The following is a 144179-nucleotide window of genomic DNA, read 5'->3' on the forward strand; positions in this document are numbered from 1 at the left end:
GAAAACACTCTGAAGGTGACCTTGCTGTTCTTATTTTTTTTCTTCTTTAAATTTCATAATGAATGTAAAAAGTAATCAGACTATGTCCAGTGATTCAATTCTTTAGAGAGTGATTCAAATTCATTTGTCCCTTATAAGAAACAAAGGAAAAAAAAATTCATTATTAATTTAGGCAATTAAGAGTCATTTGAAAGCAATAACCAGTACATTAAAGAACCTGTCTCTGGAGTGCTACTTACATCTACAAAAAGTTAATTTTAGAGCATTTCCAGTGAAGAAAGGTCATTTCCAAGATGTGTTCTAGAGAATATTGTCATTTTTAAATGGTAGCCTAAATGAGAAGTGGATTTTTGTAAATATGGGGTGAATGGTTAAGAGAATTCAAAACAAAATTGAATGTATGTATTAGACTTATAATGTCACTTTAACTATGTATAATAATACTTCTCTTTTCTTCTTATATACCAAAGAAGAATCTATAGATTTCTTTCCAACCTTTACATAGGGTACAGTCTAAAATGAAAATTTCTATGCAAGACACAATAATGAACAGTAACTCTTTGTAGTTTCTAGAATCAACTGGTAGAAACAGAGTGCAGCTTTGATTCCACAGGAAAGGTGAGGAACTGCCTTACAGTGCAAAGTTTATTGATATTCAACTCTTGCCAGCCACAATGTACAGGACCAGAAAGCAGCCCCACGAGGTATACAGGATCTCCAACACTAATCAGATTCTCTTCAGCTACAAATTACCTGTCTCACCTTTTGCAAAGTGCAGAAATAGATTATCTACATGAAAACTTAGTATTTACTGATGGCATCAATTCTATGATAGTAGAAACTGGTGAAGGGAACTACATTAAACTATGTACAACTGTCAAGAGTTATATCAAGATAAAGAGTGCAAGACAGGAATAGTAGAGGCAGTTAAGTAAATTTCCCCCACACTAAAGTCAGAGAAATGATAATACAGTCACCAAGGCACAAAGCTGTGATTAAAGTTTCACATTCTGTCTGCACCAGACTTTCTAGATGATATAAACAGTGCACAGCAGCACATCCACATTCCTCAGTTTGTCATGTATAAAAAACCACTAATCTTTTCCACACAAAGGTGCAAGTGCTTCATAAGCCAAACAAATGTATCAAAAAATACAGGGCTGGTCCTCACATTAACTAAAGGTTTGTGTGTGATATTCTTTGGCAAATGCAATGTTAAATGCACTAAACCCTTGTAGAAGATGAGGTAATGCTGTAAGGTAATATTCTCTCTTGCTCTGAGTAGCTAGTATTCTGTGATTTTTATAAAGGTAAGAAAATGTGCTGATGAAATTTCATGCACGTTCATTACACCACAGAAACCAAAACTAGCAGAGAATCCTTTCCAAGTTCACTCATATCAATAATGCAGCTAGATTAGATAAAAATATGGGCTTGTAGTTATTATTCTGTCTGTCTACAAAAAAGTCTTAGGTCCCCATTTGAACATCCCTCTCAGATCTTGGCATCCATCAAGAATCCTTATCACAAAACAGTCTTCAATGCAATAGGAAAACAATAGAGACAAAAGCCAACAGCAAAAAATAATAATGTACTCTAAACAAAATCATCTTCACATGACATCAAAAAGGATGAGTTTGGAATAGAGGTTTCTTTCAATCAAAGGATTACAAGTACATATAATAAAACATATTATTATGTTCTGTCAAACTGGAAGACAGCAATAAACTTTATTTTGATAGAGCAGAAGAGTTCTTGGGACTAAATTTTACATTTCATAATATAAAATATATCATTTTTGTACAAATATATTAAGAGGTAACAGTCCTAGTAAACCATATTTTTTATCTTTTCTGCCTAGTCTGGCGTAATAAGTCAACTGACATTCTGAAATAGTTGCATGTGCCAGTTAGAATTTCTTTCCCTCACACTCACAGATTGGAGAATGACTAAATATTTATGCATCATAGACTATTCCCTAAAATAATTCCAACATCTAGACATTATGATATATACCATTTTGAAGGAAGACTAACACTAAACTAGCAACACAGACATGGATTACCACACTGGGACACAGCCACAGCTAATCTTGGGGTTTCAGCAGGTATTTGTGGAAGTGTGCCTTTCTGCTGAAGAAGCTACAGAGAAGTAGCAAAGAAGAAAGAGAGGCAACTCGAAGAAGCACTTTTAGCACCCAATAAAGAGGCACATTATTTTTCCTGAGTAAAGCTTGGCATTATAACCAGTTTGACTCCTGCTGTGCTCCAAGGAACCTGCTTTTGTGATTCTTTATTAAATAAATCAACTGAACTGTACTAGAAATACTCAGCCTCTCTTACAGAAACAATAACAACCATTGGATAAGCCAGTTGAAAGAAAGGGTCAGAATACTTCTGCTGCCAATAGCTAAATTTGAATTATGATGAGGGTGAACAAGGTAAATTATGAAATGGAGCAGAAAAGCAGATAAGAGGAAAATGAAAAGAAAAACATAGGCTGAGAGGGCAGAACAGAGAAAATGTGGCTCAAGGCAGCAGAAAAGCACAGATTTGCAAATGAAACATGCTGTAACAGAAGACAGATTGAAACTAAGGAGCCTTAAGAACAGAACCTTGCTTAGAGAACCAAATTATCATGTCCTTCAACCATCTGACAGCTCTTCCAAATGCCCCCAAGACACTGCTGGCCCTTTTTTTGCTGCAAGGGTGTATTGCAGACTGGTTCCATTTGTCACCCACCAGGGGTTCCAGGTGGTTTTTGGCAGCACTGCTTCCCAGCTGCTCAGCTCCCAGGCTGTCCAATAAATGGAGTTTAGCCCTTCCCATAGGCAGGACTTTGCACTTCCCTTTGCTAACTTTGTGAGGCTCCTGTCAGTCCTTTGCCCCTCACTTTCCAGGTATAACCTGTGGTAACACTGTCAATGCCTGCAGTGGCCACACCAAAGCCCAGCACAAACCAATTGCTGAGCAGACTGCACAAATTCCTTTTACCAGCAAGGCCTCAGCAGAGGGGCAGAGCAAGAGAATGAGCTCTTAGTTGGCAACTTCAGGAAAAGAGATTCCTTGGCATTCCTGAAGTAACACTTTGTTCTTGGAATTAATTGGTTATTCACCTCTAACTTCTTCTAATTGTAGCCGAGACTTGAGCCCAGGCCTTTGTCCAGAGGGAAATGTGCCCTTCCAGCAAACACAGTTTGGGAGTCAGAGTTTATGAACTTGAAGTTTTCCCCCTCTCTTTTGTGATACAGCTTGTGAGGTTATGCACTGAGTGCCTCAGAACATGTCTTTGTTTTAGAAGTAAACCATTTTGCCAGTCTTTGTCAGGAATGATTAGAAGTATTCCCTATCTTGAACAAAGGTTGAGTCAAGGTCATTCTCTTGTTTCATTTGGCCATTGCTAACTGCTCTAGTTCTGAGGCCACGACTACAAAGGGTGTATGTTTGTCTATCCTGTCACTGTGCTATTGCTTTTCGTGGACTGTGCCTCATTTAAAACTAAACAAACATTTTCTCTCTTCATCCTGGCTCTGCTTCAGCTTGTCAAGCACTACAGCCTATGTCATCTGCTTCCCAAAACCATGTACATGAGCACAGCACTAAGGGATTTTTAAGAAATGCCTTGGAAAATAATTTAAGAACATTAAAATAAGCTGCAATAGGCAAACATATGTAGTCCTATTTGATTTGCTTTAAGTGGACATTTCAGGATAATCTTTTCCACACAATATCTAGAAACAACATTAAAAATAACGTCACTCCTTGAGAACCATATTTTCAAATACTGCAATATATGAGACATAAAACCCCCAAATGAACAAAAGCCTCAAAGGTATTGGTAGGAGAAGCATCGTCTTTAGAGCATCTGCTGGAATTTTTGCTTAATAAATATAAAACCAAACACATAATGAGTTTGTTAACTTAAAGGAAAAGTAATTATTCCAAATATTGTTCTAACCTTCCTTCTTTGACTGGGAACAGACAAGGTAACCAATACTTGCTTGATAACTGACTTCAAATATGTTTATTTATTAAGAGGAGAATCAGACAGGAAAAGGTAGGAATAAAGGCAATTTTACCCCAAAGTGATTTAATACAACTGAAAAGGAAAATAGGAGCAGTTTTTTTATAGTGTGTCTCTGAACCAGTGGAGCACTGGACTTGACAATAACTGACTGGGATACATTTTTTCTGCAAAATAACCACACAGTTCTTCCCATTCTCTGACACAATAAATAAAATTTTAAATTATCTGGACTCAAGGACCTGGATATCTGAAAATCCAGGCCACAGTTCTCCCAGTGTGGCAAAAAAAAACATATGCCACTGCCTGCTGGTTTTCCTTTAAAACTTCTATAAAGCATTGAAGATTTCTGCCTTTGGCTCTTTTCAAAACCTAACTTTACTGTATGACAGAGAAGGATCTAGAAAATTTCATTTTCATGAGGTAACAGCTTTTTAAGTCTTCTCTGATAGGAAGTACATGAAGTACTTACCTTTAGACAAAGGCTTTTCTCACATCTGTCTACTTCCTTTCCTGAGTAACTAAACATATCAGAAGGGTTTTTTTTTCGTTTGGCTTCTTTTTTTTTACCACAGCTGTTTATTAATCTAAATACTTAAATAATTTCATTTGCAGAATTCTTTCCACATCTAAATAACAGCTCAACAATTGTTGGTATTGCCTTTTCTGTTGTATTTAACTATTGCAAAGGTGTGCACAGGCCTAGGGAGAAGCTCCATAGCTCTTCTGAATGGCAAGACTCTGAAGTGAAAACTGCACACAGAGAGAAGCACAAGCACTCACATGAGATCACAATAGCTAATTAGCCACCTGCAATTTGTGCTGCATTGCCTCAAACTCCACTTAGACTTCACAACATTTTAAGCACTTAAACTTCTGACTTTCAGGATAAGCTTGCTTAAAACAAAAGAAAAAAATGAACAGAGTACACTTCCCCGAAGGAAGTAACTTGTAATCTTCATTAACCCCATTATGTGCAGCATCATTTCATCACCCTAACACTCCCTGCAGCTGTCTGGCAAGCACAATCTCAAGAAAAGCTCATTTACATATGGCTCCTGGCCTTGCTTCCTAGAAAAATTTGCTAGAACAAATCACAGTGTCAAAAGAAAGCTCATTATATTTTTACATCAGGCTGCCATGTCACCCTTAGCTCCCTGGGCATTCATACCTCTTCCTGTTGTTAGCTTTCAGTCCTTAAGGCTCACTTTATTTCAAGGGCAGAAGCAAACCAATCATGAAAAAGGAAGTTATTTCCTCACTGCTACACAATGGCACATCCAGCCACTGCTAATTCACATTCACCAAGAACAGCTCAATTGCCCCATCACACCACCCTGCTGAATAACACAATATTTCCACATGCATTTAATTCAGTACCAGTATTTTTGTTGAGGCAACAACAGCACTTTAGCATACTGAAAATGCGGATTGAGCACATTTTCCACCATTTCTCTGGCCCTTTTAGTGAGATAGTTTTTCCATAACATAAAGGAACACCTAGCCCATTTATCCAGTGGTGATGTTAATGTTTCAGAAGACATAAAAATCCTTGGATATCTGGAAAAGTGGAAAACATTTATTGGCTTCACCTTAATCTACATTATGTTGAGTATTTTCAAGGAACAGGCATTTAAGGAATTGAACTACGTGAAAGTTATATTCCCTGTTCACCCGTGCACACTATTTAAAAGGTACATAAACAATTTTTTGCTTTTATAAAATCTCTTCTCTAATTTTATTGGATTTGAAATATTTATTTCACTTCTAAAGGATTCACGTAGCCAATATTTCACTATGCTTTTCAAGGAGTACTTGTACTAACTAACATTTGATGGAGTGCAGTCATTCCTTCCCAGCCCAGGCCTGCACTGCCACTGGCAGGTAGGATGCAAATCAATGGAATTGCTTCTGAAACATCTCAGCAAGTAAGATTTCTCCCTCAAAAGTGCCAGAGGCAGCAGATGCTAAAGTTTGCAATGCTTTTTTCAACTTCCCAGATTTCTTAGAGTTCTGCTGAATCAGGATTTTACACCAGATATGCTATCTACTGCAGATCTACACTTCTTCAACTACAAGTGGTTAAATAATTAACAGGCAACTGACCCAAAGAAGTCACAAAATCCTCAGACACCTGGCCTATGTTTAAGCTACTGATGGTCATCACTATCATCTGGTGAGTAAAGTCAACTTAGTGAGACCTGGAACAAAAATAATTAATTTAAAGAAAAATGGGGCAGGGGAGAGAAGCAGGATGTGAACTCAGCCCCTCTCCATCTCATCCAACTTATTTATTCCAGCTAAAACCATTTCCATGCACCATTGTGGGCCATCAGGATAAGCCACAAGGAGAAGCCATCAGCATTCTAATGATTATAGATATCACAGGAGAGCAATGAAAGGCCAGCATCTCTGCAGTTAAAATCAAACATCAAGGATCATAGATTCCCATAACTCCTGATGGAATTTGTAGTCTTCCAATGTCAAGAAAACAATGTTACTATGGAAATGACCAGAAGCACTGAAAAAGGCCTTGTGACTGGCTGCTGAGAGCCCAGGCATCCCACAGCTGCCCCTGGCCACACAGACAGATCCACTCCACAGCCATTTGATGCACTAATATATAAACAGCAAAGTTTTGGAGCTATTTTGGAGCTATTCTGACACTTGACCAATAGCAAAGCATTAAATTTAATACTGCCATTCCTGCATGGAACTAAGGGTAGTATAACCCACTCTGCACCTTCCTAGCTGCACTTGCATAGCCTTTACAGCCAGAAATCGCATGAAATTGAAAAAATTTGAAACCAAGACAAAGTAGACAAACAAAAAAGTCACAAAAGGCATTGCTGAAACACCTGAAGCTGTTCTAAACTTCCAAACATCAGCTACCAAACTGCATTTACTTTCTGCTGCCAGCTGAGAGGTGGCTCTACAACCCAGAGCCTGCCAGTCTCTTTCATTAGAGACAGTGATCCACAAGCAGGGCACTTTCTGCAATCACTGACAATTGGTTTCCATTTAATTCCTAAGGGGCCAAGGCTGCCCTTACAGGTGAGCCAAAATTCTTTCATCACCCACCCATTACAGGAGGGCAGACTTCCCACAAGGACTTCTGACCAGAAATCTGTGCCACTGATGTCCCAGCTTTCAACAGCCTAATTATGGTATGCATGAACAAAAAACACTCTGAGGGGATTTTCTGATGCATTGTTTTGGGGTTTTGTGAGGGCCCCCTTCCAAATAGATAACATTAATGAGTGAAAATTATCTGACATTGATATGTCACTTAAATAGTGAATCTCTACTCCATGTGCACAAGTCCAACTGGCTCTGGTGAAAATTCAACATCTTGCATGTGTCACAGAAAGCTAAACATCAGAAGGAATAAACCTTTAGTAGAAAAATGACATCTTTTTCTAAAATTTGACATAAAAATTATTCTTTAACATTATCCCATTGAATAGAACTTTCTCCCCAAGTTTCACACAACTGCCACTGCCTTTTTAAACATGTCTTTTCAAACAATCATGCTGGGTTAGTGAATTGTGTGCTCTGTCATTCTGAGATGAACTCAGACAGCAGGGCAGAAAAAAAGAAAAACCCAGAAACCCCACAGGATCTGTGTGCAGCATGTATCCCAACACTGACAGAAGCAATATATTTTCAGGACCTGAAAAAAAGAAGTACTAGCTGCACAAAAACATGGTTCAGTTAAATAATAGGCTGCTCTCCTTGTATTTATTGCAGTTAAAACAAGCATCTTCATGAGTGCTTCTACATTTTCATTTATTAAAGCAAAGTGCACAAAATAAGGCTAAAAGGGCTAAGATTTTGACCTGAGATTGAAGTACTAAACATGATCTAACCCCCCAAAAGCATTTTTATTTCCCAGGTACCCCATTGGAATGTCTCAAAGTAGCACATCTCACATTAATTCTCAAATCAGAAGCTGTTGTCATTCATGCTGTACCACATTTATTTCAAACAGCAGACACATTCCCAAATACATTTTAGCTCATGCCAGAGATTGTCCATAACCACTTAACCCTCAAAATGTTTAACCTGCTAGAGATGCAGGTTAAACTTTCAAATGCATTTCTAAAATGAAGAGAGGCAAGTGAGTCTCATTTATCACTTGTAGCTTCAAAAGTTTGAGCTTTATAGATCAAGACACTGTGAATATTCATTGGAACATAATATCAGCACTGCTCAAACAGGAGCTGTTCTCAATAGACTGTTGAGCACTTTTTAGGAATACTGTGTTGTTATAAAGGCTGGCAGTTCCTTGGTTAAGATTAAAGTGAGCCATTTCATTACTGAAACCCTGTAAAACACTGCATCTGAGAACCCTTATTGCTTGTAATAGACCCAGCCTTTCAACCTGAAGAATAATATATTTGTGCATAGCTCTTAAACTGATTGGATGCTGCAAGCTCTTGTCTGTGTAGGAGTCTGCCCACTTTAGAATTTCAACAGCTTTTTTATGAGCTTCTTGTTGGGATTCACAGCACATCTACAGTTTGTCATAGGCACTACCCTTTATATCATTTGATTTCAAAGCTGCTTGCTACAAATCCTCTGCAATCAGGTTGTTATTAATACCTTTAATCTGCCCTCAGACAAGAAATCTAGTGCAGCGTTGGTTGTGCCAAGCAGGCTGAACAGTAATCAGCACCCATATCTGATGGATTATGTTCTTTGTACACTATTTACAGTGAGCAAGGAACAGAAAAACACACATATGCTCATGCCTTGTGCTACTGTGCACGCAGGCCCTGGTGCTGGGTCCATCTGTATTCCCACCAGTATGTTCTGTGCAGCCAAAGCAGCTGAAAAGAAATAGAGTTTTGGGGGGCAAGTGCCATACTGCCCCTCTAATGGAATGAAATATTCACAGCCTTTATCAAGTAACATAAAAGGTGCTACAACTTGAATATACTGTGCAGTAAATAGCAATTCTGAGCTCTGCTATATATTGTTTGCTTTTGCATATTGAATGGGAAATTCAGAAGTTTACTGAAAAGGAAAGTTTAAAGAAAAATCAATAGCAATTTCTGTTCTCCTTCTGGAAAAATTCCCTCATCACTGCTACTTATCGCTTCAACTTACAATCCCTTCAATTTCAACTGCCATTACAGTCATAATTCTGGGATCCATGTAACTGGAAGGCAGTCCTGTACTGTGGTGGTTTGTTGTTTTACAATTGTTTTCTGTTAATGAGTTTATAATGGTTTGTTCCATGTACCCCGTTCTGTTCCCCTACTGGTGTAGCCCTAAGTTGTTCACCTCAGCCTTTTCCCAAGTCCTGTCAGTCCCTGTGTCAGTCTCCCCAGTCCCTCCCTTGTACCTCCCTTGTCTCCTTATGTGTCCCTGTCAATCCCCAGCTCACTGCCCCCTACCCCTGCCTGTCAAGTTTGACACACCCTGGTTGTGTCTAACACAGACAAGGAAAAACAAACCAGAATGAAGTGGTTTTCCTTCTGGGACTCTACTCCCTTCTGCCAGGGACAGGAAATGATTTAAGCAGTGTTTCCTTGGTGCTACACAAGTGATGTGCAGCAGGTGCACTGAACGTGGCTCCTCTTCCCTCAGGTCCTGTGGTCCATCCTGGCCAGGGCTCCAGCAGGAACAGATTTCATTTCAGCCAGATCCACTTGTCCCCAACATCAGCGTTGTAGCCTGGCTTGTACTTGCGCCCAGGGAGCTAAAGAAAGCAGAAAGCTCAGCCAGAACTCTAGTCACTCGCTTCAAAGTTCTCAAGTGCCTCGTGAGATCTACAGAACATGAAATACTGTTTTTACATTGTAATGATAAAACTTACAGAAAAATCAGTCTCTTGGAAAAAACTGAACTGTGCAGCTGAAGGAGGGACTGCGAAAACCAAAAAATATATATGAAAATAAGGCCAATGATCTCAGCACCACATTGCGCCTGGATTCATCCTGCTCCTCCCAGCCTTGCCTGTTACCCTTTGCACAGTTCCCCATTGGATTGTTAAGCCTGCTCCCTCCCCTGTGCTGTCTCTATTGGATTACCCGAGCTGTGTTCTCCTCCCCTAATGTCCCCTCATTGGATGTGAGTTGTTTCCACCCCTTATACCCTCCCCTCTTTAAAATGTGGTGCCCGCTTCGTTGCTGTGCCTTACTTGTCCCCGAACCCTCCTTGGGAGTAAAGTACTGTGGAATTCATACAAGTGGCCCCTTCCTGTTTCTTTACCTCAGCCCTTCGTTTTCTGCTTTAGAGCTGTGTTACCCACGCCACAGCCAGCCACAGGAGCAGCAATTCCTTGTGAGCACAGCCAGCCACAGGAGCAGCAGCTCCTTGTGAGCACTGCCAGCCACAGGAGCAGCAGCTCCTTGTGAGCACTGCCAGCCACAGGAGCAGGAGCTCCTTGTGAGCACTGCCAGCCACAGGAGCTCCTTGTGAGCACTGCCAGCCACAGGAGCAGCAGCTCCTTGTGAGCACTGCCAGCCACAGGAGCAGCAGCTCCTTGTGAGCACTGCCAGCCACAGGAGCTCCTTGTGAGCACAGCCAGCCACAGGAGCAGCAATTCCTTGTGAGCACAGCCAGCCACAGGAGCAGCAGCTCCTTGTGAGCACTGCCAGCCACAGGAGCAGCAGCTCCTTGTGAGCACTGCCAGCCACAGGAGCTCCTTGTGAGCACAGCCAGCCACAGGAGCAGCAATTCCTTGTGAGCACAGCCAGCCACAGGAGCAGCAGCTCCTTGTGAGCGCTGCCACCCGGGAGATCTCGGAAGAGATCCGGGGCAGCCCCTCCTGTTGTGCCCTCCGGCCATAGGGAGAGTGCTTAGCCGGGGGATCTCCGTACTGTGCCCGCAACCAGGCAGAAACACTGTACTACTAATTCAAGAGGTTTTTTCCTTTCATATAATTAATTCTGGCAGGTGTTCCTCCTTTCTGGTTGTTGTTGGGTTTGGGTTTTTTTGGGTTTTTTGTTTGTTTTGGGGGTTTTGTTTGTTTGTTTGTTTTGTTTATTGGGTTGTTTTAAATGGATAGCCAATGGCAATATTCCATGTATGTACTCTAGTCTAGACTTTTGGGCCCCTGGTTTCTACAAAATTCCTTTGCTCAGTGCACAAAGAGCACATCTGAGGTTCTGGTAAATAGCACAAATTTAGTACATACACAGGAAAAAATAATCCAACCCCACAGTCTTTGTCAGTAGGAGCTAAATGAAAATACATAGCATGGAGTTTTCAAACAATGCCAATCTGCTGAAATGACAGCACAATGATCTGCAATGTTGACAAAGATAACAAGAAATCACCCAAGACTGACTTTGAACAAGCACACTTTCCTTAGAATGCTCCCTCAAAATCCAGGAAACATTGGTGATGGGTGAAAACTGGGAGTCAGCTTAATAAAAGCAGTAACTTCCCACAACCAAAGTTCACCACTTTTGGCTTACTCCGAATTCTTACCACTTTTCAGCTTCTACTTGAAGAAACTCTTGCCTAGAGATCATTGCACCTGACTCCCAGCTGCACAATATATGGGTAAAGGCTGCTGAGTTAGGAAATTAGCTATGGCCATCCTCCAACTCTCAGCTCAAGAACTGGGGATAGCTCAAAACAATCAGCACAAAGAAAACATAAACCATTAGTTATTCAAAGAACCATGAGACTACACACTGCAGGATTTGTGCAAATACCAAAGAACAAAATTTATCTGAGGAATTTCCTTGTACAGATCTGGCATTATATATTACCCTGACTGCATTTGGTGAATAAATAAGTAGATTTAAACATTTGCAGAAGAGAGTGGAATGGGTCAGACACACTGGGAGGCTGCAGGAACTATTTATTGATAATCAACATACACACCTCAGGACTGGAGGCACTGGAGGAGCTTTGAAGCCCATAGCACATTTCTCCTTACCAACAGGCAAACAGTGCAAGGACAACAGGAAACACAGGGAATTACTTGCCTTGGCAAGCACAAGAGTTTATTCAGAAGTGCTAAACAGTTTTGAGGAAAGGCCAAGAGTTAACATATTCTTGCAAAATGTTTTGCAGAGTGAAACAGCTGTGATGCAAAAATTAATCTGATCAATGTTTTCAGAAGCTCAGCTGAAGCATTTCTTTCATTGAAGCCTTAAGAGAAAAAAGTCAGTAAGAACAGACAAGGTACAACACATGGACTAGTTTCATGTTTTTAAATTTGTTAGGCTAAAATATTTCATTTGCCAGGAAATCTAAGAGCTCTGAGAATCCAAGGAAGACAAAGGTAGTGCCAGAACACTGAAAAAAAAAAAAAAAGGGAAATAAGGAACTGATCTTCCAAAAGGGGAGTTGGGGAAATCATTAAGCAGCTTAATTTGAGCTCTATAAAAACTCCAAACCCAAAACAGAACAAAAAAAGCATAGGCACCAGTGGTGAGACAAACAAAACTCCCCACCACAATCAATAAGCTCCTGAAGATAAAATACAATTATATAGCAGGCAGCATTGATTTTTTCTTTTTCCAAAACAAACCAAGTTAAATTTAATTTTCCTCTGTAACAGTGTACAAGAGCACCTCAATATCAGGTTTTCTGTAACTCATCTGGAAGAGGTTTTTTAACAGTATTTCATGTGACAGTCCAAAGCAAGCTTGGAAATGAGATGAAGATGAAACTACTGCATGATAAGAGACAAAATTGTTCACTCAGAGAACAGTTATTAATTATTACCTGTCCAGAACACACCAGGAAGGTTTCCCTGTGCTCACTACTAATGTATTTCTTTAGCCCAGGATGAAACTTCCTCACTATGAAAGTCAAAAGTGCCAATTTTATCACGTTGAACTGTTTCGAAACCTGAAAGAAAAATAGATTCTTATTTTGAAGAAATGCCAACCAGAATGAAAAGGGGGCACTTCACTGCTTTCACACCCTAATGATGACTTGATTAACCCAGCAATTCACAGAAGGGAGCCAAGCAGCCTCATGGGCCATGTGCAGCAACACTGTGACTTATGGCTTTACACTCTTAAACTGGCCTCTCCAGCACCATCTGATAAATCAACACACAAGTCATTAAGTGGTTCATTATCCCAGCAATATGATTCATTCTGTCTGCCAGGAAGAAAGAAGAAATGATGGGCATGTTCTACTTGCAACCATGACTGCCCATCAATATAACAGATTAAGTGTACGAGGGAGTTTTGTTTGGTGGAAAGGTCAATGGGATGCTTCATGTGCCAATTTTTCTTCTGCAAGGCTTGACCTCTTAGCAGGGGAAAAATGTGTGGACAAAGGGGAAGAGAATGTGGTTATCCTGCTGTGTAGACAGCTTTTTAAAATAAAATAATAATTTACTTCAAAAATAAGAACCATGACAGAAGAGAATGGAAACAGGGCTTGCACCTGGTCACCATGAAGTCTGCCACCATCAGTAGCCTATGCTTATAAAAATATCATTTTTACTATGCATTCATATTTCAGATTGTCCATGACAGCCAGTAGGTCTGAATAAGAATTACTAGATATATAATAAATAAATCTCTGTCATCATATTACGCGGAAGATCATGCAACTTCCCTCTAAAGATAAAAGAGTTTGAGGAAAAAGCCTCTGGCCTAACCTAAGAAAACACAGAAAAATGTGTATGATCATTACTTCACAGAAACAATGAATAGAAGCAAGAGTGTATTCTTACCTCAGTTACTCATCATATATCAGCATCCACTACAAAATTTCAGAACAAGCTGATTTATAAAAAGATTGTGTCTTTATCTTAATCACAGTAACTCAAAGCTTTGTCTTCAGAATTGAAGGATTGTTATATTCTTTCCCAAGATTTTAATTGCAACAAGAGTTTGCCTTTTTAAGAGTGGTCAGGTTTTTTTTTTTCTTCTGTCAGAAAAACACCCAAAAAACAACAGCAGAAGCACTTGTAGTATGATACTTAGAGATGGGAAAGATTAGGTTTTCCTAAAGATATCAGGGAATTGTGTAAAACCAGAGTAAGAGCCAGGATTTGGACTAATTTTGTATCCAGAGTAAGCCCAAGAGTTTTTACCACAACCTTTGGTTGGAGCTTTCCATACAAAATTAGATACAGCAAGATTCAAAGGATATTTATGCATATTACTACATGAGAGTGATGGTATTTACATAAATTATTTTATATAGCTACACTAGGCAGATCTGTTCCTCAAAGGAAAAACCTTTCCAAATTTCCAGACTATGAGTAGTCCTTAAAAAACATCACATTTCAGTGTCCTTGTAACTATGGGCCAGAGAGATGAAGACTTCAGGCACAAATTTTAATGATATCAGTGCACTTGTGTAAAAATCCAATTTTCTGAAAGTTGAAAGGCCAGGTATTTTTCACCAATGCCAGCTGCACTATAAGTACAGACCTGTTACAATTATTTCTGGATATCAGCTATTATGCACCTCTCAAGAGGTGGAATATAAACTGCCAGAGCAGCAGGATGGTTCTGCTTGAACAAATCATGGGGATTGCATGGCCTGGCTTTGAGACTTAACAAGGACTGCAGCTCTTACTGCAGAAAGTCTTAACAAATACCTGCTCCTCAGCTGGCAGAGCACACAAACACTACAGGTTTAGGAGGCAGTAGAAAGATTTTTTGCTGTTTTTAAATTACTGATCAGAAATAAGCATTGCACAAAAGAATTAAGTCTCAAAATCATGCATTATTTTGAATGGCTGAAAAGATTCTCTATAGAAAGTAGTAATTTGGGAATTGGAAGAAAATAATTTTTTTCTGCTTAAATTTGGAGGTAAAAAATCTAAACAAAAAGAAAAATACCATATTCCTAAAGCAACTTAGACCTTGCTGCTTCTGCAGAATACATGAAGTGAAGAGGTGGAAGAAATGAAAAAGAAAAAAAGAAAATGCAATCTGTGGGCCTAAACAGTTTCCTTTTAATCTGGAGATATCCCCATAATTTGCTACCAGTAACAGAAGGTAACAATTCCTGCCTTTCTCTTTGGGGAAGTGGGGGCAGAGTTCCAGCGTTTCAGGGCAAGCAAAACACCTTCACATCTGCTTGCCTGAAAAGTCCTGGAGTGCTGCTAGAACCCTGATCATTTTAGAAAAACGTGAACAGTCTTCAGGTGATGGTCTCAGCTGGCATACAAATTCCTGAGAATCAACAGGTTTTTGTGATTAAAAAAAAAAAAAAAAAAAACAACAACAACAACAAAAAACCACCGTGTGTAGCGTTCCTCTAGATATGATTTAATCACAAATGACCGTGGTTTAAAGATTAACTTCCCTGCACCAAATGGCAGAACTATCACCCCTCCCAGGCAGAATTCCCTTGTTCTTAGGGCAAGAGAGGAAGAGCTTTAACAAAGTTCAGGCTTCCAGGGACAAGGCCCCACCCCAGCGAGCTGACCTGACAAAGTTACTTCATCTCTCTGGCTGCTCTAATGCTGGAAATCACCAAATGCCCCAGAGCCAGGCTGCAACAGGTGCTCAGCAGCCTGTCTGCAATCACTGAATAAAAATAAAAACTAGTAAAGAGTTTCCCAAGAATTTCACCACTTGGATTCTTCACGCTGACGTAAAAGCATTTTTTTAATCTCTTGTCAAAGACTAAACTATTTTATTCTTTGGATTTAATGGCAACCATATTCTGCACTTTGGATTTTTGGGGGAAAAAAAAGCCTATCCTGTGAGGTTTTAATTTGAAATGTTAGTACATTCTACACAGTCCAACATTTCCACAAAAGTGTTGATTTCAACTTCATTCCATATCAGTAAGGGTTCCTAGGAATTAAATGGAAATGACAGCAACAGAATTGGTTTTGGATAATGTATTTGGAACCAGATTATATAAATTAGTGTTATGTCTAATTAATTGATGATCACAGAGAGATCTGCCTTTCTAGATGCACCTTATGGTACATCTTTGCAAATCTCTTTTCCTACAACTCAGAAAAATTTATGTCAAAAAGCAGTGAAATGTGACATATTCCCCCAGAGCAGAGACATTAACTTTTTCTGAAACTAGTCTGCATGAAATAAAAAAAAAATAGCATAGAATTAACATTTTTGAAGACTCCTAATCTGCAAAATTATTTTATTGAAATTGACAGCAGTGAGGTTTATCTCTTCACATAGGTCTAGGAAAGGATAACCTCAGAGGGACCAATGGTCCAGCCACAACAACTAGTAGTAGTAAGAAAAAGGAATATGAGCAGTAAATCTTTTAGAAGATATTTTTCCCTCTGTCCTCCCTGACAGGGCTTTAATGAGACTCAGGAAGGGGAAGGTGAGGGTGTAGGGGAAGGAAAAAAAAAAATCTTCAGAAAAGATCACATATCAGGAAAAAGCAGGACTGATGAAAGGCACTAATAGCTCAAGTTCAAGATCTCCTGATTTTTTTACTACAATCTAGGAAATTCTTTACATTTTGCTATTTATGTGTTTTCTTTGTCAAAATGCAAACATTTAATGAAAATAATGGAAAATAAACATATTTTTCAAAATAATAGAGTATTTAAATGAGATTAAAAACATTTCTGACATTTCAGAATTTGACATCCAACGTTTAGCTATAGTGGCTATCAATTTTCATTCTGACACATACTGAATTTCACTAGTTAGGTGTTTTCTCCCCACAGAGGTGCCTTTTCTGAGTAGGATATATAGTCCTGCATTCATTAACTATTGGCAAGTATCAAAGGTGCTGTGTATAATTTCACAGAACACCTTTCAGAAGTTTTGAGATGGAAATTGTTCCAGTATTGAATTCTAGAAGTCTGGGGTCTTTTAACCCAGGGAAGGGAAGGGGAAAGGGAAAGGGAAAATTTATGTTGTCTATTGTATCACTTCTTTTAATGGTGTTTCAACGTGAAAACTATTGTTTTCCAAACTGGACAGTAAATGGAAACATCTCATAGCATGACCGAAGAGAGGCAATATCCAAGTGCCGCCCCTCTCCACACCAAACACTGCGGCGTTACTAGAGCCCGTTCCCAGCTGTGGATCCAGCGCTGCGCGGGGGCAGCTCCGCTCCAGCCCCGCAGATCCTGTGCTGGGGGCGGGCAGGGCTGGCACATCCCGCTGGCAGCAGAGCGCTGGGACACACCGTGCCGGGAGCGGCACATCCCCCTGGCAGCAGGGCCAGCAGAGCGCTGGGACACACCGTGCTGGGAGCGGCACATCCCCCTGGCAGCAGGGCCAGCAGAGCGCTGGGACACACCGTGCTGGGAGCGGCACATCCCCCTGGCAGCAGGGCCAGCAGAGCGCTGGGACACACCGTGCTGGGAGCGGGACATCCCCCTGGCAGCAGAGCGCTGGGACACACCGTGCTGGGAGCGGCACATCCCCCTGGCAGCAGAGCGCTGGGACACACCTGTGCAGAGCCCTGAGCGTGAGCCGGTGCCCTCCTGTGCTCCGGCTGAGGAGCAGCGGGGACCCGCGCCCCGCAGCGCTGGTTGCTCCGGCAGGCGCGGGCAGAGAGACAGCCTGCAGGTCAGCGACACACTCTGCAGGTCAGCGACACACCCTGCAGGTCACAGTGATACACCCTGCAGGTCACAGTGACACACCCTGCAGGTCAGTGACACACCCTGCAGGTCACAGTGACACCCTGCAGGTCAGTGACACCCTGCAGGTCAGTGACACCCTGCAGGTCACAGTGACACACCCTGCAGGTCAGTGACACCCTGCAGGTCACAGTGACACACCCTGCAGGTCAGTGACACACCCTGCAGGTCACAGTGACACCCTGCAGGTCAGTGACACCCTGCAGGTCACAGTGACACACCCTGCAGGTCAGTGACACCCTGCAGGTCACAGTGACACCCTGCAGGTCAGCGACACACCCTGCAGGTCAGTGACACACCCTGCAGGTCACAGTGACACCCTGCAGGTCACAGTGACACACCCTGCAGGTCAGTGACACCCTGCAGGTCACAGTGACACCCTGCAGGTCAGTGACACACCCTGCAGGTCAGTGACACACCCTGCAGGTCACAGTGACACCCTGCAGGTCACAGTGACACACCCTGCAGGTCAGTGACACCCTGCAGGTCACAGTGATACACCCTGCAGGTCACAGTGACACACCCTGCAGGTCACAGTGACACACCCTGCAGGTCAGTGACACCCTGCAGGTCAGTGACACCCTGCAGGTCACAGTGACACACCCTGCAGGTCACAGTGACACACCCTGCAGGTCAGTGACACACCCTGCAGGTCACAGTGACACACCCTGCAGGTCAGTGACACCCTGCAGGTCACAGTGACACACCCTGCAGGTCACTGACACCCTGCAGGTCAGTCACACCCTGCAGGTCACAGTGACACCCTGCAGGTCAGTGACACCCTGCAGGTCACAGTGACACCCTGCAGGTCACAGTGACACCCCCTGCAGGTCAGTGACACCCTGCAGGTCAGTGACACACCCTGCAGGTCACAGTGACACACCCTGCAGGTCAGTGACACCCTGCAGGTCAGTGACACCCTGCAGGTCACAGTGACACCCTGCAGGTCAGTGACACCCTGCAGGTCACAGTGACACCCTGCAGGTCACAGTGACACCCTGCAGGTCAGTGACACCCTGCAGGTCAGTGACACACCCTGCAGGTCACAGTGACACACCCTGCAGGTCAGTGACACACCCTGCAGGTCAGTGACACCCTGCAGGTCACAGTGACATCCTGCAGGTCAGCACCCGAATCGGAGCGAGCCCAGAGAGCTCTCCAGAGAGAAACCGCTTAAAGCCACTCGTGCTTCACGGTGTTTTTTCCGTCCTTACAGCGGGGTTCGTGGGCAGCTGAAGGGAACTTTTATACCAGAGTGCCTTCTAGTGGTTATGGATCCCAAACCTCAGCTCCAAACAGAAATCTAACACCGGCCAAATTATTATTCACTAAACCAATCACAAAAATATGTTCATAGATGTCTTATGGGAAATACTTGTTGCGTGTCAGACCCACAGTTCTCCGCGGTTAAGCCGTTTATAAAAATAGAAACATAATTTAGTCATAAAAGGGTGTTATTTCCCAAACACATAAGCAAGAAAATAAGAGATACTAAAATACAGTGTTCATCTTTAGGAAAATACTCAACCTAAATTGCAGGTTTATGCTAGCTAGGAAAATTTGCAATATTGTGAGTTCATTTCATTGAATAACTCTAAGAGTTATTATTTATTAGAATGATTATAACTGTACCAGCTACACATTTATGTAATATTGAGCTATAAAATACATAGAAGTTTAGACTTAGATACTGAAAAAAATTCACAGTCTCAACTAAAAGTTCCCTAATATATAAAATAGTCTGAAATGGTGAAAAACAAATGGTCAGTCTGCTCAGGAATTATTAGGTTTTTCTCAGTCTATCAACCTGATATATAAAGTGTTCTGCAGAAACTTTGCATTTCTATATTTGCACTGCAGGTGTAGCTCCCTGGCTGCTGTGTTTAATGTACTTTCACTAATGGCAGCAGGCTCTGGAACAGCTCTCTAGTTTAAAGTGTTATATGGAGAAGTGGAAACTGCTGGTGAGGGGGATTTGTGCATCTTCAGTTAACCTCTGAGCTGTGTCCACACCACATTGGAGTCACTTCAAGTATGTTTTCCTTTTCTGGAAACATCCCAAACCAGTGTCCAAAAGCCATGGGAAAGATTACCATTTCCAAGGAACACCAAAACATGCTGCTTATGCACCAAACTGCTGCTGCATTTATTTGAATGTCTCAAAGGCACCTCAGAAGAGAAGCTTAATGGTTACAGAAAATGTAGGGGGAAAGCTTCATTCTACCTTAGGGCTCACTAGTAAAAGTAGTCAAAGCTGATTACAAAATTCTATAGACAAGAAATAAACAATCCTTTGTTTCCAGCTCCCTTCTGTGACTGCCAACCACATTATCTCACACACATCCTTCTTAATTACCTTATTTAAACCCAAAAGTAAATGCTGCTGCTCCCATAATCCCCAACACAGACCTCTCAATTAGGACAGCTTTATACCAGAGGATCTATTTCTTTCTCATGATGCTGTGTTTAATTTATTTACATTTGTTGAGAAACACAGCAAAAACCTCTGGTAATTCAGGGAATTGTTCATGCAGATAAAATCTGCTAACTCCAAACACCAGCTGAAGTACCAGTGCCACTGGAGTGCCCTCAGGTGACCTCTGAGACAATCATTTCATAGGAAAAAAGGTATATAAAAATAGAAATAGAAAATGAGGCAGCTTTTCTTTTTGCCAGGGTGTGACCACCACCAGCCCCCCTCAGCACCTGAGGGGAGGAGCCCTGGAGTGAGGAGCTCCTGCCCTGGCTGGGGTGGCTCAGGGCTGTCCCCAGGGTTGGGATGCAGGAGCTGGGTGGGGCTGGGGTGGCTCAGGGCTGTCCCCAGGGTTGGGATGCAGGAGCTGGGTGGGGTTGGGGTGGCTCAGGAGCATCCCCAGGGTTGGGATGCAGGAGCTGGGTGGGGCTGGGGTGGCTCAGGGCTGTCCCCAGGGTTGGTGTACGGGGCTGGGTGGGGCTGGGGTGGCTCAGGGCTGTCCCCAGGGTTGGGATGCAGGAGCTGGGTGGGGCTGGGGTGGCTCAGGAGCATCCCCAGGGTTGGGATGCAGGAGCTCCATGCCCTGGGTGGCACTGGAGCAGCACCGCTGTTCCCTCCTAGCTGGGATACAGGAACTCCCCTTCGTTTGCCTCTGTGGCAGCACCGACCTGTCGGGATCTCTGCTGTGAGCAGGACCCGGTGCCTGGTGACCCCAGACAGTGAGGGGTGTTTGGGATTTCCCCCCAGCTGTGCCTGCAGCCTGGGCTGTGTCACATCCCCCTGGCTGTGATAAATCACCCGTGGGCTTTGTTCCCCACATTGAAGCAGCACAAGCCAGCCTTTGCACAGGGTCCCCCTCTAAGGAGCTGCTGCCTTTCTCACCTGCACGGCCAGGAATAATTCACTTTACACAGTGAGGCTGCATTGCACACATGCAAAGTGGAGCACTGTGGAAGGGAGAATTGCTCATAAACCATACTCTTAAACAATACCCTTAGCATCCTACTCATCTCGCTGAGACTCAGTGGAGACTCAGGTAACCAAAGTTACCTGCAAACAAACCAAACAAACCGGTTACCTGCACGCATGGCTTCTTAACAGCTGTCAGACAACTGCACTGACAAAGGTAAATGCTCTCCCCTTGGCATCAGGAATGGATCAGGGAGCCTCCCCATGGCAAAGCAAGCCTTGTGGGACCTGCCTCCAGCCTGCTTTTCAGGGCTGTGACAACAGAACACAGCACCCCAAATGAAACATCAGACTCAAAATACAGTGTTCTTCTCTAAAGACGTTTTCCTAGTTGCAGTCTGGCTCAGCATGCCTGCATGGCAAGGGAAGCCAGGTGAGGCCATGTGCCACCTTCTGCTTTGGCAGTAGCTGTGTGGACAGACCTGGGTCACAGCAGCACCTCTTCTTGCTGGAGCTGAGCTCTTTCTATAAACCCACACCTTCTCCACAACTACTCCCCTCTCCTCCAGTGGCAATTTCTAGTGAATCATAAATGCAAGAGGCCTCCTGTGTATAAACATTCCTGCTTCCCTTTCTGACATCCCATTCTGTGTATATGACTATACTTAATAATTTCAGGTTATCTTTGATTGGTGCACAGAACCAGAGAAACTTCTAAATATGACCACACCTGCAATTCCATTGTCTCCAACCCATTCTGCTCATGAAGACAATTCCCTCTTACTCCCCCCAGCAGTCTATGTCCTACTGGTTATATATTCCTTCTAGGTGGGGAAGTGATACCAAAGTGAATTTTCCATACCAACACTTGACCCAACACATTAATAGTACAAGACTAATTCTCCAATTCTGTTTCAGCTTCTTTCTCTCAATGTATTTGTAGTAGATATTGTAATACTTTGTGACAGATTGCACTTTGGCAGCAATTTGAAAGCTTGGAGTGTGTGCTGGTATTTTTAGGAGCATTGCATTTCAAATCCAAGCATGTTTTCTAAAGATGTTTGCTTTCTGATTAGTTTCAAATATATATGGAGCTTTCAGTGCATCTTCACTCTACTCTGTCCTGCTGCTGGAATGTTCAACTTCCCAAAGTCTTTGTGTGTGGTTTTCTGCAACTATTGGACATTCTGCCTCAGAATAGTTGCATAAAACCACACAGAAAAGAAGCCAAGCCATGTCTGCTGCTAGAGACAGCACCAGCCACAGGCAACTGAAATCTTAGGCGCTTGGAAATCAAGAGATGGACTTTCAGACAGCAGTGGATTTTTACACGGGTGTTTTATGGTTCTGAGAAATTCTAGGAAAGCTTTTCATATGCCCAATGCATGCAGGTAGTATTTCCAGCTGAATGTCCTGATTAATAAGAAGGGTCCCATCAAGGACAACAAGAAAAGACTGGGTTGCCTTTTACTGAGGGAAGCAATCAAATAGCATACAACACTAAAAAAAAATCATAAAAATGCAGATCTAGAATTATAGAAATATAAACAGCATTTAAACAAGTGGAAAGTTTCAGTGAGACAGTGCATGGATTTGCAAACACTTTGTTAGCACAAATAATCCTGTTTTTTCAGAGCTTCAGTGAAGAACAACAGCATTGCTACAGCTAAGGGGAATCTCCAAAGATTCATGACTCAGTGGTATGTGCATTTTTTACACAGTACAGAAGGAAATGGTTTAGATCAGTTAAAATGGAAAGAATATAATGTTGGCTGCTTTACCAAAGTAACTGAAGAAATCCCAGCTTTATGGTCTTGCTCTTTATCTATATCTTTTATTAAATTGCTTCATAAATAGTCTTACTCTGAAATGAGAGAAAGCTCATCCTTCTGAAGGTAGTGAATCGATGGAATGAATATCTATTTCTGATTGCTATCAGGCAGACAGCAGTTTAGGAGAACACTTAGGCTTTAAAGAACAAGCTTAAATCTTACTGGAGACAATTATGTCCTTTGCTAACTGAAGAAAATGGTTGTAGTACCTTTAACAGAGGCTCATGGTTATGTTCAGCAGTAAGAAAAATAGTGTAAGTAAAAGGTAATAATAGAGCAGCCTGGACACAAAAATACATAAGACAAATAGAAATTACCTGCAGAATTGGAGTGTGTTATATTAAAAAAAAAAAAAAGTTCCTCCAGTTCCAACTTATAACCAGTGGGTCAGACTGTGTATTTCTGCTTGCCAGGATTGAGGTGGTTTCACAAGGCACAGAAAAGAATGCATGTGCAAAACCATTTCACCCCAGATGCTCCTGGCACTGAGTTCCTACCTAATCCAGCATTCTTACAGCTCTCAGCTGGAAACAGCAGCTACCAAAATGTTTGTAACATTTGGGAGAGTTGCTGGTGCTGGGCCAGGACCTGGAGGTGCAGTGGAGTCCAGGAATCAGCACTTTGGCACAGAGCAGAGAGACTCAAAGCATCTTCTCTTTCTCACAGCACACCCTGAGGGAGCACAGACCCACTTGTCAGCACCACCCAGCTCGATGATGATGCACGTGCGTTGCTCTGTCAAGGAAAGGGAAAGTGGCTTCCAAGAGCCCAAGGCAGTAGGAGGCTGAGAGGGAATTTGTGCCACTGTAACCTGCTCTCTGTGGTGGTACAGTGGCACAAATTCCTCCTGTGCCACCACTGGCACATTCCAGAGCCCATCCAGAGAGGTGTGCAGGTGCTCTCAGTGGCTGGAGCCAAAGCACAGCAGCTCCAGAGGTGGGAATTTTTGCCACTGTCACTGTCCTGAAGGACCCAGGTGGGCAAGAGACCCTGGGCAGTGTCAGCCCTCCCATAAATCTCCTGTTATCTGCTCTGCCTGGCTGGACATCACAGCTCTAACCCAAGGCTGCTCATTCTAAACCATGTTTACTTTATATCCTTCTGCAGAAAAGGTCAGCTCTCTCTGATTTTTTTTGGTGTTAGCTTGTGTTTCCTTTGTACACCTGCAGCTCAAATCATGATGGAGGTCTCCCCTGTATGGTTCCCTAAGCTTTCCTAAATTGGTTACAATTAAAATAGACAGTTCTTTGACTGATCCTCTTTTCTTAAGCACAGCTAATGCAGATTAACTGTCCACAGAAAGAGGCTTTAAGTATCCAGTGCAAGAAAAACCTCATATTAAACATTACCAGTGGCATCACCATGTATCACTGTCATCATTTAATGCATTGTGGTGTTTAACAATATAATAAAAATTAGCAACTAAAAATACTTCTGTGCTAAAGGACCCACATTTTTACCCTCTCTCACGTATGTCATGTGTGCTGTCTCATTGAATGGTTCAAACTACAGCACAAAGTAATCCTTGGGTGTCCTTCTGCCTAAGAATGACCACAGTTCCATCTACTGAAAAATATGGCTGTACAGAGAGCAATAAATTTGAAATTTCTTAACTACTGTCCAGCCTGATTTTTGTTTCTAAACAGATCCAAACACATAAAAGAGATATGTAATATGAGAATGAAAACATGACAAACTCTCATATTAGAGCACAACATTTTTCACTACATTCTAAGAAAAAAAATCCACTAAGTGTGAGCACACACAAATTATTAAACCACAGGACTTTCAAAAATACATTTCTTAATTTTGGAAAAGGGTTTTATTCTGTTTGGATGAAAAGTTGTGGTCAAGAAAAAAATTTCCAGTACAAGGAAGCAGATTAATAGAATTTGTACAACTTACTATATAAAACCCCACAAATTTTCTGTAAGATAATCTGTGCCCACAAAAAGCAGATGGATGCAAAGGACTGGTTCCTAGGGTACTGTAAGTGAAATAAACAACAACCTTGCTCCATTGTGAACAGTCCTTACAGAACAGGTTGATGAGTATCTCAGTAGCTGTCGAAAGCACAACAATCAATGCCTGTGAAATTAATGCAATTAAAAAATCTTTGCTACTACAAGTTTTTTTTAAGTATTCATTTGCTCAACTCCATTTCTCCACCAGTGACTCACAGAGCTCAGACTGCAGCTATTTAAACCCTCCAAAGACATTGCTGGATAAAAGCATCAAAGGCATGAATGAATCCAAGGCTAGGGGAAAAGGAGCATGGTTGGTTCTTAACGTTCCCGGACGTGAATCCGCAGGAATTACCAAAACAAAACAGAAGGGTTAGTCAGGCACATCTAAGCAGTGGAATGTTTGTCAGTGCTTCCTTAGGAAATTCACTTGTTTATCTAAAATCCAATTTCTACATGAAGATTTGGTCCAGCTTTGGGACAGATTTTCACTCCCAAATAATTTCATTCTTTATATACTTCAGTATATAAAGAATGAAATTATATATTCTTTCTATGCTTCAGTGTCTGAGGAAGTCTATTAGCTTTTAGCACTAACAAAAATATGTCTTAAAAATTGTTTTGCAACCACTAATTTCTTCAGAAAAAGACTCTTTGACGATTAATTCTGCAGAAACACAGGTATTGAATTTGACTGGTACAGAGTTGCTAATGCATCAAAATAAATGCCACAGTGAAAGTTACCTGGACTCATACCAGTGTGACAACACAGCCAAGACAGCCATACACCAGTGGTATAGTGCCTGCTCATGTTGAACTGGAAGCAAACATTTTTTTCAAACTTGTCTGGTTTCCAATAAAAAGGTTTAATAACAAACCCCAAATTAGGATGGTAATTTCTGACAGACACAAGCAGCAGGGATAAGCCATGCTCCCTGCAGGCCACCATCAGGCACAAGAACTTTGATAAAGTAACCACACAAAAACCACCTGGCAGGACCTGTTCTGTCACAAAAGGCCTGTGACAGAATTCTTCACAGGACTCAGCTAGAAAACCCAAATAAAGATATTATAAGAACCAAAATACTTGCTCAAAACTACAAACTGTCCAGAAGATAGAAATTAAAGAAGGAATAATTGGTTTACTGTCAGTATGGCTAAAGAGTAACAGTAATAGCTCAAGATTCTGTACAGAACTTTTCTCTGCAATTTAACAGAAAACATGACAATTTTCTATCTGCCCAGTTTGGTTGAAAAAAACCCACCAAAACAAAACCAAACGGATGATCTGGAATAGAGATGGTAAGCAACATCCAGAGGCACAGATTTGTGGTTTTTTTAGGTAGATTTGTCCTGCACACAAAACAATTGCCAGGAGAATTGTTGTGTGCTCCTGCAGAGCAGTGCCATGGAGCTGTGCCACTGCTGCTGAAGAGCCTCTGCCAGGCTGCCTCTGCTCCCACAGCTGGGGCAGCTCTGGTCCTGAGCTGCACTCTGCCAGCTCCGACAGATTTATGCACCCTATCTCCTGAACAAAGGCACTGTTCATGTAAGTATTGCTAATTTATCATAATCACAAGATGAATTTTAGGCATATGTTTGATTTTCTATTGAAGAAGAAAATTACTCCTGTTCTTTTTCTGAATGAGTAAGGTCATCAGGAGGCAGCTTTCACCTGCCAGTCTTCTGAATCACAGGGTAGAGCTGGATTTTTTTTTAAACCCACAAACTTTTTTTTTTTTTTTAATAAAAGGAAAAAGATTTCCATGCACATTTCAGCATGAAAGGATATAACTCCCTATTCTTGGCACTGATTGCAGCACTTATCAAAGAGAAACATCTGCTGGGGCACAAATACTGCAGAACAACCTTCTTTGGGTTAACGTTCTGTATATCCATTATGGATTTTTTTTCTAACCAGATAACTATAATAATTTTAAATAAATCTAATGTACTATGATTAAATGAAGGAGGAAGTTAAGGTAAGACCATACAGACCTCAAGGTTTCTGCAACATCCACTCCCTCTTGTATGTACAGGAGGGACTTGTTAAAGATGGCAAGAAATTGAAACTTTCCACAGAATCTCGTCATATCAGAAAGATCAAATATGACTGGATGTGCAGTAAATGTAGCTTTAAATTACACAACTAAACTACTTTGCATTGCATTGTGTGCAGATGAGATATCTACATGAATTCTCATTTTTGGCAGTGTCTATCAGAGTTTTTCACTTCTAGCAGGTGAGGAGCAGAACCACATAAGAATAAAGAAGGTATGGCTGGGTCAGTTACACTAAATCCTCTCCAAACAGAGCCATGAGCTGCCTGGGCCACAGGGATGTGATTGCTTTCAGCTTGTGCCAAGCTCCCCTGCACACCAGGACACCTGCACTCATTGTGCACTCATTGTGCACTCCATATTTTATAGGAACAGTTCAGGCTACAAAGACTGACCAATTTACCTGTCCAAAATCATCACTGCTTTGGTGCAAAGCCCAGAACAGCTTTGCAAAGTCACTTGTGAAGTTCTTTCCCTTCCTGTGAACTGGTGGTTTTCAGTAACTGAATATTTCCCAAGGAAGAAGTCTCAGTGTAAAAGCACAATTATCCTTCACCCATGTTCATCCTTTTTCTCCACTGACACTTCCCCTACCCTTTACTCACTGCCTTTTTCTAGCTGTACTATTTCAGTCAATGAAGCTGCTGTGACTTTCTCCTCTGTGCCCTAATTTGAAAGCCCTGTGTCTTGATATATGAAGCTGTTGAGCTTTACAGGCACTTTTTATGCCCACCCAGTTTTCCTGGTGTGTTCACCTTGATTTAGCACAGGTAACACTAATAGATGTGTTCCAGGAGGGAAGGAGCACAAACACAGTACCAGGACTTCTGACAATATAGCCTTACACAAAAATGACTGAGAAACTGAGAGGGCTCAGGCAGAGCACTCCCACAAACAAGTGATTTACACAAGGGAAAAGTGCTGTACTTCCTAAGGGACTGGCTTACACGAGGTTTAAACTTTGTGTAGAGACATTACATTGGCGTGTTTCCTATCTAAAACAAAATACAAGAAAATAGAAAGCCACACACAGAGTGAAGTAACAAATTTAAAGCAGCCTCCTTTGCCTGTTTCTATAGTAACCAGCTGCAGTAAGCGCTTGGCAGAAATCTTAGACCTAGACCATATAAATTGTTTCTGTAATCATATTCTACATGCAGACAGATCTCTGCCTTAGTAAAGTCACTGTATCACAGGAGAGAGGTGTGCTTTACTGCCTGCATTAGCAGAACAGATGGAATACATGGCACCACCATGAATACAGCAAGAGACTGAATTTTCACTCTGAATTTTTAACAGTCCTGGCACATTGTCACTCTATGATGTGTCTGTTCTGGGACACCAAATGGAGCATTCTGTCCTTAGGGCTGTCAGTCAAGCATATCAGTCAGCACTAAATTCATTTGTAAAACATCTAGATGTTGTTTCTCTTACTGAGTAAATATTTTCCAAAATTACCAATATTTTTATACAATCAAATAGACTGAGAGAAAATAAAAGTCCTATTAGAGGGACATCTGCAATCTGGAATGAAACCCTCTGAATGTCTAATAGTCAGTCAGCTATGCCTGTTTGGTCTGGGGAGATAATCTGAAAGTTGAAGCCCCCTGTGGATATTTTGTTCCTCCTTTAAAAATTTTGAATTTCTTGTTAAATGGACTATACTCAAAAGCTCTAGACCTCCCTGCTAAAGTCTAAGAAGACACAAAATAGGAAAGTTATAGCTATTTCCCTACACCTGAAATGCAGCATTAACCTCTTTTCATCATTTATAACAGATTTAAAACACTGCATGTTACAAAGCAGCACATCTAATGAGAGCACAGCATTTCACCCCCTTACCCGCAGGATGTGATTAATACACTCCAAAACACTATTTTCCTTTGGATTTGAAAATACTGAAGCAAGAGAAGTTATGATGCTTGTCTGAGTTAATTCTAAGCCCCTTGTTAATTCATTTGAAAATAAGGTCTCCCAAAAGAAAGGCATGAGTAGCACAGAAAAAAAGCATGTACAGCATTCTGGTAAGATAGGTCAGTTGTTCTTGTTCTTGTTTCTTCCTACTTTTGGCTGAAGTATTTCAGAATTTAGAATAGAGAATTATTCATAGCAGGCTAAGGTTTATTTTTAACTCTCCACATAATCTGTCATTACAGTAATGGATTTAGTATAAATTTAAATCAAACTCTCTTAATGCCAAGTCAGATAAGTTCCCTTTAAAACTTTTGTCTTCAAGAAAGTTCACCCTGAAGAAATCTGAACATTTGGTGGCATAACTGGTTTCTAAGGCTTTTAGTCCACTGTTCTTTTTTTCCTCACTTACTGACACACTTCCCAGGTTAGAAGTTTACTGGCTATTAGTGATCTTATCTTCTTTACATCACTGGATGAGTTTTCCCCCATTATTTGTAGAGTTGTTGTAGAAATAAAACAATCATTCATTCTGTACTTCAGATGTAGCTTCTAAAACATTTTACTGGTGTTGTCCAAGACCTGTGTTCTTAAATAGTTCAGGTAGTTAATTCTATTGCAATCACATCTTCAAAAAGCAAAGTGGTAAGGCCAGACTGCTGCTTCTGATAGAGACCAACAGCCAGCAGAGAGGAAAACAGAACTAGCAGTTTTATACAAAGCTTTGGAGAAACAGCATTACTGCAGTAGCAAAAGTAAGGCAGTATGTTCCTGTAAGATAGAGCTCAAATTAAAATGGCTCTCCAACCCATAATGGAATCATAGTCTAAGAAGTATCCAAAGATCACATGAAACACAATTCAAGGTGGATTCAGAAACTGCTTTCCACATTAGCTAGTCCTGGAACTAGGCTGAGAATAGAAATGGTGGATTTCACCATAACAGAGGGGTCTTATACATATTAATTGGTCTCATCAAGGTTCCTAGCATAGCTTTTTATGTGCTACAATATACATTATCAGAGTGAGGATTTCCTCTGTGCCTTTACTATAATTTCCCCATAATATCAGAGAAGTCTCAGACAAGTTTTCTCACTAATATAGCAATAAAGTCAAAGAAAATTCTAAAACAGCGCTACAAAAAAAAAATTATTGGCTTGTTGAAATTACTCTCAGGGAAGGAACATAAACATAGATGATGCTTAAATTGAAAACTGCAGAGTATCATCCTCAAACAGTAGAAATGATCAAAGTTACCTTACAATGAAATGATAAAATTGATTTTTCATTAGGAGTAAAAATACAAGTACCTCATATACTTAATGGAAAAAACAAAACCAGTGTTCATCTGTGTGGGGTTTTCAGCAATTTCTTTATTGCTTTGAAAGAAATCACAATTTTAAAAGTCCAAGAGATTAATTTATTGTATGACTTCACTATTCAGCAAACAGCAAGAGTTAGCCTGGTATACATGGCTAAAAAGGCAGAATAAAACTTACCATAATGAAATGTCCATGCATAAATGGATACACTGAAATAGCAACTTAAATCTGACTAATTCAGCTGCTCTCTCTGAATTTAGTAATTCTCATTAACATCATCAAGCATCTATCTGCCATGAGATAATTACAGGCTTATATTTTCATGTGCAAAAGAAAATGCAAAGCTTCACAACTGAAAAGCAATGACTACATCATACAATGCCAAAAAGAAAACGATGATAATCTATGAAACCTGCCCCAGGAATGGAACTGGAACACAAGACAGACATGTCTGAACAGGGGGTACTCAAGGCAGTCCTGGTTTACAGTTTGCTTCCACCAATCAGGGAGCAGAAGGGAATGACTTCAAAGACCAGAAGAGTGGTGAGATGCAAGACAAAGGCTTTCACACCTCCTGACATCCCATCTTAAAGCTAAAAGGTTTCTGCTGTTTCTCCCTATATTTCCAACAAGTCAAAAAAGGAAGAGATTCTTCCCTACTTAAAAAGCCAAAAGTAATCAAGAGTTCTGTCTGCCCTCAAAACACCAAGACCCAGAAGCAGGGAAAGGATGGCACACACGCCCAGGCTGCTTTGTAATTCAAAACAGCAGCTGGTCCATGAAACTGTAGTGTGTTTGTAATTCAGAAGCTGCATGGTCTTAGAATGTTGCCACAATCCTGGACCCTATCTCAAATGTTACTTTTTTACCATACCACATGTATGAGCATCAGCCATTTCAAAGGTACTCTGCCAGCCAAACACTAGCTTTGACCTGATGTATTCCTCTCTCAAACTGCAGTTGCTTGTCAATGAATTTATATTCCTTATAAACAGCTGCACAGGTGACTTTGTGAAGACCAAGAATGTGCTAATGTGAAAAATACCTGTGAAAAACATCCTTCACGCTATTAAACAAGCACATCCAACCTGGAGAAAAGCAGCTGAACAAAGGGCAAATTTTAAAATAAGCCTTTGAAGAAAAGCTCTAAGACTGTTTGGGCACTCTCAAGTAAAGTGGTACTTGGTTATACTGCTGCTTCCAATTTTAATTTTGTGCTGAGAGATTAAGGCTTTCTTAGAGTGGGTTAAGACCACCCAGTGATTTACCAACAATTACACAAGTGTATCCTACTGTGGGAGTGACTCAAGTGCAGTTTGCAGAGCACAAAACATCTACACACAGCAGGACCCAACCACAGCAGCCAGGCATGATCAACTACAAACAGGCACAACAAAGCAGCTGGAGGTCCTGGTCCACAGCCCTAAGTGTCACAGTTAAGATGGCCACAATACAGAGTATCACCATACCATTTCAGAAGGCTTTAAACATTCCCCCAACAGAGTAACACCTTACCACATCAGGCTTTAAACATTCCCCCAACAGAGTAACACCTTACCACATCAGGTTTTAAACATTCCCCCAGAGTAACACCTTACCACATCAGAAGGCTTCAGCTGTCTGCCCATACAGAGTAATACCATACATCACAGAAGGCTGCAAGCATCCACCCTTCCTGTTCTTTAGCCCAATCTTTTATACCCTCATGTTGGTGCATTGCCCCTGTGTGCCCTCTGCTCCCTCTGTGGTTGGTCAGTGCCCCTGGGCACTCCATGGCTCATTGCTGTCAGTGCTGCTCACCTGCTGCTCACAGCTGTGCCCACTGGGGATGAGGCTCGGCCCAGCCCCACTCCCAGTCACCACAAACTGTAGCTACAGGTCAGACCAATGGAATCCTGTCTGGAGCAGGTCAGGGAGGTGACCCTGCCCCTCTACTCAGCCCTGGTGAGGATCACCTGGAGTGCTGAGCCCAGCTCTGGGCTCCTCAGTACCAGAGAGACGTGGAGCTCCTGGAGTGGGGCCAGCCGGGGGTGACACAGATGGTGAAGGGACTGGAACATCTCTGGTGAGGAAAGGCTGAGGGAGCTGGGCCTGCTCAGCCTCGAGAAGAGATGACTGAGAAGGGACCTCATCCCTGTCTGTCAGTGTCCAAAGGGAGGTGTCAGAGCATGGACCAGGCTCTGCTCCGTGGGGTGCAGCAATGGAACAAGAGGAACAGGCAGGAACTGATGCCCAGGAAGTTCCACTTGAACACAAGGAAGAGCCTTCCTGTGCAGTGACCGAGCACTGAACAGGCTGCCCATGGAGAATGTGAGGAAGACTCCACATTCCAAAACAATCCTGGACACAACTCTGTGCCATGAGCTCTGTGACAGTAGCACAGAGCAGGGAGCAGGACAGCAGGACCAGATGACCCACTCTGGGCCCTCCAACCTGACCCATTCTGCCCTTTGGTGATCAAGCTGATTTTAAAAACAGAGACAAGACATTGTCTAGAGCTCAGCCAGGCTTAAAATGACGTGCAAAGGAAAGAAGTACTACATGTGCATCACAAAGGTAGCTCACCCAGGAGATTTAAGGTGTGGAGAAGATGGACAGAAGAACCAAGTGAGTTTTCAGCCATAGTCTTTTAATAGGAATTACACTTGGGTAATAAAAGCATAACACCATAGCACAACTTTTAGCACGTGACCTAACCAATACCTGTACAAATGCTACTGCAATGGCAGCAAGAGTCAAGACAGTCAGAAAAAAAAGATACCAAAACTTCCCTTCCCATTCCATTTGAACTGATTGCCCTCAACAGAAACAAACATTTCCTGTGACATTAAGTTGTCATCAGCTTCCGTAAATCCCAGTTCACTCAGTCTTTTCCTGTGTATCTGTCTCTTCTTTGCAGTAGTAGCCCCAAGTACATTTGCAATTTCAGAGTTGTTTTCAGTTTGTTCAGAAGCCTCAGCTCGCTTATAAAGCTCCAACTCATCAGTTACACATCCAGGTTGTTCTTGCCTGGAGCCCTCTGCACAGGCTGTCTCATCACCTACCTCGGTAGGTTGTGTACACCCTAAGGCAGGAAACAGAATGTGATCAACAGTCATGCAAAGCACCCACATCATTAAAAATCCTAGAATTAATTTTTTTCAATCATAACATTGTCAACTCATCCCACTCTTTGGTACTTCATGACAGCCACAAAGTTCAACGTTATGAAGTATGCAACCCAAAAACCTGGGTATACTAAACTTGGTTAGTAGTTTCAGGAGTTTCTTCTAAGAAAAGAAAAGTACCTTTCATTCCCTGTGCTGGAGCATCCTTCATTTCAGAGGGCATCCCTGGTCTAACCAGGACCACACCATATCCTTCGTTATTGTGGATCACATTATTAACCATGGTTATCCTGGGAGCCTCGTAATCTTCATCTAAGAAGCTCTACAGAACAAAAGAGAAATCTAACATGTCATGTCCAGCTACAGGGACACAAAAATCTTCTAGTTTTAGGTAGAATCAGTTCTCTGTATTAGTTAGAGCAGGATTATTTGCCTCCACAGGAGACAGTGCAAAAGGCATCTTCTCCTTCTGGCAGATAAGAAATAAAACCAGGTAATTGCTGGAGTGGATAAAAATGAAAATATCATACTGCAAAGCTGCTGGAAGGCTGTCTGTCTATAGGAGGGGTTTGTCTTTGCAGAACTGGTTCATCCAGCAAGGATCAAAGCAAGTGCAAGACAAGCATCATGTGCAACAGGTAAGTGTTCCAGCACAGCACAGCAGTGCTCTGAGCCAACCCAAGCCTACTGGCACTAACTGTAGCAGTGATTAGCTTTTGGCAAACCAGCACCTTGTGACTGGGACTGACCTTGACCAGTATTCCCTCCTTGCAGTGGTGGATCCCGTTGTGCAGCAGGGTGCACGCACTTCCTGGATAGATCTCCACACCAGCACCCTACAAAATACAGTTGGTAGCAGGTCACAACTAGTCTAGGCACATTTTTACCCTACAAGATACAGCTGGTAGCATTTCACAAGTAGTCTAGACACATTTTTACCCTACAAGATACAGCTGGTAGCAGTTCATAAGTAGTTTAGGCACATTTACCATTGAACTTGACCACTCCATGGCACATCTTTGTGTTCGTCTACCAGTTTGCACAATGCAAAACTGTGTTACCCCTCCAGCTGCACAGCTTTGTTACCCAGCTCAAGCAGCATTACTGAAGGCTGAGGCCCCACAGCATGGGGCACCAGTCCATGAGGCCTGAAGAGTAGCTGAACAGCCTTGCCTTGCTTGTGCTTTAGTCATCCCTCTCAATACCTCAAGCTCCATCATGCTTCAAAATACCCAAAGAGTATCAGAGTCCATTTTTGTGTTTATCATCCCTCTGTAAGAATCAAAGGTGTCTGAAAAGGGCATTTCGCTTGCAGAACAAATGGAAATGAGAAAACTAGCTATGGGCAGAGAAACTAGAAAATTACTATAAAAGTACTGCAGGACATGAATCAGCCATGCAGCAATGATTATTTCACAGATGTCCCCTGTTACTGCAGCACTTTGCTATCATCACATACAAATCAGCCTGAGACATTTCACTAGATTTGATAAGGGGCTACAAGACCCCTGGGACCAATCTTGATTCAGTAACATGTAGCTGTCCAAAATGAATTTGTAAAGATTGTGTCCACAGTAACAGAAGCCACCCTGTGACTGGCTGCGCTATTTCCAAAGAGAAAGTTTTATTTTAAATTAGGAAATAAGCCAAAGTTAAGAATGAGTGTGTACCTTTGCCCCATAGAGATCTGAGTTTTTCATCAGTAGCTCAGCTGATGTCCTTACTGTTATTCCAGTGGTTTCACACTGTAACACACAATTCTCCAGTGTAGTTTTCCCATGATGAACATCTACATACACAGAAACAATTACTGCTGGATGAACCAGTTCTGCAAAGACAAACCCTTCCTACAGACAGACATCCCTGCAGCAGCTTTGCAGTGTGATATTTTCAGTTTATCCAGTTCAAGTTCAATTCACTGATTTGGTCATGTATGGTTTGAACTCATGCTGTTTTTCTGGTCTAAGCAGGGAGCAATGGCTGGATATTTGTCTTACAGGTTGACTTCTTTTTTTTTATGACAGCAATAATTCTTTTCATTACATTCCTAAGAGATTTTTGGATTCAATAGCTATTAAATACATGCATACATGTGTTAATAAACATTTTAACATGTTTAAAACCCAAATGTCTGTTGAGGAGAAATATTAGTCAGCATCTTCTGCAAAGACAAGGCCACAGCCAATAAACTCCTTGGATATAATTTAGACTCAGTTGAGTGTCATTTTGAAGGTGCTGGAAACAAAGTTCTGCAGCACTCCTACAGCATGTGCTGCTCCTCAGTGGAGCACTGACTGGGGTCAGCTGCAGCTGAATATTGCCATGGGGGCTCTTCTGTGGAAAGAAGGATTGTTTCCATTTCCAGGCAGCCTGACACAGGCTGTGCTGCACTCAAGAGTCAGGCTGCCTTAACAGCAGAACAAGATCAAGTTAATGATCTTATCCCAGTAGAAGAATAAAGCATAAGAGCCACAATAGCTTGAAAGAGCAAATGGAAGTTACTGTGATTTCCACATTATAAGCAAGTTTAAAAAAAAGAGGGAGAAGACTCGATATAGATACTCGTAGGGCTCCTCTCTAGGATATTTTGTTAAACTGCAACACCAGGTCCCAGCTTTAATTCTAACACTAATTATCAAAGAGTCACAAAAAGGTCAAGATGCTTTTACACTTACATAAAATCCCCTCCACAGCACCATGCTGTACTAACTTCAAATTGGAGATCTTTATATTGGCTCCTGTACAGTCAAAGAAGTGGTCTCCTTTGCCTTGTTTTTCTATCACAACATCGTCTGGCAGGCCATAGCCTAAGAGCAGAGGTGAGAGATGCAAGCTCAGAGAATATCTGGTGACAATGAGGTACTCAGTACATAGCAGACATGTAAATCAATGACAGAAGTTTAAAGCTTGATGTTTTAATACCTTGAATAGGATTTTCAACAAGTGGCCAGGCTACACCTTACATCCCCTCTGTGCCAAGGTACATGGACTCCACACTAAACTCAAAAGTTACCTTATTTGAATGGCACACAACAAAATGCAAAGTTATCTGAGAAAGTTGAACAAATGGGTAGCTGAGTTCACATTTGCCAAGGCCAAAGTTCTCACTCCCAAAAGTTTCCAACAGAGATGGGGGGATGCAGGAATTGAGGACACACAGGCATCCCCAGTCTGCTTTCAAAGGACAGAAGTTCACTACAGCAGGCAGAGGTTCCCAAGAACACAGAGGGAAAAAGCAGTCACACCACAACACGAGGAAAAAGAGTGCAAAGGGCTTGATATTGTTAGCATGCTTCATTCAGCTTCCCTATTTACATGGAATTTGGGGGGAAATTCAGTGCTCCTGTGTTGCACAGGCTTCCAGATTAATTCAGTTTAAAAAGCAACTTTCACAAGCACATGCCAACACTGATTTACTAAACCACCCACAGTTGTCAGCATTTAAGCACTTACAGGAAAATTTATGAGCATGTAAAGCTTTTATTGCTTGTCACTGACAAGAATCATGATAAGGAAAGCAATAATGCCACATCCATTACAGCAGCATGAGTCCTATCATTTTCTGAAAGCACACACAGATAAGAAGTGCCCAAGCAGGATGCCAGCTTTTAACCAAGTACATAAATAAATAAATAGTGCCACATGCAAGTAGAAAGGTTAAAACCAAAATGAAAATAAAAAGCTTTGAACAAGAGTTGGCAGAAAGTTTTAAAGACAAGCCATTTAATGCAAAGTTAAGTGATTGATATTTCAAGACATGATATTACCTAGAAATCTGTTCCCACTTCTACTGATTTATGGTCACCCCTGAAGAGGAAGTGGCAAGGGGCAGTTCCAGCATGTAAAAAGAGAGCACCACAGGACAGCAAAAATTTAACTTTTCACCACTACAGAAAGATGTTATTAACCAAAGCAGGAGTGCCTGCAGTTTTCTAACAGTGCCTTTAGTTTGCTTTACACTTCACCTCTGAAGCAGCAGCTCTAGAATAAAGAAAGATTCACCTGCTGCCCAGTGGTGCTCACTCCCCAGCAGGGCTGTGCCCCTGCCTGAGCCTGAGGGACTCCACAGCGGCCAAAGGCCACTGTCATCCTCTGCCACTGAGCACACACAGGTTCCCAGCCAGCTGCAACAGCTATGGCACAAGCAGAAGGGAAGTTCTTAGGTGCCTCTGCAACACCTTCTTGTCAGGCATGGAAGTTATCTTTATCATGACTTCCTGCAGCTGCTACTGCTTTAACCTTATTTAGTTCCTGTAAGTTTTTATTTATTCCTGATTTACTGATCTTCATACTTTCAACCTCAGTATTGACTGCACATTAGCTGGGAAAAAATAGAAGCTCTACTAAGCAAAGCAACATATCTTTCATGAGTCACCTCTCCATCCCAAAAAAGCCACCAAAGCAGCCAGCTGCTCAGATTAGTGCCAGCAGAGTTTGTCTTGATGCTCCTACTTCAAATGCTCTTGGCTGCTCCTACTGGTATAATACCTTATCTAACAGGAGTCCTCATAAGAAGATTAAATACCTGACAAGTACTTGTTATTCAGTGCATGGTTTATACCAAAAATACATATTTATATGCCTTGCTTCTTAAAATAGAGCAGCACATCCTTTAATGTGTGCTACCACACCATTTGTATTTCAGTTTCCTCAAAGCCAGAAAAGCAATAAATAGCACCACACACAATTTTAGAACAATGTCATTCTTGAGATAAATAAAGTACTTTATGGATGTCCCTTGTCCTGCAGGTGCACTGGTTATCACAATGTGTGTCTGTATAAATGAAACACACACAGGAGATGGGCAAGAAAGAAAATTACTCATAAAACAAGAAGGGCAAGAAAAATAAGTCCAGAACAGCAGGAAATTAAACTCTCAGCCTTCTCATTAAGAAGCTTTGACAAGAAAAAAATGCAAGTAAACATCTGAACAGCTGCAGAAGGCCCAGTGATAGACTATAGCACTGCAACAGTGTGTGCCTGCCTGAAGCAAAAGGATACACTGAGAAATCAAGAATGGTGAGGGAGAGACAGCAACATATCCTAGGCAAAGCAGAAGTATTTAAAACACAAATATTTTGCAAGAAAAACCCTAAAATTACATCTGTTGTGTCTTTTGCTGCAGAAAAAAAGATGTGTTAAACAAAAGTTCCCTCCTCCACCCACGTGCTTCACTCACTGCAGAGCCAGGCTGGCAGCCCCTGCTCCCCCATCACTGACATGCTCCAAGTGCAATCAGTAAATCCTAGCAGTACCTCCTGGCTCCTTCCCCCTGCACTCCTGGGGCTGCACCAGCACTGAGGCTCAGAGGCTGCCACTGAGGCACATTCAGATACTCCGAGAAGAACAAGGACATTTCTCAATTACTCCTAAGTTAGTAGAAGCCTCTCAGAATTACTTCTCTGTTTCCACTGTTACAGACATCAAAACCCTTAGGTTTCTGTTGAATCCTCTCTATTACATAATCACCATTTATGCAGATAAATAGGAGGAAATTATTAATTTGCTATTAATCAGCAAAATCTGCAGTTTATCTGCACTACAGTTAATTAAACAGCTCATTCCACCCTGCATTAGGCACAGCTCTACAGCAAAAACAGGAATACTTTGAAGAAAAAAGCAAATGCTCCTGGTAAACTCTGCAAAGAGTAAATCCTTACACAGAGCTAGTTTAAGACATTCCATTTACTTGTTTAAGGACCTTTAGACTAGCAACCTTCTACCTTCTAGCTCTACTGAATCAGCAATGGAGAACACGCCATCAACAAAATAATGGCCAGGACAGATGATGACTCTCTCTCCTTCATAACAGGCATTTACAGCTGCTAGTGGATCATGGTGAAACTGCAAAAGACAAAAAAAAATACAATCAGCTCCCAAAGACTGCTGTAAAAATGGATGCATTTATGCCTGTAGAGCTTGCTTTCAATTAAATGTTGCTGCTTTTGCTTTAAAGAAACCCTTTCAATGGCACTAATAACACAAAATTTCTACTTTGAATTCAAGAATTGTAGCCCTCTGCAGACAAAATCAGCCTTTAGACATGATTTTGATGTTTGTGTTACAGGAGAAAACTGGGGCACACACAGATAAAAGGGCACATGCACCCCAAAGCAAACTTCACTCTGGCCTTGGTTCCAGGCCAACACTTCAATTGTGCCTGAGTGATTTGCCATGAAGAAATAGATGACAGAAGGTAAAGAAAATAAAAACCAAACAATTCAGCAACTAGATCAGAGCTAGTCTGAATACTCCTGTGTTTGCCCCTGGTACAAGTCACCCCCAAACAGAGTTCAAATACCACAGTGCTAAAGAGTGCCCATATGATCCTTTTTCTTGATAAAGAGGGCAGGCTGATATCCTTCACAAACATTACTGAGGCACTCCATACTGAAGGATGACAAATAGTAAATAAAAACTACACATTTATTGCTTCCCAGCAAATTCCAGAGTAAGTCTAATAAGAGCATTTTTTCAGTTGCCAAGTCAGAAAAACAGATTTATGGCCTAAAAGTTATTCCAGGACCTTCCCCATGGCTCCATTCTGGCAATCTGTAATTCACAAACGTGATCAGAATACAGCAAACCATTTCATTTGTGTCCAAGGAATTCAGCCTGTTCTTAACTGCTGAAGTAGCAAGTCTTGTCTGAAATCACTAAAACTAAACATGGCTGCTCCTAAAAGAAATGTATTTCCTACACAGTACCAAAGCAAGAAAACTACACTTCCTCCTTCCTACCCTAGATCACTATCAGCAGCACCAAGAGACATGGGCATTTCAAAAAGTGTCATGCCTTACAGTGTTTCATTATAGAGTTATTACAGGTTCATCTCATTTCCTACACACAGGAAGCTGCTTATATAGAGTACTCAACAGGCACAAATGAATTAAAAGAAATTGTTTTAATACAATTTTACCACTTATTATTTAAATTACAGTGATTTTTTAAACTGAAAAACAATCCCACCACTGTAGTATCTTGCAAATGTAGTATCTTGCACATGGTAAATTAACTTATCTGTCCACATTGTTTCTTGAGATGAAAAACTATTAGCAGACAGACAATTCCAGCTACTGCACCTGTACTTCTAAGGCTTCACAAGATTCTGGGCAAAGTTTGTCTCTTGTCAACAGCTGGAGCAGATTTGCTGTCATGGTCAAGGGCACAACATGAATGACCTTGGCACCCGTTGATCTCGCTCCTTTGGCCTGGAGGCTGCCATATTTTTGGTAACCAAACACATACCTGCAACAAAAGCAACAGAGCCAACAGCTCTTCCTTCAGTCCCCACCTCCTCTGAGTTATGTGATTCCCCTTGGGAGCCTCCTCCCTGCACAAACCCGCCAGTTACCTCAGCAGAGGATTCTCAATTACTTTTAGCCTTTGTTTTAAGTGCTCCACTTTGTCATACAATTTTAGTCCTTCCACCATGGAAACGTTTTCTGCTTCTGAGTCCGAATCATTGCTTGAGATGCTGTTCCTCACATTTAAAAACTTCTCATAAAGCTCTTCACATTGAGATAACAAGTTCTGGTAGTCAACTACCAGCCCAGAAGGCACCCGGTGTTCCAGGATGTCATAGTGCCTGCAATTCAGAGCAAGGGGTCAGCATGGCACATTCCCAATCCTCAAAGACCAAACTGAGACTGGAGAGAACCTGAGGAGTTCTGCTTCAGATACTTGAGTCAAGGTCCTCTGCAGTCTACATCAACACTGCTCCATTTTATTTGAAGCAGCAAAACCAGAAAAAATCTGAACAGACACAAACATTTTACTTTCTAAACAGCTGCCCACACACCTTGAAAGACTGTCTACTATTAGAAACTCAACCTAAAAAAAAAGGCCTAAGCAACAGCCATAAAAAAAGGGTAACAATTTTGAAGGTAATATCTCAGCCTTTATTAGAATAACTGAGAAAGATTCACACACATTTTTCCTGGAGAATGATCAATTTACAAGTTGTTGTTTACATTCAGCTCAGTTATGGTTTTTATTTTATGCCCAGAGGTAGAAAATGGAGCATCCCACGCCAGCTTTTATTAGGATTACAACTTGTATGAGTGTGACTATTGTTGGGTTTGGGCACCATCTGATGGAACACCAAGGCTCAAAAATCAAGTGGCAGCCTCAGTTGTGTTCTCTTTCCATACAAGATTTTGACCAGCAGACAGTGAATGCTGTTAAAACAAACTTGCTTCGGCTTACAAGTCAACAGGGGCTTTTTACACCTAATTGTGAGTCACTCCTCCTGCATGACACATTGCAGTGGTTCTGCCCTAAGAACAGCAAAGCTGTTGCACTCACAGTCTCAGTCGGGGCTCAACACATCGCACAAAGTAATCAAACTCATCCTCCTCCTCCTCGTCCCAGGTCCTCCAGATGTACTGGTAGAGAAACCTTCGGAAGGAAAGTGTTAAATCACACAGGAGAGCAGAGTCAACAGCACTGGAAACACAATGTAACCAATTTGAAAATTCACCTCAAAGCATCACCTCTCACTAGAATTTCACATTACTGTCCCATACACTGCTCAGTACACACAAAGTCATCATAAAGAGTTTTATTCTGTGTGTCTAAGCTCAAAATTCATAATAACCTGTGTTCTACTTCCTCACAAGGGAGTGAAACCAGATAAAATCTGGTTTTGAAAAGCAAGACTGACACTCTTCAGATTCTGAGGCTTTTTGGTTGTTTGGTTTTGGCCAATCACCCTTCAGCTAAGCTTTCTTTCTCACAATGTAGGTCATTCCTCCTATTTCAGCTTTTTTTGTCCAGTCCTACAGCCTATTTGTAGAGAGGTTTCAAACAGCATGTAGTGCCTGAAATAAAAGGAGGTGGAAAAGAGACAGATGATAAAGAAAAAAAAATAAAATATGTGAAGAGACACCTAAAGAATAAAGAGCAAATTTAGGGGAAGAGGCAAAATGCAGAAAAAAGAATGGGACAAAAAAAAAGAGAAAAATCCACCAAAATGTTATTGAAGAGAAAGAACAGTGTACTAGTCTACAGGTGATACAGTCCAAGGAACTCTGGGGTGAAAAAGAGGGAAAGCAGTCTCCTCAGAGCACCAGTCATCAGATTTAGTTTGGAAAGCTTGGCTTGTAGAGCTGCCAGCATGGCCCAAGAATTCAGGACAGAACAGCCTGGGTTCCAGCAGTTGTCCTACCTGACATGCTCTATGGCTAGTGCTGTCTGGTCAAACTCTCCTGACTCATCATATACAACCCACAGCTCCTGCAGCAGGATCTGATGTTCCTTCAGCTCCAGGAGCTCCTGCATGCACTCCAGGGTAAAGCTGCTGTCCTGGGACTCGCACAGGAACGGCTCACTGAGCTGCACAACTGCCTTCAGGGCTGGGAAATTCACATCAACCACCTGTAGGAACAAACAGGTCCGAAATCCCTCAGAACCCCAGATCCAGCTGAGGGAGAGAAACGTGATGTGCCTCAGTCAGGGCCATGCTGGGTCCCCACTGACCCCACACAAACCAACACAAATGGTACCATACAGCCAAGGCCATCTCATCAGCTGAAGTGATAACCCAGAGTTATGCTTCTCATAACCCCACAGCTAGAGAGCCTTTTCCACATCCAAAACTTCATTCAAATCCTTCATAATACTCATAACAAGGCCAGTAAGTTGCTTCCAGCCCTCCTTTTTTTTTTTTTTTTTTTTTTTTTTTTTGTGTGTGTTGCTGTTTTTAAAAAATGGCAAAAGCAATAGACTCAAATCAATGCTTCACAGCCCTTTGGGATTCCTTTGAGGCTCATTTTTCAAAGTGCCCACAGGATACAAACAATCCAAAGAGACAAGTCTGGGCCAGTGAAAGCCATTCTGTCACTAATTGGGCAGAAAAGAGCTGAGGGGCCACAAAGGTTTTTCCTCCTCAACCATGTGATGGATCTGCAAGTTTGAACATCCAAGGTTTGTAAGACAGATATATGACCTGGACATTAGAGAGGTAAATTATGCTAAGTGGAGACAAATGCCTGAGCAGCAGCGACCCACTCACCCCAACAAGGACCTCAAACACATTAGTGCGCCAGATCGCCTGCCAGCCAGAGGGCTCAAGGACCTTCTCCAGGTACTCAGCTATGAACTGCTTCACCTCAGAAGCTTTGCAGTCACCTAAAAAAAATTGAAGACACTATTTATGCAAGGAATGGAAGAAAACTCCTCCAGATCACTGGAAAATGAAAGTCAACACAATTGAAATGTTCTTCTACCACCTCTAAAGTTGGACTTCATTCTGTTATGTTCTTGATAACAGAACAGTATTAAATACAATGGTATTAAGCACATAACCTGTGTCTTACCTTAAACAGATTTACAATACACAAAAAAAAAATGTAGGAAGATCAGCTAAAACAAGGCACAGGATCCACTACTTACTAACAGTTCTGCCTTTCTATCATTCATATTTTATTTACTTATATCAAAATTACTGCCTCCTGGTCCACCAGATAGAGCAGCTGAGGTTACAGCAAAAATGATGGCAAGGCACTGTATCTTTTCCAGCCTCCATTATTAGAAGCATCTCACAGCTTAATACATACAACTGACTCCACTTAAACTGAATTGCTTAAAGTTACTGCAAGAAACCGAATTCTACCTTACTTTCCTATGAAAAAATTACTTACCCAAGATATAATCCTGGTAAGCGCTGAATCGGTCATAAAACAAAAGATGATTGGTGTGAAAAATATCTGGGAAAAGCACGTTCCCGTCTGGCACAGTCCTTCCCAAAGCAGTCCCTGGTTTGTCACGACTGCCATAGTCACTCCAGGAGCCACCACTCCAATCACTCTCGGCGTCTTCCCGTCGCAGATCTGGGAAGAGGAGCGGGGGTAAAGCAAACCCCACAAACTGTCACTTCAAGCACTCACTCACCCCTCTGTTCGCGAAGAACTCCTGTTCAGCTCAAGGTCTATCGTGAATCTGCCTACTACAGCACGCCTTGACTTACCCCTGGTGAAGCGTTTCAAACCCACATACGTTCCTGGACGTCCATTTCAGCGCCGTGGTAGGCACTGAGAAACACACCAGAACTTCACGATTAATAGGGAAAAAAAATCCACCACATTTTAGTGTTGATTTCCAGAGCCGTCCCTACCCTCGTTTCCAGCCCGGTGCCCGCGCCTCGAGCCGGGGCGCGGCTGCGGGGCCGGCCGGTGCCAGGGACGTCCAGGCAAGCGGGCGTTACCCTGCCCGGGCGCGGCCCGCGGGGGATCCGCACCCCGGCGGAGCAGCCCGGACAGCACGGCCTGACCCGGCCGCCCCTCGTGTCCACACCACGCAGCTGCATCCCCCGGGCACCGCCCGAGCGCGGGGCGCAGGCTGCCCTGCCCTGCCCTCCAGGCTGCCCTGCCCTGCCGGCTCCCCGCGCCCTCCCTGCCCGCAGGCACACGCAGCCCGTACCCTCGGCCTGCTCGGAGCGGTCCCGCGGGCCGGTGCCTGCGGCCGGCGAGTCCCGGCCGTCCCCCTGCGGTCCCGGCGGCCGCAGCTCCGCCATTCCGCCCGCTCGGCTTCAAACCGCCCGGGCAACCGCCGGCCGCCAGCGCCGCGCCCTCATTGGCTCGCGGCGGCAGCGCCCCGCTCTGATTGGCCGTCGGCAGGCGGCGCCCCGCTCTGATTGGCCGTCGGCAGCGGCGGCCGTTGGCGCGCGGGGCTGTCCGCAGCCGCCGCTGGCCTCGTGCGTGCGGGGCTCGCTCCGGGGCCGGGCGGGAGCGGCGCGGAGCGGGCGGAACCTCCCCCGTCCGGCCCAACCGAACCCACGAACCGCTGCGGGCCCGGCGGGCAGCGGGCGGCCCTGCCGGCGGCGATGGGCTTTCCACTCAGCCTGGCGGCCGGGGATGCTGTCATCCCTGCCGAGAGCGGCTGCACAGCTCCCGGAGAGAAGGAGCGGCTAAGCCGCAAAAAATGTAAAAGCACCAACAATCGGCACCCTCAACAAGGAAAAAAAAATAAAAAAAAAATAAAAAAAAAAACAAAAACACACAACAACAAAAAACCCAGCAACAAATAAACGAACCCCAGCCCACAACTAACATAACAGAACGGAATTCTCTGGAGCGCCGGGCAGCCCTGCTTTGCTTCCAGCCCTGGCCGGTCCGTACACAGAAAGCACCTGATCATGTAAAACACCGGTCTGTTTCATGCCCCAGCGCTTCTCCCGAGGCCACTCCGTGTGTTTCGAGCTGTGACGGTAAGGGCCGATGGGGATGAAAGCCAAAGCAATTGCTCCGAAACAGCAGCGGCCACGAGAGGGCTGCCGTGGATTTCGGACACGGCGATGGAGCAGCTCCCGCGTTAGAGCCGCTCGCGTTCGCTTCCCAAGTACCGCGTGTAGCAGCACCGTGCCCGCCGCGGCTCACGGTACAGCAACAGCCCGAGTCATCCCGACATGACCGGAGTAGGAGCTTCCGTAGGCCCGCTGAAACCAACCCTTGCCCATCATAACCCCAAGAAGAGAATGGTTTAGTCCCCAAGAGGATTCTGTTGAATGTTGCCAGAATTTAACCATTACACCGGGCATGGGTGTTTAACCATACACATACAGTTATCATCTATCACAATTAGTTACAAAATTACAGTTAAACATCTGAATCCTTCCCAAAAGGTTATTGGCAAGGTCAGGCTTTCAAAGCAGAGTGTGTTTGTAAATAGTGTCTTTAAATTGGCACGTTTTAAGTGGAGGGAAGGGATGCCAACCAGTGGGATTTTCACAGGTTGAAAGCGGCCTCTTAGCCAACCTCGTGCATTTGAACGAAGCCAAGTGCAAGGTTCTGCACAGGTACAGGCTGGGCAGAGAATGGACTGAGACTTCCTGGGGAGAAAGACTTGGGGGTGTTGGTGGATGAGCAACTATACAACCATAAAGTTATGGCTATGGAGGTTCCCAATTTTAGATGCTTTGATTATTTTTCCTCTAAATAAGTACAATGAATTCAGGGACTCCTCAGGGCTTACAGTGGGAAGATCAGTTCTTCCTCACCAAGGTGAAACACGCACAATGTTGAGATCAGGACAATCCATTTACCCCTATTTGTTTTGTTTGCAAAATAGCTGGGGGCAGATTGTGTTCCATTATATAAAACTTACACACTGTTTGATTAATTATCCCCAGTCCTTGTAAAGAGCTGTTTTACTTCAAAGAAACACAGCCCTGGCCATTGATTTCCAGAGCCAGTAATTAATGCTGCAAGTGTCATGGACATACTAAGCTCCATTTGGTCAAAAAACTCCTCTGCAGGTGGTTTCCCTCCCCTCATACTGGAAATAGAAACAGTCCTCTTATTGTTGGAAACCTTCCACTTTTCAGCTTGCATGTGCATGCAGAGTGCAGACCATCAGTTATTTTCCTGACCTCAGTTGTTTTTCTCCCTGCAATGTTTATCCATTCAATTTATTATTGAGCATGAATTAGTGCTTTCCTGAACCTCATTTGGCAATTCAGTCTCCTTATGCACAGCACATTTTCCTTTTACCTCAGCTACTCTTTTTTGCACTCTTTCCCAAGCTTATTTTTTTTTCCTGTGTAAGACTGACCAGGTCTGTGTGAAGTCCAGAGGACTGGCAGTATTTTACATGGATCAATGACACTCCTGAGTTTGAGGAGGAAGAGAAAGTGCTTGCCCTCACACTCTGTTCTCAGCTCTCACACTTTTGAATGAAATCTCACCGCTGTTGCTCCTGTGAATGAGATCAATCACTGAGATGTTTCTAAAACCCCCAGCCTTATCTTGGGCCCCAAATAGATTTTTTTCTCCTGCTGCTTCCCTTGAAATACTAAAACAGTGAGGGGTGCTCATATGCAGAACTCTGTCTTTTGAAATCTGAAATAGGCTTCCACTTCACAACTTGACACAGCAAATAGAGTTTGAAAATCACAGAAGGTCATTAATTGCTTTACAGAAATGAATACAAGTGCAGCTACATAAACCTAAAGAAATGCAGAAAGGAACTAGTGTCTTACTGCTAAAAGATAATTAATTGTCTTTTGGTATTTCAGTAATTTTAACTGAAGAAACACAATGGTAAAACAAACACCACATGTGGGATTTGGCTCATCTGGGTGTCCCCAGACATATTACAGATCACAGAATTTCCAATGCAGGTGCCACAAAGGCATCAGTGAGGCTGTGACAGCTCAAAGCCTGGTGCTAACACACCCCACTGGGTAAGAGGAGCCTCAACTCACGGTGCAGCTCTGATGGCTCCAGTTATTACAGGTAAGAGCATGCAGCCAACAGGGCCAGGATATCCCTGCCTTCTATATGAGGGCTTATGAAAAAACCCACCCATCTACAGGAGTATATGTAGGATAACAAACTCACTTGGTCATTCTCAGCCAGACCTTCATTGTGCCACTGATTTCCCTGGAGCAATGCCTGTTCATGCCAACTGAAAGTCTGATCCAGAGTTAAAAACCTGAAGAAAATAGTAGAGTGTTTTAGCCAGTGTCCTTATCCAAAATAATTTTTTTAAATCTCTTCATTCTAATTTGCTGCTGGTACTAATTCTCTTTTGTGGATATACACATATCTCATTTGAGAGTAGAAATTATTTCTGCTTTAAGATGTCTTAAAATAGTATCTTCTTAACCATGTCTTAGTACAAGGCAACCTTAAACTACAAACCAAATCAAAAGATCAAATTATTTAATTACACACAATGAAAAAAAATGTTAGTTAATATAAGGCTTGCAAATCAGAAAATGTCTATGAGATGTGGGGAATAAGCAGCTGAGCCAAGCCAACAGCGATGTGACAGCAATGTGAGAGAAACAAGTATGCACAAAAGAAAAAAAAAATAGGAGATCATTACATAAGACAGTAAAACATTCCTGTGTACCTTTCTCGTTTTGGCACACATTTGCTTTGTTGCCATGGCAATCACTGTCGTCTTTCTAAGCCTCCATTTCTGCACTGGAAAATGCAGATAATATTTTTTACTGCATATGTTTCAGTAATGCATTTGCAAACCACTTTTATGGCAGGGGATGAATGGCGTCACTTAACTGTGGATTGCTGTTAATTAGTTGGCTTATTACAGATTGGGTTAGATAGCTGGTGTTCTTTGACAGGTATCTCTTCAGTCTTTAGATTTTCTTTTGTAGCAGTATAAATTTAAACCACTGTAAACCTAAATGCATTGATTCTTTCCAGGAAAGCAATTGAATTTTTCAAACCTGTTCTCAATTATTTTCAGAATATTCTCAATATTGGCTTCTTCAGGAAGATACTGGGTGGCTTTAGGATTGTTCTAACAGCCACTTTATATTAAAAAAAAAAAAAAAAAAAAAAAAAAAAAAAAAAAAACAATAACTGCATTGCTTATTTGAATTTTCATGTTAATAGGGCATTCTTCTCTTGCAACTCACTTTACTGCTTCCAAAATTCTTACTGCTTTGCCTGCTGGGCATTGTTCTTTTGTTAACCATAAACATGCCTGGTACTGCCAATCACTTAATTTTCAGAAATGCAAGTTTCAGCAGACTGACCTTGCAAACTGAACCTTGTTGTGAGGAGCCAGTTCGGGTTTGTTATGCCTCAACAATGGCTGTCAGAGGCACATGAGGAGGGGTGCACGTGTGCCCCGTCCAGGAGGCATGAGGAGAGGACGGAGGAAAGCCCTGTCTCTGGGGAGACTTTGCCTGGCAGCCGGTTCATGTGTCACACGGGACAGGCTGTCAGCAGGGGAACCCCGAAGGCACTGTACCCCAGAGACACCCTGCAAGCCATGGCAAAAGGTCTCTGCCGATGGACTGCAGCGGGACATTGGACTGGGCCAGTGCACTCCTGTCAGCAGGCAGACTTTGGGAGGAGACAGAGCCATAAAAATAACTGCATAAAAGTGAACAGCCCTGGGGGCTGTTCTGTCCTTTGCCTTTTGACTCTTAGGGGGCTTTTCGAACCTGCTTTTCAAGTATGGGCTTTTGGATAGGGGCTGGGATTTTGCTTTTGAGGCTTGGTGATTCGAAGGGCTTCTTTGAGACTTGCTTGCCGAAACTTGCTTTTGAGTCGGGGCTTTTTAAATCTTACGCTTTTTGCCGTGGCCCCAGTCTTTTGGCTCTCCTGCCCTCGCTGGCTCTTGCTCGCCCTGCGTCTGTCCTGCCTCCCTGTGTCCCTGACCAACGCCCTGCCAGCTCCGTCTCTGTGTCCCTGCCTGGCCGCCTGTGTCCAGCCCTGCCCGAGCCTGATCCCCCCCCGTGATCTCGCCACGACCCTGTGCAGGCTCCGGGCAGCGTGCACCAGCCCCGCCTCGGGACATCCATGGCACTGCCGACCTCCGCTGGGAATGCCCTCTTTTTGCCTCTGTCTCCTCCATCTCTCCCATTTTTCTTCTTCTTGCTCTGTCTGCTCTAGCCCTCTTTAATAGGGTAACTCCTTTTAATTTCCCTCTTTCGTTGCCAATAAACGGTTCTCAGATACAGTGTTCGCCTCGTTTGGCTTAGTTTCGTTCCTGGCCATCTATTTTTAAAAGAACTCGCAGTTTCCCACATTGGAACGCAACACTTGTGTCCTCCTATCAAGGAGGTGGTTTTCCTAATTGAAGAGGATACTGCAATTCTGTCTTCAAGATCCACTGAAGAGCAGACAAAGAAACATTCTAGGAGACCCTGCTTTGAGCAGGGAGATTAGATTAATGACCTCCAGTGGTCCCTTCCAACCTAACCCATTCTGTGATTCTGTGAAAATGCTTCAGTAGAAGTGGGTGCAGCTGAGAACTCATCTAATATAGGTGAGGGGTTATTTTTTCCTCTTTTTTCCTTTCCATTATTTTACACATACCGAGACACATCTGTACCTCAGCCATGCTCTCACCTGAGGGAACTTTCAATCAAGACATTGATTTACATAGGACTCTACATAGTAATGAAAATTCAAGTTCATGCAGAGTGCTTGACTAAGACTCACCTGCAACAGAAGAGCTATTGACCATGTTCCCTTGGAACTGGGAAGGGCCCTTCTTCAGACACTCATCTCTCTGGGGAAAGGTCTTAAAACAGCCAGGAAGCTCTTTTTGAGATGCCTCAAAATTGTCAGGAGCACCAGAGGCATAAAACAAGGCTCCTGCAAGGTGTTCCTCAACTGACTGCAGAGTACAATAGGAACACAGCCCACAACAAAATGTTTTCTTTGTTTGGAGAGAAACAATAGGCAGGCAGATTTTTCCAACAGATGTTAAAATTGAAATTAAGAATTGATGGGAATAAATAGAGGCTTTGGGCAAAACCAGAAACTGTTAACAGGCTTCAGCTTTATGACTAATGCTGTGAGATTCATATATCAGGCATTTAACACTGTATAACAGAGTGAATGCTGGTTTTTGCCTTATTACTGCCAAGCTTTTCACTGGCATCATTGCCATTACTGACTCCTCAACTTCCTGCCCCTCTAGAGCTGCTGACCACATCTTTGAAAGAATAGCTAAGATGCAGTGATTAAATGTAAAGATGAAATCATGATAACACCAGATGCAGAATGCAACAAATTGTTAGGCACAATTATGTCAGGAAGAAGACATGATTGAAGAGAATGAAAATCACTTGCACTAGTGATTTTGCATGATCATTGCACCTCTTCATTCACTGTAAACAAAACAAAATTAAATTTACTAATGATGCAACAGAATGCAGCTGCTGGAGATGGGATATGTTGTTTTGATCTACGCTTCCTTTCATCTCAGTTAAAATTTTGAACATGGCCATTTAAAGGCAATTCTCCTATATTTTTGAGATAGTTCAAGTACTTTAGGTTCTTTTTTCCAGAGGACAGCTGTGTTGTTATCTTGACAACTAATGTGTAGTAATGATGGATTTAGGTCTTAAAAATTAGCTACTGAAGTGTGTCAAAAAAGAGATGAATTAGCCTGAAGTGATTTCTGACAAACACTTGTCAGTGGGTTTATGATTGTCTGAGCAGATGGCAGTTGGGAAGTTGGAGCTGTGTCAGTGTGCTCCCTGCAGTGCCAGTCAGAGCAGTGAAGACGCAGACACTTCAGCCTGGGCAGGAGAAGCCAGAAGAGAGAATGCAGAGTACACTGGACTTGTGGGTTTGCTTTTCTGGTGTTGATTCAGTTTTCTGCAATCTGCTTAGCAATTTGTGCATAATCACAGCGATCCTACTACATGCTCCAATAATGACAGAACACATAACTACATACATGCTTAAACGATAAAGCCAATTCTAGCCAATTCTGAAGATACTTGGGAATTTAAAAAATATATTGAAGGCCTTTCAGTAAAGAAGTATTTCAGACAAAATACAGGCTTTCTACTCAGTAAAGCAGATACTGGGGCACATTCTAAGGTCTGTGGTTTATAAAACAATAGAGTATGTGACCCAGTGATTCCAAACAACTGCAATCCACTCAATTAACATCTTGTTAATTTAGCTTGTATGAAAAAAATGAGCTTTTTTTTTTTGAAAAACAGATTTTGGTTATTTAGTGAAATGTTTTAATTCACATATGACAATGAAAAGATGCATTTTGATCTAAATATACACTATCCTTAAATTATACTAAAATATATTATATGCTGTGGTGTACTCAGCACCTGTTCCAGGAGCTAGTGGCACAGGGAAGCATGGATGTGCCCAGCTGGGTGGGAAGTGCCTGGCACTGTGGTATTCCCAGGGGATGAAAACCCTTTCTTGTGTGTTCATGAGGTGCTGATGATTAAAGGCTGACTGACTTTGTTCATGCCTGTCTTCTACCTCAGGTGTAACTCACTAAATATGCAGCCTCCTGCTAGACAGATAAAACTCCAGCATTCCAAATCTTGTCCATAAAAATAATCTTTTACTAGCATCCTTCTCTTGGTATCAAGCATTCTGCAGTACTTGTAACCACACCCCAGCACGTGCTTGTCACTGACTTTTTCATCCCAGATTCCTTCCATTCATTAACTCCCTTTCAAGTACAAAAATATGAGGTTCCCATGTTGTCAGTGGCAACAGTACATCAGTCATCCCTACCACAGCTCCCTGTGTGACACACCAGCTCCTGTTTTCCTGCTGAAGTCTGGAGGAGTGAGCAGGCACTGAAATACAGCCGACGACCTGAAAAGCCTTCACAGGAATATATCATCAATATGCTTCTAACAAATGTTCCCAGTGAGAGATCCTGCTTTTGACAAGGCAGCAGACAGACTACTCTCAAAAGTTGCCAAGAAATGGCACAATCCTAATTCCCTAATTCCTAATTTGGTGTTCCCAGGAACACCAAAAATATGTTCCTGTCCAGGAGTTAACACCCGTACTGAGGCAAATCTTTCACCTCTGAGAAGATAAGGCTGAGAGGGGCTGGGAGAGACAATGTTTTTGTTCAGAGCTCTGCTACTGATAATAGAAAGATAACAGCAAGTGGTTTTCTCTAGCTGTATCAAACAAACCTGGTCTCAAATGGAATATCCCATATTTACATACATTTACATTCTATATGCCTTATCCATCCTGATCTGTAGCTATTTCATTGAGTTTATCAAACATTGTTCTTTCTAGAACTCTGCTAATACCAATATGGCCTGATCAAATTTTATGATAGATCAAAATGAAATGACCCAGATATTGCACTGGAAAGACTGAAAGGAGTTACTCATCACTTGTACAGTTAACCTGATAAAAACAACTTGTCACAACTCCTTGCCAGAATTGACACATACTTGGGAATGATAAAAACCAGGAGCTCTTAATAAAAGGCCAGGACCAAGGCTGGTTATTTTCAGTGTGAATCACACTGCAATGCCACTTACATTGAACTGCTGTACTGCATGGAAACCAAAAAGTCCTCCAGAAACTTGCACGGCCAGGACAAGACTCAAGGATAAAGCATAAAAGTGGGGGCTGAAAGACCAAAACAGTAGCAGAAATCCAAGCAAAAGCAATGAGTTTTAAGAGAGGACAGAAAATGCATTTCAGGTGTGTCTTTATATATGCACATAAACATGCACGGAGAAACCTTACTCAGTCTAGGAAAAGACAACATGAAATCAGTAACAGAGCAGATTACAGCTGCACCCAAAAAAAGCACAAGTGATACAAAACCCCTCTCCTAGGTACTAGAAAGCAAAATACAGCAAATATTTTACCTGTGACTAGAAAAGGGACTGACTTCTAGGGAAATCAGGTTAGCCTAAATATGGTAGATATATGGTAAGTTTTTATACTTTACTCATGACGTTATTCATTTAAGCTTTCTGAGGCCATGGACATAAATAACAAAATATATTATATATATTATATTATATTATATTATATTATATTATATTATATTATATTATATTATATTATATTATATTATATTATATTATATTATATATCTTATTCTAAAGTAAGAAGGCAGCCTGGTACCACTGCTCTCTTCTAAAGCATCTCCCTCCTGATGCCCAAAAGCTAGGCTGGAAATAAATCCCCATAGACTGGAGTCCACAGAGCAGGTATTTGTTTATTGCAGCACCAGTGGTGAGGGGGATGTCTCCACCTAACTCACCCACCTTTGTCAAGTGCTGTGGTATATTTATACAGTAACTATTGCCAAGTGTCACTAAGTCACTACAACATCATCACATACACACCAGAACTAATTCACATGGTATGATCTGATGGTTATTAGGCAGATCTTTTGCACTGCACTTGTGCCTCCCCAGTTTGGGGGTCGTCAGGGGTCTTTGGTGAAGGCTTCCAACATCTTCTTGACATCTGAACTTTTCAACTTTGTCTTCAGAGCATTCACAGTTATGGTGTTCCTTGGTCTTTCTGGTCTTAACCAGCCTAAATTATTTTTTTTGTGGCTAATTGGCTTTGCACTTGCCAATTTTTCATTAGTACTATAATTATCTATCTCTAAAGCTATCCACCTGGTGAGTTTTTTTCTTCTTTTTTTTTGTCCATTCAGCTTAAGCAACTAGTTAACCATATATTAGCCATTACATTGTATAAAAAGTTATTTATATCTGGTTATATGGGCATAAAAAGCTATGATTCAAATTAGATAGGTATCAGGTTATATAGATATCTTATAACTCCAGCTACATAAGCACCTTGTAACTTTGATCTAAGTTATATAGGCATCACTCCAAGGCAGCTACTCAGCATGGCCCTTCTTGCAGGCTTAACACCCTTAACAGTTACTGCAGAGCCATGAACTTCAAGTATAACAGAATTTAAAAGTGCAAATACCAGCTTAGAAAGAGGAGACCTTGCCCAATTTATTTCTTTGCATAGTTTGTTGGTTTTTAAGAGGGATCCTGGTCTGATAAGGTTATCTGGGGATAGAAGCAGATCCTTCAAAACATGAAGGTTTTGTTGCAACCAAAGCAGATGGAGACAGAGCCCACAGAAGCAGCATCTGGAAAAGGCAGCTGCTTCATTTAAAGCAGGAAGCAGCTCTGCTGGTTTTAGGTAGCCTTGTTGGCAAACTGGAACAGGAGTGGAGACTGCACAGGATGTGGTGATGAACGTGCCATTCTCCTGCCTCTGCAGCTGAGAAAAACACAGGCTGTTCAGGGAGCATCCCTCCGGACACTGGCTTAGGAGCAAAGTCTATATGACATTTTGAATAAGAAAATGAAGCTGCTAGCAGCATATCAAATTGTGAGAGTTAGTTAAAGCAAAGACTATGACCATAGGAAATAAAACAACCCTTATTTTTCTTAGTTTCTTGTCACAGATGACTATGTAGAAAAATATTTTAAGATGACATCTTCTGGTTGGTTTTATTCCACTGACCTGATGATTGCCAAGAATCCCATCCGTTGTGCATCTCTGCTTCTAAGAAAAGTTCCTGTGCAGCCACAACCTCTGCATGATGACTAAAGAAGAGAATCCTAGCAGGGAAAAAAACAGTAAAACCCAACAACCCGAAAGGTGCAGAAGAGACACACAGCAAACTTCCACAGATGTTGATGTATTTCATAGGAGGCCAATGGGAGCTTTTTCTTATGGAGTAGATCCTTCTTAGCCAATAAACTCTTATTGTTTAAGTGTTCCCATTAAGGCTGGACACAAAAGGATGGTCACAGCCTGAACAGATGCATCAGAGCTTGATTCTAGCTGTTAGGAGCCCTTGAAAACCTACACAGATGATGAAGAGAAAAATGCCAATAATATCTATCATTAGCAATTGTAATATAATTTCTCATTTACCATAGTGTTACCTCTCAGAAAAACCAGCATGGATCAGCCATGATCAATGTAGGGGCTAACACCTTGAGTATCTGAGAAATGTTATACCTTTTTCACCTTGAAATTTTCACAAAAATTCTTCACCCTGTCCATGGAATAAATAAAGCTATTGCTGCATCAGAGAAAATCTGAAGGTTGATGTGGTGGAAGAAAACTCATTAATCTCTATGATGAGATGACAAGTTCACCACATAGCTGGAAGTGCAGCACCTGCATTTCCACTCCATTTCAATTACATTCTTTGTACAAATAATAAAACTGAACTCATCATCAAAGGATGAGTATCAAATTTTAATACAGCAGATTTTTTATCATCCTTCTTACAAGCAAGATGAAAAATTAATTGGATGGATCTACACTGTGTTCCATCAGACAGACATGGACGGATGAGTATTGACAGTAACTTCAGGCATCTAATTCAGGTTCCAGTGTTCAAAGCCAAGGTCACTCTGGATAGTCTTTGGGAAGCACAGACCCTAAACGCTGGTGTCTTGATTAACCCTGGGAGGCACCTACTGTATAATCTCAGTGGAATCTGGTAATTTACACCATTTACTGCAGAGCAGCAAATGAAAAGACATGTCATTCCCTGAAAATTTATACTGGGATGTGAAGCTGCGTGAAAAACACAGAAGAGTCTTATTGATTTCTATAAATCACAGATCACTTTCTTCTTCTGACCATCTCTTAAATATTTCATGGTCAGGACCAAACAAATATTCCACTGAAATCTGGGTTTTGACTCATAGCCAGCATACGCAAGTTTGTTGAGGTGATTATTTGAAAGCTACAAAAATGCAGAGCAATGTCAGAAGCTATTTTTTTATGAGTCAGTCATAATAAATACACACACATTGAAATCCTTGAATTTCTTGATTGAAAGGTCAAAACTTTTTTGAAAGGCTTAGGGAGAAAACAGCTTTTTTCATAAGCAAGATGAGGTCACCTGGAACATGAAAGGAAGTATAGATGAAATCACAAGTTAAATCAAAATGTTAATATTAACAGCTGAAGGAAGATAAAAGAGGATGAAGTTCCCAACCCTAAAGTGGTATTGAAGGCTGGTTCAGTGACTATAAAATACAGTGCAAATCTGAGAGCAAGACAATCCTCCTGATGATAATTACCAGGTCCTGGTATTAGCAAGAAAAGGGCATTTTTATCATTACAGATGTACGTAGAAGAAATGTTATTACCCAATAAAGTCCCCTGTTATTCTGCTGTCAGTTACCATCTGTTAATGAAGTCTTCATGATGTGACAGTTCATTCTTTAATTGTCACCCTGTGCCAGTCTCTGGTTCACAGCACACTGTGAACTGAGCCCTCATATATTATAGGTTTCATGAGCTGAGTTTTCCAGGCTTCACCTCTGATGTGATCTTTATCTCCTCCCTAAGTGGCATCCTCCCACACAGCTAGCCCATGGCTTCAGAGAATCCTTTGTGGGCTGATAAATTACAGACTTCTCTGCTATTCTGACAGTGGAAGAGTATCCTTACTATCAAGCACTTCTTTCAAAGTTTGCAAGTCTCCTGTGAGACAGTCAACTCGAATGTTTGTCATTAAGAGGTATTTAATGCTAATTATCCTGCCATTCCTCAGCTTTCTCTCCAGAGTAGTTTTTAAGTTTCCATAGATACCAGCTTGTAGCTCTGTTGAATAGCACCCTTTCAGAAAATTGTGGTTTTTTCCCCTCAAGACAAGACTGCTTTACCTAGAAATCTGTACAACTACATTTATGTTTTAACACCTCCTGTGTACTCTGATGTCTCTCAGATGCTTCTCTCCCATGTGACAGTCCCACCACTACACAGAGTGAGGTGCTTCGGGTGTGTGTGGCATTTTAATAAAAGGTCCACAAATATTCAGCACACTGAGAGGGAAGCCACAAAAGCTAGCCAAAATAAATTTCTCAAAGAAACATTAATTAATTACTTCTTTTCTCAATTTTAGATGGCAAAGTCTTCATTGCAAGGAATGTGTATGCACTGGAATTCTACAATTAGGGCATTCTCCGGGGGAATAAAAAAAAGGGCCAGGGGTTATTCATCAAAAACCGAAGCAGGTGTCCAAATAACCAGGCTGCAATTCCCTCTTTCCCCACTCTCCCTGCAATAGCTGTCACTGCAGCACCTCTAGAGATTTGGGGAGCTCAAGCTCAGTTTTCTCCTCAGTCTTTCAGCTTCCATCCTGAACACGTGAAGAGAGGGCTAAATGGTTGTACCTCTGCCACACCACAGAAGGAAACATGAGCCTCAGACACATTGTAATATAACCAAATTTCACCTGTGTAACTCAAACTTGTTGCCTTTTCAGCTTTGAATGGTCTGACATCAGGCCAGGTCTGTGCACGGCCTTCCAACACAAATGGCTAATTCTGATACTCTCTTTTGAATTTTATAAAAATCTTTCTTGGATATCCTGTCCTCCAACACATCAGGTATCTCAATTTAGTCACTTATGAATGAGTGTTTTCAGAACTGATGTTCATTTGTTATTTAATCTTGCATTGTCCTGCTAGATGCAGGTTGTTCTTAATAGCAAAGCCCTAATTATGTTTACCTTTGATGCAAGAATTCATCATCTGGCTCTGGTTATGATCAAGGCTGAGATTTTGAAAACTAAGGACTAATTTAGGAACATCCAAACCAGATCAGCCCCAGTGACTTAAATCCTGTCTCCCACAGGAAGCTTTGCTGGGAAAAGAGCATGAAAACAAAGCAATCATATAATGATTACTTCCCCAGAATGAAATGTAACTTCCCCAGAACACCCTCCTAGTCTCCAAGGATTTGCAGTACAGGGAATTCTTGAGAATGAAGTTGCAGGTTTATGTGTAATTACCCTCAATGGATAAATTTAGGGTCAGAATTTCCATGAACTTTCAGTATCCACTATGTCCAGGGACTTCTGATACAGATAAAATGCATGTTTAGAAATGCTGGGGAGAATATTGTGAGTCTGTGCTTATGATCAGCTTGCCATGGAAATACCTTCCTGGCTGGGGCTAGGGGGGATACAGAGAACAGATGTGCTTCCAGCTTATTCCTCGGGAATGCTGGACCAGCAGGAGATACAGAAAGCAGCCATGCTTCCAGCTTATTCCTGGGGAATGCCATCTACTGGTGGAAAAGAAGGTGTTGTGCAAATACATTCAACTGCCAGAAACACTGTTTGCCTAGAACTTGAGTATCACTCTAGAATTGCCATATTAGCAGGATTGTGTATCTTTACATTATCAGTGCAAATGAAAAAGGTGATGTGGCAGGGGGAAAAGAACTTTTCCAAGGATTAAGGAAGAAGGAACTAAAAATGTGAAATAAGCCACAGTCTGGGTACCTCTGATTTTTGCAATGCTCTCATCACCAATACAATGTTAAGAGATATTTTTGGAAGTCTGTCCAGCCCTCACTGAGTGTAATCAGAGAACATTTGGTTCTCAGTAATGTACTTTCAGCCAAGAGACAAAATCGGGATGACATCCTTTGATGCTGGCAACATAAATGAAATTGCCCAAGTGAAATACTGATCCATGAAGTATCCAGGATGGGAAGCATACCAATGCCAAACATGCCAGACTGCTGAATTGGTAATACAGGGTACCAGGAATAACGGGTGAAAGTGCTGAAGGAATCCAGAAGGAGCAAAAGGAAATAAAAGTACTTGTAGTGCTCGTGTTTTGTTACCATGTTTCTCAGTGCTAATAAAATTCTTGTGTAACCTTAAGGCAATTACCTATGGGATGACTATTTTTATTTATTGCAGCCTAATTATCCAAGTCCATGAGTTAAATCATATTTCAAATCTATCATCTGTATTCATCAAACTCACAAGACTTACTTCTTGACAAATTGTTATTGAAACAATGAAGCCAGACATCGAGGGGCTCATGATGTTTGGATGAATTCCCCTGGAGTGGGACATGGCAATCATGGCCTCTCCTGAACTGCACAACACAGAGCAGACCCCACTCACCCCAGCCTGGCCCCTCTCCCCTCCCTGGCTCTGCCTCTTTGTCACATGTGAGCACAAGAGGGTTTCCTTAAGCAGCAAGTCACACTAGAAGAGGATGGAAAGCAGTTTCTTGTTGTCTGAGCAGGCGATGATGCCTCTCAGCAGAACCAAAGGGTTGCAGTCTGCTTTCTTCGTGCCAGAGCCATTCCCTTGCAAGTGCCTTAAAACCAGGCTGGGATAACTACACCAGCTGCTGCTACTGACACCCACACCAAAGATCCCACAGCCACATCCCTCACAGGACTAAGGCCTAGTGGATGTTTCTTTACTGAAGAAAAGAAAGTTCCTCCTTGGTAAATGGCAGGTAACACTGTGAACTCCGAAGCAGATGCCCTTCCATTGGCACTGATCAAACAGCTGACTTTTCTCTGCATGTGTGGGAACAAGAAGAAAATGTGAACTGCATCATATGCAGGAAGACTTCTACAAAACATTTTAAAAAATGAAAGGAATCAGTAGGCAAGAAAAGCCCTGGCTGGCAAAGGGTGTAAGGCTAATAGGAAATGCTCACGGCAGAATTTAATTTTCCCCATTCATTTAACTAGGATCAGCTCCAACAGCAACACTTGATTTCCCAAGTGGTAAAGCCTTATAGGCATTTTCTCAGAGAGTCTTAAAAATCATTCTTTTTTCTTAGCCAAGATACCAATCACTCATAGCAAAAGAATAGTTGACAACAACCTCTAAACATAAAATGAGGCTATTAACAAGTAAATATTTTGTCAAGATTTGCAAAACTACTAATGTATAGTTTATTTTAAATAAGTGAAGGTTCCAGCTATGGCATCCCACTCTTGAAGTGTGCAACAATTGCCCTTTAGCTTCAGTAAAGCTTTGGTACCAGAGAGCTTGTGGCACACCACGAAAACTGCCCCGCATGTGAAGGTCTCTCTGTAAAGAACAACAAGAACATTATGTACACTGTGCTATTTGGAAAGGGCACAATGATTTAATTTTGGGTTCAGATGCAGGCAAAGACCCAATATAAATATATTTATTACCTTACTGAACTGTAAGAAGATATCCGCGGAGGTCTTCAGCACCCTCTGGCCCAGCAGGCTCCACAGCCAGCTGGAGTGTACCCCCTCTCCAAGTGGTTTCCCAAGTATTTTTGGAACCTGATTTTGGCCTGTTCTGGGAAAAGTGTTATCTGTCTGCCGTGTGGGAAAATCATTCTGGTTTTCTGTCATTGCTCTGGATATACTCACCCACATATGCTCGAGTCATGGGAAATGGCATGATTCAGACAGCTCTCAGAAGTTACTGAAGGATGTCTTTGGAAGTGAAAACATTTATCAGGAAATCACAGGGGAAAAAAAAAGTTAAAATTTCAGAACACATCGGTATTGATATGCCTTGAAAAACAACACTACATCTTTCATTTTCTTGGGCTATTGTCATTCCCCTTTACTAACTCTAATAATTTACATTTTTTACAGCAAGAAAATGTTTAAAATCTGGATTTTAAGACCTGCTGTTCTGAGAGTGCTGCCCACCTAATGCACACTTGTATCTTCTGTCTGCAAGGTCTCTGGATAGCACTAGCACAGTCTTCAACAATAAGTCTCCAAAATGCAGAGTTATGGATTGATAGTTCATGTTTTCAAGAACAGAATTTTGTTAAGACATCATCCCCTGCCAAAGAGCATTAAAAGGCAGTAAAGGCAGTTATAGGACTTACTGAGAATCTTGAAATCTGCCAGGAGGTAAAACATTACAAAAGCTACTTCACATAAAGAACACAAGTTTACATGCTGCAAACTCACTGAGCTGCTGTAAAATCACTTTACATTAGAGCAGTTAAAGAATATAGCAATTATTCATGACAGAATAAATCCTCATGTGTTTTCCTGGTGCTTGAGATATTTTTCTTTTTTTTGTCTTTTGAGTCTCTTGGCTGACTCTTTTATATACCACAACACAATCAGAAAGCAGTTAATATCACAAGCTTGATCTTGTCCAAACTGAAGTGAATGGAAAACTGCCAATGAGGTGCAAAGAGTAGAGAAAAAGAGTCCCCAAACTAGGGGTTAATAATAATTATAAGCTCCATTGCTCCTTTCAGTTTGTTTTGCATGGCTTTACTTATTTGCTTTAGGGAGAAAATGATACGGGGACATGTAAAAGGAGTCTTTTCCTCACACATATTAGATATGCAGATGCCGTTTCTGTTTCTGGACTGGCCGTATCATAAGCAGTTTAAATTGCAAACTATCCTCAGTGGAGCTCCTGATTTACAGAGATTAACTGGCCTGGAATTTGTACTTCTAGCATTGACAAAGGCTTTATCCTTCCCCCTGAGGAAAAGGCCAGCCCACTGTTACCCTGAGAACACATGCTTCACCCCAGACAAATAAGAGAGAAGTTATTCAGCTGCTCTTGTTGTCTTACCTGATGCCCATTGGAATAGTTCTCTTTAGAAAGCTGCTGTGATTGCTTCTAAACTTATTTCAAACAGCTGATTTATGCAAATCTTTTATAAAAGAGGAGCTTACCACATGTGAAACATTGGCTGAATTAAGGGAGGATTATGCATTGGTTTTGAGCAAGTTCTGTTGTCTCTTAGTGATAAAGGGGCCCTACCGAAGGCAGCAAATCCCAAAGTGCTGTCAGCCGCCACGGAACTCTCATGGAAAGGGAGGCAAAGCCCATCCCTCAATGGTCACGTATTTTAAAGATGAAGAAACAGTGGGCCAAATCAGGAGAGCAGAGGTAAAGCTGCATTTCCTCTTCTGAACTACCCTTCCAAGTCAACAAAGCTCAGCAGCCTGAGCAGCTCTTTCAGAGGTCATTGTGTGCCCCTCCTGCTCCCCGGGCCACCTCAGCCATCGTGCCAGAGGCTGAGGGAGGCCCAGGCCCTTTCCTGGCTGCTCCTGGGTTTGGTTTTTGGAACAGAGCTGCCTTCCGTGGTTAAACTGGCTCCTTGACATCACTACTACAGTGCACTTTAAACACTGTCCAAGGCCACTGCCAGTTTTGAAAAAAGACGTCTCATTCCTTCATATTTTGTGGGAGGATGGATGCCCTGAGGGCGAGAGGGCACATCCCGCCCGGAATGGCAGAGAGCAGACAGAGACCATGGGGGAGCGCCGAGGGCCACGGGGACGAGCTGAGGTACGGTGTAGGGAGCAGGGCAGGCAAAGCAGCCCGCCCCGGCAGCGGCTGCGAACGGACTGGGAGAGACTGGGAGAGACTGGGAGAGGCGCTGGGAGCGTCACGGCCGGGCTGGGCAGGGGCGGGCACGGGGCGCTCCTGCCCAGCCCCAGAGCCCCGGGCTTCAGCCGCGGGCTGGGATTTCTGGCGCAGCCCGCCCAGCCCAGCGCCGCCAGCGCACCCCAGGAAGTTTTGCCGAACCGGCGCCGCCCACAGCAGCGTGCGGGCTGGGCTGGGCTGGGCTGGGCCGGGCTGGGCAGGACGGGGAAGGACAGGGCAGGGCTGCACCGCCCGGCCCTCACTGCGCCCGGCGGGGCCGAGCGGTGCCGCAGCCGAGCTCCGGCTCCGGGCAGCGCCGCGGGCTGTCTGCCCGCGCCATGGGCCGGGACGGGCCGTGGCTCAACCTGTCCGGCAGCGCCTGTGCGGCGGGCGGGCCCTTCCCCGCCGGCACCGCCGCGCTGCTGGCCGCGCTCATGGGGCTGCTGGTGCTGGCCACGGTGCTGGGCAATGCCCTGGTCATTCTGGCGTTCGTGGTGGACCGGAGCCTTCGCACGCAGGGAAACTTCTTCTTCCTGAACCTGGCCGTCGCCGACCTGCTGGTGGGTGAGTGCCGGGGCGCCGCGGGGCGGGGGGTGGCTCCACCCGTGTCACCGCCGAGCTCTGTCCGCAGGCGGCTTCTGCATCCCCCTCTACATCCCCTACGTGCTGACGGGCGAGTGGAGGCTCGGCAGGGGCTTGTGTAAGCTGTGGCTGGTGGTGGACTACCTGGTGTGCACCGCCTCCGTCTTCAACATCGTCCTGATCAGCTTCGACAGGTTCATCTGTGTCACCAGAGCGGTAAGGGCTGGGCAGGGGGTGCCAGCGGAGCGGCAGGGGCTCCAGGGCTGCCCTTCCAGGCAGGGGAGTTGCTTAGGGCACCTGGCTTTCAACGCCCTTGAGACTCTCCCGAACAGCACATGAGATAGGGGCAAGCTTCTCTCAGTCCTGGAAATAGTTCTGGGAGTGATCGGCTTTGCCAGAAAATGCATTTCCTTCTCACTTTTACAGTGGAAGAGGTACTCTGCTTTATAAACGGCACAGGCTGTGTTTGCAGAGGGAACAAGGTGTAATTATTTCCTCCCCAGCTGCATCTTGAATAGTCTTTAAAAGTATTACCCAGCTGAAGCAGGGCTGCTCCCTCGGAACACGGCCATGCCCCCGTTGGCAGCGGATAGCCCAGCTGCGGTACAAGGCAGACACCTGATTGCAGTGGGTACCGAACTGTCAGGGGAATCTGATGTGTACACTGTGGGGGGGGTCAAAAGTGGCCGATTATAATTTAACATCTTGCAGAGGATGCAAATGCCATTTCTATATAATGGCCACAGAAATAGCTCAAATCATGTCTGCAGCACGCCACCCATTAAAAAAGGAAGATTAGACTTTGCACTTAATTTTCACCTAGACCATAATGCCTCAAAGTATTTTAGATGGTGTCAAAATAACACATTTTTACCTGTTAATAGGTTTCACACTTCTACACACACTTCTTGGTTAAGTTCCACCCGCTTTTTCTTTAAGTGTTCATTTAGGTTTGTTGCTCATTTAAATCACACAAAGTACAAAGAGAGACTGCAGAATCAATTCAGCAGTTTTACCAACTTCTTTTTGAAGAGGGAGAAATGAACAGATTAATTCTTTAACAGTCAACACTCAGAATTCCTTTATTTTCTAGGTTCTGAATTAGCCATGAATTTTTCTTTCATAAACCAATCTCTCATGACTATGCACATAGTATAAATATATAAACTAGATGGTTTCAGAAACAGAAATGGAAACTGGTCATAATAAATGAAAATAATCATCCACTTTAAAATACTTTGAATTAATCCCTCATATAAAAATCCCTCCCCAAGCAAAAGTACAGAAAATGACTGTTGGGTTAGGGCAGTATGAGAACATATAAACAGGACTATCTGAAGTTCCAAATTATTCTCCATGTCAATGAAAATAGTGACTTCCTCTTAGACTGCTCCTGAAATCATTCATAGCTTTGTTAAGGACTGCAAAATCAGACCAAGTTCAGACACACTCAGGTTTCCTCAGCTCTGTGGCTCCTCTACCAGAACAGCACTGGCTGTGGAGAACAGGGCCCACAGATGGGGGCAGTAAACATGAACTCTGTACAGAATTTAAGAATTTCATATTCCGAAGGCTGTGTGGCTGCACCATGGAGATGTAAAGGGTGATTTCCAAGCCACTACATGAGTATTTGTCCTTAGGGACAAACATTCCAGGGAATCAGAAACAGAGATGATGATCTTGACTTTAAGATTCTGATGAATTCCACTGCTGATATGGCTGACATGTTATTTCTGCACCTTAGCTTCTCTATTTTCTAAATAACAGAAATCAGTTATTCTCCTGTAAAGCACTTTGCAGACCACAACACTCCATCTATACACCTTAACTGCAAACAGGAATTCTTTAAGTACTTGATGAAAGAACAAAATTAGGTATATCAAACAGAAGAAGGTGGTGTAAATTTTTTGTGTGATTTTCACATTAAGTAAAAGAATCTCTCTACAAAGTAGAAATAAAAGAAGTTGCATGATGCTCTGTGAAATCAAACCTTTTTACATATTTCTAATTATTTAAAAATTCCAAATAAAGGGATCCAATAAACATTTTAAACCATTCTGTAAACAGGTATCACAGCTAATACAATTAAATATGAAACAACTGGTGACAGCCAATTCTAGGAAGAGCAGTGGTTATTTGCTTTGAAGGAGACTTGGTTTTCAAGCTTTTAAGATCTGATGCATGTTCTCAGAACTTATCCAATCACCTTAATAAGGTTTCTTGGAAGGCATATTTCAGAAGTAACTCTTCTGTGATACCAGTAAGCTTGGTCTAAAAACCCTCATCCCAAAACCAGTCTCTCACCAACTTTCACAAGTGACAGAGAGGGCCATGCTCCAAAGCAGTCACATGGGAGATGTGTAACAAGTGTGACTTTTGTCCCTCAGGTCAGCTACAGGGCTCAGCAAGGAATGACCAGAAATGCCGTATTGAAGATGATGACTGTATGGATTGCTGCTTTTCTCCTCTACGGGCCAGCCATTCTCAGCTGGGAGCACATTGCCCAAAAGAGCATCCTCCCTGAAGGAGAATGTCATGCAGAATTCTTCTATAACTGGTATTTCCTAATGATTGCCTCTACTGTTGAATTCTTTACACCTTTCATCACTGTTATGTACTTTAACTTAAGTATTTACCTTAATATCAGGAAACGCACGTTGCTCCGAAATGAAAACCTCTCACCTGGTCAAGACTGTGAAATGAATTTCCAGGGGGAAAAAAGGGAACACACTGTGTTTTTTGTAAAGCCAGCTAACAGAGACAAACATGCAAGCAGCCTTCTTCCCCTAGGGAAGGCTCCAAGGCTTCAGGCCTCAGCTGAGCTTGGCAATCAGACATCAAATCTGAGTGCCAGTCTTGACCTTCCACCCCTCCAGGTGGATGTAAAGACCAGGCCTCCCAGGAATGGCTTCTTCAAAGCAACAGAAAGCCTTTGCCACCCCAGCAGCAAAGTGGACGTTGCTAACATTATGACAAACAGATTTAGACTTTCCCGGGATAAAAGAGTAGCAAAGTCTTTAGCAGTTATTGTCTGTGTGTTTGGGTTGTGCTGGGCTCCATACACACTCCTGATGATCATCAGGGCAGCCTGCCATGGGCACTGTGTGCACTATTCCCTCTATGAGATCTCATTCTGGCTCCTGTGGGTGAACTCAGCCATTAACCCTGTTCTCTACCCGCTGTGTCACATGAGCTTTAGGAAAGCCTTCATGAAACTCCTGTGTCCACAAAAGGCCAAAATTCATCCTGACGTTTTGATGTGAAAAGTCGGAAGGCTGAAAATTAGTGTATCTTGTATTTGGTGGGAGCACCAAAAAGCAAGTATTGCAATACCTGCAAATATTTATGGAATACTGGTAAGTAGGCACAAGTGTAGATATTTATGAATATGTAGAAATACAGTCATCCATGTAGCTGGGAAAATCAGAGCAATGAAAAGAAAGGTCATTTTTCAAAGCTCTTTGGGAAATTACACCAACAGTGTATTTTCTGGTAATCATGCACTAGTGTTGAAGTGCTGAAAACAAAAAATAACCTTCATGGCTAATTATTAGAGTTCAGGCTCTGTCACTTTTAAATAACTGTAAATATTGCTGGACTTTCATAAAGCATTAATCTTGAATCTGTTGTATCTTACCCCAAACCCACTTCACGACATCAAGGGCCTCAGTTGTTAAGTCTAGGATGCTTTCCCCCACTTCACCTAGTGGCAAGCCAGACAAGACATGATCAAAGATAAAAATACAGGAAAAGCATGGGACAGGAGGCAGCACAACAGTGATGTTACCAGAGAAGGTGAACAACTGTAGCAGGTAAGGGAGCACTGATATGAGGTAAAAGGTGATGGAAATAGAAGAGAGTGGAATATTTAGTAGAACAAAGTCCAGGAACAGAAGTATAAAAGGGTTTTGAGCTTTGTAATAGGGGATATAAGAATTGGTAACTTACACACTAGAAGACTTTCACTAGTTCCTTCCTTCCCTCAGCAGTGACTTCCTGCTCCCCACCAGGATCCATGGGCAGGAATCTACTGAGGTCAAAAACTCTACTCCTTACAGGGCTGAGGGTATTACTCTGTGCTTTGCTGTAAGGACAGAGTACACCTAAGTAGTTTGTGAGATCCATGACAGAGCTTTAGGTAAACTTCCCTTCCAGTAATTTTTAAAACATTTACAGTTGGACCTTTACTACTTCTGGCTAGATTAAAAAAAAAAAAAAAAGTGTTGTTTTCCCCTACCCCACCCATTGAATCTTTCCATCCATCAAGTCACTAGTGGTCAAGGAAGTATCAGTTGAAGTGTTGAGATATTTCCCAGGTTAGGCATCGTGCCTGGCATGACTGTTGCCATTTACAGCCTTGCTACTGCCCAAGAGTCTCTGCCATTGTGTCTGTGCCACAGGAGCAGCTCACACAACTGATTCTGAGTTTGGAGCAGATTTGTCCCACAGGGTGTCACACTGAGCATCACTAATGATACAAGTTTGTTCCACCATCACCAGCACTTACTACATAACCTAACAGATGCTTTCATTTGCTGACAAGTGATAGTTACTGAACAGCTCTAATTGTCCATTGCCATAGTCAAAATGCATGGTAATACAATTGATCTTAAAGTTTACAGGCAGTAAAATTATTTACTTTGTAAACTTTCAATAAAAGTAATTAAGATCTGTTGTAAGAGTTCTAACTGTTTAGCCCTAACAAGTGGGAGAGGGTGAAAAAGCACCAGTCTGGTGCTTTTGGGTGACTGCAGTTGAAACTGCAAAACTGGTATTTCAAAGACACTTCCTAAGTTACAAGGACTGACACTGAGAACTAAACAGACATGGTTAGCAAATACTGTAAACTAGGAGGGCATATCCCTACACTAAGAACATATCCACATGAACATCACATTCTGCTATGGATGTGCTATAACAAACCAGCTTAACAGTTCACCTATGAGGAACAGTTTCAAAAGATACAGAGCAACATGAAGATTTTTCAATTAGCATCAGTTATAAACCGGGGGAAGTAAAGCCTTTAAATTATCTCCCCGTTCATTCCTCCTCCCTTCCAAGCCAAGCTTACTCATCAGTATATTAATGATCTAATTGTTGTCCACTCTGCAATATGCTTCCTAGGATTGTATTTGCCTTTTTTCAGAAAACAAGTAGCACTAAATTACTGAACAATCCCACCAAAGTCTCATTTAATATCCAATCAAGCCAGGACACATTTTCAGAAAACAGGAGTCACTCAAGGAGTAACACAATTCAATGTTATCTTTAGAACACCATGTTCAGTCAAGGCAAACGAGACAGGTCAAACCTTTCAGCAACTGGCATTAACCCATGGATGGGACCAGCTTCACAGCAGCTGCCATTGGCTGTGCTCTACTGCTCAGTCTCCTACAGCACGGTCATTCAATTGTCACTCCCTGGCACAGAATCCAAGAGGATTCTTCTTCACTCCAAGTATGTCATAAAAGCATTCTGAAATGTGAGCACACATCTCAGCACCATGTGGAGAAACACTGGGTTTGTATCACAAACTCCTACATGAGAAATGCCAGCAGCTGCCCAGCTCGGCCAGGGTAACTGTGCCTTGATCTTTCTGTCCCTACAAAAGCAAAGTTCTTTCACTTTTATCAGAAGGTTCAACATTAGCTTTGGGTTCAACAGTGGGCTCTGAAGAGACATGAAACAACAGGTGTTAATAGCAACTTTATTGTTTCACTGGTGCAAAATCATGATACTGAATAAACTTGTGTAATGCATTTTCCCCTAAATTTACAGTAATGAAGGTTATACATATCTATATAGATTGAAATTTCTCTATTTTTTTATACTATTTGGAACAAAATTATCTTGATAAATATGCCCTGTGCACAGTACTGGCCCTCACTGAATGTCACAGAGCCTTAATATGCAAAATATAACTTCTGTTTTTGAACATGGTACTTTAAAACTCTCCAAACATGCATTAATATATTCTAGTTTTAGGGAAAAATATTACACTTAGTCTTCACTCGCATTAAAAGAAAAGCACAAGCAGAATTTGACATACAATAATCCCAAAAATCTGATGCTCTGTAAGGATCAGACACAGTTTCAGCTGACAGTCACTGCCAGTTTAGAGCTGTAGTGCTACAGAAGCAACAGTGAACAGACAGAAGAGAAATTGGAACTGAAGAGCCCTACCATGTCACATGGATTTCAAAAAAAGTTTCAGCCATGCTAACTGATGAAACCTGTAGTTGCTGGTCCAACCTTCCAAATTTGTTAGAGTACTCAACACAAGTGTTTGAAGTGCCAGACTGAACACATGAATGTTAACTTGACATTTCTGAAAGGTACAACCTAGGAACCTATCTTAAAAAAAAATGGTATGTAAATGAAAACAGGTACAGTGAGTGTCTTTCTAAAGAACAAGACCTTCATAAATTGGCCCCTCAGATTCTGGTGATTCCCTCCTCAGACGCAAGTGCTCCAGTGTGTTGTGAAAATGTTTGTTAATTTGTTCTGTTTCTTCAGTAGACTCAAGGTTTGGGAGATCTTCTCTGATCTTCTGTATAAGCTGATTCAAAACCTGAATTGTCACCTACAGAACATAAAACAGAAGTCATCAACATCACCTGTGTACAAGTGCAGAGACATTAGTTTTAACAGACTTGTCTTTAAGTAATTTGTATTTGGACAATCCTTCAAAATGCTGTAAAGACTGTATGCAGACAAACTGTTGGGGATTGCTTTCTCTGGTTCTGCACAGGACCCTTCCAATTTCAGAGTTCTGTGGAAATTCCCCCATCCCAGCAAAGGTGAAAAACTTGTCATTAGCCTGACAGCTTTGTAACTATTCCAACCTTCCAGTGTATTCAAACAAATGGCACACACCATCAGATTGTATGTGCACTGTGAGATAATTATTTCTTACAGAAGTCAGTCAGGATGTCAATATGAGATTTAAAGCTATTCTTAGAGAACAAGTCATGGCTGCCTACAGGCTGAAGTTCAGCACTACACAAAATGCACTGCAGGGCCACCAGAGTATCCAGAGAGTATTTTTACATCTGCCAAGTGCTTTGAAATTCAAAGCTTTATTTTCATCTCCATCAGATATAGCATCTCCTATACTAACAGCACCCCTATACTGAGAAGCCAGTTTAGTTATTGGAAAGTCAGCAAATCCCTCAAATTTCTTTAGGAATTCTCTCAGAACTGCAGGGTATTCTTTAATGTCTGCTCTCAATCAATGACATCAGAGAAGACCCTGATCTCTACTGGACCAAGCAGGTTTTTCAAACAACTCTTCTTTATCTGCTAACACAAAATGGATCAGGTAGCTAACCCAAATTATACACATACACAATTTAAGCTGTGTACATATGGCGTCATATGTGAAATTAAATTTTGTGAAATTAAAGCTTACACCAACCTGGTAGAGTCACAGTGACCATGAACACCTGTAAAGAATTTTCTTTCCCTTATGTACACATTGAGTTAGATGCCTCTAAAGCTAGAATCTTACTACTTTCTCATCTCAGTTCCAGTAAATTTTAATCTAAAATATTTTAGGTATATGAGTCTCACAATATTTAAATTCATAACTAAACAGCAAACATTTCCCCCCAGTGTGAGAAGAAAGAATACTTCTACTAGCACATCAAGAATTGACTCCTCTCTTATCACAAGAACTTGTGCCTCTCATGAGACTACAAGGCAAGATGAAGAGAATTTGTGCTGTAAGTTTGAATGAAGAGCTTAAAGAAACATTCTTTAAAATAGATGCAACAGAGAATGGATTACCACTCACCGCCTCATTTTCCTTTTCATAAAAATAGATATATCTATTCAGAATTTCTATGAAAAGCTGGACTTGCAGAGAAGGGTCCATGCACTGATTTGCTATCTTCAGAGCCTTCTTTAGGCATTCCATCACTCTTTTTCCTCCATGAAGCTAGAAGGAAAAACACCAAAGTTACAAGAAATAAAAGAACCTTGGGGAGCTCCAGTATCTCTTCCCTTGGCACACAAATCATTTCCTGGGGGTCTGCCACAGAAACACAAAACTACACAAACTACAAAGAGCAAGCTGCCACTGAAAGCCCACCCTGCCTGCCACCAACATTAGATTTTGTTAAATCACACAGGAGCATGAACAGTTGTTGAAAGCCTTCAATTATGAGATCAGTTAACTCAATTTTGTAGCATGTACCATAATGCATTCTTTGAAAAATATGTTTCAAACACTGCTCTGTAAAACGACAACAGCTTATGTGACAAGCCCTGAAGAACACAGAGGATTTTTTTACCTTTACTTCAACAACTTGAATCTGTAATTTGGAAGTTTAGTAGTTCACATGCAAACTGAACTAATATAATAAATACAAGCAAAGTGCAGCGCAGTCAACTAGCCTTTAACTAGCTGACACTCAAAAGCTTGCCTGGTACTTCCACCCTTAAATTAGAGTTTTCCCCATGTTTTTATTTATGCAGTTTATACTCCAGTGAGTTTTAGAAGTTTCATGTATTAGAATAAATTTCAACCAAACCTACTTCACCAATGTATCTATTTTAGAAGTGTCTACAGAAGGAAGGCAGAACTGTTACTGAGGCAGGATGTGTCTGTCCCACTGCTGTCACTTTGTTCTTACCTCCTCTCCATTCTTGTCAGTGTTTCGGCCAGACCAGAACAGATGGGCACAAGTGCTCACAGCTCGGCACTGGTCTGGCTTCTTCAGGAGTTTGGAGGCTGCCAGTGCACACTGAGTCCTCAAAGGCTCGTGGTTCTCCTCACTGAAGCACTTCATCCTCTCAAATGTCCCAATTATCAAGGTGATTGCAGCCAGCTGTGCTTTTGAGTCACTGATTTCATCTTCATATAGAGAGAAGGCCTAGACAAGGGAGCAAGCAAGACTCAATCAGAACACATCAGAAAAAAAATAAAATCACACCTGCTACTCACACAGCAAGAAACTGTCCAGTTTTGCATTTGTTAAAAGCTTCAGGCAGGGGAAAAATCTTTCATGTAGAGTGTAAAATCAAGTAAATCCACAGACCAGAAAAAGTCTTACAAGAAATAGTATTCAAGTGGTCATAGCAAACAAATGTGATCCCACATATAATCTGAAGATTGAGTTTTTCTCCATTTCAAGCACCTATTCAAATACAGAACTTCAGCAAAAATAGTCCTCGAAGAAGATTTGGTTCTTTGAAACACACAGAACAGCAGAGCAGAAGTTGACGGCAGGTCAGTGATGACAGAGTAGGTAAGAAAAGCACTTGCACTGCTGCTACATGGAGGAAGAATCTTCAGAGAATAGACAAATCTGGATCTGTATCTCTAATGGAAAGTACATTATTGCCATGCTGCTCTCACAGTCAGAACTGTCCTACAACAGTAACTGATACAACACAGTGAGCAAACCCAGCTCATCAGCAACTCTGTTTAAAAACATGCATTTAGTAGCAGTATTAGAGGAAAGATTAGGACAAAGCTACAACATGGATAACATGGAACATATTGGTTCTTTATGTGATGGGTAGGAGGGGGTTTTTGCAACAAGTAAGGCTTAAGACCAACTTACAAGTTCAAATAGATTTTGAATACAAAAAATAGGTTTCAATACAAGGATTTTAATTGGCAAAGCCCAGCATAGCAGTTGTGAACACTGCAGATTTTAGAAAACTTCCAAAGAGTGCTTGTGGTCAGGGCAATACCAGCTGGGTATCAGGAGCTGGAGACAGAAGCAGTGAAGGAGCATTTTATGCTGAGAAACTACACTCCTCCAGTGAGCCAACTACACGAGCAGGAGGCAGCATTGCAACATACCACTGTTGTCAGACTGAGTATTCAAATCAGTAGCAATGGAGCTTAATTCCACAGCAGCCTGGGAAGCAAGAATGAAATGAGGAGTTTCTACCTAGTACCATTGGCTGCCCATCACTTCAGGTGTTTAGATCACACCGATGGTTCAGTGTTCAGCAAACCTACCCAAATCAAATTAAAGGCAGCACAGGACACCAGCTCTAAGAGTTGGACACTCACCTGGGACATGAACTCATAGGCCACAGTTTCGTGATTCTCAAAGCCAATCTCTCCTGCAGCCAGTGCTCCCTGCAGGAAGAGTCGCAGAGGCAACTCTGCCAGCTCTGCTTTGATCAGAGCACTGATGGTCTGATGAGCAAATGAGAAGATCTTCTGGCACTTCTTTTCCCATTTGTCATCCTAGACAAGAAAAGCAAGTAAAGGCTTGAACAAGAGCATTGCTACAGGGAAAAGGGAATCTCAGTTGTACTAAGATCTGTTAAGTGCTCCAACCTGTTGCCCTCTGATGCCACTCCAGTCACTCCAGCAGTACAGTGTTGGCTTCAGTGGGTCTGCACAAAGTATTTCTTTCATTTACAAAAATTTCACACCCATTTTTCCTACCAGCTCATAAGAGCCTTCTTCAGAAGCCTACACTGAACTGCAGTTAGGACAGCTATGCTTAGCACATAACTGAGCAAAAGCCTAATTAGCCAAGGGGAGAAAAATTCTGTTCAGTCCAGAGCAATCAGAAGTGGAAGAGAATTTTAAAACCTTCATTTTGAAGAGTATTTTAACAAATATTTAACTTTATTTCCCCATAATCTAACACCCACAATAAAGGAAATACATATTTAAGGTAACTATCTCAATCAGAAAGCATTTAAGAGCCAATATGGATCAGTCATTATTTTAATGTACACTTACTACTACTGTATAAGTTAAAGCAAGTGCTTTTTTTTAGGTTTAGAAACATTTGAATAATGTAGCTACAATTTAGAAATGGAAGAATTTCGATATTCAGATTTAAATCAGTTTCATGCCATCAGTTCTAGTCTCCAGTAAAGGCACATAATCAGTCACCTTAATGAATAAACAAAATTAGCCAATTTCTACTTCTTCACTTCTAAACTACTAAAGTAATTTACTATGACTTGATAAAAATCTTCATTAAATTCAAAAGCATTCAAACCGTGAGCAAAAACCCAAACAAAACTAGCCTTCCGTATCAAGTCTGAGCATACTTATGCAGCCAGACAAAATGCATTTTCAAGAAAATAAAGCCAAGCAAGCATACAAGAACAAGCTAGAGGTGAACTTACCACTTTGGAGTTCTCTTTGTAGCGAAAAGCAAGCTGGTAGGCAGCAAAAACCAAGGGTGGGAGCGTGAAACGAATGCGCTGGTTCCCCCCTGCCCCAAAGTGCTTCCGGGCAGTGTTGAGGATCTAGAACAGAAGCACTGTCAGCTCAGAGAATCCTTCACACAAACATGCACTCAAGGGAAGCACAGTGCCCCACCCTAAACATATTTTTAGATTAGATGTAGCTTTCATGTAAATAACCTGAATATACAGAAGTCTGTAATCACGCGTTGCACACTGGTTAGCCACTCTGGCTAATACACTTGGACTAGGCTGTTTGAATTTGCATTTCAGATCTCTTCCATACAGAATGCATAATTTAAAGTGAGATACTGTGAAAATCCTGTAACCTTGGATTTTTCCTGCTGCCGCTGTATTATAGAAAAATTTGATGCAAGCATTTGTGATGCTGAGCATAAGTAAAAGGTGTTAAGTAGCTCATAGAATTGTACCTAAAAGATGTGACAAGTCCTTTGATGGCATTTAAAGGGGTCAACATGATTAAAGCAAAGCACTGCTAGATGAGAAAGACAGACTGACACTCAATCTTTGCAGAAACAGCTTCAACATCTCTAGCTATGTAAATTATTTTGGGGTAGAAATATTAATTTCCTTGGTGCCAGCATTCCTTTGAGGGAAGCTTTGCTCTCTATAAGGAAAAAAAAACCTTTCTGCTTTATTCCAGTAATAAAGTCCTGAAATACAACTGAATCCAGTTCCTGTAAAGTTATTCTTCTCCCCATTACACAAGTTTCATTACACTTCAAGCAAGTTTTTTATACTAGACCTTAAAGCCAAGCTAAATCAATGCTAGTTGTGTTATGCATAGCTTGCACTTTATTCTGTTGCTCTATTCTCACTGTTTACACAGTGTGACATTTATTTCAGGCACAAACTGTAACTTCACAGTAGTCCCTAAGCAGGCCTGACTCTGACATGAGCTAACTACCATCTGCAGCAGATCCAACTTCATCACAGCTTCTGCCAGCTTCTCCAGTGGATCTGGCATAGGCAGAATATCCCTGGCCCTCTACTCCAACACACAGTTCTCAAGATAGTTTATTTGAAGTGATCTCCCTGAAGCCAGATACAGCAGATTAACAACAGAGAACTACATTAAGCTGCTATAGATCAACTCAAACCGTTACAGGTACCATAATGCACAAATTTCAAGGACATGTCAAATCTACTGCTACAGATGAACCAAGCAGAGAGGAAAAGCATTTGGAACCAAGCAGCAGGATACTACATGCTGTATGAAGACCCCATCCTTACAGAAATTAAAATTCCTAAGGCCAAACATACTAAGCTGTATTTTCTGAGGTTTTTTGCATTCTCTTGGTATCAAAATACACAAATAGCACAGTACTCCAAACACCACTTGCTGTGTTTTCAACAGATTGCTATATGAAGTTGCCAGAACATTAGGAGTTCCACAAACTAATACAGATAGTTGCAACCTCATGGGATGAAAACTTTCCATCAACAAATGCTAAAGTCCTCATCTGCTTTTTCTGTATAAATAACATATTATCCTACCACTAAAGGTGTCATACATAACGTTCTCTACTGAGTTTGTAGTGCCAGAGCAGTGATGCCCCAGCTCCCAGCTTCACTCAAGTCTTGTAGAGACAATAATGAAAGAACTGTGACAGTTCAGAGAGCACAGACATTGAGAAGCACCAGTCACCAACCAGGTACTGTTGGTCAGGGTCATCAGAACGCAGCAGGTGAATAAATCTTCCCACAAGACTCTGCTCATCTGCAAAGTCCTCAGGGTCAGGATCTTCAGCAGGCTGATCTGGTTGATCCTGGATCAGCGTGGACACCAAATTCATGATAGCATCGACCTGGTAAAAGCAATAGAAGCTCTGTTTAAACTACAGTAGTCCATAAGCATAAATTGCCAGAAATTGGGAACATCTTTACAGCCACTCATAGTGGTCATGCTTCAGCCATATGTGCCTTACACCCTGAAGAAGGGTCTCTCTCAGCACAAGTGGGACAGGGCAGCACAGCAGTGCAGAGGAAATTCAGATTCCAAAGGCTGTGCAGCCTTCTTTAGATAGGAGACCCAGTTTTAAAGGGATTCAGGGTCCTTTTTCACATCTAACAGATTACTGTCTAGGCTGAGGTGTGGTAAATCAGAAGTAGCCTCTAGGATGAGGTTAGATAAGATGTTCAAAGACATTTAAGAACACAGGAGGAAGAATTACCAAGTGGGACAAAGCCTGTGCCAGGGGAGGCAGGGGCATGCAGGCTAGGAAACAAAGCATGGCCTGCATGAAGTCTCTAAGTGTGTTTTCAGGTCTTTGAACAATCATTTAAATACCTAGATTTTCAAATTAACTTATATCATACCTGTTCTTGGGACACAATTTCTGTGTTATAATCCAATACATTGCTAAGCACGTAACAACTCATGCTCTTCCTGGACTCGTAATCAAAGTATTCAAAGAGTGGGTGAAAATGTTTTAGTTTCAGAACTGTCAGGATATTGTTGTAAGTATCAACTGGGATTTTCAAAAGTCTAGTCAGCTCCTTTGAAACAGCACTGCTTGTTGCAATACTAAAAGAAAATATATGCAAAAAATACAATTAATCAATGGTTCACACATGTAGACAGGTTTGAAGTCTGCTTCAGAGTATCAATTCTGAGGTATACAACAACCACCAAGCAACTTGGTGCTAGGGAGAAAGGAAATGAGTACCAAAATAAGTCAGATCTTGCTCTTTGGGACATACAGTAACAACTGCATATTTTAAGTTGCTACCAGCAGAAGCAGAGTGTGGCTGCAAACGCAGCAATAGCAGAACTCTAGAGTGCTGGAAGGGATGCCTACAAAATGCACACACATAGTGTGGATGTACAGCACAACTTATGCACAGGGGAGCAAGTCCTGGTTAGTCAGGAGTTTATCAGGGCTGCTACAGCTTGGTCCAAAAGCAGTAACCTTACACACCCAGAGCATGGCTCTGCTATCTCACCAAATGTGATGAAATGTAGAAGGCCTGATTTTAGGGTATTAATTGCCAGCCAAAGAAAATGCAAGAGACACTTACTGTTCCAGATTAAGTTTGTTGAATATTTCCACAGTAGTCTCCAACACCTTGTCAACATAGTCCACACGGTCTGGGTAGCATTTCATAGCCAGGTTAATGAGAGAAACTTGCAAAGACACCACATCCTCTGAGGGCATATCCTGCCGAGACTGAAATTTAAGACAGCACGAAGTTGATACTAAAGCACAGAACTTTGCAAAAAAGCCAACCCCAAAACTGCATGCAGGGATATCCAACGTACCTGTATAACAGTAGCAACCTGCTGTGAAAAGATATCAAACAGTTTGATGTCTGCTGGGATACCAGGTCCATCTTCACGATGTGCAAATAAAGCTAACCTGGTGACAGAGCAAGGAAAGCAGCTTGGTCAGGATAGCTTTTCCACTCCTCAAATACAGAGCAGAAAGAGGGACTGGCAGAAAAAGCATGTCCTCTAGGTATATTTGGGAGCTCTATTACAAGCAAAAAGGAAATTAATGAAAGTCAGAAGCCTTATAGGCAACTGAACCTGGTAACTATCAGTCCTGGAAAAAAGTGCTGACAGAAAAGGCAAGGTGAAGAAGAAACAGGAAGGACATTTCCTAATTGATGTTCTTCAGCTAGAAGCAAGTGCTCTGTTTTTTTCAAGCAGATAAAGAAGTATAGAGTAGGCTGATGGAAGAGTAAATACCCTGCATTTATTCATTCAGTGATATTACTGAAATTAGACACCCAATAGCATCCTCCACAAAACAGCCTCCAGAAAAAAAAAAACTAACTCACAGAAGGAATATGCTGACTTAACTATTCTTTGTCACTAAAGACCAACCAACATGTTTGGAACTTACACAATTTGCAGAGAACAAAATACAAAGTGAACTTAAGAAGAATGGAGAAGTGAAGAATATTGGGTTTTTGGTTATTGGGGGTGGGAGCAAGAAATTGCCATCCAGCAAGCATTCAGGAGACAGTGAGAGGTATTTTTATCTGTAAGAGGAGAAAGTCATGCCAGGAACCATTTCTGCAAAAATGAGATACAGGATAGAAAGCACCACTATTAGAAGATTAACACCGTACCAGAGCTGAAGCTTAAGAAGCTCAGTACTGCTATCTTGACTTTCTAATTATTGAGATTATTATACTCTGAATTAGAAAAAGAACTACAAAAATATTTAGGAAAAGGCATTACATTAAATTTTTAAAAATTCTTTCTACAGGGTTTCTCAATTTTGATTCTGAATCTGAAATAAAGAGACACATAAGAAAAGCCCAGGAGGCAAAAAAAACTTCACTGCCAGGAAAAATAAGACATTGAACTATTCTTATATTTGATTAGGGTGATAAGAAGCAGACTTTCTAAAGCCAGGAACAATCACTGCCTTTTCTTAGAGGCACAAGGCAGCTTTCCTTGGCAACAGCTCAGCGTAAAGCCAGCAATGCTACAAGGTATGAACAAGCTGCAGGCAGATGGCAGCATAATTAAAAGTCATGAATGGTTTAGTAAGGCAACAAAGATCCCAAAGCAGCAAGACTATCTGATGAGACTCCTTTAGCAGGAAAGCCCCACAGGAATAAGGAAAAAAAATTTTCACAAGCTTCTTCAGCAGTCACTGATGTTCAGATTCAATTAGCCAATGCCAGCTGAAACAAAGATCAGAAATGCCAAGAGGCACAACCTATGCAGGGCAGCTTCACATCTCAACTACACAATACTGAAGCTCCTGGCCATTGCTGTTACCAGCTCCAACACAAACACAAGAGCAACATCCTCCCTACATGCATGGATTCCAAGAACAGATCCACTCATATGCTCCAACACTGGCAGTAACATCACAGTCAAAATCCCAAGCTGCCACACTACAAAGATAACCATTCTGCTGCCACCTTTCTGCCCTTGTCCCACTGCCCAAAGAGACTGCTCTGGAAGTCTTCAGTGGCCCAACAAACCTGAGCAGTGGTAAGGCTGGGAGGACAGAGGGTCACTGCTGGTCACTCACTTACTGGTGTTAGTAACACTAACAACACAAAAACCTTACTGTGGAGGTGATACCAAGTTTAGCAGGACAGCAAAAGCTACACAAGGAAAGCCTTCTCACAAAAATGGCACTAACACACTCCAGTGTAAGAGCCTAGCAAAATATCCCGTGACCTCTTTTAAAAGTAATCAAGCTAGTCTCAAAAATCAGTTACAGGCAACATTTCTTGGGATTTGGGGGTTTTGTGGTGTTTGGGGTTTACAGTTTTGGAGGTTTTTATTAAGCTAACAAAATTATGAAAAATCTGAGCCACAGCATCAAAGTATGGGAAACCAAAGAACTCCTGTAAACATTTCTTTGATGCCTTCTGTATGAAGGCAGCAAAGGCAGCACAATGTCTCTGACAAATGCATAAACACTGAAAGATATTCCAAAAAAAACCAAAGTCTTGAACATATAAATCTGACATAACCTGAAGAAGACAAACTACAGACTTGGTAAATAAAAAATTCAAGATCCTAAAGTTGTACCAGTCATACCCAATACACACAAGTCCTCTCCAGGCATTAGAGAGGATACAGCAATCCTACCAATGCTGAATGCCAGGGGGACCTAAGATCCCTGTGCTAACTGAAGTCCATACATTGGTACATGGACCAGATGTATGAAGGTCCATGTCTGGATGCAAATGCAAAGGACAAGGCTTTTCTACAGCCTGAGACAAACCATGCAAGTGCACTTCCTTCCTGTAGTAAGAAAGTGCAGGTACTCACTGAAAATCTGTGTTTCCTTTCAGGGTACAAATTAAAACTTCAGTTTGACCTTAAAGGTCTTTTCCAGCACAAAGGATTCTATGATTTCTCCCCCAAATCTGAACTCAGTGCAAGCAGTTTTAAGCAGTACCTCCAAAGGAAAAACATGCTTTTGAGAGAACAGTCAAGATGCTAGTGGCAAGCTAAGAATTAAGAAGGTAGTTCAATTTTCTACTAGTTCTGTTCTGAAGAAGCATTGTTACATTCTCTGATCTCTGACCCTGCAAGGTGAAGTATTCCTGACAGATGATTTAGGATCTTCAAGATTTCAAGAGGTACCTATGAATGATGTGGTTGTCAAAGCAGGGCACTGCTGTCACTTCAGTTCTGAAGCATGAAACTGCTCTGTACTAAATGGGCTGTTTCCTGGCTTAATCTGTTTACAAGTTTTAGTCAGTCCATAAAGCAGGTTTCATTGGAAGCTGTAAAAGCAGAGTCCAGAGAGTAGAAGCTACAGAAATAATACTCTTCACAGCTTTAATTACAGCTGATAGAAAGACATGGAAACGGTGAAGTGGTATCAAAAATTAAACATATTCAAATGATAGAAGAATTATCATCTGCTTGTGCACAACACAATTTCGAGTCAAGTTCCACCCCCTTGGTCACTCACCTGTCAATTAAAGCAATAATTATATTTTTCACATTCACATTTTGGTGCAGCTCAGCACAGGCTCTGAGAAATGGGTTCAGGGTTTGGAGGTGAAATTCATCTGGGAAAACCTGAAGTTTTAGATCAATAGTCATCAAGTTATAAACTGAATTTGCCCATTGTTACATAGAAGAAAAATGCAACAGAATAATTCTAAAGCAGATAGCCACACAGTAAATACACTCTAGCCTATGAAGCTGACCATGACTGGGTAAATGCATAAAGCAAGAGATATAAGACAAATGGGTAACTCGAGGGCCCATCTCTCTATTACAACTCATAACAGGCACTACTAAGATGCTTACAAGCTACTGCAACAGAAGGGGCACAAAATGGACCCATCTCCACTCTGCCATCTGGTAAAAAATAAAGGACAAGCCACTGTGTACAAGTCACAGGGATTAAGTTTTCCAGTCCATGAGGAAGATGTCTGAATCTAAGTGTATAGAAGCGTCCCTGTGTCCCATCACTGCAATTGAACTTAAGCAGCTCACCTGTATGATGCACTCCATGAGGTACTCCTGAGCTAAAGCATCTCTACAGTTCACAACTTGCTCCAGTATTCCGGGCAGAACAATCTGGAATAGGGGGGAAAAGGTCTTGCAGTGATTTTACAATTACCTTCTAAGTTTATATTCATACATACATTTAATCCAAGCAGAACAGAATTTCTAACAGTTCTCAGCTGATTCTCTACATAAGGACTTTCTGATAAAAAGTCCCATTTTTCTGCAGTTCCATCCTTCAGAGAAAAAAAAAAAACAAAACCAAAAAACCTACTGATCTCAGAAGTCTATCCCTTTCATACATTATGCAAGCTTTGATTTCCTAAGTCAGTGCTACTGACTGCTGGCACATACCCAGGGTCTCAGCAGCACCACTCCAAGCTGTTTTCAGCAGCTGTATGGTAGAACTTACAAGGGACAGACTTTTAAATAATACATTTCCTTCACTGTCATTTCACACAGTAACAGTTCTCTTGAATGCTTTGGGAAGCACAGCCTCACAACTTGTGAAGTCTATCCCAGAACACTGGATGTGTACACATCCCTTAGACCAACCCATTATTCTGCAAGGAAAATGGGAATCAAGAAGGAAAGGTTTAGAATTTCTTGTCAGTATTACAAACAGAATGTTACAGGAGAATGTGAGAACCATGTCCTTGGCCTGAGAACACACTATACCAGTATTCACAACTTTTCCTCAGGTGAAAAGTTTGAGAAGCACTGGGATTACTGAACTTTTAGCAAAGCTGTAACACCTCCAGCTGCTCATCTGGAAGTCCAAACTAGTTTGGAAAGAGCTGGCAGAAGTCAGAAAGGATGGACAGCCATCCCACCTGCTTGTATCTCTCCACATTAACCCCTTCCAGCTGGCTGAGGCGAACCAGGTTTGTTCCCACGAGGATCCTCAGCTCCTGCCTCTCTCGCTCCCTTTTCTCTCTGTCCCGACTGTGGCCCTGGTGCTGCATTCGCACCCAGAGCTTGTTCATCTCAGCAAAGTTCAGCAGCACAAAATCCATTGAGTCACTGATGTCTCCAGTGGTTTCTTCACTGCAATTGATAAGAGGTTAAGAACAGAAAAGCTTGTCAGAGGTATTCATCCTTGCAACCACTGGTGAACATACAAGTTTTAATAAGGTTAGAGGGTGACATTTCTGGGTTCATAAGAAAAGTCCATATCCTCACTTGTGAGGAACTTTAGTGCTAGAAGGGAATTCTTAATGGATAAAACAACTGTCAAGTCTGTGGAATTCTAGCATACCTACTTCTCTCAAATCTGAAGTAAGTCACACATAAAATTTAAATAATCTCTATTAACAGTAATTTTATCAAGTTATAGCCCATCCTTCTTACTCTGCTTGCTCGCCTTCATCTGGTAAGATATTCCTGGTACACTGCAGGAGATAGTTTCGAAGGAAGAGGCCTCTAAGAGGATGCTGCACTCCACGGCACATCTCCACCAAGTCTTTCAAAATATCTTTCCTGGACTGTGGAAATGACTTGACATAGACAACACCTACTGTTATCAGCAGATACCTGCAAAAGGCACAGAATCAAACAATAAATCATAAAGTAACAACATCACACTGAAAGGCATTAGTTCCTTTTGGCCATTATGGCAGGATTACCATAGCACAAAAAAGGCAATAAAATTATCACCTAGGTCCCATAATTTTGGATATTTAGTCAGCTTTCAACTCCTATTCTCATCTGCTACAGAGCACAGCAAGTCTGAACTGCCACTAGACTTCATTACAATGCTTGATATACTGAATGTGTAAATGCTCACAAACATACAGGTACATACAGGTATTCAGTTTAGAGGCCTCACCCCTCCCTGCCTGCTCCTCTGCCCCATGCACAGGACCTCCATGAAAGCACCACAAGCCTCATCAGGGAGAACCAGAGGCTACAAGCAGGCAGGAAGACAATTCTGATGGTTACAAACAGAGGTGAGGACACTGGTGGTAGCCATCAGCCAAACTCCATAAATTGCATGAAGATGCAGCCTGGTGTGTCCAGAGCCTCTTCCTGGCATGAACATAAGGTCAGGAATGAAAAACTTGAGTACCAAGCAAAATCTAAATCCCAAAACTGACTATGTCAAAGATGTACTGCAGCCCAACAGTTGCATATTTAAATATAAGCCTCACAGGCCTTCAAGTATCATTTCTGGCAAGCTACCACTTTGCAAAAAAAAAAAAAATTCAGAAGCACAAAGACTCTAAGAGTGAAGTCACAAACTTTCAGCTTCCTTCTCACACTTCTTATTCTCTAAAAAGGCAGAAGGTTATGAAGTAACTACTGTATGGGAGAAGGTAAGATCTAGATCTCAGGTAATTGAAACAGTTAATAAATGCATAGTCCATCTCCCTGATCAGAGTGTGGTACTTGGTTATCTTCCACTGACCAGCTCTTTAGCCAAAAGCCAACTTCATTCCAAGATAGAAGTGCTTTCATCTTGGTCATGTGCAAAATTAACACACTGACAGGAAAAACTGACCTTCTGCATCTGCACTCTTGGCTTTATCTCAGAAGTTTCACAGTAATCCACTCCAGATAGGCAGAAATACTATTGACCATTGTAAACTGATTGAGAAGCCAATCACTGCCTGAACCCAGAGCTGGACAACTATCCACCAGTTTAAAAAAGAAAAAGCAAACAAAGCCACACAGCAACATCCACACACTTACAGTCTTGGAATGATATTTCCAGCATACTGTACTAGCTCATAAAGGTCTGCCACTTTCCTGCCTTTGGCAAATTCATCTGTCAGGTAGACTTCCAAGTAGTGTAGCTCATCAGAAATTGCCATGTCTTTTCCTCATAGTTAAGGATTGTAAGTGAGAATGTCTACAATGTATTTTCATAGTAATTTGCTCATTCACACCCAGGAAGAAAAATGCTGAACCAAATACAAATATACCTAAGCAGGCAGTACTTCTGAACAGTAATCATGACTGGGATAAATGTGCAAAATTAACCTCAAACCTTTGATCAATTTTTAGCATCTTAGAAAAGGGAATAAAACTGGGAATAAAAGAATCGTTTTACAGAGCTGATATTGTTTTTAGAACTAGACTCCTGGAACTTCCCAGAGGAAGATATGAAAGACCTGTTTTATACCAGAGAGAAAAACTGAACTTAAACAGTGAGTAAAGCGTATATTCTCCTACAATATATACACATAATTGAATACTGAGGAGAAAAGTGCTAGTAAGTATCTGATACAAGATACCATTGTACCAAAAAAAGCAAATGAATATCCCATTCCAAATACATTTCAACTATTAGTTTCCTCTTGAAAGGATACAGAGCTCATAATAGCTCTTTGGAGATAACATAGAAGTCCGCAGCTCCCCAAGCATGTTGGAAGCATGTTTCAGAGCATCCATGAGCTTGTTCTTGTCCTTCAGAGGAGGAAAGAGAAAAGTCTGTTAGAAATGACACTAGGCAACTGCAGGATTTATCTATGAAAAAAAATCTCAAGTGGTTTAATATCTAGCTTATACTACACCACCCATGTTAACTAAGTGAGCATTTTATCTGAGGTGATAAGAATATGAAAACAGAGCTACAGTAATAAATTGCAATGCTAATGGTAGGAAAATCTGAAATCATTCTGCTTATGCAGCAATCTCCACCCAACACTCAGATTCTGTCCAGCAAGCAAAATAGATCATGTTCCCCTCCTCCAAATCTGTTGTTTTGCTCAGATCTCACAGATCTCTTAGAAACCTCTAGGAGACAGACAATACACACTGCCATCATCACCTTCCCCTCCTTCTCACCCATAAAAAACACCTCACTGAAAGCCATCCCTTACTAGTCTGCATCTAACTTACACTTCTGGTGTGTTTAATCACCTGGCATCAAAGGATACAACCACAAACCTCTAATCTACCACTTATACAGACTTGAGCAACCCATCATAAGCAGTAGCAATAAGTTTTGAGGGACAACAAAAAGAATTGCTAGTGTGATCCACTCTGTATTTATACTGCCACTTAATCACAGAGAGCAGTGAAAAGCACAGCTGCAGCTACTTAAAGATTTCCAAAGCATTCCACTGAGCACAAAACTGGAAGAGGTGTTACACTTCTTGCTACTGTCATTTGGCTGCAAACAAAGTTAGCTTGGCTAACCACATGAAAACATATGGAAATATTTAAGTTTTCATTGCAACTTTAAGCAGTTTCTCCAAATAAAAGCTGAGGCTTCTCAAACCCGAGAAAGCTATGTGTGATTACATAATCTGCCTGAATTGGCTACAATTCCCAGACAAAAAAATCTCAGCATATCACTAGCCTGTGGTGTTTTCCAGTCACAGAATTCACATGTCTGTCTACAGTTAATCAGTACAAAATTGATCCTATGCAGCAGGTAATTCATCAGCAGCCTCTCAGTCTGTCACACCAAGAAAAGGCTACACAAAAAAAAAACAACAGAATGCTGGACATAAACAATGATCTCATAATAAAGTTCATCTTAGGTTTATTTAAATGCAAGCATGTAAATTAAAAAGGTACATCTTTGACTTATCTTGTCAAATACTGGAGCAAAATCAGGAAGGCACATTCAAATACCCAAGGCTCACTCTCAATGAGCAGTTGCCTCATTTATTAGCAAAGTCTCTGGCACAAAGATACATAAAGGGTTAATTTTCCTCACAGCACTAGGGATTGGTATTGATTCACTGTTTTATTCCTAGCAGACAAGAAGCTTAATTGCCTTTGAAAGTCACATTCTTACCAAGCATCTCTTCATCTGGAACGACTGCACCTTCACAGCCTGAATGGCTTCATCCAGGAGTTTTTCCTGCTCATCCTGAGGAGATTGCTGTGTTGTTGGCTGGAGGAAAAAAGAAACCAAACAAAACAGAATTCAATGAAGCTGCTTATGACTTGACTAAAACTGGATTCCCACACTTCAGAATGCACTGCAAGTGACACTGCAGTATGACCACTCAATGGTTGTCAGAAATAGTTGTGTGACACGTAACAGAGAAAGCTCAAGTGCCCTGCAAAAACCTGAAGGGAGGTTACAGACAGCCTGCAAGCACCACTGCTTCTTGGACAGCAAAGCCACAGGGGCAGAGCAGGGCCAACTTTTCCTTTCCAACATTCAGAGGTCAAGAACCCAGTGCAAGTATATGGGAAGAACAGCTCCAAGAGAATGCAGAGACACAACTGTGCTGAGAGGAAGCACTGTTGTTACTTCTGCCCACAGAGCTTCAAAGCAGTGCCCAGACCACACACTGCAACTGCACAGATGCTTTCGGTGCTCACAGGTTCTCAACTGCTATCTGAGCCATGCCATTCCATTCAGGACAAGTTTCTGATAAGCAAAGGATGAAGTACAGTTAGTGCATTCCAGAAGGTAGAAGCTACTTGCAGATTGGATCAGAAAGCTGAAGAGAAACAACTACTCTTCATGTGTCCTTGTCCCAGTCACAGTGTCAGAGTGACACTCTTGTTTCCCCTCAGAGAAGCACATTCTATGCCTTCAACTTTCACTATCTTTTGATTTTCCAAGGTTTATACTGCATTTTCTTAAAATATTAAATAAATCAATTGCTTACACCCTTATATTTCCCCTCAATCCAGTTAAAACAAGCCTTCTCCTACTGCAGCTGCTACCCTCTCTCTACCAGAATAATGAGATCAATTTCTACAAGCATCTTTGAGATATTTGCTATGAGGTCCAAACTTGGATCAGAACCCCTACTGCTGTCCCCACCTGCACCCCGTCTTCCTCCTAAAGCTTTACAAGGAAACACTGCCATCCACCTATTGTTCAGGATCAGCCTTCAACACCTCATTAGAGCATCTCCACTTCTCTCTATCTTGCAGTTTGTTTTCAGATGGCCTCTCTGAAATACTGCTGGAGACAAAAGCACTGATGTGGTATTTCAGCTACATCTTCTCTAGTAATGACAAATACCAAGCACAGTCATTTGCACAGCAGGTTCTCTGAGCCTTCACCTTCAGTAAATTCTCAGCTATTTATATTTGTTCCCTTCATCCACTGTGCTCAGAAGGTCCCTGGTCTCCTTTTAACTGCATTTCAGAAACAAGCTGGGAGGGCCATGAATTACATCACCCTAATGTTTTTAAAAACTCTATCTTCAGTACTAACTCCCACGTGCCCCATGTGAGGAGTCCCCAGAAGTATCAGTTGAGGACTGAGATTAAAAATGAGGTCTTAATTAAAGCAGGGAAGTTTTAGTTTAATACCAATTTAATGGTGATAGAGCATTTCACACCCCTGTTATTTCCCATATTTAATTGGGTTCTTGTTCTGCAGTTGAAATCTCCCCACTATCCTTTTCCACATACAGAAAACAGAGAGTGCTCTGCAATAGTGTTCCTGCCTTGATCATGTCCTAATGAAATTCTGCTCTGGAAGCTCCTCAATCAACCAGCTGGACAAAACCAAGGCTGATCTGATCTGATCTAACACTGGTGACACACCTGCTTCAAGGAGGTTCTATGAGAAAATGGTTCCTTCCAACCAACACTTCTGTGAATCTGTGTGCCTCAGTAATATTCCAACTATGCACAATAACTAATTAAGAAGTGTATTTAGTCAGCAGAAAAAGCCATCTCTGCTAATTAGAGTGACTTCACCTCTTACGAAGCTCTCTCTCTATATAATTAATCAATGTGCAGGTCTTCCAAAAATTATTTAAGCATATGGAAAAAGCAGCAACTGTGGTTAGATGAACCTATTTTCCCAGGCAATTCAATAGCTACAAACCCTTAGACAACCTCAAACTGTGAAACAAGTATGTTCTGCCAGCAGAAGTTTGCTGTAATTGCTAAGCTTTAATTATTCAATGCTAGATCAGACTTTTAAGGAACATAAAATGACAGTGCAGGGACTAGTGTGCAGTAATCAATATCAGAACATCACATAACAGACTTGCTGAATTATGTCTATGCCAGAACACTGGTTACACTCTACAGTCCCCTGAATCCATACCAGTGCTTTAGAGATAATAAATCACTACTGAGCTGAATTCCATATGCTCTGACCACATCAAATCTCTAATAAAGCACAGCTAGGAACAATACAGCAATGCTAACATTGACCACAAGTTCCTAAGCCCCCTTGTCCTGATGGGCATTAAGTTTACACAGCCACCAGCCCTGCTCTTCCATCCCCAGCTGTTCACAGGGCCAGACAGTGCTGGGAGAGCAGTTTAGGCTGTAAACCATCAGAAACGCTGTAAGACAAGCCCAGCTGATTAATAGACTACCATTCACCCGGTTCAGCCTAGAGCCACATCAAACACTGCAAGCAGGGCTGTGAAAAGAAGCCTTTTTAACAGTAACACCAAGCCAAAGCATTACTGAAACATACACATATTTGCTACAACCCCAAGAAGTATTTGGCTGAGTCCATGGGCATTGGTTTCCTTACTTTGGGTGTGCAAACATATTGGTTGTAGAATCATGGCTACAAGTTCTGAACTATCCTTTTCATGATACCAGCTATGAGCCCAGCAGATACATTTGTACTTAGAGAACTTTAGCCACTGTAGTTTAGCAGCAGTTGGGGAAAAATTGGGAGTTCCATTAATTTACAGTCAGCTTTACACCAAACTCTCTCTGCATTAACAGAAGACAGAGAATACTTCCACTTCTGCTCTAAATTTGAACAGCCAGGTCCCACACTGTATTTGACACTGGGGCTAAGTACTGAATTCATCCACAGAAGCATTTTCATAGTCCCACAAGATATTAATTTATTTCTTAAATATCTCTCCAAGATAAGGAGAATTAAGAAAGAGGAAAATTCAATTTGTATGTGTGCTGATTTGAAGACTGAGAAGGTGATCAGACTAAATTACTACAAGGGCACTATACTTCATGTCTGAAGAAAAGACAACTGTAGCATTTTCGAGTGGCACGGGTAGCACAACAACCTCCACTGCTGTCAAAAGCCTACCATAGGAGCAGTTGTGTCACTTGAGGGGTTGCTTTATTTCTGTAGGAATACAAAACATCTGAGCAGCAGCACTAGTGAACAAGTTCCAACGCTTACTTTTCCAAGTCTGAATATGTATCAGCTTACCCTTTTCTTCCAACTTCAGAAGGCAAGCTACTTTCGGCTTCAGAACTGCAGGGGTTCCCAAACATAACCTGGTTATTATCAAGTGATACACAAGATCACATCAAGACACATCAAGACATATCCTACTAACACATGCCTGAAGTTTGAAGATGTGGGAATAAAAGGCAAATGAAGGAAAGAGAACATATAGCAAAAGCCTACCAGTGACATCCAACAGGGCACACACAGAATCAGAACACATTTCTGTTAGATTCCATGTTGAATAAAGCAGTTTATGTTCAGTATCTTACACTTAAATTACCAACCTAGTAACATAAGATGGTATTTTAAGTGTCATTTTATGAAAAAAGCAACTGTGGAGTCCTTGGTCCACCTACAAAAACAATCTTGAACATCAGCTTTTGAAGTAGAAGACACTTTGACCCCGGGCAAAAGCAGCAGTACAGAATATCATGTCTTGTCAACTACATGTACAATATGGTACAAACCCCTGCCTGAGCACAAGAGAAGCAACTTACAGCGTCCATTATGCAGCTATTTACACTTTAGAAATGTCTGAGCTATACCCACACTAGATACATTGTCAATGTTGTAGAAAAAAAGGACAGTTGATGGGAAGAGTTTTGCTTTACTCATTTTTTCCTCTGAAGCAACAAGGAAGCAAGGAGCAGTGGAGAAGGGACAGAGAACTGCCTCCCCCAGGTGTACCAGCAGCTTCTGCACAAGAGAAAAAAGCCTTTTGCTAGCTTTGAACACAGGGCTAACAGGGTAACGTAAGCTACCACACACAAGTTATGGAAGTCAAAACTCACAGCAGATGAATTTTGGAGGGGAGGGGTGAGGAAAGCTAGCTTTTGGTGTGGGTTTTTTTGGTGTACTTTTCGTTCCTGTTTCTTTGGCTTTTTTTTTTTTTTTTTTTTTTAATAAAAGCTAGTAAACTAAACTGTAAGTTGCCTTGGAAAACAATTTTTTTAAACCCAAAACAGCTTGAAAACACCTGACCAGAATAGTTATACACATTATCCTGCAGATAACTATTAGGGAAGTGTATTACTTCAGCAGCAAACATTATTCTGGATCATGACTATCTTCATAATAGCAATTCCCCCTGAACATACAAACCAAACATTGCACTTATTGTGTAAGATTTACTCATTTTCTAACACCAGCTCCATGAGATTCATTTTTAGTTCCGTATTTGACACTGAGCTGCAGTCCAGAGAGGGCCCAAAATAATAACCAATGTGCTCACTTATTTCACTAAAAATTCTGGAGTACTGAAGAATGACACAGTACTGAAAGACAGCAGAGTTCCAGGGAGCTTGTCGAGTCTAAAAGCTCATGTTCTGACACACAGGTGCCTCAAGCTGCATGCAGAGTATAAATAATGAGTAAAAGGTTGTGCTTCCATTCCATTCTAAAGTACATTCTCATCTAATCTCCAGAAGTCCTTTTCTTTAGTTAACTGATGTGCTTACAGCCTGTTCCACATGGCACTTCCTTCTGTTTGCTCACCCACCTCTACTGAACAGCACAACAAGTGACATTTAGCCAAGGAGGCTCGCCTGCCTCCTCCCATTGTTACTCACACTACCTGCCAACACATCGCTGCTGAGACACTTCAAATGAGGCTGCCCGGGAGAGGAGGGCTGAGCTACAGCAGTAGATCAAGGCATTGCCAGCCTACAGCTGAAGTCTGGGTGCACACAGTGCACTGCTGGTTAACATATTGAGGGAATTACAAAAAAAAAAAACAACAAAACATAAGTATTTTATACCATACAGGAAGCATTTCTCTGCAACACTGTAGGCTCCAGAACTTCTATTATATCTCACAGTACAGTAGCTCAGAGATAAATCAGAGAGATGAAAGCATTTTTCACTTGTTGAAACTGGTACTTACTGCTACAGGAAGCCACAAGACACTATTAAGTATTAAAGAGATGGACTTTTTATTCAGGGTATGATCAAAAGCAGCCAGAGCCTTCTTAAAACAAGTCATGTTAAAGGTACTTAAGCATTCAGCTTCAAGGTTTAAACCAAGCTCAGCCACAAGAAATCACAGGGGAGCCTAATTTGGTAGAGGGAGTTATCCCATGTTTAACACCTGTAATTATCCCATGTTCAACATCTGTAACTTTATTTTTGCTGAATCACCTGACAACACCTATTCTGAGAAAGAAGCCATGAGACCAGCCAAGTGTCTGGCCAGTTCCCATGGAAATGACAGGCAAAGAAAAGTAGTTTCATTGCTGAATAATTGACTATCACAAAATATTTGTGTGCAGGACAGAGACTGGTGGCTATATAGATTTAGCATTTCTCATTCACCCAATCCAGTATTTAACACCCCCCCTTCAAATAACAGTACAGGTTTTGCCCAGCCTCAAACATACAGAGAGCAACATACATATAACTTTAAAAAAAAGTCTCTTCCAAGAGCCTAAGAACTGAGCAATCCCCTGTTTATAAGGCACTCAGTTATTTTCTGTCCCACTATCTATATACTGTTAGTACTGTTCACATACCACACTAAGGCTAATTACACACTGTGGTGGTTACAGCAGGTGCTGCTTAAAATTGTATTGAATATTACACACCACTGAAGGTACATTAAAGATATTTGGGTTTTACTAGGAAACTTGAGACTGTCCCCTTATTTTCATTGAGGATTGAAAAGTATTTCTCAGTATGCATTATTTCCATGTGGAAATTTCAGGTTTCACAGAATGAATGAAAGATCAAACACCACCCTGTCAGCCAGACCACGGTACTGAGTGCCACGTCCAGTGTCCAGTCTTTCCTTAAACGCCTCCAGGGACCGCGACCCCACTACCTCCGGGGGCAGCCCATTCCAATGTCTAGTCAGCTGTTTTGTGAATAAATTCCTCCAAATGTCCAACTTGAACCTCCCCCGGCACATCTAAAGACTATGCTCTCCTGTCCTATGGCTAACTGCCTGGGAGAAGAGGCTGACCCTCACCTCGCTGCATCCCTGCCTAACAAACACCAACATCTGCGGCAAAGAACGCTAAGGAGCTGCGCCCACCAATGCACAACCACCTCTTCTGCCGGAAAAGAAAGGAAGTTTACTCGGGAAGCCTACGACAGCAGTCTTGGAGGGTCAGGAGGGACTGGAGCACGGGCTGCAAGCGGACAACCCCGGCACACGTGCACAGAACCGGCAATGACACAAGCCCGGGATGAACACAGAGGCAGCACGGCCAAGGAGAGCGAAACTGACCGCTGGTACGGCCGCGATTCCCCGGTAAAAACACCACCTTCCCCTGCGCCCCCAGGAGCAAATGGGCAGAACCCAGCGAGGCGGTGGCCCGGCCCAGGCCGCGGGCAGCGTTACCGCCGACACGACGGGCCCGGCCCGCACCTCAGCCCCGCCCGGGCCGGACCGCGCGGCCTCCGCGCCCGCTGCAGCCCCGCGCCCGGCCGGGCCCGCCGCGCCGCCGGCCGAGCGCGGCCGCTCAGGGCGCTGCCCCGGGCCCGGGCGGGACCCGTCCCTCGGCCGCCGGACCCCTCGGTCCCGCCGCAGCCCCGCCCGCGGCAGGGGCTCCCCGGCGCCCCGCGGCCCCTCGGCCGCTGCCCCTCACCATGGTCGCGCCGCCGCCGCCCCCGCCAGCGCCGCCCCGTCATGTGACTGCGCCGCGCGCGCCGCCCCGCCCCGCCCCGCCGCCGCGCGCCGCCCATTGGCCCGCTCCGAGGAAGCGCCGCGCTGCGCGCTCATTGGCGGAGCGGGCGGTGATCGGCGGCGCGGGCGGCCAATGGGCGGCGTGCGCGCCAGGCGCGGCGGGCGATGGAGCGCGGGGCCGTGCGGGCCATGGCGGCGCGGCTGGGCCTGGCCGAGCCCGCCCTGCTCAGGTAGCGCCGGGCGCTCCGGGCCCGACCCGCTCCGCTCCGCTCCCCCGCGCTCTGCCCGGCGCCGCAGCAGCGCCCGCCTTGGGTCCGCTGCCTGTGCTGAAGCCGCAGAGCCGCGGGCTCAGTGAAGCACCCTGCGGTGCAAAGCTGCTGCTGCCCAGCATCACAGATAGGGCGGCGATGCCCCGGCAGCACCCCGGGCCCCACGGCCGCGCTGCAGCCCGACTGCGGAACCTTGGGGCGAGTCCTGGGGGACGTTCTGTCCTGTAGCTGTGGCTTTGACGAGGGCTTTGTGTTCTGGGTGTTTTGCAGAAAAGCTGAGGAGTATCTGCGGCTGTCCCAGGTGAAGTGCACGGGGTTAATGGCTCAAATGACGGCGACAAGCAGTGCTGTGATGTGCCTGGACCTGGCGGCGAGTTTCATGAAACAACCAGTTGACAGAGTAAGACAGAGCGTGTGACTTGGCTGGCCGGTGCATTCTGCCTGACTCCACAGAACAATTGTTCTGTCGTGTGTGTTGGGAGCAGGAATGGGAAATAATAACTAATTTTCCCCTAAATCCTGCCGTTTGCTGTGTTAGACCTTTCACTGTTCAGTTTGCAACAGTGAAAATTGAGATCACCACCATAGTTCCTTAACAAACTGAGCTTGCTTTGGGATAATGTCAACTTAATTTCAACTCTTGTAGTAGCAAATAGATTACCAACAAGGATGTTAAATTTAAGATCTGTCTCTTTTACTGTGGGAAGAAAGAAGCTGCTCTAAGAAATCTCTCACTGTAGGGGTACCTGTAAACCTCCCCTGTAAATCTGCCAGGTGAATAGCACTGTGCTATTCAAAATAATGCCTGGTACAACCTATTTGTGATTGTCCATTTACAGCAGAGGAGAATTTAATTGGACCTGACTCCATGAAGGTGTTGCTCATGTCTTCAACCCAGACTTGAGTAATTTTGTCACTAATTACCTTGTAGTAATGAAGGGGCCGTGTCATGTGTGGAAATGTCAAACCTCACTTCCAGTGAAACGGCCTAAAAATATTACTGCATTAAAAGATGTGGCATTCCTGGGTGGATAATCTTTCTGTGTGCAGTCAAAACACACATTATTCACTGCACAAATTTGTTAATAGCCGAACTTAGTGGTTGTGTTGGTTGCCTGATTGAGATCTTAGAAAGGACCCTTGCTAATTCTTGGGGCTTGTCTTTTTCTTCTTGACAGAGCTATTGTGTTAAACTCTCTGGTTTGAACAAGACCACCTACCAGAGCTCCATGAAGTCTTTGGAGTGTTTGCTAGGGGTGAACCAAAGGCTGGGGATGCGAGACTTGGCTGTGCAGTTCTGCTGCTCAGAGGCAGTGAACATGGCTTCAGAGATCCTGCAGAGGTGAGGAAGCTCTTGTGGGCACACTGGGAACCACAAGTAAGGTTCTTAGCTCTTTAGGTGTGTAAAGAGCTTGATGTTTGGAAGGGCGAGATATCTCCCACTGATTGGAGCACTGAGGTGAGTTCTTAGCGCTGAGAATCTAGCCATGAGCTGAGCCACTTTTTAGAATACCTGTTAGAAAGATTTAGTCTGTGAATCTCAGCAACTGATTATCCAACTAGCAATTTTTCATCTGGGAATAGTGTAAAAAATATAGGACTCTTACTCCGTGTATTTGTCCATAGCATCACACTGTCGTCCATTTAACTGCTGATCATGGCACAGTTCAGAAGTAATGCTCAGTAGAAATATATCCTCCCTTTTGGAGATACAGATCTCCTAAAATGCACATTACTCTACCTGTAAAACCAATAGGTAGAACATTTCAGGGGAGATTCAGCAGAGTTAACTAAAATGTTCCATTCTGTATGAGCTGCTTTAAGCAGAGCAGTCCCTGAAGAGCTCTGCTCTGCAGTGCTGTCACCCTGATAGCACAGGTTTAATGCTGTTAGGTCAATGCACAAAGGCTGTGACTGCTTGGTGGCACTTAATACAAACTGGAAAAAAATAGCCTGGGGCAGGTGGACCATAAAAAATGACATTTTTCGGTGCTGCACATCCACTTTGTCATTTTCCATTTATAAGCCTTCCTCTCTGTAACATACATATTCCAGCAATCAAAGAAACTGTAATACTGCCTTCTATTGTAGGATGCATGGAAAGCATCTCACTGTAAATTTTAAGATGGTAGGGAGAGCTAAAAGTGCTGTGTTGATCAGGAGCACAAGAAGTAGATTTCACTGACATGCCTTGATCCAGATCCCCAGTTTAAAATGCCTCTAATTCCAGAAGAGGAATCCCAACCCCCTTCTTTCCCTCATGTGTTCTGCTTCTCTCAGCCAGCAGCAGCTGTTTCTGCTTGATGGGTTGCAGAGGCCCAGGTAGTGCAACAGACCTGTTCAAGGTCTGAGTGACAGATGGATTTGAGAGCTTCATGTGAGGCAGATGCCCAAGTGTCACTTGCTGTTCCAGGTATGAGTGCAGCCTCTCGGAAGCACAGCGAGCGGACCTGGATTTCTCCAAACCCTTGTTTCTGACAGCTGCTCTGTGCACTGCATGCAGGTGAGTGCAGCCTGGGAGACCTTCTGCAGGCTGAAATGGAATGCCTGCTGAGACACCAGCCAGTGACAGCAGCTCATTCATTCAGGGTCTTGCTTAGCATATCCTGCTGCCCTGCTCCTGCAAAGGGAGACAGCTGGAGCAAACCAGGCCTTTCCTCGTAGTGAAGTCTTCAATGTGCACTGCACAAAGCAAAGACTTACATGGCTTTTGGTGAAATGCTGCTCAAGGTACAAGAAGGGCTTCTGAGCACCAAGAAGCAGCCATTCTGAAGAAGGAAAGACCCCAAGAGCTACACCATCACATCCTGAGGATGCTGTAGCATCTGGGAGATGGCTCTGATAGCTGTAGGCCCATGTCAGCTAAGAGAGGTGTGTGACTCAGCCAGCACTTGGGAAGAATTTGCTTGTATGCAAAGATCTTCCTTCCTTAGCATTACACCTTGTGACAGTCTTATTCAGCAGTACAGGTGCTGTGTAGTTGCACAGCTCCTGACAAGGGCTTTCTTGACACAGTGTCACATTTAGCTTTTTGTTGTAGTGGCATTTTATCCTGATTTCTCTGAAAATCTGAAAAGTTACCTTTTCATAAAAAATTCCTTATGTAAGTTCAACTCATCCTGAGTTTCAATTGAGCTGTGTTGACTGAATAGTGTAGGGGTCATGTTTTTTAACCAGATTTGTTTCTGAGTGAGACAAGGATAGGTGGGACAAAAAGTCAGGCCTGCCTTCCTCATTCTCACAGGCAGTGTTGGTACAGTAATTTATCACCTCCCCTAAGTGATAGTTGCTGGAGTGTTGCTTTGTACAGAGATAACTTTCTCTTGTAGGTGTTTGAAGCTAAAAGTGGACAAAACTAAAATGGTGGTTACATCTGGAGTGAAAAAAGCAATATTTGACCGGCTGTGCAATCAGCTGGAGAAGATAAGCCAGCAACTCAGCAGTAAGTTTTTGGCTTTGTCCCTGCAAGACAGCACACCTATCCCATGGCCTCACTTTCAGCTGTCCCCTTCCAGCCAAATCTGCCCATCCATTCCATTCTAACATGTTTCCTGCAGCCCACTTCCACTCCCAGTCCTTGCTTCTGGAGAAGTTGCAGTAGTTTAGCAAAAACAAACAGAGGGAAAAAGTGGCAAGGACAAAAATAATATTTTCCTCTCTTCTCAAATGTTCACTGCTCTTTACAGCCTCTGCTGCCGCAATTTATTCCTTGCTTCTCCCGTACTACCTGACCTATCTTGGATTCCTCCCTCTTGCCTGGTTTCTGCATCCTGTTAACATGGCAACCTGGCACACAAATTATCACAAAACATCTTCTCGGGCTGACTCACTCCTGTGCTTTCCTTTCCCCCACTGCAAGATTAACAAGCTTAAGCCTTGCTGTTCTGGTACCAACTCAGCCATTCCCTGGCACCACTCCTCCTCATACCTTGGACAGATGTCAGGAATATTTCTTGCCCATTGTTGAGCCTGCAGCTCTCTCTGCTCCCTTTTGTGGGGGAGAAAGCCTGAAATACAATTATGTGCCCTAATGTCCTTTTATTTCTGCTGCCTCGTTTTTCTTCTTTTCCCAGGCTTTCATTTTTTACTTTCCCACTGAAAGTTATCCTCTCTTGCTGTCTCTTCATACCCTGATCTTTTCTGCAACATGCTGCCTAAAGATACCCCAAAAGCTGCTACTTTCTCCTAGGCATGTGCCCTATAAAAACCCAAACATTACCCCAGCACTAAAACAACTAAAGACAACTGTGAATTTCCTGAAGAATTCAGGGAAGAGTGTGCATCTGTATACCTGCACAGTTCCCTACCTGTTGTGGGCATCTATGAAAATAGTAGGCATGGAATAGAAGGGAAAGAAATCATTGCTAATGCTGCCTGAGTGACCTAGAAGGGTAGCAGTGTGGTTTGGGGCAATCAACATGGTGGATCATTGTGGCTACCAATGCAGCAGCAGTTTGCTGCTAATTAAAGCAGCCAGCCGGTCCATGCCATACTTGAAGTGCTGAGCATCTGTCTGGACCAGGGAACTGCTGTGACTGGACAACAGCACTTGTGGAAGGTGGCACTGCTGTCAAAGATTCACATTTAAGCCATCCTTGGAGCCACAAATACCGTTCAAAAGCAAAGCAACTTACTTGGTTTTTTTTTTTAGAAGATGTTCCACTGGCTGCAGAGACACCTGACAGCTTGCAGAGCATCCTGGAGCAGTGTGAGCAGGAAGATGGTAAGCTGTGTTTAGCTGTGAGAGAAAATCACCTCACTGGAGTAGTTCTGAGCTTTCTTGCTGCTCAGTGTTTGAGTTGTGTGATGGGCCACGCTGCTCCAGCACACAGCAGCCCTCAGTCCTGTAAACCTTTGTGGAAGCACATGGAGCCTGGCAGCAGGACAGAGGAGCTCATGCTGAGTAGTCCCAGCAGAATGAAGGGCAGTGCTCTGTTCAGACACAGAGGTGCAGAGGTGACTGTCCCAGCAGGGGAGGGCAGCAGTACCCACAGGATTAGACCCCTCCTGCTGTCTGATTTGCTCACTGCCTGTTAGCCCCAGCAGCATGCTGCCCATGATGGCCTCTCATGGGCTTTCTTTGTTTCCTCACAGGCTCTGAAGAGGATGAGGAACTGCCATGTAAACGGCCAAAGACTGAAACAGATCAGGACTATGAGGAATGGAAAAAGAAAATCCTGGAAAACGCTGCTAAGGCACAAGACACAAGGAGTACTGACTCTGTAATGCCAGCCAGTAATGTAACTGCTGCTTGCTCTTAATTTTAACTCTCCCTCTGCTCTAACAAGAGATCCAGTAGCATGTGAATGATGGCTGCCTGGCAGACAGCCGATTTTATTTAGGTTTTAAGTATTTAAGAATGTTATTTTTAATAAATGACACCACAGAGTGATAGGATTTTACAGGAAGTGTGTGTGGCTGCTCATCAGGCTGTGGCATTAGGGGTAGAATAGCTTCATTCTCTTGCTGCAAGAGGCAGGTAACATTCTAATGTTACTTTAAGTGTAAATAAGTTATAAGTTACAGGCCCTTGGGCCCCTGCCTAGAAGCAGTCAGTGAAAGAAGAGGAAGGGGACTAACAGTGCCTTGTTAAACTGCAAAGCCAGCAGAGAAATAAAGCCTTATTTTTTTAGTTTTTGGGGCTTTTTTAATAAATATTGTTCAGTCAATGAATCTGACTTGTTTTCATGTGTATAGGAATGAAATGTCTTGTGCTTTTGTAAGGGGTCCCAAATATTCCAAGAAACAATAAGTACTGGAAGGAAAAGCTTTGTATTATGACATCTTCTTGGCACAGGTACTTGGAATGCAAAATAAGTAGCATGGAGGAGATGCCTGTGCCTTAAGAATGAAGATATCCAGAGGAAAAGGATGTTGACTGGTAACAGATTTTTTGTGTCTCACAGTCATAAGCTTAGAGAAGTCTTTGTTCCATTTGTTCCATTTCTCTTGCATGTTTTCTGCCTGGCCTGTATCTCTGGACCCACCCAAAAATACTTTCAGGCAGCAGGGCTTAAACCAATACTGATGAATATTCTTGTTCCACTTTGATGAAATTTATTAGCATTAATTCAGAAATATACAGAGCAATGAATACAATGACATTCAGCATGCAGAAACTCTGTGGAAGGAAAACATGAACAAAAGTGGGCCTTCATAGAAGGTGATAAATTATCTAGATTCTTCTCTGTCCCAATTCTGGAAATGCTGCAGAAGTCAGGACTATGCAAAGTGAGAAGCCCTTGAGTGGAAAAGATAGCTAGACCAGAGAAAGGCAGTCTTACAAACCTCATCATTAGCAACCAACACTTCTGCAAAATCAGGAGGTATGAAAGTCCATAAAGTTCAAAGGAACTTTACAGGTGCCTTTGCTGGAAAGCTACTTTTAGTAATACTAATTTCCAGTTTTCCTAACAGCCCATCCAGTTCACACTGAGTTTTGCAGAATCCAGAAGAGGAAATCACAGGTTTAATAAATAGTGTTGCACTTTTATTTGAGAGATTGTAAGTGGCTCCCACTTTATGCATAAGAAATGAGTTTAAAATCCAAAATAAGTTAATATTGTGAAGAAAAGGTTTAATGTTCAGTTCAAGAGCTAAGTGAGGGGGGGAAAAAGGGCTTCAACCTCCTAACTGGACTAAAGGCAGAGTCTGGCAATTCACTGTTTCCCTGTCACTGAACCTATTAGAAATGAAACCTGTTCTGCATGTCACACCATACTAGCTTCTCATACTGCATTAAAATTTCCAGAGAGGAGAAACAAATCCTCAAACTAAAACTTAAGTGCTGCAGTCATGGACAATTAAAAGCACTTACAAGTTTTAAAAACATAAAATCCCTGGAACTCTCCTCATTTCTCTACAACATGAGATCTTTTTGCATAGACCCAACAGTCATTAGGTGATTTGTATGCATGGCAGTTTCACACATCTCCTTCCAGAAGTTCAATCAGTTCAGCTCAATTCAGCTTGCCATAAGAAACAGCAATGGATTGACTTAAGTTACTTCAAACCAGGGTTCCTCATAGTTCCTAACTATGCAGTGACTATTTTTTAAAGGAGACGGTAGAATAATTAAAAAACAACAAACCAAAACCACCTAAGCCTGGAGTTGCACTGAAGCATCTTCATGTTGTGGGGAAAGTATCTTTTGGAAAGAAATACAGACATTGTTTTCTTCTGTATCTTTTGTTTTAAGTAACAAACACCTGAGGGACAAGTTGTGCCACTGTGTGGCAGTTCTCTAAAGCTGGTAACTCAGAAACATCAGTCAGGAAGAAAGTCTTTAGAGATCCTGTGCTTGGTGTGAGAGAGCAGAAAACTGCCAGGGGTTTTCTGCTATGAACACACCATCAATACTCTGCAGAATCAAAGCCTTCAGCAAGAAGTCAGCCCCAGTGACAGCCACATTTTTCCACCACTGTATAGAACAACTAAAAACTTGTAAAAACAAACAAAGTAGCTTCTGCTTTTAGAAATCTTGTGTTTTTTCCTTAAGGTTCTTCTGGAACCACAGCACTAACACACAAAATAATTGAGGAAGACAGTCCCAAAACCTTAAGTTATAAAACAGGGATAGAAATGTTTGGAGACACCGAGTCCTCCTTCCACAGTCTCATGTCCATCTCCAGGAGTGGTGGAGGTTTCACACAAGCTCATGCAAGCTTGACAGACATACTCTGAAATCTCTTCAGCCTGTTAGCAGCAGCCACCACATAAAAGTGTTTCTGTGAACAGAAAGAACAGTCCAAGCATGAGTGAAATCAAGGCAAAGGAACTTTTCTGCAGCTGACAGGGATTTCTCTTCCTGGTAAATCCATTTCCCTCTAGTGACTCCCAGCTTGTGTGGGCAGTGGTTCCTGCACAGCACTGTGAGGTTCTTCAGTGTTACTATGAATTGAACAGTGATAGGTCTTTAGATTTTGTCTTTTAAATGCAGAAGTTTGCCCCAAGCACTGCAGGACTGAAAAAAGTGTAAGCCTCTGGTTTAACTCCTTGGCAAGGAAATGCAACTCCCCAGTGACAGAAGGGAAGGAAATGGTCCTCACTGAGTTTGCCTCACAATTTCACAGGCTTCTTTCTAACAAGATTGCCATGTTCACCTTTTAGGATCAATTATCTACAATCAAGTAGAGACTCAAACACAAATTATTACCTTTCACTTCATAAAAACGTAGTTCAGAAGGAGCCTGGGGTTATCAGTAAGATCCTGAAGAGTTCTCTCAATGGGTTTAAGCCTAGTTTTTTTCCTCTCTCCCACACTTCCAATCTGCAGTGGGAGGCACAAACTGCCTTAAGTTATATCCCTACTCCTTAGTGACAACAGATCAATGCAACTGTTAGCAATGGGAAAAGTATAAAGAGAATGAACTTTTAATATAAAGTAGCATCTGAAGCTTCTGAACATGTAGAAAGAAAGATGCAAAAAACTTCTAAACATCAATCAGCGTGAAAATTGAAACCAAACTTGCTAGAGATAGAAGCCAGGACCAAATACTTCCTTTACAGGTAAAAACAGACTTCACAGCTGGTACTTAACAAGCAAGAACCTGTGGGCACCAGTGAGCCACCACTCGAGAGGAGGGAATGGCTCTGCCTGTGCTGTGCAGATTTCCCTGTGGCAGCAGGTTTATTTACCTTCCATGTCCTGTGGGCCATGTAGCTCTGCAGCAGCAGCTGGGACTTCAGGCGGAGCTTGCACTTCTGGGCCTTGGCAGGGAGGTTGTTGAGCCACTCGTGCTTCAGGCACTGCGTGGCGCTCATCCGGCAGCTGCAGGGAGGGATCTCCGTGAAAAGCCAGCCCCCTGTGCTCCCCTCCTCAGGGCCCTGTGCTCCTCTTTGTTAGGGATGAAGAAACTGCCTCAAGTGAATGAACAGCAGTGCGAATGCCCGTGCGTGGGGCCCTAGCAGCATCCTGCGCTCTCCAGCAGGAGGGGTGAGTGGGACGAAGGACTGCTGCAGGCCCTGCAGTGCCGCGGCTGAGCCGTGGAAAACTTCATGGGGTAATGCATCACTTTATTATGCGAATTCAGAACTTTGCTAACAGAAAAGGAACATTCGTGGTGTTATCTGTCTGTCCTGACAGCACAAGCTGTGCTTCATATTTAAAAAGCACAGTTGTCTATTCACCCTAAACTTGGATCAAGCTAACCATACTTAATACCCTGACATCCAGCAAGGGGCCCAAATGCCACAGCCTGTCCTAAAAGGTTTGGGAAACACATGGTAATAGAGGAAATCTTGAGGTAGAGGTGTTGGGAAAAAAAGTTTAATTTGCCTTTTTTTCAAATCAAAAGCCTATGTCTAACTCCTGAGCTCTGTCTGATGAGCTGATGAAAAGACAGCTCCTGCCTGCTCACCCCAATTTCAGCAGTCAGGGAGGGGGCTGCAGATCCTGCCAAGGCCAGACCCACTGTCCCAGCAGGGCAAAGGTGCCTGGGCTGCAGGAGAGCAGAGGTTGCCACACACCTTGTGAACAACGGGGCCAGGTAATCACTGCTCTCTGCAACTCACTGACAACACTCTTCTCTCACATACTCATTTCATTCACAGCTTGTAACCAGACTTTGCAGAGGGTCCCTCTGGACACCCTAATCCCATTGTACAGAAAAACTGAAGACTCCAAAGTTCACAGTCTCACAGCAAATCATCATTACAGTGTGAGAAAAAATCCTTAGATCTCTCCTGCTGGCAATATGCTAAATTTCAGCAAATTCTTTGTTTTTCATAGTAACCTATTGTTCAAAATGGAATTAGTACTAGAACTGATTTGTCTGATTTAGGTAATGATCTGGAAGTTATTAATATTCCAAGCACTCCTTTGAATTCCCCCCAAACACACAATTTGTTTTATTGTATGCATCATTTCTGATTTGATTAGTTTTGTATCACTACTCAGCAAGAGAAAAATTTCTGTACCCAGCCAACTCCCCAGCCGTGGTCTGACATCAATATGATCCTCATTCTCTGCATTGTTTCATATGTGCAATCACTTTTTATCTCAGCAGAGCCAAGAATGAAAAGCCACAAGCAGAGTTAAGTCCCAAATGCTCCCTAATATCTCCCAAAAGCCTGTAGACCATTTTAGAAGAGAACAATGCACATTTTCACAGCTGCAGCTTCCATTTATCCTCCAAGAGGATAATAATAATAATTCAAGAGGCATTTTTGCAATTTCTGTCAAGGCTTGTGACAGTCCAAAGTAACAATAGAAATAGTTTTTGCTCAGAGAAGCAAAAGCTTTAGAGACAGATTTCTATACTGCAAATCCTTCCAGATTTCCTGTGTTCTGCCTGCATTGATGCTACTGTGAAAAGCAACTTTCCTCAGTCAGGGTACACAGACCCTTTCCTTTAAAACAGGGGCTTCTGAATCATTGAGGAACTGCCCAGCAAGCCCAGAGCCAGCAAACAAAAATGTCACATAGTGAGTTCTCATTGTTGGCTGCAATCCAAACAATTGGCTGGTAAGAATTTAGTATCATTGGTGCCACTGTTCTCACAATCAGACCCAGGTACCTTTTCTCCTTCACAAGCAGTCTGGAAATAAAGTCTTTGGCGTCCTCTGAGAGCTGTTCAAATGCTTCTGCATCAAAATCCCAGCTGCAATTGACTACATAATTCATTGTCTCTGCATCAGTCTCTCCCAGGAATGGGGACAGGCCACTAAGCCTTAAAAAAAGAAAGATGGGGTGGGGGGAGAAGAGCAGTTATCAGATGCAGGGTGTGTTTTTCCTTCTATGAATCCTCTTGCTACCTTATGGAGGGAAAAGGCTCTCAGCTATGGAGGGTTCCACTTCTCAGTCTCTGCCATGATAAGGCAACAGTCTGGGGCAATTAAGTGTTGTAATTTAGTGTTAGTCCCTAGCAGTTCACTCAGGTCAGGGAGCACCATTAATGGATCCCCAAGGAAAGGATTCAGTGAGGATTTAGGTACATCCTTCAGTGCTTTCCCAGACAGGAAAGCTAGAGGGACTCAAGAGCTTTCCCAAATCGGGGCCCATATCCTTATGTGGCTTGAATTAAACGGAATTCTGAACAATGAATTACTTTTTACAGTTAGTCTCTAAGCCCATCTTTATTGCTCCATCATTTGGGTTTTGGCTAACATACAAATTTAAACCAGAAATTTATCCAGTTCACAGAAAATGTCTGTGAAAGATTCTGGGATTGAAAACAAGCTCATCAGAAGGTAGACTTTGGACAGACAAGCTGTCCATGGTTGCCATCCAGATATCAGAGAAAAGTTTTAGCCCTATTCATGATAGGTTATTTCTAAGACCCATGGCCCAACAGACAATATTAATTCTCCTGAGCAGATGCACACCAAGTCTTAGATTATAAAATGATCTGATTACAAATTTAAAAATTAATTCAAGTCCTCAAAAACACAATCAAAATTAGAATTCTTACATATTTTGGGTAACTTTTCAGAGTAAAAAAAAAGACTTGACCCATTTTACTTTGCTAAGTAAGATGACAAGGGTGAAGAACATTTACATATTTATCAAAAGGCTCATTTGTTGTTTAGACACTTTGGACACAGCGAGGCGCCTCTGTATGGAAAGCTGGGGGCTTTAACAGAACTCATGAGGAGTGCTCACAGCCAGATGGGCTCAGAGGCTGCTGCACCCTGCCCTGCAGGGCCCCTGGAGCACTCACAGCATGTATGTGATGACACCCACGCTCCACATGTCCGTGGGGAAGGAAACAAAGTCATAGTTCACCACTTCGGGGGCCAAGAACTCCGGAGTCCCAAAATTCACCTTCAGCTTCTCACAGGGTTTGTACCTGTACCAGGAAAAGAGCCACGAGTCAGGAGCTGGGGAGCTCATGCCACCAAGGGAAGAGCAAGGCACAGCTTTTGGGAGCGTGGCAGGGGAGCAGAGCCGAGTGCCCGGCAGCCAGGGCAGCACTGGGGAGACCTCAGGGGAATATTCCATCATTGTCCCTCTGCCAGAGCAAAGCCAGGAGGAAGAACAAGGACACTAAACCCTGCAAAGGGCTCCCCCAGAGAGTGGTAGCAGCTTTACCCTCTGCCAGGCACCAGAGGATGCTTTCCAGCAGATGTTGTCCAAAATCCATAAAACAAATGAAGCAGTTTTGACTATACAAGATTTGGAGAGAATTTGATTAGTGGGATGTCCCCAGCTACAGCTCAGGGTGAGCATGTGCATCACAGATATGAACACAGTGTAAGTGAGGTGGGATTGAAGAGCATTATTGGGGCTTGGGAACAAGTAACAGTGACCCCATATAGGGGAAAATGACTATTCTTTTTGCTACTGCTAAACAGGGAAAAGTTACAAAACTGAACCAGTGGCAATTGCCACTGACAGCAGCTGGAGTCACATCTGTGTTCAGACAGAACAAACCACTACAGCACTGCTGTAAAAGGAAATCCTTTTCTCCTGGATGATCTTGTTCCCAAAACTGCTTCAGTAGAAGCTTGTATCTTTACCCTCCCAAATTAAAAACCAAACAAACAAAAGCCCAAATTCAATGTACATTTCTTTTCTTTCACAAGTATTTTATGGAGACAAAGTCCTTGAACAGACACTTATATACAAGCACATAAATATATATATGCATGAATGTACCAGCTTTTAGCTGAAGAAAAATCTTAGAGTTTAGAAAATAATTTGAGAAATATTATTGTTATTACTGTCCTAATAATAGAAATAATTGCTTTTTATTCTAGGGCAATTGACCTATGCTCTCACTGCTTTTTTTAAAACTCATGTAAGCAAAATAAAAGAATGGAGAAAAGTCTCCATTTTTCTGAGGGTTTCCTGTTTCATATGGGATGGTTCAAACATGCTTTTTTTTTTCCCTTTTTTTTTTTCCTTCAATCAATGTAGCTACTTAGAGAGTTTAGCAGATCATTTCTACAACTAGAACCTGCACCATGAAACTCTGCAGTCAAGAAGTCTCTGGGTGCTTTCACAGAGTCCCCAGAGTAATGGGGAATAATTTTGAGATAATTAGAACAGTAGTAAAGCTTTATCCAAGAGAAATGTTATTTGAAAAAGTAATTAGATAATTAATGCACACGGCAGAAAGCTCCTGCAAAAGCATAATGCTTAACTCATTCACACAGAATTATTACAGAGCCATCAAAACACAACCCCCCCACCAAAGAACTACTAGAAACTTATCAAAGATTTGATTTGGTGAGTTTGATTTGGTTTTGTTTTTTAAAGTAATTCACAACTGAACTTTCTTACCTCCTTGCTAATCCAAAGTCAATAATTTTAATCTGGTTTCCTGTGTGATTTACACATAGGATGTTTTCAGGCTACAAAAAGAGAAGAGGGTATTTTGAGTTAAATGTTTGAGAGAGAGATCTAGCAAAATATAGTATAAAATTCCCTCCATAAAATGCCACAAAAAGCAGATCAAATGCACCCAAAATTATTTTTTTTCCCAGTGACAATGTTTTTCAAGGTGGGGATGGGGGGGTTGATGGGGTCCAGCTGCAGAACTGTCTGTGAGCCAGCCTGGTTTAATGTCATTTCTGTAAGGTGCTCTATAAACAGGCAGGAAAAATGCAGTCTGTATTTCTGTTTAAAAATATCCATTATTAAGGGACCATTAGGCAAACATTGCAGTTTTGCTGCAGGTTGGTTCCAGGCAGTAAAAGGTACAAACTATAGAAGATGACTGAACAGGTATTTGTACACTGTTAAAAAAGGGTAGGAGAAATAGAGGGAAGACTGTGGGCATTTCTAGCTAAGGAGGTTTTGGATGGGGTTTTTTTCATCCATGATAAAAGGGGATTGTTTAATGCTACAGAGAATGAAAAGCTTCTCATTTAAGACAGGCAAAAGCCCAGAATCCTGATGATTCCAAGCAAGCTACTGAACAGACATTGGAAAAAAGTAATCAATCTCTAAAGCTCCATTCATTGCAGCTATTGAGTCTATTCCTTTATGACGTGAGTCCATGAAATGAGAAATTATTCCTCAGTAATCAGAGACTCTGTGGTGCCTAAAGCAGCACCACTAAAGCCCAGAGAGCACAAACAACTGACCTTCAGATCTAAGTGGAGAATGTAATGCTGGTGCAAGTAGTGGACTCCTTCACAAATCTGTTTGGTGAACAGGATAGCATCCAGCTCTGTCAGATGGTAATTTTCATCTGTGATCCGGTCAAATAATTCCCCACCATCAAGACTGAAATTTTCACACAGAAAAGCATTAAAAACCCTGAAATCTTGCATTAGCCTGATTTATTTCCAGGCTGGGAATTAGGCTCCGTAATTGAGGGTCCTAACAAAACATCCAATACAAAGTGTATCAGCAGCCTCAATGAAGAGACTTATTTCTCTTGAAATTAAGTATCAATCTAAATTCAAAAATGGGAAAGTTGGCACTAGTATTTGGGAGGATACATGCCAAACCCAAACCCACATGACCTAGTGATCCTATGGGACCTGGAAAACCTACAGGGAGTACTAAAGTGTCTGCTATTCTCTCATCTTACTAGTCATAGGAAAATAAGTCTTCAACCTACAAAATTTACTAAATGGAACTTCTCAAACTGAAAGCTGTTTCATATGAACTGACAACTGAACCTAATTCTGCACAGAAGAGAAAATTACTCAGAGATAAAGCTCTGACAAGCTTTTAACCTGAAGAAATTACCTTTAAAACATTGTTTTTTCCTTCTGAAAGTGAGATCAACTCTCTCTTAGGCTAGGAAATCATTCACTTCTTCACAGCTCAGAATTATCATTCTCTATTTGCTTTAGTGACCTGAGAAAACCCAGACACCTGACAATTCCTGAGATCATTTAAACTTACTATTCCATTATCAAAGTGATATTATTTTTGGCTTCAAAAGCATCATAAAGCTGGATCAGATTCACGTGATTTAACTGGTTCATGATGTTAATTTCATTTTTTACTTCCTCCTGAAAAAAATAACAAAGTAACAAAAAAATGAGCAAAATACACTCCTTGAATTTCAACATACCGAAACAGAACTATTTATAAAGCCCAACAACAGCTACAGCACAGATCTCAAAGGGACTGGGGGTTTAATCATGAATACAGGAGATGATGAAGATTCACAGCAAGCCCAAGATTTTGCAGTATTTGATGGTACCCTAGGATGAGCAGTCCCTCATGGGGCAGCTCGGGGCACTGGTGCTGGCCCTGGCAGGGAGGGCAGGGTCAGAGCTCCCAGCAGTGTGGTTACCTTCTCTTTGGCTCCTTTCACTTTTATGATTTTGGCTGCCAGGTTGAGTCCTGTCGATATTTCCGTGCACTTGTGGACTTGCCCAAAACGCCCCCTGTGGATGCCAAGGAAAAGATGGGAAAGATGGGAAAGCAGCTCAGCACAGAAACCTCTCCTGGAACTATTCTTATCATGAGCAAAAATAGCCCAGTACAAAGTGAACGGAGTCGGGTGGCCAGCAGCATGGAGCTCCTCTTTCTCTCAGCTTATGAAGGATTAGTTTTATCTTTCCAGCCAGTTGTTCAGTGCTTACATTAAAATATTAAGCCCCGTTGGTCCTGCTGAGATATGATGGCCTGGCCATGCTCTGGCTCCCTTCTGTAACTGGACCCCCTTGCTGTCCTTCAGGGATATGTTAGTGGGTCTATTAACAAGGATATTTCTGTCCCGATCCCAGAACTTTTTAAATGACCATAAGGCCAGTAACTGTAGCCACTCACAGCCTGCATTTCTGGCGTGCTGTAAATTCTCCCCCATGTCACACAGATATGTTAATGCCCCTTGGGATGATTCCTAAGCACCATCTTCCCTGCTGTTGCATCACATTGCTTATACTTATTAAGCCATATTTGTATGTAGATCAATGTGTAAATCAAGCCTTCTTGTCACATAAGTAAGGATAAAAGAAAACAAAAGCTGAAGCAGCTGCAGACTTCCTATGAGTGAAAACTAAATATAAGGTCAAAATAATTATAACTCTTCCTTAGTTTTATATGCAGCTCAGCACAGGGAAAAAAAAAAATATTTTGGAAGCTGCCTGACCTAATAGGCTTTGTTGACTTTTCAAATGAATCTGTCTGCCTTAAGGATACAGGTTCTTCTCACAACACTGAGGCCAGGATTATTAAAACAAATGTAAAAAGCAGTCATCAGGATGGCAGTGAGGCATTTGAAAATGGGGCTGGGGCAGAAACCAGCCATCTAAGGGACATCCTTGATGTAGGAGCAGCTGTGATCACCCAAAGGGCTCCAGGATGACCCCACTCCCTCTGGCTGCAGAGAGCTTGTCTGTCCCTCACACACACACCTTGGGGCCAGCTGCAGAGCTCTGCAGCTCGCTGCCCTTCCCCAGCAGCAGCACAGCATGGGGACAGCCACACTTACCCCCCCAGCACCTCGTGACGACACACGGAGTAGCTCGTGGTCACCTCCGCCTGCTTGACGCTCACGATGCGGTGCTCGAAAGGAGCTGGAGGAGAGGGGCTGTCATCTGCAGGGGAGACAGGCTGCTCACTGACATTTCTGCACTCATCACTGCCCTGTTCCACCTCCTCACACCATGGATTTCACCCCGGAGGATGTGAGGGCCTTGCGCTGCTAAATGCCTTTTACAGACAAGCAACACAGTCCCAGAACTGAGATCAGCATCCCACCTCCTGAACCTCCACTCTTTTTAACAGAGTAAAGCCACTGGATACCTTTAGGAGACCAACATCTTAGTTTATGCATTAACAGAAAGGGCCACCAGAACATACTACCTGAAAGTTTGAAAAAAATTACACTTATCTTTTAATTGTTACATGACAGCCAGAAAAACCAGCAGAAATACACAGCACTGAGGTGGGAGGACAGTGATTGATAAAATCATGGAGTTCCTCTTAGCAGCAAGAATTTTGCAGACAATTTCCAAACTAAAGCTGCAATTATTAGCATTACAACTACTACATTTAGTCTGTTTGTGGTAAGCTAAATTAGTTAACTGTGATCACTTAATGTCCAAGGCTTTCTAGGGTAAAGCTTCATTAAATCCATTTTTTATGCCTCCCATTAAAAGCAATTTTATAATTAATCTCCAGGTACCCCAGGCTGCAATTTAACACGTATTCAACTCATCTCCAGCCCCTGCTCAGAATGCCAGAGCAGTCAGGTCATCCGCCCGTGTCTGTACATTCTGGAATGTACACACACATGTGCTGCCAGGAGAGAGACAAAGCATTCCCTGAGACAAAGCACCCAAGTGTTCCCTCAGGAACCAAGAGATCCATGGCCAATAACACAACAGGCCACAACAAGAAACATTTCCTGCAGTGCTTTTCTGTGCTCTGCATTTCCATAGTTGCTAAAGTGTGATTGGTTTGCACGCTTTATCTGAAGGGACAAATGCTTCATGTAATGGACTTTTTCAAAATTCTCGTACTTCTCATCACACATACACTTCATGCTATTTTATTTTAAATTATATTTTTCCCCAAAACACACTTTAAAAGGAAAGTTACAGTCAAAAGAATCTGTGAATTGTTAGTCACATAGTCAAAGGTACCCAATACAAAATGCCCTTGAAGTGTAAGACATAGGTGTTCCACTGAGCACTGCTCCTGCTCTTATTTGTCTACACAACAGGCAGGAATAGCAGAAAATCCTCAACATACAAGTTTCAAGAGTAACTGTGAGCAACTTACCAATGATTTCTCCTTGAGTGGGAAGAGCTCTGCCAGCTACCAGAGACTTGGTCTTCTCTGGTGCCTCTCCTGTACACTGCTGAGCATCGTGTCTGCTTCCCCCTGCAGTCTCAGATTCCCTCCTCTCAGACTTGGTATCTGTTGGGGATTTTTCTGCTTTTGCTGTTTCTTGATGTATTTTCACTTTTACCCCTGCATCTTTCACAGGCTCCTTTGCAGAGATATTCTGTGAGGTTATGGGCTCACATTTTAATTCTGATTTCTCTTCAGCTTTTTCACCTGGTTTGGGTTTGCTCAGGAATGGCTTTTGCTTCCCTGTTTGAGGTGCAAGTTCATTTTGCTTATTGTCCCCTTTAACTTCTGAATTTGGCTTGGAGCTGATGTTTTTAGGACTCTGTTGAAGTTTTAATTTGTCAGGCTTGACTCCTTTCAAGTCTGCTGGTGTGGATTTCACTTTGGAACTTTTACCTCTGCTGTCACTTACGTTTCCCTCCTTGGCCATCTCAATCTTTTCTTTCATGTCAGTCATATGTACACTGATGGATATCCTGGAGAGCAAACAGGAGGCATTTGATATTGATTTTGTAACTTTGTGGGGGAAGAAAAATCTGTACTTTTCCAAAGCCATACACTTCTATAGTATGGATAAGACCTAACTGTACCAATCTTGCTGGGAACAACCCACAAACACTAAGGGGAGAGCACCAAAAAGCATGCTGGTTCTTTCTCTGTGTCCTCATCTCTCTACATGTCTACCCTTCTGCTGAACAAAATGCCTCACCCTGCAAAGAGTTAATCCCACATTTGAAAACTTACCCACTTTTTGCAATTATTACAGTTGGTCTAATAAAACATCATCATCTGGGCAGAGAGAGGATAGTGATTGCCTTCACAAATTACAGGCTGGTTAGCTAAATGGCTGGCTGCTCATATGCCTCTACAAATCTGATGGCTTGTATCCTCTTCCAGCTGGCTGACCTGCACACTCAGCCATCTGTGTTTGGGTCTTCTGATGGGATAGCATTCTTTCCACAGCCTTCTCTTAAAAATCTAACTTTGATAAACTCTCTCATTCCATCAATACTATTTTCCTTGGCATTTTAATTGCTGGAAAAGTTTAATTATTTTTTTCCCTCTTGTGTTGCCTAAAAAGAATACAGGTTAGAACCAATTCTCTGTGCTCCTAAACTCCATCAAAGACATTTGAGTGATAATGTTTGAGTCAACTGTTACAGCTCCAACCGTCATGAGCAGTCTGATTTTACCGAGGCTGAATTGAAACTTGTGAAGCTGTAAAGCAGATTTTATCAATGGCAAATGAAGACAGTATGGGAGAGAACATACCTCATTTTCACAAAGGTAATTGCCTCTTTCAATGGAGCAACCTCATTACAAAAGATGTCATAGAAGAAAATGTTTCTGCTTTCATAAAACAAGAGTCTGAAATGTCTCATTTTTCTGCACCTTTAACACCCTGGTGCTGTACTGGATCTAAGCTGCTCTGGTGTGAACTGTGAGAGCAGCTGAAGCCAGCTCTGAGCAAACACTTCCTCTGCTATCTAGACAAGCCTGAACTCAGTGGGACTCTCGGGCATTTCTCCAAGCTGGGGAACACAACGTTCCTCTGATGCCTCTGTGTGGGCTTACAAACTTCATTAAAAGTTGCATCCATTTTAGAGAGGTGTTTACCACCCTCATGTGACTTCACACTCCAAACCATGACAATGCCCTGGGCTGCAGCTGCCTCTGGGATTTACTCCAGCTTCTGCCTTCCACTTACCTGCTGGCCTCCCTTATCCCCAAACCAAAATCTGGAGCTCAGGCACCAAATTTATACATATAAACAATGGAGAAATTCCCCACCCAAAGTCATACATACATTTGTGGGTGTGTATGGGTGAGTGTCTGTCACCCCCACACACACATATAAACCACTTTACAGCCACCCACCCAGACAGAGAAGGTATTGGCAGCTAAAATCTGCCACAGAAGTTCCATTCGTTTGGGTTTAGTTGGGAGGGGTCTTTTGGTTGTGGGGTTTTGTTGTTTTCTGTTGTGTGGGCTTTTTAAATTTTAAATAAATGGGATTAAAATAAATCCTAGATAAATAATCCAGAGGAAAATGGACTATGTAACACCTATATGAGGAAAATATTAGTCCAATAGAGATTAATAAATGAACAGTCTTTAGGTGACCAAAACACTGAAAACACTGAGGACAACAAACACAAGTTCTTGTTTTGTCATACACTAATAAATATCTCAATTTCCTTTGGTTTCTATAGTGCCCATGGCTATAGAAGCCAAGGAGCTGGGAGGGAGTGAGTGGTTTGAGTGAGTGGTTTATAACCACTGAGCTCCTCTGCAGTGGTCACCTTTCTATGTCAGCACACAGCAGTGCTGATACCTCAAGCCCCTCTGTCCATCCGAGCCCTGGCTGCACAGAACTTTACACAGGGCCCCCTGAGCCTTCTGCCTTAACCCTTGTAAGGTCCCTCCTCCTACCCCACCACGCAGGAGCTGCCTCCTTTAATGGCCTGGCGTTCCTTTTCTCTCTTGTAACACATGGAAAGGTTTCAGGTCCCACGGAAAGCCACCACAAGGCCATTACCTGGTATGTGTCACTTCACACCCCGTGTCAGATATGGCCCGGGACGTGGAGGGCACAGCTTCCCGGGATGCCGCACCCGCCGCCGGAGCTTTGTTTTCATTCTTCCCAGGTTTCTGATGAACAAGCTGCCTGTGGCACTCATCAAGGCCTGGGGCTCTGTCCACCTTCTGTGCTTTAGCAGGAGCATTTTGGTTGCCTGCATGATCTTGGTGTATGAAGGGAAGACCATTGTGCTGATTCACAGCTTTGACATCGATGTCCTTTTGCTGTGGACAGCTCTTAGAGCTCTGTGTTTTGCCAGCACCTTCTACCCCTTGCTGCTGCGCTGTCCTGTCTTTAAGCTGGGGTTTGGAGTCAGCTTTGTGGGCTACAGCACTGGAAGTGTTCACCTTCTCACATGCTCCCTTGTTTTCATCCAGCTTTTTCACGCTTTTTGTCTCTGAATAAAATAATCCATTAATAAACAATCCTTGGCAAAAGTGATGGCAAAACAGAGGAGGAATAAAGCAACACACCTCTCAAAATAACCTACAGAGTTACACCTGAAAAGATGGCAACAAGAATCCCCCAAAAGGTTTAAAATCCTTACACCATCAGGTTCGAGCTACTACTAATGCTCATGGCTTAAAACCAGAGATTCACCTGCTCTGGTGCTTTCCAGCAGTGCCCCAGATTGGACTTGGATTCCTTAAGCAAACAAAAAACCTGCAAGGCTCAAGTTCAGCATATCTGAAATCTGAAATTGCTTTGTGGGCAAGTATAACAGGTAGTTTAAGGCACTGCAGATGCTGCAGGACCCTCCTGGTCCCAATACAGCCTTCTCCCCGGTTAGAGGGGTAGAGACACACCCAGCAGGACTCTGAGGCACGAGACAGAGCCCAGCTGCAGTTTCCACAGAAGGACTAAAAGGTTCTCCACCACCTTCCAGGACAATGGCTGTGGTTATTAACATTCAGCATGCCCAGACCACCAGCAGCCAAGGTTTGCTCACAACTCTGTGTAGCTTTTGAGTCAGAATTGTGACCATTTGCTTTGTTTTAGTCACTTCCAAAGCGATGAAGCTAAAAAGGTGACTGGCCATAAGGCAAAGGATTCACTGACAATTTGTGAAGACAGCAGCATGACAGGGCCTGCTCAGCATCACGTTCACCCCTGCTGCAACTGCACAGGCATTGACAGTGGATGCAACAGGGCAGTGCCCTGACAGATGCACCCTAAATAGGAATCTGGCCCTGACATGCCAGTGAAGCTTGTTGATCAAAAAAAGATATTCCAGTGTCAACACGTCCCTTTTTCAGAGAGGGGGAAGAGGGAGGGCTGCTTCAGAGGTATTAATGGAAAAGAACTTATTGGGTTTGCTATGTGACGGGGCCACTATCTTCACAGTATCTCCAAACAAGCTCTGCTCTCTGAATTCAGCTCACTGAAACCCAACTCAAAAAACCCAGCTCTTCAGCTAAACAAAACTGCTCCTTTTAATTTCTGTATCTTCTAGCTTTTTGTAGTGCTTGATCCTGGGGATAAATCAGCTTGTGAAGGTGGTGAGAACAATTCTATACTCTCAGAACTGAGGGCAAAGTTACTCAGTTACATCTGAGTAATTCAGGTAGTGGGAAATGGCAGGCTATTAATTTCCAGTTTGTCTGCTGCACATTCTAGAGTCAAAGCTTGCAGCATGCCTGGAGTGATACATACCTTCCAGAGGCTTCTTGCTTTCAGTCTGGGTTCCTCTGTTACTAAGCACATGCTTAGGTTTTGCACCACTCTCCTCAGACTTATCTTTGGCCTAAAATTGACAGGGGAACACAGAAATTACAGTTACAGACAAAAGTGTCTATTTCCCATTAGGTTCCTGCAACTATGTAGGCATTCAGACTCTGAAAAATGGACAGTTACACCTCTTCTGAATTATTAGTCAGTGCTGTGTTTACTTCCTTCCTCCAGTCTCTCCCTGCCTTTGCAGGCAGGCATCCTTTTAAAACAACATAACAGATTAATACATTAGCTCACTGCTTTCCAAAATTTTCACTGTCTGGGTTTTTGCCTCCTGTCATCTTTATTCACATTGATTAAAAAGTATGACATGTGAAACATGAGACAGTAGAAAAAGAAATGATGCTGTATTTCTGTTGCTTTTTGGCTGGTGACAGAACAAAAAGTAATGTTTCTGAATATATTTGTCAAAACATATTTGTCTAATCATTTGACCCGATAAGAGGTGATACCAAAAAATAATGTCTAGTTTTATATCAACTCTTGTGTATGTACTTGACATTTCACATGTCACCTTTAGAATGATTAAAAACAGAAGCAGATTTTATCTTTAAGCAGTGTTTTTCCCCCAGTTAATTTGAGGGGGAGGGATATTTTGTAACAGGACCACTGAAGACTTCACACAGCAATACATGTGAAATCAAATTACAACTGACTTCTATGCAGCAAAAAGCATTACACAAAATTAGGAAAAGGCATAATATTTCCTGTGGTTGGCAAACAGTTAAAAATCTAGTGATGATCTAGCCTCCTATCCTGATTTGTACAAGCAAATAAGCAACACTAAGTATTTCTGCAGGTAACTGATTACAAGACAGCTGCACATCAGCCCTTCACCTGTTAGTAAAAGCAGTTAAGGATTTCATGCACCAACCCTACAGACTGAACAGAGCCTCCCCACCTCCCCATTCCAAAAAAAACCAAAACACCCAAAAAGTAAAAGTAGGAAAAAATCATTACCCTTTTTATTACAGCTCTAAGCAAACCTGCAACAATGACCAGGGTGAACATTATTCTGGCACAATCCTACATGCAAAGAAAGCCTTGCGTAAGTGACAGTTTAATGCTGGTGTGGTTTTTTTTTTTCTGGTTTTTAAGAAGTTAGAGGTTTGGAACCTAGGAAGCTCAACAGTCTTTTGTTAACTCCAACCTCACAAAACTTCTTCCATAAGCATTCCCAAGGCATCCCTGGAATGCTGTCACAAACAGCTTCACCCAGAAATGCAAACACGACCTCCCCACTCCCAGCCCAGCCCCTGATAAGCAGAGCCCTGGTACAGACAGCAAAGGCTGGAAAACAGGCACAAGCAGGCAGCTATTTATTTTTCTGTACTCCCCCTGCAACTGTGCAGCTCTTTGGACATGTCTGTGCTGCTGTCACACAACAGGCTGCAAAAACCAGACCCAAGTTAGCACATGGCTCAGCACAAGGTAATTTGTTCACCTGTGCTTTGCTCCACATTTCCCAGCCAGGTCACGTACACACACAGCCTCACTCACTCGAGCCTAGTTCAGGCATCACTCAGCAGTCTGTGATCAAAGCACAGACTTAAGGTCTTATAACTGACTTCATGCTCCAATTTCAAAAAGTGTTCATGACCAGAAACAAAAAAGGAGGACAGTGATGGTCATGTTGCAAAACTAGAGGTTGCCATAAAGGTGATCACCCACTACACCCTGACTGTTCTCCAACCAAGGCACGTGTTAGAGCCTGGGACACAGACCTCCACCTCTCCCACTCCACCAGGTTGTCACCAGCAAGTCATTTCACCTCAATCTCTATCTGCCTAGCCACAAAATCAAACAAAGGACAGTATCCGTCTCCAGGCATTTTGCAGTGACTGCAGGCAGTGACTGCTATAACACAGCTTTACCTAAAACACATCAGACTTTCCCATTTCTCCAAAAATCTGTAGAACTGAAGCTGGAACTTCAAGTATAAGCTTTATCTCTATTCAGATTTAAGGTTGATAACTAATGTATGATCTATTGTTCTCAACACTAATGGAAGCACTTAATAAATTCCTCTGTCTCCTAACAGCCCACCTCACTTGTCAGCCTCTGACACTTAAAAAAGGGAGACCAGGAGAGCACTGAAAACTTGGAAAGGTACATTGCCATCAAGCACTGCCCTGTTCTTCCAATGGGTTAGATGCACCTTCCCATCAAAGGATTTTACAGCTTTGGTGGAAAAATACTTGCATTAGATACCAATGGACATTTTCATTTGAGCTAAATTCTCCTTACTGTAATCGCATCTCTACATACATGGGGATTTGGAATGAATAAACATATTCCAGCTCTTGCAGTTTTCCTCTCTTTCATTCCCATGGTGGGGTAGAAGCCACAGTGAAAAATGGAAACTCCCATTACCTAGAACTAATTCCAGATGCCTATCACTGTTAAAAAAAAAAGGTTGATGTACTTTAAAACATTGTATCAGCTAAGTACTGGTCTTGCCTGTTCCTCACTCACTGTCCTCAATAATTAAGAAATGCTTGGAAACTGAAGTCTGGGAACTTGCAAACACAATAACTACTTGATTTCAGGAGTAAATGAGTCAATGGAGTTGATGAAGTCACAGCTGCATCACAAAAATGTAGCTAAAGACAGCCAAGATGTCTAAGGACATGGAAATCTGCTCAGTAACATGACCATAAGTCAGCACAGGTCTCAGGAACTGGTGCTGTGTTCAGAACTTGTGAACAAACAAGGAAATAGAAGCTTGTCTCAAACAAACCCCAAAAGCTTTTTAGTATGCTACTGATGCTTTTCACTAGGGCCTCAATTCAGTCACTGATTTGGGTGACATTGCTGAGCTTTGAGCACTGGTAGAAGGTGAATTTTCCTTTCCAGTAGCAATCTCTTTCTCACAGCCATTACAGGACTGCCCAGCACCCTTCAGGAACCTCAGACACTGTTTTGAGCTTGCTCCCTGCCTTAAGAGCCTTGCAATCCAAAGGTCCCAGCAGTAACCTGTACCAGCAATACAGAAAGGAAAACTTGAATGCAACATCATGCAAGAGATTGACAGGAGAGCCTAAAGCCCTGCTATGTCATAAAGTGAAATGAAGAACAGTAAAACTAAACCAACCTCAACCGGGATTTCCAGCAGACTCCCCTTCTTCCAGGGCACAATGCCTTTGAGAATGAAATCCACTACTTTAGAATTTTTTAATACTTCTCCCACAAATGTAATAACTTTATCCAGGGTATCAACCCTTTTCTCTATCTTTGCCAGCCTCTCCTTATGCTTGGAGGCATCTAGCTGGGCAGCTCTCATCAAATTCAACACTTCTGAGCACATGCTCTGGACGTCAGCCTGGGCAGCGCTGTCCGGTTCCTTCAGGCCTTTCTGCAGAGCATCTGTGTCATCAGGAGCTGCCCGGGATACTGTGAGCTTGTTAATGCCATTTTCTACACCAGCAATGCCTCTGTCCACCCGCTGCAGTTTGCCTGTCAGGTCTTCTTGGAAATGCAACAGTTTGTCCACCTTTTCGTTCAAGAGATACAGTTTTTTGTCCACCGTACTTAAACTGTTCACTTTTGCAGGCTGAAACTTTGTCAGGGCGTTTCCCTCTGCGAGGTCCAAGCTCCCTGCAGACATTGTGTCCAGACAGCAGGAAGTCAGACAGATTAGGCTGCCTTTGCATTAATCATAAATTAGAAAATGAGGCTCTGAAAGTTCATCTTCTTCAGCTATTCCTACACCAAACAAGCTCACTTACTGGAGTCACTAGAGCATATCGTGAGATAGCTACTGCACAAAAGATTTATTTCTGTGTTATCTATTTCTTACTGTGTGCTTTCAATGATGGAGGCAATTTGGCACCAGACTGTGTTTTTTTGTGCCTCCTTGACGTCACAAAACCATTTAAAATTCTTTCTCGAGTGGCTGTTGATAGGCAAGCATCTTAACAATGGCCAATGCCTGCGCAGGCCTCTGGAGGGAGGGGGATTGTTTTCATGACCAGTTTTAGTTCTGTGATAATGAAAAGGTGCTAGAACATTTCCCTTCATTAAACAGGAAAAAAAATAAAAGTAAACTGGCTGGCCTTGTGCTGAAGCTTGGAAAAATTCAGCTCTGTAGCACGGATGCAGAACACCCAGCATAGACACAGGGTGCTCTTTCAGTTGGCTGGTACTTGAATTTAAAAATAGAGTACAATGACAATGACCTGAAATCCGTATCTAGCACCAGCATGTCTTTGTCAACTGAAACTTCTAAAATTAAATCTTTCTCACAGGTTAGAAAAATGAACAAATTAAAAAAAATCGTAACAAAGGCACAGCAGAATTAGTCTAACTATTAGCAATTAAATTATTAAATTATAAATCTTAAAGGATTTGTTATTGACTTGCTTTTCACTTCTGAATCACAGCATATCTACTATACAAATTACAGTCACTAGAGAACAGAAAAAGTCACTTCACACTGCACAGGCTCCACTGCCACAGCTCTGAACGCTTTAGAAGCATTAATGAATGTACCCTTACAATACCACACAGAAGGGGAGTCAGTTCTCTGCCACAGAGGATGAACTGTGGCATCAGGAGAGAGCAGTTTGTCCCATGCCAGATGTGACACTGTCACACAACTGTGTCTGGTTCTCCTGGGTCCCTTTTGCACTGCTGAGTGTAGAGCAGGGAGGAGAAACAATGGAACCACAGCAAAGCCTTTGGGATACCCAGCACCCCTTGGCCTCCAGGCCCTTCCTCATCTTTTGTAAAGGGCATATGGAAAGAAAACGTCACTCAAAGTGAATTTCCTGTATGACATAGGACATTCTAGACATTAAAACCCTTCCCACAGAGTAGTAGCAGCATTAAAGTTACCCTCTCGAGACAATGTTGAATCCTTGCCACTTCTGTAAGATGAGAAGTTTTATACTTTAAAGAAAGTGTTACATCTACCAAGGCCATCATGTAATTATAGCCAACCTGGTGGTTCTGTGACATTTAGAGGCAAATAACCAGCTTTACCAAACAGAGCCAAAGCTGTGAGACTTGGACTGTTCATCACCTTCACAGAAGAGTTTGAATACCAAGCAATGACTTTAGAAGAAAACCTGGCACTTTGTGCCATGTCACTTCTCCTGACCAAAAAGGTATTTTAAAGTGACTGGTGTTTTCACAGTGGTCTGGGATAGAATGGTGTAAGTTTTGTGATATCCCATACAATACAGTAAAATATACAGCTCTGTCTTGCAGGTGTAGGACATGGGCAATAAATGCCTTGCAACTCTACTACTGCAGCTAAAGAATCAAGAATTTTTAGCTAAAGGAATGCCTCCAAGGAATTAATTCTTCCAATTCTTCCATGCTTGATGACAGAAGATAAAAACAACCAACATAATTCTCTAAATCAAGAGTACCTGCTGAATGCTGTCCTGTTAGGAACAAGAAGAAAGTGGTAGAGTCATTAGTGTTGTATTTAAAGTCAGACAAATTGCAGCAAATACTTCAACAAGGAAGCTTAGCCACAGAAAGTCATCCCCAGCTGCACACACAGAACTCAAGCTGCCACCAGCAGTGTGCTATTCCAGGCACAGCACAGGGCCAGGAACAATGCAAGAACAACCAGGAGCACAACTGAGTGTGCCTGGGGGCAAACAGGAGTCCTGCAAAACCTTGAACTGCTGTCTTAGTTATTTAACAACTGAGAGCAAAAAGCATGATTGCTGCCCAGTTATTATTATCTAGTGTCATTATTCATGTAACTGCTGATTTAATCCTCCTCACCTACAATGGACTGTGGTAAATGCTGTGTAAAGCAAAAAGTGGGGCTTAAAAAAAAAAAATCCCATCCCTTTCTCCTCTGGATTCAGCCACATGCACTGTGTATTCCAGCCACGTGGAACAGATTTCACCACCCAACTGCTCACACAGTGCACTGAGAGATGTTTGAAATAATGCTCTACGGAGAATTCTTGCTAAAAATACACAGCAAATATTCCTTGCCAGTGTTATCTGAGGAACAGGGAAGGTACAGCCATAACTGCCTCCTACTCTGATACAGCTGTTTGACTTATTATACTACTTACATCAAACTGTGCATCCATAAACAACTGCAAAATTACAGATGGGATGAAGGACAGGGAAGGAAACTTCATTTGCACCAAATTAAAAAGTTTTAAACATCTGTAACAAAGTTAAGGTCAGCTATTCTTTATTCTTTCCATTTTCTCCTCCACTCCCTCCCCTTTGGCACTGCTGACAAACACACAACCAGAAAAAAATGGCTCTGGCAAGTCTAATAGTTTGTCTTGCCTTCAGGATGATAATATGCTCAAATACTGGCAAAACCCCTTTTATTCCTTTTGCTTTGAATTACAAAAGCAGACAATTGTTCAGAACATTGATTCAGTGCCCAGTGTTCACATCTTGCTTGAGCAGCCTGCAGAGAGTATTTATTTCCATTGCTAGTCCCAAGCCTTTCAATAGTTACCAAAAAATAAGGGAAAAATCCTAAAACGCCTGATGTCACAAAAAAAGCACAGCTGTTGTGACAAGTGCCACCGCCGATCAAAGTCACTCTTGCTTTGTGAGGAGCTGTTGCTTACAAGGACATTTTGCACTCAGATACCACAACACAGGGTGCTTCATCTTCAGCCCCCAAATTTACAGAGTGCTGTAAGAACAACAAATACCAGGGAATGCTGCAGCACTCCTGCAGAGAGCTCAGTCATGTCCAGTCAGCCCTGCTGGCATTGCCAAAACTGGTGACCCACAAGACTCCAACACTGTCTGGATGTAACTTGAACAAACTTTCTGATGACAACTGGTCTCCAATTTCTTCCAGGAAACAAAAAAAATGAGCACTGGGACCTGGAGAGTGCAGGCAACTGCCTTGATTCCATTGTCTGCTGGACTGAAATGAACTTCTCTGATCCCTTTAAAACACCTCCAAGGTATCAGGTATCTCAGGAATGCAGAGAAAAGGAACACACACGCTGGAGAAACACAACTACAAGTGACCTTGAACCAGTGATGCCAAAGAGACTTCTGTTCTCAAGGGGGAGAAGAGTTTATTCCTCTTTGGCTCACACCTCTCACACACTACCAGCTGTGTGAGAGAGATGTCAGAAAACAAGAGAAAAATTCAGATTCAACACAGAAAATTATCACATGGCAGTTTAGTTACAATTCCTCCTTGCTAGGTCTGACCCAAAGGAAGGAAAAAATCCTCAAAGATGGAGTGAATAGAAAACAAATTATTAAAATCTACACCATGTGCTGAAGTGACACCAGAGACTTATACTCCAAATGAGAAATGTCACAGAGGTTAAAACCAGCTGCTCAAACAGATCATCTCATTAGATTGTTGCATTGCTTCCAACAACATTGTAAAACTGGAGATGGCTGACAATACATAAGAAAATGAAAAAATAACTTTTTATATGGCCTATAAAAAGCCAAAGCTAAATATAGAACTTAAAGGCTTTGGGAAAAGTTTGCAGTGCAATAGAGTTCCAAGGAGCTGGAGAATGCAATGTGGCAAAACATCAGGAGATTACAAAAGGAAAAACCAAAGCAAATAAGCTCAAAGCAGTCTGGCTACCTCTGATAAACACTGCTCAGGCAAGAAAAAAAGTAAATTTTTTTACAAATATTTTTTACCTATTTAGAAACCAGATGTCAGCTTTTTCAAGTTAAAATGAAAATCTACTTAATCTACATCTAATTGCTGCAGCTCATTTACATACATTTCTACTTTTCTCTCCAGCAAATTAAAGGGTAACTGAACCTTTTTAGGGTACCCAAGTTTTTGAAATACTAAACCTAGTTTCTCATGAACAGCACAGAAGGTAAATTTATTATCCACAGGGTAATGCTGCAGCAACAGACCAATTCTAGCAACAGCAAGCACAAAGGAGATATTGGCTCTAATTCAGAGGAATAACTTCCAAAGGCATGATATGCCATAGAGCCTGGATAAATCCATCTAGTCCCATGGCTGGCTTTCCTGCTGGGACCAGATCACCCTGGGGACTGGACCACACCTGCTTTAGGACCCAAGAACCCCACATTTAATGCAGCACTCATGTCCTATTGGTCGAAATCCACCTGCCCAGTAAAAGGGTCTATGGAACACTGTTGGTATCCCCAGGTGACCCTGGCAAGGACACCTCAATATTGCCTCTGTCACAACATGACCCTGGTGCCAGGTACACCCAACAATCACTACAGAAACTTGGGGTTCCCATGTCTTTAATGAGAGAAAACTGCTAACACAGTTAGTTAGGAAATACCCTTGCAAGTCCTGACTTCCTTCCCCACTTCCATTTCATTATTTTCCAGAGAACTGAATCTAAGGATGTCTCCAGGCAGCAGCAGGGCTAAGGGTAGGTTACTGAGCCTGATATCATGTGCACTATTGTAATGCATCTCAGTCAGGCAGCTGACAGCAGAGAGCTGAACAGATCAATTATGACATTTCATTTACATCAAAGTGATGAGATTTCTAGATAACACTGTTTACCATTTGCCCACAATCCTTCCACCAGGTTACTCTGCCTCTCAGGATGCCAACAGGGCACCTGCTGTCTATCCACATTCACTCACTTGACCCCAGAGCTTATTCCTTACCACCAAGTCTGTTACTCATAGAAACTACATTTAAAAGCTTGTTACTTGAAATTTTCATCCTTTCAATGTATTTTCTTTTACAGCAGCTATTAAACTATTTAACTAACCTGGAGCAGGGGAGTGCTAACTGAGAATGTTTCCTCAGTGTGGTGGTAAGGATTCACCCTCCCACTCCTCCACACCCTCCAACAAAGTTCTCTCCTCTGGAAACTGAACAAAGAAGTCATGTTGTTCCTGCTTCCCCTGAATTTCAGTGGTTTTATATCTAATGCAGTCAGTTCCTCATAAAGCCTGCTGATTTTAAGGGTCAGCCACAAAAGCTTCTCTCAGATTCAAGAAGCCTCTTACTTTCAAGATGCTCTCTCAGTACAACTGGGAGCTCAGCAGAGAGCCCTGATGCCCATTTGACACCTGCCAAAAGCTCTTGTGTCAATGTCAGGTACAAGTAATTCTGTGTCAGTGGGGATCTGCCACAACAGCAGAGTGGCCCTGGCTGTGCAGTAATGCCAACAGGAATAAAACCAGGAAAAGCAAATTCTCCTCACTGAAGTGATGAGATAGGGCTCTCAGGATACACACACAGGGAACAGACCTGTTGCATAAGGGTTATTTCTAGACAGTCAACTTTTCTGAAAAACAAACTTACATAATCCAGACTTTGCTCCAAAACACATTAAAACCAGCACAATTGCTCTTGCTGACTTGAAATTTGACTGGCTTCAAATCAAATCCCTCAGAAAAGCCTCTACTTTGCCAGCAACATGCTTTTGTTTGAGAAGATGCAAATCCCCTAACTGCACTTTCTGTTCCCTTCCTATTTTAGAAGATCTTTTTAGCTTCAAGTCTGAAAAGATACAACGAAAATGCACATTCAGAGCTGTAGTAACTTGTTAATTTGTAACCATCATTTCCACCTTCACCTTTCTCACCACCACGACTGACAAATGTTGTAAGAACACATCATGCTACTTTCTTTGCTTCTCCACTTACATTCCCAAGGTTGAAAGGCAAGACCTCTGTCCTCCGGCCCCCCTTCATGGATACTGACTGAGGTATGAGCACCTCGAGCACAATTTTACATTGCAGTGGTTTAGGTGTTTGACAGGTAAAACACACAAGCACCTCAATCACACTGGATTGCACTGGAATGAAGAGACAGAAGTGTTCACAGGCAGCCTTGCAAGAGGCAGCCTCCAGCACCATCCAACTGGACTCCAGCATCCCTTGGCTACTGCCACACACCCTTGGAAACTCCTCCCAGGTGGAGTTTACAGAAGCAGCTCCTGCCATCATGTCAGGCCTTGTGTAAGCTGAGGTCCCAGTCCCTGATTTCTCTCTCTTACCCACGTTCCCACCTGCCAGCTCCCAGCTCTGGTACAACAAACACCAAGCACTGCATTCACTGCTCCTTGTTAATAATGCTCTTTACAGGAATTTAACAGTGGGGGGATTTTTTAAGTAAGAATTTTTTGACATTGCTATTTCTCACTAAAACCCAAAACACGATGTTAAGAACATTTTAGATCAAGTAAATACTTATCTGCCCTATAATGAAGTCTGTTATGTGCTATATTCACCTGCTGATTTAAATCTCTGATATTTTGCTTTGACATCATTCACAAATACAGGAATAACCATCAGTTCAGGCTTAATAACCATCAGTCTCGACATAAACTGCTTTGAAAAAGATTCAGAATAAAAGAGTTTGTGTACAAAAAGCAGTGGTTTTGCAAACTCTTCTCAGTAATCAAAGCTCACATAAAAGCCACTTGCTGTCCTTTAGGTGAATGTTTCAATGGCTGGCAAAAAGCAGAGAAATTGCTGCATCCATCTCAGCTGTGAAAAACATCTCCAGTTAAACTTAAAATAGTTTTTATCAGGTTGGAAGAAGTATACAGGAAACAAACAAAAGAATGTGATCCACAGAAAAGCTTCCCTAAAGAAACATTATACCACATGCCAGTGGAATTGCAGAAAGCAACTAACAACAGGAATCAAGTTTTTCAGAGCAAGGAATAAGAAGGCAATTTTTCAAGTTCATCTCTCTAAAAAGTTGGGTGTGAATTAGAAGCCTTGAATTAGGGCTCCAGTGGTATGATTAAGCACAGTGATCCATCTTTCCATCAAGGGTTAGTATCTCAGCACAAATATCTAGTAAGAAGAGAGCACATTTGGTAAAGCCATTTCCACCCCCAAAACAGCAAGTATCCTCCAGTGCTTCTCTGCAGGGCTTCTATCAGGACTCAGGAGGTTTTGCTTCTGAACCACCTTGCCACCCTAAATCAGCAGTCAACAGACTCCAGAGCATTCATTTTCCTCAACCACACAGACATTTCTCTGCACTCATAGAAGGCTCCTGAATTAAAACAAATAAATCATTGATTTTGGAATTCTGCTGTTAGATCAGTGACAAATTAATCTCCAGCTGCATTGCAGAGACAGCTGTAGTGTAAACAGACACACTGATTATCAGTGCTGGACTACAAAAACAACCCCAAGGCCTGGCACCACAAAGCCAAAATCACTCAGAGGAAAGCAAGCAAATAACAGTGCTGATAAAAGATCCAGGATATAAATGGTTTGGATTTCATATTAGCTGATACCAGGAGTACTTGTCACTAATGGGTAGTAGGGCAGTGCCAGCCAGAAATCCAGTAACAGTGCATCAAGATCTCCTCAGTGCAAGAAATTAGGAGAGGAGTTAAAACATGGGGCTGGATGCTGGAAATACTGTTGTCATGTTCTGCAGAGAGGTAAGCAAATTACAGCTGGCAAGAGGCCCTACATAACATCCCTGAAAATGGTGAAATACAGGGGTCTCATGCTCTTGTTCCACTACAAAAGGAGAAACAGGAAAATTCTGACAAAATTTCTGTAAACCGAAGAGTGGATTCTGCACTGACATAAAACAGATAGAAGTGCCCCAAAAGCAGCTCAGTGTCCCACAGCAAGGACTGGCAGCTTTCTACCTGCCTTGCCAAGACAAGCCATCCCTGCTGGCCGTGGTGACAATTGCCTCACACAGAGGGATGACCCACAGCCATTTGGTAGCTTGTGACAATGTTTTCTGGCCCTAAACCTGACAATTCTGCATAAAGCAAACCCAGAAACAAGCAGGTTGGTCAGTCATCAAATCTGTAGCAAACTGTTTTCTTTTTGTAGCAAGACAGGTCAAGGAAGATGCAAATCAAGCTGTGCTGATTCCTAAAGGGGCGCTGAGAATTAACCAGAACGCTGAAGCTTCCCTCACTGGGGACTTCAGCTGGAACCCACCAAGAAAACATCCAGAACAGAGCTATTGATAGGAAAAGGGCATTTCTTTTCAACTCTGCCCAGCCCCACACCGTATGTATCATGCAATGACAGTGCTGGAAGGAATCAGGTCTCTGAAGGGAAGCATTCAGGACCTGGAAACAGAAATATGCCTAAGATAGGTGAGCCAGAAAGCACACGGGCTGCTCAAGCCTAAACAACAAAACAAGGACACAAATGAGAGAGTGAAAGGCAGGCCACAAATATAGAAGACAACAGCAGGAGGACCTGTTAGCTCCTGCTATCACAATTCAGCCATGGAGAAGGTGAAAACAAACCTGGTTTGTAATGTCAGAGACTATATATAGTTTACTACTTTAGTTTCTGGGATATGAACTGTCTGAAAGGATACTCAATAGAGTATATTTAGACTGCAGACCACTATGGTGCAAAATTTAAATTGGAACACATGACATCTTCCTCTTGAGTTCCCACAAAGCCTGGGGAGACAGTGTTAACAATTGAGATGGTCAGAAGTTCTTCAATCATGTATTTTTTCTAAAAATCCCAATCCTTCAGAATGGTTTACCAATTCCATTCATTCCTTTCAGTCTGTCTGTCTCTGTGAGCTCTCCACAGCAGTGTGCACACAGCCTGCCAAGAATCTGGACCCCAGGAGGGTGGTTTGGGCCCTGCAGTACATGGACTGCCCAGAGCTCTGCTGAGAAGAGTGACTCCCAGCTAAGCAGGAGCCCAGACTGCAGCTGCCAAGGCCTGATCTCCATCAGTAGCCCTGCAGTCCAAGCACCAACTCCACAAAACAGGAGACAACTGTTTAAAGAAATTAAAGGTAGTTGTGCAAGAACACGAAGCTCAAGATGTGAACCAACAGCATCTGAGGACGTCCAAATACCTCTACACAGGACTCAGAAAAATATCTCTGAGCAGCAAAAACAGCAAGATGTTAGCCCCTCCAGAAAAACCCCACAGAGTGGGACACATTCCCCGAATCACAAACTTGAATGAGCAGAAAAGCATCAAGATTAACTTATGGGAATGACTAGGTGACTTCAAGTATCTCATTAAGTGGCTGTGTCCTAAAAGAGATAAAAAATAAATCAGGTCCAGCAAATCAGAAGAAAGACAGCAGCACCACTAAAGTTAAAAGGATTGATGTAGGTGAACATCAAAGCTGTTCAGCTCCAGAAAGGAAAAGCCTGAAGGAAGTACAGGTGCCTTGATCTTCAGGCACATGTTAGAATACTCCTGTCACTGCCTCTCCTAAGAGTCCAATTATTTTCAGAGAAAAAAAAAAAAAAAAGCCTCATCTTATTGCTTGAGCACTAACTCCCCCCCTCACTGTACCTCTGAGCAATAATACATTTCCAATCAATCTGTAAAACATGCAGGGCACTGTTGCAGAGCTGCCTGGGGTTATGAGTCCTTCCACAACAGCCCAGTCAGCTGAGCCAGCCCCTCGTTTGAGAGCAGCAGGCAGATCCCCAGGAACCACACCAGCAGACTCCAGCCCAGAAACACAGACAGATTCCTCCCTGCAACCACTGACATCAGAACTGTGCACACACCCACCAGACCCTGCTGGGACAGGCTCAAACCTGACCTGTAGGCTGACATTAGGAAAAGAGAGCTCTCCCTAGGGTTAATACTAAACTTATACATTAGAGCAGTTCTCACCAGCTTTAGTAAGAATTGCACATGTGGTCCAAGACTATTCATCCTTATGTGTTCTCTGCCAGTCCCATCCTCCAAAAGCATCCTTCCCTTTGCAGTGCTCCATGAATTTGAGTACTAGCTTTGTGAACAAAACAAAGGATGATTTTCCAAGAGATAAACATAATGAGTTTGGTAAACTGGCCAGAGTGATGTAATCCAATGCGAGACATCCAAAACAAAGTTGGTTTTGATTGTTAGGCACTGAGGACAAGGAAAACCAATAAATCAAAATAAATCTAAGATAACTTTTACCTGTAGGCCTTAATGTGTTTCCAGAAGAGAAGCACCATTATCACTAATTTTACAGAAAAGGAAATTGAAGTAATGAATATGAAAGAATTACTCAGGCACCCAACAGATCAATTACAGAGAAACAAGATATTCTGAATCTCATTATAGTCTTCAGTGCAAAACACTAACTCTGATCTGCACAGAGCCCAGCCACAGAATGCCATGGAGACAGATAACTGCAGTACTGACTTATTCGCCCCCAAGACATGACTAGTCAAAAAAACCCTGGCTCATTTGTTTTTATGGTTCTAGGGCCACCTTCTGTAGTCCTGAAAATATCTTTCACTTGCACTCCTCCAGAAAAAAAGCAAGAGAAAATCTCATGTATTTCAGGCTGTTTATTACCTTTAACAAAAAGCTGAACATGAACAATTTAAACACATCATTACGTCTTCAACAAGAACAACAGATGAATAGTATATTCAAATGAATAGACCAAAACATTTTTCTGCTATGTTGCCATAAATAGACAAAAAAACATGCAGTCACTGAGATATGAACTGTGTCTGGTCAACTCAGCCTGTTTCTTATGTAATATATGATTTAGAAAATCATCATACTCTTGGCTATTAAACCCACTACATGTTGTTACACAAGAGGAATTTAAGGCTTTGAAACAATATCCTACTTTTTGAAATTAGTAAAAATTTTGTCCTTTCTTCAACTGAGGCAGAATTCAGTTTATTGCAGTTGATTTAGTTCATTTCTGCCATTGGGTCTTTAAAAAACAAAGATGATTATGAATACAAGCTCTTTAAGAAAGGCCATTACAGCTATTATTGAACAAAATACATGAGGAAATCCTTTCTTCAAATTTTTGAAAGAAACAGTTTCAAAAATCCCACAACAATCTGATCTATTCTAATTAAAATGCAACTCCTACAATTATTTTTTTTTAATTTCTTGAACATTATAATATGTCCATGGAATTCTTTTTAAAGTTGCTGAAGTACATTTTCTGCTACTGGTCTTTTCAGCAGCTCAAAAAGTAGGTAAATGCAAACAGGCTGCTGAAAACAAATACTTTTCCTAGACTTTCTACCATGGTACCAACTGAAACTGGACTTCACAGGCAGCTTGAAAACACAGTGGGTTTTAATGAGTAGCTTACAAAGGCAGAAAAGCAGATTCCCATTCTCCCCTCCACCAGTGGCATCTCCACGGCTCTCTGCGCTTACAGGGACTGTGCTCTGTCCATCAGGGCTCCAGCTTTGGGGAGAGCTCTCTTTTGCTTTGCTCCTCAGACCTGTGCACTGTGGGGTTCTGATCTCACAGCTTTCCAGGACTACCCCAGAGCACCCTTTGAGGCACTGAGTGCCACCACTCAAGGTGATTGCACTGCTTTTAGCAGGTCAGATGGGCTCATGCAGAACTTGGCTGCTCATTAAATCACCTCAGGGTCAGCCTGCCTAACAGAGTCACTGTCCTAAAACTCACAGATATATGGCAAGCAAAGCAAAAAGCACTTACAACCAGCCTCTACATAATCTCAAAGTCAGTCTGCAGTCCTATACAACAAATACTCCAGTTAGAATAAAAGTTTTAATGTGCCAAGGCTCCCATGAAAAGTAAATTTATTTACAAAGGCAAAGCTTGCAGTCATCATTTCAGAAACACCTCCTTGACGCTGGCAGGTGTTTTGCAAGCCAACAGGCTGCACAACCTGGCCAAGAATGTCAAACACACACAGCATGTTACAAAAGGCACAGAAACCAATTCTGTGCCATCCAGAGAGTTTTCGGTTTCAAACCAGGCTCCCGATAAAGCACTAAGGGGTCCCTTACCGTAAATCTTTTTATGTAATCTGAAACACAAAATCCTCCCATGCTCAAACGTAGGGATCTGTGCAGGGCAGATTCTTGATATAAAGTCCCCATTCTGTTTGTCTTGTCTGGTGGTCACCCTGGTAGCCTGCAGCCTTTCACTGAATAAAGCTGCACAGCCTCCCTGGATCTTGCTAGAATTCTGCTTGTGTGATAAACCAGGCATTTCATCTTATCTGACACTACACCAGGCATTTCAATCATTTCACTGCCTTATCAGCAGTACTAAGTTCTATCCATATCCCAGCAGTTCACTTCCTGAATCGCTGATAACAGATACTCCAGGGCACAGAAACAGTGCAAGATGACAGCCAGACCTCTGGAGTCACTGAGCAGTCCCTTCTTTGCATTTCTTCATTCCTTCACTTATTTTAATCCAGTTTTACTTTGCTTTAGCTGTAACTTAAGGACAGCACGTTGGCTTCAGCCAAGTGGTGACAAGACTGTAATTCATCCAAGTGTTATTCTATTTTTCAGTGACACTGATAACTGCTGCAGGATACTGGCTTCAACACAACATGAATGTAACACATGTGGGAATTTCTTGCATGTCCAATTTCTTAATCACAGGAATAGAGGGAACAATGAATGGACACAAAAATGACCATTCAGGAGGGCTCATCCTCCATCAGAATTCACATACCCATTATGCCTTAAGCACTGTTTCTCCATCTGATGCTATGCACACAGAGCCTCTAGAACACCTTACTTACTTGCACAAGTGTGTTGTCATGAAGTCCATGCAGGCGTATTTGTGAACCCCCTAGATCTAGGATCTTTTATTTCTACCTACACAGTTAAATATCCAGCCACAATGCTGGAGCAAATGATGCTCCTTGTGCATTTGATTCTCAGCCAATGAATTCCTTTTTATTTTGCCCTGTGTAAGGTATTTTTTTTAAACAGAGTTCTTACCTGCAAGTTTGTGTCCATGGAGGACATATACACAAACAGAACAGATACCAAGATGCTGGATTACCTAAGAAGGAAATTAGTTCTAGAGAAGTAGAAGCAAATCTGCTTTCAGTTTTAATCTGTGCCTTCTTCTCCCACTCAGCCAACAAGCTGTAATGGAAATATCTCTGATTACAAGTAATCTAGCATTCAGATGAATCCATCAGGCATGAGCATACAAAATGATAGCCTTCACTACAGCCCTGCCTTTGAGCAGGTGGACAAGCACCTCAGGCAGCAGGAGCAGGGCCTGGCACATCTTCACTGCTGCAATCCCAACAGGAGTCTGTCCACCACAGGATGGGTGCACAGGCACCCTCCCCTGAAACAATCAGGCCAGTGATGGAGATAAGATACTGTACCTTTAGCATTATGATCTAAGAGATGTCAGGTCCAGACGTGGGAGTACAGAGATGGCTGCCCCTCTCACAGCAACAACAAGTGGTGTGTTTCCAGCTGGGTGTGTACAGCAAAATAACAAATATGCTGTTAAAAAATGAAATGAAACCAACGTAAGCACAGACAAAACCTGAAACAGGTGAGTGAGGAACTCTTGCAGGGCAAAAGCCAGGGAGGAGATGCCCATGCTTGCTTTACTGCCTGGCAGGGAATGTTTTTTAGGCTATTTAACAAACAAGTACAGAACAGGGGTGGCCTGGGGTGACTTGAGCACAGCTCTAGAGATGTTAGTAGTGTAACATCCTGCTAAAGGGACATAGGCAACCTGAGGCTGTCTCAGATGCTGGACTTAAACCTCCAGAGACCAGTCTCAACTGCCAGACCCCTGTGTAATTCCTAACTCAATCTCTGTGCCTTGGCTTTTCCACCTGTACAACACAGTTAAACCTCCCCTAGCTTCTAGAATATTTTCACAGCTTTAAGATCTATTATTACCATTCTGTCCTTTTAAAGGGCAGGAGTAAACCATAAATTCTAGGTCAAAACTGACCCAGGATTTTTAAGACACATCAGCTTGGTGCATGCAGTGGCACAGGAATACAGTGGCTCATGGTGCCCTCTGAGCTGAAAGCCCTGCCCCTGCTGAGCCATTCCACATGGACAGGCCAGGGATGCTGCTGGCCTTGTGGCAGCACCTCCAGCAGCATTCCTGGCACTGGGAACAGCACCCAGCCACTCTCAGTGGAACAGGAGACCAATCCACATGGGCACTGAGCTCTTGAACATTGCCTTCAGCTTTTTTATTACCATGTAACTGATTATGGGAATTAAAGACCCCCACTCCAGCACCTAAGAAAAGAACAAATATTAGAACTGTTCAAGAGGTGCAGGGCTTAACAATGACCCTAGACCCAAAGGAGGGAAAGAAGTATTTTTATATATTTGTGACTTCTTCCAATAGCACAAATAACCATGCAGTTACTCTAGATTTAGTAAAGAGACACTATTACTTCATGTGGCAGCAGAGGCATGTACAGCATGCAAGCACCGTGCCACAGGGGAAAGCTTACATGACAAAGAGAATCCTTTAGAAACTTTGGCAAGAACTCTGGAATGAGCAATGCTCAGCCTGCAACCTTCCATTAGCAGATCTAAATACAGAACCATAGTGTAAAACAACACCTTCCTGCAGTATTTGCATTAATTAATATTAGGAATATAATTATTATGATGAGTTTCACTGACTGCTTTTTTTTTTTCCGTTTAGGTTCTGAAAAATAATTAATTTGGAGCCTCTCTCCCCCTCAGTTTAACTTCCAGTCTCACAGTGTCCATTCTGGACTGTGTGATTCTGTGAGTATTAAAAGGCAACAATTTAGTAGTAACCATAAAGCTTTCAATTCCCAACACGGAAATACTCCACTTTTCACAAAGTTAAATGTATTTCTGTGACAATGGACACAGGACTATGTTATCTTTAGTACCTGGGTAAAGTCTAATGGATTTTACATATAAGGAAATATAGATCTTGGTGCCTTGCCCTTGAGCTAGAGGCAAGGAAAGTGATCACTTTGAGTATAGGCTTTGTAGGTGTCACAAGATACCATTTACTTATAGAACAATTGTAGAACTTTACCAAAAGTCACGCACATAACATCCAACAAATGAAATCAAGATCAAGGTTCTTCATTAAAGGATCTTCAGCTTTTACAGGAACTCTTCAAATCTGCTATACTTACACTCCAAAACTCCTCTCTCAAACTAGAGAAGTTAGCAGCCAATCAGTGCATTTGGAGCACAGACTAAGACAAGGAAAGAGGTAAAGAGGTTTATTATAACTGGCTTCTCCAGCCAGCTGACAGATTTGCCAATTCCTACCCTAACTACAGAGTAAAATGAAGGGGCTCAGCATTTTTGAGGTGACCTCTCTCATCTCCCAGCACCAGTTTCTGTCAATTAGGAGGAGGTGCACTGGTCCACAAACATCCCATTTTCAGGGAATTTATAATCTACGCATTACTTAGATCAAACGGTTAATATGAAATATCTTCCTTCCTGAAAATGAGGGGAAGCTTTACTCACTTGGCACATTTCTTTTACACACACTTAAGAGTTATGAAATCACTTAAGTATTTGAAAACCTTGTTGTCATTAATAATCAAGGGCAGGGAGCTTCTAACACTGATGTCACCCAGTCTAAGTCACCATGACTATGCCCTAAACATCAGCCTGAAGGGTCCCAGCTCTCTTCCAAACTCACTGGTAACTTACCCTTCCATTACGCTTCCATCCACACCGCGAGCTAGAGCTGAAAGCCAGCACAGGAGTGTCCCAGGGAAATGCACACAGGATCAGTAGGCAGGGCACTGACACCAGAAATGTTCAGGTGCCTTTCTGTATCTGATCAGGACAAGTATTCAGGAGCCTGTGAAGACTTTGACTGATGAGGCATTTTCTAAGAGCAGTCAATTCCTGGTTGTCTCTGTGCCAGTATCAGCTCATTGCTAGAGCTGCTCCACTCACAATGGATTAGTATTAAAGGACAGGTCTGCAGCCCTCCCCACCTCATTAATATTCATTTTAGATTTTAAATTCCAGTTACACAAGGACTCATGCCCAAGGCTTGATGCCTCAAATTATATTCCATTTTTAAACCTGCAGCATTCGGTCTCATTGTTTCAGAAGGAAAACACTAGCAGAGACAGTTTTAGGCAAGCTGCTTTTGTTGAAAAGAATACTATCTAAAGCCCTGCTTTAACTTCATTAGCCCACAAAGATTTGCACTACAACAAATTCTGCCTGCAAAGCACAAATACAGCTGCCAGCAAATTTTAATTCTGTCAATATTCTGCTTTTGTTTCAGCTGCCAAAGCAAGTGCATATAATGTCTGCAACTGAATAAACTCACAAAGGGCAACTTACCAAGGGAAGACTTGAAAATAGCTACAACTACCATAAAAAAACCAAATTAAGAGACAAAGTGACTCTACGTGTACTTTGTCTCCTGGCAAACACGGGTGGGTGATGTAGGTGATTTTGCATTGAGAGCTACCACAGTACACAGCAAACTTGGCTTTGATGGTCAGAAGAAAGGTCCAAAGGAGAAGAGATTGAAGCCTTCTCTGTAAGGATGGGGGCCAATTTGAGTAGCAGACTCCTCCTCCTGTGAAACCCCAAGCCTTGTTACACAGGTCAACCTGACAGCACCTGTATCCTTCTAGTCTCCACTACTAAAGGAATGAACAGCAAAAGGAAAACCAAACTTTTCTCATTTTACCTCTACAAAAGGTAAAAGTTGCTGCAGCACAGATTTCATGTTCAACAGCCTGTTAGTTTAAAACATGGAGAGGTAACTGGAAACAAAATTATTTTACATCATTCTTCTACTTGCCTTCTAAAAAGCCTTCAGCAGGGAGAGGAGCAGACTCTCCCAGCATGGGATGAGTAGGCTGTCACTTGCATGGGATGAGAGATTTTTATCAAGCTCCTATTCTGCAGATGCACTATCCTGTCACTTTTATAAAGATTTAACACATATTCCCTTGCCCACTCTGAGGCAACCACAGAGGTGGTAACTACAGCCTCTCATTTAATGGTCCATTAACTAGAGCAGATATCATTTAAGTGAGTAAGCCCCATAAAGTACACATGAAGCACATGAATATACATGTTGAAATCAGAATTATAGAATCTTCTAGACTGAATTTGAAATTCAAAGGTAAATATTTTAGCTGGACTTTAACTTTGGCAGCCTGGATCGATGACTTTCTTCCCCTATCTTTTAAATCACTGTCCCCTAACCAGATTCATTCTAGCCCTCAAAAACGTTCTTCACAAGATCCCATTTTGACTCAGCTTTGGAAAAACAAGGATTAACACTCTCTCTCCCAGTGGTGGTGGGATCTTGTTCACCTTCCATATCATGTCTGAATCTGTTTCCCACAGAAAAGCCCACTAAACTCACAAATAAGAATACAGCTGGGGAAGACCAAACACTGGAACAAAAGGACACAGACTCTAGAGAATTCCTTTTTCCAACCACTTAATTTCTAGGAAGGAAAAGGAACTGCTCAGCTCTGGGAGCAGCTGGAATAGCAGTATCCTTACTTCTCTGCAAATTCAGCACCTCTCCAGTCGCTTTCCTTGCTCTCCAATCTGCCCTGCTCCTCCTCCCAGCTCCCAAAGGCTGAAGCAGTGCACTGCTTCCTTCAGTGATATCCTGCAGCTTTCCATGTCCCTCTCCCCAACAGCCTGAAAACACTCATTGTTAATTTCCATCTTCAGACCTTTCTCCATTCTCTAGCCAAATCCAGCCTTTTTCCTACCCTCTCCACTCCTGCCTCCCCTCACGTCTGGAGCCAGCTGCAATCACCTTCCTGCCTTTGCTATATAAGGAAACCCCACTGCAGCTCCAGTGCTGGCTAATAAGGAAAACTGCATGCCTGAAACCCCAGAAACTGAGATTACTGTAATCATAACACAATCCAAGAACAGTCTGACACTGGCCTTTTAAGTCACTGTGCTTTTGAGTATTACTGCAGTCACAGAGTGCAAGCTGTCAAAAACCCATTAAGATTTCACAGCTTGATCAGCTAAAAAAGCACTTGTGAACTGACAAGCAACAATCAACAATCAGTAGTAATTAATTTAATATCATCTCAACCCATCTGTTAGTTTCACAAAACATAATTTTTATTACTTCCTCAGATTCCCAATGTTCAAATAATGAATCGTCTTGTTTCCAAGGAATGCATTTTTAACACAGGCATTCAAAACAGAACATCCTCATCAAATGGCTCTTTACCATTTGATGTATTTTTATTTTTGATCTTTCTGTAGTTGGTAGGAGTAGGTTTCTGTTCATTTTGATTTCAATTTTTTGCAACATGTTAACAGTCGAATAAAGATTTTAAAAGACAAAATATTTTGAGACTAATTTTCCTATGTACTATTGCCATCAGTCTCAACCACTGAACAGTACAAATTGTTCAAGTATCTGTTTCCCCTTCCAAAGTCCTTTAACCTTTTATTTTTTTCCAGAACTACATTTAGATGCACACGCAGGAGCTGTAAGCAAACGTGAGCTTCCCTGTTGCTAAGAAACTGTGCCAGAGCCTGCCCTGCCACTGTTGTAAGCAACAGCACCACAGCTGCCACGTTTGGAATTCGCTCAGCGTCAAGAAATGTAAGCTAAATATTTTGGATGAGACTCTCAATCTTCTTAAAATGGGTGTGAGCAACAATGAAAGAGAAATAGATCTGGAGATGACCAGACTCATGAGTAATCCTAATGCTGTGGGACACTTCTCCCCATCAGAACACTCAGGCTGCATTTCAGAATGCAGCTATTAGTATTTATCTAAATTAGGCTTCTTGCTCAATTGCCACTCAGCCCATTATACACTGCTTTGAGGCACTATTTTCAAAACATTCCTCTTTGTAAGTGTTAGAAATAGTAATTGTGATCATTCAGCTAAATAAAAAGTTTGTTTTAAAAGTGTCTTTTTGAAAACCTTTCATTGGATGTCAAGACCTGACATTGTAAAAAAAATCTTAAAAGTAAATTCTAATACTCATCTTCTAACCTTAAGATAGATTTGTCCACACAGTTTAGTAAGGAATTCTAGTTGTGCAATTAAAAAACACATTTTTTTATAGTTTCTAATTTACTTTCCTGTTTGCAACACAATCAGAGGTAAAACTACCTCAGGATCAGGCTCAGAATCAGTACTTGGCAAAGACTCAATATATGCTCTTAAGCATTTCCTAACTTACTGCACCATTTTTCCTTCTTTGGAATTGCTCTGTCCTAAAGAACAGAGATCTTTGTTAATTTTCTAAGATGACAGGAAACAGTCTTTATCCTCCACCATTTCAGAAAGCTACAATGAAAGGCACTTTTACCTTAAGCCTCAGACCACAGTTCCTCGGTGAACTTAAAACAAATTGAGCCTTATTCTAACTTCATTCACCTGAGTTACACACCAATGTTTCACGGTTTTAATGGTCCCCAGCTGAGAGGCTCATGCAAAATAAACAGCTGTTCCTTTCCAGAGTTTCTTACACTCATGCCTTTCCTCTGTCTCTGTCTGTACAACAAAACCCGTACCACCTCCAGGAGACTGAGTGTGGTTTCACAGATTTTGTACCTACTGCACTCTCATGCAGGTTATGACAAGTCTTGAGTTAAATATCCCTGAACTCTGCTGTTAATAAACTCTATGCCATCCTTAAAAATGTCCTTTATTTGCTGTAGAAGTAAACTCCACCAACAAACACTACTTTCAAATACACTACACACTGCTGTGCTAGTAAAATCATTTATTCATTTTACTGAAAACCAGAACTCCTGGTCACCTCTTGCTCCAGTGAGTTCCCTGATCCTGAAACACTTCTTTGGTGCTGCAGAGAACCAGGAGCTGGGGCCCAGAGCAACTCCACAGCAGAGACTCCAACCTCCCACCACACCTGCTCACGTGGCCACACACACGTTTTGCTCCACAACTTCTCCAAATAAAGCAACTCTGACCTCAGTCTGTAGATTTCTCTTTATTAGCATGGTATTTTCCATTAAATATTCATAAGTTGTTTGTTCCAAGACAACACAAACCACAGAAACTTGGTAAACTGCCAGACTATTAATATTTGTACTCCTGGTATCTGGAACACTCACTGCTCTTAATAGAATTTTATGGTATTCAATGCTGTCCAGGATTAAAAATAGTATTTAATTCTTAACTCTGATTAACAAAATTAGTAAGTTGTAACTGAGAGAAATAACACTTGGTAGAAGACCAAAGGCAGTAAACTAAGACAGAGCTCAGGTTTGACGTACAAAGTTAAGAAGCACCAAAAAAAAGCAGCTTCTGAGGGAGACTGAGGGCAAGATGAAGAAGAGGTACCTGACCTTTTCCTGGGGAAGTGCTGCATGATGACACAACATGATTCCTGTGAACCATGTTCTGGGCTTGAAATTCTAAATAACATTGGTGAAAGCAGGTTTAGATTTTCTTCTGCAGAAAAAAAGAAATACAGAAATTTATCCAATTTCATTGCCTCCTGCCTAATCAATTCCTTGCCTCTTACTTAGATGGTACATCCCAACCAACAGCTGGCAGTGCCAGAAACCATTTTAAAGTAATTGAAGGGAAAAAAAAACCCGAAACACTTTAGTACATTGATTCACAGATATTTTCATTTCATGATGACCTCACAATATCTGTGGAAATCACACAGTGTCTGATCTGCCATAATGCAGAAAAAGTGATCTTCATCTCAACCAAAAAACTTGCTTAATCATTTATAACGTTGGGACAACCAGATTTAAAATTCTGTAACCTGTTTTGAAAGTAGTAACCTAAAAAAAGAGAAAATAAAACTATTCTATTATATATTAGAGATGTCCTACCACCACTGCAATCAAAGTGGCAACCTCCTTAAAGTGTAGGCAAATAACTGGGGAAAGCAATGCCTTGGAATGCTGCTGTTAGATTTGCCAGAGGTTATTTGCCAGAACCCCCACAGTGAAATTAATGAGAAGCCTACTACAAAAACACTGGCAGCACTGTCAATACTTTGAAGGACAAATTTCTTTAGACTCACCTGAAAGCGTTGGTTGTTAACACTGGCTCTATTTCCATAACAAGCAGGAAGCGAGGCACAGGAGATGTGTGAAGTGGAACAGTTGGTACTGAGAGCCCAGCACCTGCTACAAGTAGTCCAGGTCCTGCAGACCAAACACCCACTGACAGCTGAACAACCTTCCAGGCCAATTCTCCTGTAAGAGTCCTGTCCATCCTGCTTCCCAAGACTAGTCCATGATGCCAATCTAAGCACTGGAGGTGCAGAGTACTGTGAGATTTGCTTGGAACACACGCTCCAAACAAAAGCACATGCACAGAACACCCAGAGGTTACAGCACACCTGCAGCTGTTTATGCACACTCAGGATCCTTCTCAAACAGGCCCAAACTCAACTGTGGCTTAACACAGCTTTCTGCTCACACTGTTTAATCACAGGTTGTCAATACCTTAAAAAATTATCAGAAGTCAAGCACCATGTCCTGTTAGGCAGTAAGACGCTGAACATCTTTCATAGTACAGTCCAAGATACAAGGAACAGACACAGAGCTGCTAATAGCCTACATGATCACTGTTTCACTCTAAAACACCCCAAAATCTAAAAAAACTACAACAGAAAAAAATCTAAAAAAACTACAACAGAAAAAAATCAAAAAGCACTACATAAAACCAACCTAAAGACCTTCTTTGGGAACTGATATTCAAAGCCAGTATCTAATTTTCAGTCTCTTTCTCAATAAATCCTGCTCAGACACAGGACAATGATAATCTGCAAAGTATTCCCCAATACCTTGTCCCAATTTCAACTTTTTTTAATCAACCATAGCAGTATCAGAACAAAAGTAACTGGACCGTTAAAAGATGTTTGTAAAATTTCACCAGAGAAAACTTTCAGGGGACTTCCAGGGGAGGTGAAGGGCTTTTTTCTATTTGATTGCCAATTTAAAGTTCAGAATTCTCTGGTCCTGACAAATTATCCAACTCCACCAATCCTCACACCTCCAGAACTGATGTCCCACACAACTGATGAAGCAATGTTTCAGTGCAGACAGCCTGCAACACCCATTAGCAGGATCTTAATTTCCTCTGTTAGGTAGGAGTGATGTTCTAAAGAAAAATGATCTTTCAGGTTGCATTCACCGAAAACGAAACACTCCCTTTTCCTGTCTCCATGGTGAGAATGCCTGAACACCAGTGAGCTGTTTAGAATACGGCTGCCATCTAGGAGCAGAGCAGAGGAAATGCAGCAAAATCTCAAGCCAAAATTTGAACTGTGAGACCACTTGATGGTCAGACATGCTATTACACAAAGCTATAAACACTGGAAGCACAGATCTTTGGGGAAAAAAAATGGCTAAGAAGTGTCAGAAAGCAGAACTTGTTAAAAGATGGTTTATACACAGATAATTCCCAATACAATCCCCAACTATTTGGTTCACAACAGTTTATCCACTCAGGCAAGTCAACATGTACAGAGGTGCAGTGGTACTGCACTTTATCTTCTTTTTTTCATTAAAAAACTGCAGCCTAATTCACTTTTTCTGAATGAGTATTTTTCCATGTGAGGTTGCAGGCTACAAAAATGCAGTGAAATAAATGAAGTCAGCCTGAACCACAATGACAGTCGAAGGCAGAGGCTAAAATCTTACACTGAAACTAGTCACAAGAAAACCTTCACACAAGCAACTTCCTGAAGCCTTACCATGTTTATTCTTGCTTCTCAGAAACTATGCAGCTTACAAGCAAGTCAGAGCTGCAGTAAACAGAATTTTACTCTTTCATCATTGAGCTGTCACTGGCTTTATTTTACTTTCATAGACTGAGAACAAATGCAATTTACAATTATAATCTACAGTGCTTTGCAAGTGTTTCATCCATGGATCATCTCTAGCACACAAAAGAAAGAGCTCTTGAGATCCATCATGTTGATGCCTATTTTGTACAAAGCAGACACTTTCCAGTTCAGTTACTGAATATGTTCCAAGAAATGTGTCTTGGCACACCAATTACCAGGGCTTTTGGAAGAGGCCAAAATGTCCTGTCTATACAGGAAAGAATGGCTTGTTTCTGGCTGGTGGGAAGAGAAAGTCAGGTTTCTTGCTTTGCCAGATCCCCTGGCAGAGACCCACTCCCTCCCTAGAGTGTTTTCAAGGCCACCTGCTTCCATCACAGCTTTCTCAAAGAAACGGGAAGCCATCAGGGGAAGAAAAGTAGCCTGAGGGTATGTGGGAAAGAGAAGACAGAAGAGACCTGGGGAATACAAAGAGAAGAAATACAGAAATAGGACTCAACCACTGTTTCAGGAAAACTTCCACCAATGAAGCAGAATAAATGGCCTTGCACATTTGAGAGATACAAACGTGTTTTTCAAAAGTACTGATTAGAAAAGGCACCAATCTAAATGTAGAAATTAACTTACAGTTTTGTAACATCCAACATTAACTTTGGTCCTGTGATGGTAACCAATTCCATGTGCAGGAGCAGAAAGAGACAGACACCTGTAGGAAAGCAGGTCACAGCACCAAAGACACTACCTTGGCAGCTCCCTCTCTCCCTTCCTAACACAGCACATCTCATTCCAGCAACACCAGACTGACCACACCCTTAAGTCAGAACTTCCCTTTTGTCACTGGGACTTGTAACTTACCATGCAAATGTATTCTCTATCCTTAAGACTGACTCATCTGTCCTTACTACTGGTATCTGTGACAGGCCACAGTTCTGGGAAGCACAAGTTCAATGATGCAGAGAAGTAAGTCTTGTATTTGCTATTTCTCATTTACTGGAATAAAGACAAATGTGTTTTAGTGCCTTAACCACATTTCCACACCATCTCTCTAGCCAGTGTTAACAAGGATGCAAATTATTCCTTAGGAGTTAAGAAGTGAAAAACCCTTTCCATGCTTCCTGCTTTCACTTACACAGTTTGCATTTGAGCAGTGTCTTGTGGCTTAACTTGAAGCTATGACGGCTCCTTCTGTTAATCGGTAACTAATAAACAGCCAGTATTTGATAGTCCAGCTTTATTAATAAACATCTTGGCTTCCACCCAGAGATCAGTTCTGTAGCTGAACCTCATTAGGCAATTCTCATTACTCAATGTGATATGGAAAAACACCAGTAATACTGAAGAAAAAGACATTTAGTTGCATTCCCCCTCCTAGAATACAGCAAATGAAAGATGACTAAACCCCAGTGTGTCAGATTCTGTGAATGTAATTATCTCCTACACCTCCTTCCTCAGGATTTTACACAGCTTGAGGCTTTGGGGTTTTTTCTTGGTAAAATAAACTCCCCATATAGTTATTAAAGGAAGAGTTTTGGCTGAAATTGCACTATACCACTTTAAGAAAGACTACTTTGTTGAATGTCTTCCCCAGAACTATTTATATCAAAACAGCTCATTTTTGCACACTCAGGTAGACTTTGCTTTGGTATTTACAGTCAGCAATCCAAACACAATACCAGTAAGAATTATAATTTTAAAAGACAGTCAAAAAAAGCTATGGGGAGTAAAAGGAATTACCACATCATGTTTTGGAAATACCAATGGATTATAATGGATATAATGGTTATAATGGATACCAAGGATGCCAACTGCAGATCTGTATTTCTGAAGTCTCCTTCTCTCCCTCTCCAGTAAATAATGGGCCAAGAAAAAGTATGGGACAAGAACTTACCAGCTAGACAAAGCAGATACTCAGCAAATAATTGTTACAAAACAGTTAACAGCTTGGCTCTCAAACTTCAGGATTCTGACCCCCAAAGTATATGATTTTTAAAAAACAACTCTATGGAGCAAGAAATTATTTTCTAGTGATAATTCTTAAAAAAAATATGAAGTTGTCTAACAAAATAATACTCCCAAATTAAACCACTTTTATTTTCTTCCTACCAGAAGTATATCACACCTATTAAAAAATGTAAAACTGAAGTAATACCTAGCATGAATACCAGACTTGTAAGAGGATTAAAACCAACACACCCTGTTTATCACAAATGTACTTAATTCTCCATTCAATAAAATACTGGAATATCAATTTATTAAAAAGTTATGTGAACTGTACATATGTAAACTGCAATATAGCTGAAAAATCTGAAATATATAATTTTAAAGGAAAATCATTTATTTCTGAAAATATTTAAAATATTGCATTTCTGGCAGCAAATTCAAAAGAAGTGCTCTGGAATGGGTGCAGTCTCTCTGTGCATTTGTCTAGCATTTGTCTTCAAGGCGTGAAACATATCTGCTTTCTGATTTTTCACAGCACAATCTTGTGACCACTTTATGATT

The 144179-nt window shown here is 42.3% G+C and overlaps 6 protein-coding genes and 1 long non-coding RNA gene across 7 annotated transcripts in view; 2 read left to right on the forward strand and 5 right to left on the reverse strand.

Moving 5' to 3' along the window:
- Positions 1-12172: 12172 nt before the first annotated feature.
- Positions 12173-13303, reverse strand: LOC128793675 (uncharacterized). The gene is made up of 2 exons (XR_008432856.1): positions 12718-13303; positions 12173-12285 (listed from the first exon to the last, which is right to left on the reverse strand). It is a non-coding gene; the product is annotated as an uncharacterized LOC128793675 (long non-coding RNA).
- A 19329-nt stretch (positions 13304-32632) lies between these two features.
- Positions 32633-44698, reverse strand: SHCBP1 (SHC binding and spindle associated 1). The gene is made up of 13 exons (XM_053953223.1): positions 44553-44698; positions 43775-43963; positions 43147-43262; positions 42301-42509; positions 41439-41531; positions 40486-40719; positions 40214-40379; positions 38855-38975; positions 35807-35938; positions 34802-34920; positions 33881-33967; positions 33312-33453; positions 32633-33088 (listed from the first exon to the last, which is right to left on the reverse strand). Exons 1-13 carry the CDS (start codon positions 44644-44646, stop codon positions 32769-32771), a joined length of 2022 nt encoding a protein of 673 aa, XP_053809198.1. The 5' UTR covers positions 44647-44698; the 3' UTR covers positions 32633-32768.
- An 18092-nt stretch (positions 44699-62790) lies between these two features.
- LOC128793436 (histamine H3 receptor-like) lies at positions 62791-66608 on the forward strand. Its single transcript, XM_053952596.1, has 3 exons — positions 62791-63095; positions 63163-63329; positions 65501-66608. The coding sequence occupies exons 1-3, from the start codon at positions 62870-62872 to the stop codon at positions 66374-66376; spliced, it is 1269 nt and encodes a 422-aa protein (XP_053808571.1). The 5' UTR covers positions 62791-62869; the 3' UTR covers positions 66377-66608.
- A 2198-nt stretch (positions 66609-68806) lies between these two features.
- Positions 68807-92963, reverse strand: VPS35 (VPS35 retromer complex component). Its single transcript, XM_053952595.1, has 17 exons — positions 92935-92963; positions 86003-86101; positions 84564-84660; positions 83944-84067; positions 82603-82785; positions 82086-82299; positions 81241-81324; positions 80708-80817; positions 77569-77665; positions 77328-77476; positions 76626-76833; positions 75959-76114; positions 74226-74348; positions 73144-73323; positions 71750-71989; positions 70909-71052; positions 68807-69696 (listed from the first exon to the last, which is right to left on the reverse strand). The coding sequence occupies exons 1-17, from the start codon at positions 92935-92937 to the stop codon at positions 69517-69519; spliced, it is 2391 nt and encodes a 796-aa protein (XP_053808570.1). The 5' UTR covers positions 92938-92963; the 3' UTR covers positions 68807-69516.
- Positions 92964-93133: 170 nt separating this feature from the next.
- On the forward strand, positions 93134-98914 carry ORC6 (origin recognition complex subunit 6). The gene is made up of 7 exons (XM_053952597.1): positions 93134-93202; positions 93512-93641; positions 94420-94583; positions 95655-95744; positions 96571-96683; positions 97893-97964; positions 98336-98914. Exons 1-7 carry the CDS (start codon positions 93138-93140, stop codon positions 98500-98502), a joined length of 801 nt encoding a protein of 266 aa, XP_053808572.1. The 5' UTR covers positions 93134-93137; the 3' UTR covers positions 98503-98914.
- Positions 98915-99275: 361 nt separating this feature from the next.
- On the reverse strand, positions 99276-118870 carry MYLK3 (myosin light chain kinase 3). Its single transcript, XM_053952594.1, has 14 exons — positions 118358-118870; positions 116224-116289; positions 115186-115276; positions 113491-113929; positions 110880-111427; positions 109585-109690; positions 108442-108535; positions 108045-108154; positions 107273-107414; positions 106467-106537; positions 104902-105030; positions 103759-103911; positions 101879-102011; positions 99276-100968 (listed from the first exon to the last, which is right to left on the reverse strand). Exons 1-14 carry the CDS (start codon positions 118868-118870, stop codon positions 100897-100899), a joined length of 2667 nt encoding a protein of 888 aa, XP_053808569.1. The 3' UTR covers positions 99276-100896.
- Positions 118871-143901: 25031 nt separating this feature from the next.
- The window catches only part of C11H16orf87 (chromosome 11 C16orf87 homolog), a 12651-nt gene continuing 12373 nt past the window's right edge, over positions 143902-144179 (reverse strand). The window contains exon 4 of the mRNA XM_053953239.1: positions 143902-144179. This exon is cut by the window's right edge and continues 278 nt beyond it. The gene's annotated coding sequence lies outside the window, so the exon portion shown is untranslated.

The sequence above is a fragment of the Vidua chalybeata genome, chromosome 11, assembly GCF_026979565.1.
Source record: "Vidua chalybeata isolate OUT-0048 chromosome 11, bVidCha1 merged haplotype, whole genome shotgun sequence".
Classification (NCBI taxonomy): domain Eukaryota; kingdom Metazoa; phylum Chordata; class Aves; order Passeriformes; family Viduidae; genus Vidua; species Vidua chalybeata.

Excerpts from the sequence above, each read along its gene's own strand:
- SHCBP1 (XM_053953223.1), bottom strand. The coding sequence starts at position 44,646 with ATGGCGGAGCTGCGGCCGCCGGGACCGCAGGGGGACGGCCGGGACTCG. Across the intron at positions 43,964-44,552 it reads CCGCTCCGAGCAGGCCGAGG|ATCTGCGACGGGAAGACGCC; the intron begins GTACGGGCTGCG and ends TCCTCTTCCCAG. Across the intron at positions 38,976-40,213 it reads GTGAAGCCTTAGAAGTACAG|TTTCACCATGATCCACTAGC; the intron begins GTGCAGTAGCTG and ends TGTCTTTTGCAG.
- MYLK3 (XM_053952594.1), bottom strand. The coding sequence starts at position 118,870 with ATGTCTGCAGGGAGCTTGGACCTCGCAGAGGGAAACGCCCTGACAAAG. Across the intron at positions 107,415-108,044 it reads ATCACTTTGATAATGGAATA|TCTTGATGGTGGGGAATTAT; the intron begins GTAAGTTTAAAT and ends TGAAAATTTCAG. Across the intron at positions 105,031-106,466 it reads GACTTTGGATTAGCAAGGAG|GTACAAACCCTGTGAGAAGC; the intron begins GTAAGAAAGTTC and ends TTCCTGGTACAG.
- ORC6 (XM_053952597.1), top strand. The coding sequence starts at position 93,138 with ATGGAGCGCGGGGCCGTGCGGGCCATGGCGGCGCGGCTGGGCCTGGCC. Across the intron at positions 93,642-94,419 it reads TGAAACAACCAGTTGACAGA|AGCTATTGTGTTAAACTCTC; the intron begins GTAAGACAGAGC and ends TCTTCTTGACAG. Across the intron at positions 97,965-98,335 it reads GCAGTGTGAGCAGGAAGATG|GCTCTGAAGAGGATGAGGAA; the intron begins GTAAGCTGTGTT and ends GTTTCCTCACAG.
- VPS35 (XM_053952595.1), bottom strand. Across the intron at positions 77,666-80,707 it reads ATTATTGCTTTAATTGACAG|GTTAGCTTTATTTGCACATC; the intron begins GTGAGTGACCAA and ends CTCTGTCACCAG. Across the intron at positions 71,053-71,749 it reads CTGACAAGAATGGAGAGGAG|CTTCATGGAGGAAAAAGAGT; the intron begins GTAAGAACAAAG and ends TTTTCCTTCTAG.
- LOC128793436 (XM_053952596.1), top strand. The coding sequence starts at position 62,870 with ATGGGCCGGGACGGGCCGTGGCTCAACCTGTCCGGCAGCGCCTGTGCG. Across the intron at positions 63,096-63,162 it reads CGTCGCCGACCTGCTGGTGG|GCGGCTTCTGCATCCCCCTC; the intron begins GTGAGTGCCGGG and ends CTCTGTCCGCAG. Across the intron at positions 63,330-65,500 it reads TCATCTGTGTCACCAGAGCG|GTCAGCTACAGGGCTCAGCA; the intron begins GTAAGGGCTGGG and ends TTTGTCCCTCAG.